Consider the following 144,179-nt stretch of genomic DNA (forward strand, 5'->3'; position numbering starts at 1 on the left):
ACAACTTCCTCATTTTCTCTCCATGAGCCATCATGTAATGTCCTGTAATGTTACAACTCTAAGCTTTGTAGGGGAGGAAGAAATTTTCCTCTATCCTTCTAGGTCCTTCCGATGCGAGACAGAATAACAGGAGAAAAGCAAACAAAGTTTAATAACATGTGTACATGGGAGAAACCCAGGAAAGCTGAGTAACTCACCAAAATGGCAAAAGCTACCACCTTAAATACCAGCTAAAGACAAAGAGGATGTTGCAGGTAGTGGTTTGGGACGTCAACGAGGAGGAAGGCAATTCATATGGAGATGGAATGCAAATATTTGTTAGACAAATGCTTGCCATGCCTGCAGAGACAATGGGACAAGGGGAGGACTTTGATCAAACGGGCCTTGCTAGGCTCCTCCCTGTCTACCTCACCTAGTTTATATTACACTAGAGTTGTCTATGATGATAGCTCCTTCCTGGAATGGGCCTTCTATCTTTAATTCTTTTAGACAGTTGGGGGAAGGTCAAAGTTTCTTCCTGAGCCTTTTGTTCTTAAAAACAATCAAGCCAGAGACACACTTGGGGTGGCAAATTCTGCTCCCCTACAGCTTCTATTAGTTTCGGGTTTGAAAGCTCCCAGTTTGTGAACTGTTGTTATAGGCACAACAAACTCTTACTAAATAATATTTTACTGATCTGGTTTTAATTTTTGCTATTTCCGGACTTTCGACACTATCTACCCCAACCCCCAGAATCTCCCCTTCCTTTGAATTCATTCTTATTTCTTATCTGCAAGATACCACATAGCTCTGGAATTTCAGGACCCTGTGTCGCTCATTGGTGAGTTTATTTTCCACATAAAGAATAGACGATTTCCTTAAGAACCTGCACCACGTATCACTTCTACAGCACTAGGTATTATTTTCTTTCAGGAAAATGCTAAAATTGGTTTTAATAGTAGCAGCTAATAATCATCAAAGTGTTTCCTACAAAGTGCCAGGCCCTGGCTGATTGCTTTGCACCCATCATCTTACTCTGCTCTGGAAACACTCTTAACACTTGGGCTGTAACACCTGCAGGCAGCCCTTAGGTCCACCTGTTTCCACAAAGTTCCTTTTAGAAACAAACCGAGGGGGGAGCTCCCAACTTGACCCCTTCACAGCCTCTGCCTCCCGCCTGGGGCTCCACAGGGGGTCTGGGAGTTCTGGGGACTGGAACCACATGCAGAGGTTGGGATAGTCCAAAACTAAAGTATGCAAATGAGGTCACATTATTTTGAATTGTTTACACACCCAGAGATTTCATCTATGTATCTATAAAGATAGTGATTCATTATTATGTTTAGTTATTTACAGTTTTGTCAGATTACTAATTTACAGTCATTGCTTATGAGAAAGTTTAAAAAAATGAAACAAGGCTAGGCTTCCAGACGAATGTGGTAGCTTAAATTGGATTTCTTTCTGGGCCTGGCCCAGTGGCGCAGTGGTTAAGTGCGCACGTTCTGCTTCAGTGGCCCGGGGTTCACCAGTTCAGATCCCAGGTGTGGACATGGCACCGCTTGGCACTATACTGTGGTAGGCGTCCCACGTATAAAGTAGAGGAAGATGGGCACCGATGTTAGCTCAGGGCCAGTCTTCCTCAGCAAAAAGAGGAGGATTGGCAGTGGATATTAGCTCAGGGCTAATCTTCCTCAAAAAAAAAAAATTGGATCTCTCTCCTTTTTTGTAAAAATCGTGTCTAACAACTCAGTGAACTCTTTATTCTTTTTCTGACCCCCTGGGTAGCATCTTTCTTTCTCCTTAGCTCAGAAGTAGACTTGTCAGGAGATGGCATTCACATCCAACTCTCCCCAGCAAGTTTGACTGGCTCTGGGTGGAATTCAGCAACTATGACTTCTCACATGTTAGGAACTAAAGGAAATAAATACACACGATCTTGCCATTTGACCACCTGGGTAAAAATCTATGTGCCATCACTTCACCAGATATTCTGCATAACACTCGTAAAATACTTCTTTCCTTTCTGCCTTGGACATAGCCATGAAAAGTTGGGATTCGCGGACTTAAGAAACACAGACCAACCAGAAAGAAACAATTCAAGAGTCTAGGTTATTTGGCTCTTATTTGAGTCCCTCCACAATGATCTGAAATGTGTTCTCGTGGTACTGCCAGGTTCCCACAGACAGACGGAGGGGGCTGTCGTCTTTCACCCGGCGTCCCTTCCTAGGAGAGTGTCACCGACAGGGATGTGAGGATTCAATGGCAGGCACTGCAACTGGGGTCTGCTTCGCTCTGCCCTAAGACAGGGGTGCCTGGGGCAGCCTGGTCTCTTTCTCAGCTCCCCAAATTCAGCAGGAGCAGCATGGGGAGAAATGACAGACCACTGCCAAAAAATATAGTCTACTGTTTTACTCTGTGATGGAGTTCTGCCAGCTACAGTATGTGCCATAAATTACAGTGACCTTTAAAATCCAGCTTGGTCACTGCCGGATGGGAGGGAACAGACTTAGTCCCAGTTTTTAAGGTCACATTGTCCTAAATTGCAATCATCTCATCGTGTACTAAGTTGGTAACAAGTGCACAAAGGAAGGCTTTCATTATGCATGTGGACACATATAGAAGGGCGCTTCTCCCACAGGAACCGGCAATCAAAGTAACACTGTTCACCCAGAGCAACAACAAAGCAATGCAGGAGTTTCAGATAAATTATTGTGATACCTCCAAGCACCTGTGAACTCACAGGAAGGTTAAATCTCTTTTCTCATGGCTAATGGGCTATGGGTTTCCAGCCCCTGCTTAGAAATGGAGATTAAGTGTTGAGTTATATGCATGAAAAAATGCATATATATATATAGGGGCCAGCCCCGTGGCCGAGTGGTTAAGTTCTCGCTCCGCTGCAGGCGGCGCAGTGCTTCGTCGGTTCGAATCCTACGCACAGACATGGCACTGCTCATGGAGTCACGCTGAGGCGGCGTCCCACATGTTACAACTGGAGGGACCCACAACTAAGAATATACAACTATGTACAGGGGGGTTTTGGGGAGAAAAAGGAAAAAAATAAAATCTTTAAAAAATGCATATATATAATTTATACAAATAATGGCAGCAAGAGGATGAAAAACCCCTCAAAACTCAGCTAATTTCTTCAAGTAAAAGTAAATAATATCAATATTTAATTTACAGAAGATTTTAGCAGTAAAGTCACCTTCACGTGTACATGACAGCAAGACTATCTATACCTTCCCATGGTGAAAAATGAGACGCTTCGTCTAAGTGACTTTTCTAGACAACGGAAAAGCAAGCCTCTTAAAACAAATTTTAATTATTTTGTATGGAAATACATCTTAGTTTACCTGCTTAAACAGAGTATATTAAACATAGTTTAACATAGTTATTAAAATTGTGTTATTGAAATCACATCAAAAGAAATACTGTGCTGGCCTGGGGGCTCTTTGCCCCTGCCTGTGAGGGCTCCAGAAGGCAGTTCTTTTGTCCGTAATTTGGGTCTTCCACGTCAGGCTCTCAGCAGCACTGGCTGCTCTGCTCAGTGTACTTACTAGCAGCTAACACCTGGTTCTCAAAGAGGGTGGCACAGCGCACTCGGATCCACACACAGACGGCCTGGCAAATTTCTACCAACGTGAAAAATCCATTTTTGCCACAAGTGAGTATTCATACTTTTACAACCACTTTGACCTGAGTATGTCCTGCCATTTGGCTTAGAATGGATAAAACCTGCTATCAATGAGAATTAGTCATGTTCCTGGAGCATGTGACCATTTTTTCTAAGTATACAAGAGTGGCCGGGCAGTAAACTCTTCTTCTCAGATGCTGAGTGGCACAGAAGGCCAAGAGGATGGTGCAGGAGCTGTCGATGCTTTCATGGGAGCGGAGAGACAGTGCTGACTTCGGGCTGCCTACGCAACTGGAAGTAATTATTGACAACTTGTATGCTGGGACCTTTAATTTTAATTTTTTTACTTTTGCCACTGAAAATTACAACATGAAAAATCTGCTAACTCAAAATTTGAGAACTCTTGGGTAGCAATGCTCTCCTTTATTTGCTGTGGGTTGGGAAACCAGCGGAGTGATTTTATTAGAACTATGTGCAAAGTAAGCTAAGTGGAACAAAGAGGGGGCTTCCTTCTTATTAAATGTGCTTTACTGCCAGGTTGTGAAAAATACTTAAAAGCGTACTTATCTATTTCTGGGTTCCTGGCTGTGTTTTAGAAAGCTGAGGTTGCCTGACAGCACCTATTAGGTAAATGAGGTGTTAGGAAAATGGTCTTCAGCAATTTCATGTTTTGTTTCATACGAAAGGCTTGGATGTACCAAATTTTCATAAAGTAAAACTTTCGGAAAATAATACATCACTTATATATGGGGGGGTCAGGTGGGTGACGCAGCGGTTAAGTGTGCACATTCTGCTTCGGCAGCCCAGGGTTTGCCAGTTTGGATCCTGGGTGTGGACATGGCACAGCTTGGCACCCGTGCTGCGGCAGGCGTCCCACATATAAAGTAGAGGAAGACGGGCACGGATGTTAGCTCAGGGCCAGTCTTCCTCAGCAAAAAGAGGAGGATTGGCAGCAGTTAGCTCAAGGCTAATCGTCCTCAAAAAAAAAAAAAAATAATAATAAATAAATAATACATCACTATAGGGAAAACTTTAAAGGTACTAAACAGACAGATTTAAAATTTTACAGGGCATAGTCAAAGTAAATGCTAAATGCTGTATTATTTCAATTTCAGCTTTCCAAGGAAGTTTTATTTCTAAATTTGCCAAGGGATGATCTGACCATGTACTCATTTCTGAAACTATGTCCCAGAAAGGACTGCCTTCCTGAGTTGAAGATGTCAGCATTTATCACGGCTCTCCTCAGCTTGGGGGTTTGACACTGAATCACAGAATGGATGCATCACGCCACAGAACCCAGGAGCTCTGCATAATTGTGCTACTTTAAATGAACTCTCATTTGAAGCAAGCATTAGCTGGTTTTAGTAAGACGCCAGTGTACGACTGATAACTTTAAAGGGTTAAAACAGTTTTGCATTGACTATTTCAGTTATCTAGACATCTCCAGGTGTGTAAACATTTCCTCATTCATTTCCCAAAAGGCACACAGGCTGGTTTGTAGAAAATATGAGCATGACTGTTTTCCAGGTGAGAAAAAGTGATCCTATGTCTTAGTAATCTAATCATTCCCATTTTTTCCTGAAGTCACACTGTATTTATGTTCAGAAAATGTTCCCTTTTTCCTCGCACTCATCATCCTCTTCAACTTTGGAACAAACCCTTTTTTAGATCTCTTAGGGGCATGATTAGTGTAGAGAGAGACCAGAGTCTCATAAATGGAGTTGCCTGGACCAAACTTTGTCCCATGGATTTCCTCTGTCAGGTTCTTTTGGAGGCGGCCCCTATCCTTTCCGGGAGCTTGAGAACCCTTCCTCTGAGAAACTGTTCTCCCCTCACATTGAGCGCATCTGCTGGCCCCATATCAGCATCCCAGCTGGACACGTGGACTTTCAATCCACTCACGGTCGTACTCCCCTCGAGGGACAACGATTTCTGCTGCTTTTCATCCTGGGGGCATTCATCAGGATTCTTAACTAGAACACTCCTGCCCAAGAGTCGAATCCTACAGCTTATACTCATCACTCAAAATCCTCTTCTCCAGCATTCACTTTCACCTCCAACTTTGCACTCACCTCCAACTAGAAGGCTCCTAGGTCAGTTCTGGCACAGCTGCTTCTGGCACAGCCGCGCTGCCCTGCTTCCTGCTTCCTGGCCATCCCCACTGTGGACCCCGCCTCTGTTCTCTGCTTGACACAGCTTACCCCTCCCTCAGGACTGCAGCGCAGCATCTGTCCATCAGCCAATGACAAAAAGCAAGTCCAGGGCAGATACTCCCCTTTACATTTTGTATCTGACAGGGTGCAGGAGGGAAACCTTGCTCCAATTTCTGTACGTCACCTTTCACATAAAAACAACAAAAACAGGGGCCGGCCCTGTGGCATAGTGGTTAAGTTTGACACGCTCTACTTTGGTGGCCCGGATTCGCGGGTTTGGAGCCCAGGCAAGGACCTACACCACTCATTAGCCATGCTGTGGTGGAGACCCACATACAAAATAGAGGAAGATTGGCACAGATGTTAGCTCAGAGCTAATCTTCCTTAAAGCAGAAAAGGAGAAAGACTGGCAACAGATGTTAGCTCAGGGTGAATCTTCCTCAGGAAAAAAAAAAACAAAAACAACAACAAAAACAATTTGAAGGACATTAAGGTTTAGTGTAGTCTCTGGAGATTCATAAAAGCTTTGAAAATTAAGTACCTCTCGCCATCACTTATAAATAACATCCTGATTCAGAATTTTCCCTTTATGTTCTTCCTCATTTTCTGTATCCCGCACTCCCCTCCCATATTAGAGTCAAGCAGTGGTGGCACACCAGTCATATTGTTCCTGCACTGAATAAAACATAATGCCACTCCCCTGGTGTAATCCACCATCTCTGTGATTTATGCTCTTCAGCACTTCTGCACCATACCGAACATCACAACCACTGTGAACTTGCAGACCCAATCGTGTCCCTGATGCATGTCCCTATTCTCTAAGGAGTCTCTATTCCACTCCTGGACCAACTACCTAGCCTGCAAGAGAGCGGTCTTCCACCCTGAATGCTGAGAGAAACGTGCTGGCAGGGCAGCATAACCCAGACTCCGAGGAACAGAACGACACGTTTGCAACTAAACGTTGGAGAGGATCTGCTGACGACAGTTCCCCATCCCAGGAGCTATGGAGTGGCACGGGGGCTATGGAATCAAGGTAATTCCTTCTCGTGGTTTTGCTGTTCTGAGACAAGACGGGATTTCATGCGCTGATTTTTACCAGCACCTGAAGCACCAGTTGCTGGGCAGCTCCCCGGGGGGATGAGACGCACCAGCGGTCAGGGAGTTAGTTATGACGCAGGCTCTCTCTAATTTTCTCTTCTAGAATTCTTAAGAGTGTCCTGTGTACATCATTTAAATGTTGCCTTTACGGTTTCTATAAAGGAGAGCATACATATTATCTGTATGGAAGAAGATTTTTCTTGACATATTAAAGCATAAGATTGCAACCAGCTAGGATTTTTTATTTATTTCAGCTTATAAATTAAAAACTTCTCAGATTAACTTGACAGAATCTGTTCATCTGGGGCTTCTGAGTGTGTGTTCTGTGCTTTAGTACTAGGCGACTGCAAATCACAAGGTACTTTCAAAACAAAATATCTGAACTTTTTTTTACAAACCATATTCTTCATTACCTGTTTACCTCCAGAGAAATGCTTACGAACATTTTAGAGATCAGCAATCATACTATTATTACAAGAGGGTAGAAACATCTACCGTCGCAGAATACTATAGTAATTCACTCCTAAGTGTATTATCCCCCTTACTTTATTGCAGCAACTCTCGATTCTTTAGTATAAAGAGAAATCAGAAGAAAAAATATCTACAATCTTGGCTTAAGAAGTATACTGGGATCTGAGGACCTAAACCCTATGTACAAGATATAAACATATTTATACTTTATATGTACACAGTTAATGGTACCTATTCATTATAAATAGTAGGTTTAACTTAGATTCTACAAAAATAATGATTTTGGATGGGCACATGCAAACCAGGACACATAAACTTATTTATAAAACACATCTCTATGCTTTTTTTTTGCTTTTAAATATAAATGTTGCTATTTAGCCATCAGCTAAATTGAAATGCAAATCCCAAAGACCCCAATTAAAAGTATAAAATCTGCTTCTCTCCACAGCAGCACACTGCGTCAAGTATTCGTCAACTATTAGCAAAGTCTAGACAATTCTGTTGCATGTGAATTACAGGTACATTTCCCACTTCCTCAGATAGTAAACCATCCTCCACAGTAAAATCTTCCTTTGTTCCATCTCTTGTTTGTTCTTTTTTTTTTTAAATATTGCAAAGAGTAAGTATTCATTAAAATATCATCTTGGCTTTAACATTCTCATAAAAATGAACAAATGGAGGCTCTTGGGCACTGCTCTGACCCTGTGCTCTAAGACAACGCAGCAGAGGCCTAAGCTTAATGGTCCACAGAGCCGTCGGGGTAGGCAGATGACTGCGCGGCCACGAAGGGCTCGTGCTGCTTCTGCTCCTCTTTCATGCTGGCTGCCTGGTCCGTGATGGAGGAGAAGGACAGCTGGTCGTGCTCGATGATGTGCACCTGGTCCTCGTCCTTGTCCTTCTTCACGTAGAACATTTTCCGGAATTTTTTCAGCTCGTGGAGTTCACAGAAGGTTTCCAAAACGACCAACATGGCGATAAGGCCAAGCAGCAGGTAACCTGTGCGAGAAAAATGACAGCGTCTCAGCGGGACCTAGTCACGGGTAAGTCAAGTAACGACACACAGAGTCTGTTGATGAATAAATTCATTGTCACTTTTCTAATTTCTAGGAACCTTTTGAATTCCGTGGCTCAAAGTAGGACAATGCAGAGAAAAATGAAGAATGACTTATGCTTCTACAAATTTGGATTATTCAGAATCACACAATGCAAGTTTTGGGGGAAAAAAAAAAGTTGAGGCTGAAGTGGCATTGTTAAAGAGAGAACAGACTGTACTCACCCCAGGGGCACCTTTGAGGAGAGGGCTCCCCACCCCCACTTTATAATCAGTGGCTCTCAAAAAGCCAGTGACATTCTAGAAGAGTTTTTGATTTATTATGAGTGCTCAGAACCAAGATTGACACCTTTCTAAGCACTCAATGCTTGTATCATTATTTCCCTACAGAATAAGAAGCTTAGCAATAGAAATTACAGTTTAAGCTAGAGAAAAATATCTTTAAGAATTGATGTAGATACTAAAAAGGCCTCTGTGTGCAGCTATTTACACTTCCACTGAGATGCAGTAGCAAACTAAGCTTTCCGTTATGTGACAGTCATTTATTTTGGCCCATGGACCGTTCATTCTTCTTATTCCAAAACAAAAGAGAACCTGTTGCTTCAGGTAAAGTGCTATTCCTTGGAATCTGTGATGGGAAAATGGTAATTTTGTCAGTTCCAACATGTTTAAAATCAGTTTCGAGGAAAAAAAATCATTATGGAAAGGAACAGAGAAATGAAAGTGAAAACTTGTAAGAATAACAAAAATCCCAATTTCATGTCCCAGTGGAAAAATGTTTGGGGAAGATTTTCAGGAAATAAATGAACTAGGAAAGCTAGAAGTGGCAGAATGGGAATAAGAAGGCTGATTATCTCAAGAATGCAAAGTGACACAGTTCTAGAATCTTGAGAATTTGGTTATTAGGTTTCAATAATAATATAGTATATTTAAGAAACAGCAATGACATTGTTAGATTAATTGGCAAATCCTTTCCTTTTCCTTTACTCATTATTTAGTCAATCTCCTGAGTGCTGACAAAAATATCCATGGGGTTTCAGGCAAAAGCTGTGGGACTGAATCCTATCCACAACGTAATATAGAGCTTGGGAACATTCATTTGCATATACGCTATGTAGATTGCCTAACGAATCATGATTCACATTTTAACAAGTGTTAAAATGCTCTGCAAGGATTCAGTATTATATGAAAAATTGAGGAAGTTAAACTGTTGGGCAAAATTTATGAGAAGACAACATAAGAGGAAAAGCAGAGCTAGCAACAACACAGTTACAGAAACCCAGTCAACTTCTGCAAGTCATGAAGACATTCAATTAAAATAAGAAAGCAGCACTTTACCCAATACATGGGAAGAAAGTTAAGATAACATTTATCTGTGCTATCAAATTCGCAAAAAACACCTCTAATGCTACTGGCCCACCACCCCATGAGTGTGGAAACTGCTATGCTGAGATGATTCTGGCGATGGTGTAACTCACAATGCCATTTGGAAAGCCACGGGTCAATATGTTCTGTGAGTCACAAAAAGGCATATTCACTTTGGGTCAGCAATCCCACTTCTTGGAAAGATAGCAAAGTAGGAAAAGTAGAAATATTCAAAAACATTTACTGCAGTGCACTTTATAATGGCCTCAAATTGGAAGCAAACTAAATATTCAACAATAGAGGCATAGTTAGATTATGGCACAGCCACCTGGTGAAACATGGGGACATTAAAAATAATTATGGTGGGTGGGGCCAGCCCGGTGGTGCCGCGGTTAAGTGCGCACGTTCTGCTTCTCGGCGGCCCGCAGTTTGCCAGCTTGGATCCCGGGTGCGGAATGGAACTGCTTGACAAGCCATGCAGTGGTGGGCATCCCACATATAAACTAGAGGAAGATGGGCACAGATGTTAGCTCAGGGCCAGTCTTCCTCAGCAAAAAGAGGAGGATTGGCAGCAGATGTTACCTCAGGGCTAATCTTCCTCAAAAAAAAAAAAAAAAAATTATGGTAACTGGAAGAAATGTGAAATGATCCCTGTAACCATTTGGTAACTATTTATTGAGCATTGGGGGTTTATGAGTGAAGTCTTTGCTCTGGGGGAGCCCATGGTTTAACAGAAACATTAAAATACACATAGTTCAACTGAGCATTTTGTCAGGTTAAGACTAACAGACAGGGCCAGGAGAGGGTATCTGACCTGCCTGAGTATCTACTATGATTTCCCAGACATGACGTGAGTCTTGAAAAATTCTTGAAAAGGCAGAAATAAAAACTATATGGACATTATGATGCATTCTACGTATCTTGAAAAGACAGCAGAAAGACACACAAAAATAAATAGTTGCTTGAAAATGGATTACTACGTTTTCCATGATAGCATATTAAATTTTTTAAAACCATTTAAAAACTATCAATCACTGGCCATCTGAATTTTAATGGCGATTTTCCACATCTAAAATTCTGAAAACGGGTAACATATCCTAACTTCACTGAGAAAGAACGAGATTCACTGAGAGAGAACTAGATGGACAAATGAGATACGCACCTGTCTTAAGATGTTCCTGGCAAATTGAAGAACATGACCGACAGACAGGCTACATCCTAGCCCTAGTTTTCTGAGCTTAAAATAGTTAATAAAGTAGAGCACCTTTCTCTTTTTTGAGTCCTTGAAGTTTTTCCTCAACTTTTGTTTTACTACCATTTGGTTATCAAGCATATTCTGTGTGGCGCATTTTTACACTGTAATTTATAATGCCTATTACACGATTAGTAAGAAATTGATCAGTAATTTTAAGGCGCCTGGGAAACATAACTCCTAAAAATAAGATTTCTGCATAAAGAGTTTTGAAGGGAATCAGGATGAAGTGAAATATTATGGGAAAGTGGCAACACTGGAAACTTATCAGTGAAAAAGCAATCAGGGCTTTCATAAGTGACCATTCATCAGTAGGCGAGGCAGGGCTCGGAATGGCAGCACAGAGGCCAGGGGAGCAGAGTCTGTGAACTCAGTACTCACATGTGATGCCAATCTTATAGAGCTCTCTGAACTTTTGATTGTAGCCTTCTCCAGGAACATAATCCCCCAGGCCAATGGTGCTCAGGGAAATAAAACAGAAATAAAAGGATTCGAGGAAGTTCCAGTCGTCCTCCAGAACGGAGAACACAGCTGCCGGAATGAAGAAGAAGCAGGACACAGTGACAAACCCGAGGAGAACGGCGTGAACGATGGCAACCATCTGCTTGGAGAAGCCCCAGCGGACGTGGAAGTAGAGGACAGGCCTGCGGGTGACGTGGATGGTGACACGCTGGACCACTGCTGTCAGGAACAGGAGGGTGAAAGGAATGCCGATGACCGAGTAGATGATGCAGAAGGCCTTGCCCCCGTCTGACAAGGGCACTGTGTGGCCATAACCTGCAAGGAGAAGGGAACTGAGGTGAAGAGGAGAGGAGTCCAGAACACATTTTTAAACAACGTACTGCCTGCTGTCCACGCCTATTCCCCTCAGACCTGGGAGAAGACCCAGGCTTTAGGTCTGAGACTTAAAGGGCCTGTCATAATTGTTCCTGCAATCAAATTCGACAGTGGATGACATACAATTGGGAAGTCCACCACTCTGGATAAAACCTTACCAGCTCTTTCCAACACATCCGAATCTGGTTTTGAATTCACTGTCAGATGGAAACAGAAGTTGTGTGCGTTAAGGAGCTAACGCCCCACCACCTTAGACCATCAGGGAAAACTCGTCACAGGACACCTTCTCCCCCAGGCTGGTCTAGTCTCCTCCTCCATTGCTCTCAAGGATCCTCATTAGGATCCAAGCACTAGTCTACACTTGTGTCCAAAACAGACTACTGCTGGGATGAATGATAATGATGTGGGGCTAGAACCAGGCTGACAAGCGAGGGAGCAGACTCAATGAAGATGCAGACCTCAAAAAAGAGGAAGAAAAATGAAGATTAAAGCACACCAAGTCACAAGATTGAGTAATTCTTTTAAAATACTTTGCTCAATTATCTGGTTAAATGGCCCATTCAGAAACCATAACTTTTTTTCCCTTGTCATTTCCATAGGTTCTAAGGTGCCATAAATTCGACAAAACAAACATTAAAAAAATACACTAGGGCCAGAGGTCAAAACATAGGGTTGTTTTACTTTCCACCAGGTTTGACTCATTCCCAAATTAAGCCAGTCAACAGACTTGTCATCCAAATGCCAGCAGGGGAGAACCAGCTGGGCGTGAGGCTCAGAGGACTGTTCTTAAAATCTCATGAGCACTTCATCCTGAAAGGACATGTCTGAACAAGCCAGTTCAGGAAAAAGCCAACTAAATATATTTCTTTGCAAAATCAGGTTCTGAAAAAACCTAACACATGTGATTATAATTGAGTAGTTTCGAAATCTGATTTCTAAAGTACATCCTGCTTAAAAATAAACAAGTCCTGGGGCGGCCCATGGCTGAATGGTTAAAGTTCAGCGTGCTCGGCTTTGGCAGCCCAGGTTCATGGGTTCAGATCCTGAGTGCAGGCCTACTCCACTTGACAGCCATGCTGTGGCAGTGTCCCACATACAAAGTAAGGAAGATGGGCACAGCTCTTAGCTCAGGGCTAATCTTCCTCAAGCAAAAAGAGAGGAAGATTAGCAATGGATGTTAGCTCAGGGTGAATCTTCCTCACAAAAAAATAAACTAAAATAAACAACTCTGAAAAGCCTTTAGTTAGAGCCCCAAATTCTCTGCTTTATGCCAATTTCCGGGGTAGGGCCCAGGTATACACGGTCATTGAAAAGCTTCCCCAGTTATTTCCATGCACAGCCTCGAGACAACAGGCAGGGTGGTTAATCCGCCATCCCAGAGGCACACAGCTTCTGAATAAGCCGCAGAGAGTCCCCGGCGTCCACTGAAATTGTATGCAACATACACATCTACACACATGTGCATTTTTCTGTGGAGATATTCCAGAGCGCAGACTCTCAAAGGGTTAGAAACTGTCGTTCTGAGCATCAGTTCCTGAACCCATTTGGTCCTCGCACACCCAGCTGCTTTTGGAATGCCACGGCTATTTCTGGGCACCATTAGAGAGGGAAACGGACAAGTGAGAGTGTCCAGAGAATAGCAGGCAGGATGGGGAAAGCATGCGGAAGAGTGTTTATGTAACAAAAGGAAGCAGGAGAAATGCGAACATTTACTTTGAGGAAAATATGATAGAGGAATGAGACTTTGTGAGTAAAACAGCCCACATCACAGAAGCCGGGGGACGATCAGACCCTCGATTTCAGCTAGGCATTAAGGAAAGACGTTCTACTGGTCAGAGATGTCTGGAAATAGAATCTGAATGGAATTTAATTCAACCGTAACAAAGCCAACTGGACGGCGAGTCACAAATTTGGTTGTGAGCCTGTAACTCAAATACCCGGAGACGACAGTGCTCAAGCAGAGATTGCAAGGGATGGGCTCAACTTTGGCAGGAGTTTTGCAGAGGAAACCTAAGATCAGCTGAATCAGCTGCACTTCGTAAAAGCGTTTAAGTCCATGATTTTATTTTTCTTTGTGTAGCATTTTTCTATCTTATCTTCACTAAAAGTGTAACACACCTATTTCACACCCACCTCTTCTGTACCATCTGTTCCAATACATGACTGCTCTCGGTTCCAGCAGGGAAAAAAGTAAACAAACTTCCAGTTTTAAAATATTTTAGGATAGAAATTTTACTCTCCGATGACAATAGCTCTTTTTATTAGAATGCTAACTAAATCTCCTTTTAGTAAAATGTTATCTCCAAGCAACAGAGATTAACCATTCTGAACTCTAGGATCTCTCTCTGCACTAATGCATTTTTATGCCAGGAATAGGTTCCCACTAAGAGGTCAAAAATTGCCAACACGTAGATCGTTACTGAAAGTCAGTTTCCTCTCTTGTTTGCATAAATAATTTTTGTTAATGGAAAGTAAATGAAAATTACCTCTCATTTGTATTCTCTACACTTTCAGTGCAGGCCAATTGGAAAAACCAGCCCCTGTACTGAGTACACGGCAATTCTTTTGCAATAGACAGCTTAATGCTTCACATGGAAATCTTCAGGACTACTGAATTTTAATGAAGTGGGGAATAATTTACTCAAGTTCAGTCAATTGAACCCCCAGATAAACCATAAAGCAAAGCTCATATTTTAAAATCTTATAGTCATACTAAAATCCATTACAAACCATGAAGAATTGAGCAAATTATTAATAAACTTTACATATTTGGTGTACTTTCAATTTTTCTAAGGCTATTCACATACTTTTGGGGCCCTAAAGATTGAGCATAACAACGTCTACTGAAAAAACGGACTTCAAGAATTTAGGCTCCTGAGATGAAACTCCCACGTACAAATGTTCTTGTTTTCTAGCCTCCTCCTCCACAACCGCAGAGTCTTCTGTTCTGACTCTGCAGCTGGGGGCGTGTAGGAGTATCTGTATAATACGGGGGTCGTACTGATGATAGAACCTTAAGAAATCTGGCTTCCCACCTGGCTACTCTAACCACAACAGCCCTGACCCCAAGCTAGCTACCATTCAATGTGGGGCTATGCCACACTGGATATGGACCTGCTGGTTTCCTGGTATTTAAGTCTTCCTGATTCAGGTCGGAGACAGAGAACCTTTGTGGGCCAGGGAGAGAAGACTCAAGCGCGGTCTAAACTAGACCAAGCAGAAACATGGGCAAAGATTGAAAGTGGGCTACACTCAATACGTGATGGAGGAGGCAGAGATACTAAGAACTAACAGAGGTAAGAAGACACGGGAGGTGCAAGTGGTCTATGCTTTCCTTGGCATCAATTTTTACTGTCTCATTCACTTAAAACTTTTCTGAACACTTCTTATTGCTTCAACTCAATCATGGATGGTTTCTTGTTGACATCCAAAGAGAGAGAGGTAATGGCATTCCTAGTTAGGACATTGCCCTGTTTCTCTACCTTACAGTGACCATCTCTGAGAGACACACCATATTAACACAATGCATTTAAAAACTAGAGGATCCTAGCAAATGGCTTGAATGTCATAGATGGGAACACCCTGCACTTTTTGCAATGGGCGTTTCAACTGAAAATGGCAGCAGAGTGAAAGAACAATTAGAAATGATAACTTAGGCAAGAGGCACCTGCCATGCATCCATCAGTCTGAGGAGACTGAGGTTCTGGAAAGGAGGTAGGTGAGCTCAAAACACCCAATCAAAACAGCCACCACTTGCTTCCTGCCAAGTATGTGTGTGTCTGAATGTACGTAGAATCATGAATCTTAATAATGAGATTCAAATCCTAGAGTTATTATTTCTACTTCACAAATGAGAAGACTGAGTTTCTGAGAGTTTAGACCACTTGCTCAAAGTCAAACAAATGAGTAGAGCCCAGAATCACTCCACTGTGCCACCCAGGTATGTTATGTGATGCAAGGGCCAGTGTTGCCTCAAAAGTCAACTCAAGCTTAACATTATTTCCCAGGAGCTCACAGGGACAAGGTGGTAGTGTTGGCCATCACTGAAAGAACAGAAACCATGTCCTCCCTGTGGCTCCATGGAGCTGAACGTAAGACAACGAGATTCTGGAATGAGAGGACAGGAGAAAGGGAAAACAGTGTTCCGGGGTGACAAAGGACTGTGCAACTCTCACACAGACATGGCAGGTAAACGCAGAGGCTGGAGTAACTCTAAGGTACCAGGAGGTAGGTCAGCCCCAAATCTACCAAGGGCCAGAGAATGTGGGCACAAGCCATGTCAGCTCCATATTCTTGAATTTCAGTTTAGAAGCCACATGGATGAACCACTATGATAAATGGTAGGGTCATCGATGAAAAAGAGACAGAGTGTCCTTCAATTATGATAGAAAAATATGAAATCGTAACAAATTAGTGGTGACCTTGGAAAGTAGAGTTTCTGTGACAAGAACTAACATCAGTGATATAAGCATAGAATAACGTCCAATAAAATTCTTATCTTCCTGTTTAACTGTTAAACTTAAATGTTGATAACTCCATACGAAATCTCTATCTGTAAACAAATATATAAAATTGCAGAGGCACCAATCAAATAAGACAAGAAGTCTAGGGACCCCGAGGATGAATTACATTCCAAAGAGGCTAATATAAATATCAGGTAAAAGTTTAAACCAAAATTGTACATTGTAAGAATTATCAATTACTCAATATATAAGTATACTTTCATTGTAAGCTTTCAAAGAATATCGATGAAGCAAAAGTTCCCTTGACTGTCCGTCTCCTCTTCATTTCCAGATCTCTCTCGAGGTTATTGTTATGAGTTTGTAGCTGATAGTTCCCGAAATTTTTCTAAGCATTTAGATACATACTGTATGGATATACTTCCAGAAAAACACACAGTATTATTTTGTTTTTATCATACACAGTATACCACATGCATTGCTGTCCTCCAGTTGTTACGTGTTCTTGGAACAATATATTCTGGAGAGGGCTACACGTTGAATCATGAAGATCGACCTGTTCCTTAAATGCAGTATTCTACACTATGCAAGCACCTCAGCTTATTTAACCATTCGCCCAGCTGATGGACACTCACGGCGTTTCCAACTCTTCACTATTAGTAACAACAGGTGAAAGACAGCCTGGTTAGGTCTTCAAGCCACTGGTAAGAGTTTAACACAATGGGTCACAACCTCTACAACTCCCTTCTAGTCTTATGGGCTATGCAAATTTCCAGCTCAAAAGAGAGTATATTAGCAGAAACCTAAGAATAACTCCTCTATTGCTCTAACAATCCACTAGCTCCAGCAGAGGCCACTCTCAGGGGTTCACACACTCAGTTCCTGGGTGGTGACTGCACAAACAGCACTCGTTTTCTGGCAGAAGTGTGTGGCACTGTGACTTCCAGGTGAGAAGGCCCCTTTGCTTTGATGGTTCTCATTTCCTCCTGGGTCTTTCCCTCGGCCTCCTGACGTTGGTATGTGTACAGTTTTTGTTTATTTAATGGAGAGCTTGCTGGCAATACTAGCATTTCTCTCTTAGCTTTCTGGAGTCAGCATATCATCTTTTATGTACAAACAACTCCTTCTGTTCTGATGATTCTGATGCAACATGTTGTCTTTCATTTTGTTCTACCTGCTTGTTGATTGGCCCAAATGATCAAATCAAAAAATTTAATTTTCTACTTTTAATTTTTAAGCAAACAATTTTACCAATTTGGGAATTCCTATTATGAATGGTTTCCTCTCTAAGCATTAACGATTTTCAGGGTTTACTTCCTGTGACTCTAAAACATGTACTTTATCATTTTACCCTTCAAATTAGTCATACTAATAACACCTAACTCTGACCCCTACCGTTCCATTTCTACATGTCTTCTTTTCCCTAGCACTGTTTACCATGTAGTTTTTTTTTTTTTTTAAAAGATTGGCACCTGGGCTAACAACTTGTTGCCAATCTTCCTTTTTTTTTTCTGCTTTATTTCCCCAAACCCCCCCCACCCCCACTCCGTACACAGTTGTATATCTTAGTTGCAGGTCCTTCTAGTTGTGGGATGTGGGAGGCCGCCTCAACGTGGCCTGATGAGCGGTGCCATGTCCGCGCCCAGGATCCAAACCCCGGGCCGCCACAGCGGAGCGCGCGAACCTAACCACTCGGCCACGGAGCCGGCCCCACCATGTAGTTTTTAAGTTTCTTGAATCATCTTTTTTATCCCTAGAGTTCAAATTATAATGATCTTTTCTTTTTTATTATTTCATCTTTTCAGAACTGTTTCTCAGTCTTTACGACATGTATTCCCTGTAATGTCTCCTCATACTAGCCTCTGCATATTCTCACAAGCCAAAACCACCTTACCAAGCCCTGCTTCATAGAACTGAAATTCTGAAAGGAGTAAGGATGTTGAATTAACTTTCTCAAACTACCCGTCCTCCTCGCCACCATTCTCTCTGAGCTGGCGATGACCTGGCAGACAGCCTAGCTTCTGATCCACTTTGTCCTCTTGCGTGAGCCTAACTTTGTCAAAGTGCTAACAGGGCCACTCACATGGCTGACTTATAATTTAGCATCATGTACAGGAAGATGCTGTATATGCTACAGCAGTATAGCATGGCCAAGAGGTCAAGGGAATTTTTTGCTAGTCATCATAGTTATAACTGTTCCCTATGAAAAAAATCAGGTCATAATCTCTTCACCTTCCCAAATGCCAGCTTGTTCAAGTGTACCATCTACTGAGCACTGTCATGTAACACCCTTGTCAGGTTACAGGAGGCAGAAAAAGGTAGCACACGACCTACTACCTCAAATGAGATTATAACCAAATTACTTCATATTTTTAGTACAGCTTTCCCAGAACTCCAAGTAGGCACATTTATTGGGGTTTTTTACAGGAAGAAATAGGCGAGGCAGAGTAAACAGGCTTAGGACTGGCATTGGGGCACAGGGCTGTCCCTAGGTGTCTGGCACCTGGCCCTAGGGTCACCAGGGCAGCATGGTGGCAGCTGGGAGAGTGAGCGCGATAAAGGGGGTGGTTGGGGTGTGGCCCCCATATTGGGTGATTTGTACAGGAGAGACGTGCTCACAGGTGCGCCTTTTCTTATCTAGCAACTGGCTAACCCTGGGAGGGCCAGTGCCTTCAGGATCAGCAAGGCCTTCTCAGAATTCACTTTAGTGGAGCCATTTTAAAACGGGGTCGGGCTGCCTTTCCAGAGAAACTGCTTTGCCATCTTGAAGCTTGGACTAGGCCAAAGTGACGACTGCCTTACAAGCAATTGTTTGAGAAGTCAGCAGGAAAACGGACATCCTGATCATAAAGAGCAAGGATTGTGGACTTTCTGAGGACGGAATCAATGGTCAATCCAGTCAAGCCCAGACTAGCTTCTGCTTCCAACTCTGATTAAGATTTTTGTAATACTACCTTCCTTCTTTGCCTTTCAAAGCCCTGACTTTTGCTCCCTAGCGGGACACTATGGCTTTCTAACTGAAACGGTGCTCCCTAAATTGCAATTCTTCTATCACAAATAAATGCTTTGCCTCTTAAACTGGGTTCTGCTTTTGTAGGCTGACAGTCCCAAGACATCAAAGTATAGGGGAAAAAAGACACAATACAGAAGGAGAGCAAATCCATAGCCTCACTCTGAAAGGCAAGCCTAAGAGCTGGTTCTAGACACCCACCCAGGAAGAACCAGTGTACCGGATATAGGAAGTGGGAGACGCGCTTGAGAGCATTTAGAAAAAGTCAGGGGATATGGTCAATGAGTAATTAAAAGAACACTTTGAACTCCGAGAATCTTTAAAATATCCCATATTGTTAAGTTAACTCTTGTTTGCCCTGCAGACCTGGGAAGACTGTTCCAAAGAGAAATGAATGTAAGGTGTGTTATGACCCGGGCCCTGGGCGGTGTGCTTTATAAGCATCAGCTCCTTTAATCTCCATGTCAGCTCTTTGAGATAAGCACGCAGATCTCTATTTCACAGAAAAAAGAGACTATGTGATTAAATAGTTCACCGAAGCTCTAACAGCAAGTGCATGAGGGAGGCGAGATTTGAACCATGTGTTTACCCATCTTTTAAATCTGGCCATAGAGTGAGGAGGAACAAGGGAAAATAGAAGAGGTGTGATGGTCAACTATGTGGGAAACAAAAGCTGGAGAAAGCCCTGGGTGTTTCCAAAGAAAGGAAGACTCTGAGAGAGAGGGCAGGCTGGGCTCTCCCAGGCTGGGAGTCCCAGAAACTCAGCCAGGCCCGATGCTCTGCTGGCCCTAGGTGAGGGCTAGGCTAACTGGGCGGTGTACTGACTTGTCCTGACCCTTCGCTGGACCTGAGACTTCCACTTGGCCAATCTGTTGCTGACTCACTGTTGCCTTTGCCTTGGGGTTACTCCCAGGATTACTCATACCTTTGTTCATCTTTAACCTAACCTAGATGAAATGTCCAGGTCATCCCCGGTCTACCTGGTCCCATCCCATGAAAATAGGAATAAGAGGGTTTATACAGCCTCGTGGTGAACACGGTCCACGTAGAGCTCTTGTATGTATTAGCAGCCTGTGGCAGAGGCACTGCCATCCACAGGCTCTGTCGTTCTCACACCAGCTGCTGCTGTCATGCCCTCGGCAGGCAGCACTCCCTTCCACCCCTTGTCTAGGGGTCAGCCCACCTGCAGGTGCCCATGCTCCCACATGTGTGTCTGTCACACACAGATCCACCCCTTTCCAGCCCTGGGACAATCTAAGAGACAATTAGAACCCTGACCTGAAGCCTGATTATTGTGGAAGATGGCACTGCTGTGGAATCACACGTTACATTCTAGCCTATCTTTTATTATTTATTTTCCCCTTTCACTCATCCTTGACCTTTTCTTAGAAACTGTGACAACAGCACAACACAGTGAAGAAAGGCTGAAGAAAGCCACAGAACAACAGTCTGGTTTTTCCCAAAGCCCCAATATTTTAAACTAGGCTTCCTGATCTGTTAACCAAAGCACCGCTTCCTCCACCTGCCACCTTCCCTTAGGTTTGCCTTCAGGTTTGACACAATTATCCTGCAGCCATCACTTCCCTGAGGCTTAAAACTGATTCTAGTGTAAAGGCTTCCCAGGGATGTGCTTTCAGAGCAGGGTTTTCAAGTTCAGGCTGTAGGCATTTTCCCCCGGGCATGGATGCTGTGCAGACTACTACGCATTCCAGCGTCTTTTCCCCTGGGGACCGTTGGGCACCTGCCCTGTGAAAGACAGGCTCTAAAGGTAATGGAAAAAATGCTGGACGACAAGGAGAAAACACACCATTTACTTGATGCTGAATTTCCACCCCCTACCCTTGAAGATCATCAGTACAGATCTTGCTTGGCTCAAAGCTTAACTCCAGACTAGAAGTCAAAGTGGTCCTCAACTCTCATATTGTGTAAAAGGATGGGGGAGCCCTGGGCACCTGCTGAATCAAACCACATCTCCACTCTTCCCTTTACAAGGACTCAAAATAGTGATGTCCCAAGGCTTCTGGTGACTCTGGGAGGAAAACATAAGTGTCCCCTTCACCTGGGTGGGAAAATCTCTGCACCTTTTGGAGCAGAGGTTCCTGGAATAAACATTTTTTTCTCTTTTCCGTTAGATTTTAAAGACTTTGAGGTTCTTGAACCTTGAGAACACAGGGAGGAAGGTGCAAACCAAAAAGGTCCTGTGCAATGTCACCCCTGTAAACTAAAGGTGGTGCTGAGGGGCACAGGCTGGGGAATCTGATTTTCTAAATTTGAATCCTGGCTCTGCACAGTACTAGCTGTATGGCCCTGAGAAACTTTAGGTCCTAATTTCCTCATTTGTCAAATATGAATAATACTTCCTCCCTCATGGAGATGTTATGAGGATTTCACAAAATAATCCACGTAGAGCAATTAGCACAGATGCTGGTACATACGAAATACAGAGAAGGTGAGCTCTTCTACTGACGCCGAAAGATAAAACTAATTGAATTATCTAGTCAATATGTACATTCTTTCAGATTGGCCACACTCATCGTAGGCATACTAGCTAGAAGTTGCCTGTATTCTTGCCTCTGTTCTCTGCACACATTTTAATTTTCCCCATGTCCTTCAAGACATCTTCCACATTGGTGGTTAACAACAGAACTTACAGAACAATCTGATATATAGGAACTTTGTGGCTGCTCTGTACTTTGGGAGGACACTAATGACCACCCAATCCCAGAACAGAAAAATCCAAAGTCTCTTTCTCAAGTTCTCACTCCCTTCATTGTAAAGTGACCCAATATGGCGGCCATTCACCACAGTCCCATTCCTATAGGTAGATACCAGGGGATCCCGATGATTAAAGGTAGGTAAGAACTGTACGTCCCCTCCTATAAATTCTCTACTATGTGGTATATCACAACGAAGAGGGACAAAATAGTCACACAACCCACTGTAAGCTCAGCGAAGTTCAAGCTCTCTCTCCTTTGGGCACTGGAACAAGTAGTTACTTGAAAGGTTTGGTGGAGGCAGATGTAACACGATTCTAGAAGCCAGATTTCAACTACCTTCTGGTCAAATCAGACAACAGAATCCTCAGGATCCTTCATTAGGTGGCAGAACACGGAACAGGTCAGAGTCGTAGACTTAGAATACCATAGTGAAGGATATCCATTTGTTGGGTTCACAAAGATTTTGTACTCCTTCATGCAAGAGCAGATGAACAACATCTCTAGTCAATCTACATAACTTGGAAGCCATCCATCTTACCAATGAAAAACACTTCTATTACTCCTTACGCTAATTAACGGACTCTCTAATCTAGACATTCAGGCACTTGCCGAGACATCCTTGGGAGAGTGGATTCCTACTTAGGGTCTTTCCAATGCTACCTCACTTTCCCTGGAATATATATTCCTGATTAGGGAACTTCAAATGTGAACTCCCTGCCCCTAGAGCACAGATTAATTGATAGGAATGCTACACTATCTAAGAAAAATACGCCTTTTTTCTTCTCCTAAGTGTCTGACAATGCTGATAGACTTTTCCTTCTAGGAAATCTTGCTTCTCCTGGCTCTCAGTTATGGCCAGATTGGTGCAGGATCCCCTTCAGAAACAACCGTGAGCGGGGTCTTCCACAAGTAGAGGCCCATCTTTCTGCCTTGGTCCCAGAGTCTAAGGTGAGGAGCAGAGCCACTTGTACTCACAAGGGACATGGAGCTGTTGTGGTAAGCCAGAGATTTTAGGGCCCTGTCACCACAGCATCACCTTGCGAAAATGTACTAATACAATATGCCAGAAAAAATAAAAAGAAGGTGGGGGAGGTGTGTGGGATGGATGAGACAAGAATGCCAAGATTCAGGGTGTTGACAGCTGGCTTGTGGGTACATGAAGTACTCATTATACAATTCTCTCTCATTTTATATACATTTGAAAATACCATATAACAACAAATAAAAAAGTTAAGGCTTTAAAATGTGCATGTAAAAACACAGTTTTTCATTAGACAACCTCTAGGAGAAAGGTCTAGATTTTCTTTACTCCTTAAAATCCTTTTGTACAGACAGAATTAAGAGTATACTTACTACATAAACAGAAGATAAATTATAACACAGAGGGGTGGCACTTACAAACACCAAGGGACAACCAAATGTGACCGATCACTTTAAAGCCTTCCAAATCTGTAACAAGTCTATCGTCTCCTCGGACAGATGAGTTAAAACCTCAGTTTGTCCTTGGAGGACCCCAAATCCCAGGTCATAGGCAACTCAGAAGTACAGGGGCTGACTGGAGAGAGAGAGTAATTCTGGAGTTTCCTTGATAATTTCCAGGGATTTAGAGCAAATCAGCTATCTGTCCTGTACGTGGGACAGAATTCTCAGAGGAGCCCAGGTCACCTGCCAGGCTGGAGTGGTGCAGTCCAGGGAGCACCTGCTGGTCTGCCAAGCTGTCACTGATGTGCAGTGTTCCAGAAAATGCTCTTCCTCTAAGCCTGTAGGAACCACAGTCAGCTACAACCAGCTCCCCACACACATGCTGGGCCTGACTTCCACCATCCTATGGAACTACCATGGTGCAACAGGGATTATTCGAGAGCAGGGTGCCAGTAGAATGGAGTATTTGTAGCCCAAACCCCAAAGGCAAGGCAGTTGTCCTGTTCAGCACTGTGGCACCTGTGCTTATAGGCCTGAGTAGGAGCAGGAGGGCTGCACAGAAGAGGACCAGGGTGGCGAGGGTGGGGACCATAAAGGGTAGAAACTTTCCAATCCAAGATGGCGGCTTGGGTCCGCTCTTCCCAAGGGACCTCACAACAATGCTCGCCTTGCTCCCCCGCAGAGCGGTTGTGGTGTCTGCTGTAGGGTTATTTGAGCCCCAAGTTTCAACCAACGTCTGCTGAGCCTCCACTGTGTACCAAGGCGATGAGGCTGACAACACTGTTTCCACCCACATCGGAAGCAGCTGTGCTCCATCACGCTAGAGCAAGCTCGCTCAAGAGAAGCGATGGGCAGAAGCTAAACAATCAGGGACCCAGGGAAACACCAGGAGGATTTCATCTGTAACCAAGTCATATTAAAAAGATTTAAATTAAAGGAACAGAGGCACAGATGACAACCGTTTATAAAACTGACACATTAATAAGGGGATTCAGGTACCACATTCCAAAAGATTAAATATTTGGTTCAACAAAGCCACTCTGAATAAAATCTTCTAACTCACAGAGATGCCGGATTTTAAGAGGGCAAAACGGGAGCAATGCACCCATCAGAGGCCCCCTCACTGCTCCGAGTTTGGTGGGACGATCTATGGGCCCAAAACGTACTTCCCTGCACCTGGTCCGACACGAGCTTCCACGCAAACCACTGTTGAAAGAGGTCTGTCGTCCCAAGGTCACCAAAGGCTTCCAGCTTGTGAGATCCCCTATCAATTCTATCCTCACGCTTCTCAACTTCTAAGCACCACCAGACCAAACCGACTCGTCGTCCTTCGTGAAACACTTTCTTCTGTTAGCTTCAGACACACCTCACTCTCGTTTGCTGTCTCCCAGCTCATGAATCCTTTTTAATTGCCTTCGCTGGTTCTTCCTCCTTGGTGAGCCCATCATATTGGAGCCCTCCAGGACTCAGCACTCGATTCTACTCCATCTGCACTCACCCACTTTCCTCTCTCTTTCACCTCATGGCCCACGAAAAGGGAAACATGGTGCCAACCCCAAAAGTGCAGCCACTCTGAGAGTAGAGGAGGACTGGAATCCAGCCTGCTTGTTAGCAGCATCGCGTCTTTTAGGCAGCTCCGTCCTGGGTGCCGGCATCTAGCCCCATGGCTGTAAACACCATCTTAACACCTGCAGTTCTTCAACTCTGGCTGCACACCAGACTCACCTGGGGAGTTCTTAAATACCTTAGAGAGTCCATTTCAATTGGTCCCGGACGGAGTGCAGGTGTTGGTATCTCTTCTTTTGCAAAGCTCCCCCAGAGACTCCAATGTCCAGCTCAGGTTGAAAACCACTGATCTATATACTAATGACTCCCAAATTTACTCGCCCTCCCCTCTTTTCCAAGCTCCAAATTCATACCTAACATCCTATTCAAAATCCCATCTTGTTGTGACACAGGCATCTCAAAATTAGCATGTCCACAAAACCTTTCTTGATTATCTCATGCTCAGGACCACCTCTGCCCCCACCATCACCTCTCACCCTGAAAACCTCAGCTCAAATTTGCCCCTCCCTTGGTCTTTATCATGTCAGGTAACAGTATTAGCATCTGTTTAGTTCTTTAGGCCAAATATCAAGTAGATTTAAAAAAAATTCTTATTTCCCTTGTCCCCAACATCTAATCTATCAAGAAATCCTATTGGTTCTACTTCCAAAATATATTCTAAATCAAGGCACTTCTCATCATTTTCACTGCTGTTGATCCAAGCCACATGATTTTTCTCCTGGATTACTTTACCAGCCTCCCACTTTGTCCCCACGATCCCACTCCTCCACCCTCTAATGTACGCCAAGTCTCTGAGACACTTGCATTAGTTTCCTGTGGCTGCTGTAATAAATTACCACCAACTTCGTGGCTTAAAACAACAGAAATGTATTGTCTCACAGTTCTGGGGGCCAGAAGTCTGAAATCAGCATGTCACCAGGCCGCACACCCTCCAAAGGCTCTAGGCAAGAATCTTCCTTGCCTCCTCCAGCTTCTGGTGGCTCCCGGCTTCAGGGAAGGTGGCTTCCTTGGCTTGTGGCTGCATAATTCCAATCTCTGGTCCATCTCCACATGGCCTCCCCGACTGTCAGTGGATTTACAGCCCATCCAGATAATCCAGATGATCTCATCGGGAGATCCTTAACTTAATTACATCTGCAAGGACTCTTTTTCCAAGTAAGGTCACATTTACAGGTTCCAGCAGTTAGGATATGAACATAAATTTGGGGGGCCACCACTCAACCATTATAATACCATAGGGTTATCCTTTAATAATGAAAATTATAACATATCACTCCTTAGATGAAAATCATCCAATGACTTTTCATTACAAGTCTACTGTAATCTTAAATTCCTTGCTTGGTTTATGGGACTCTACAGCATCTGGCCCCTGACTACTTCTTTGACCAAAGTTCTTGCTCCTATCCCCCTCACATACTACCCTCTGGAGACACTGGCCTTCTGTCTACCTTTCAAAAAGTCCAAGTTCCTTCCTCGGTGCCTTTGCACTCGCTCTCTCCCTGCTTCGAAGTCTTCTCCACTCAGTCTTCAGAAGACTGATACCTTCTCTTCATTCAAGTCTCAGACCAATGTCACTGCCTCAAGAGAAGGCTTCCAGGTCACCCTCTCTCAAGTAGCCCCATCCTCCCAATCACTCTGAAGCCCACTACCCCACCTCAGTTCCCTGTGGCACCAAACGCCATCTTATTTAGTTACATGCTGACTGCCTCCCCAACTCAAATGGAGACAGGAACTTGTTTTTCGTCTTTACTGCTGTATGGCTAAGTGCCCAGAAAAGCTGCTTGGCCAGCAGGGTGCACTTAATAAATATTTGTGGACTATAGGAATTAGTAGGGTATCTGTTTAGGAAACACCATGAAACCCCTGAGATGGGTAGCAGTTTTACTGTAAAGAAATGTGAACTGCAACTGCTCTTCCCGGACTGTGGCAGCGCGGGTGACTTTGTCTTACGATACTTTCCCTCCACAGACTAAATACTCGATGCTGAGCATGCCCGGGGGGTTGAGGCGGACTTAAATGACGCCCTGTCTGGAGATGATGCTAGCTGTGGTATATATGGATTCAGGCACATCACAGCCACGCAGTGGGGAGGGAGGGGTGCAACAGTTTTGGCTACGCCCCCCAAACTGATCTGAGACCCAGTGGACAGCCCACACCCGTGCAAGAGGCCAGGTCTCCATCCCTCCTCTTCTGACTTATGTCAACAGGGAACAGCAGGTATCACAGTCTGAGGCCACAATAAGGAACAGAAGCACAGCAAGGGGGGAAGTGCAGCGCCACGGGAACTCACTCTAAGGCAAGTGCTGCAGTAACGGCAGGAGCTCATCAGGGAAAACGTACACTGGGGGAGGAAATGGGAAATTATGAACTCAGATGTCGACAGGAATTCCAGTCAGCATACAGTGAGAGGGCCACTCTCTCACCACGGAACTCCCACCCAGCCATTCTATTTCAGCTAGTACCTACATGCCCCACCACTGCCCCCCACATACAAAGTCCCTAATGTATACAGACTCCAAGCCTCACTTCTGTCATCAAACCCAGACCTCTATTCCCAGCCACCTAGGGACGCACCAGCGCTATTTCTAACCCAACGCACCTGCACCTACGACTGAACTAGTAAGCTCGCCCCTCCAACCAGCTCCGCAGCTGATTCTCCAGCTTAGAGAATAGCTCCCTGGTCCATCCACCAGCTGCCTTAGAGTAACCCCTGACTCCTTCTGCCTTACCACTAACATTCAAGTTGACACCAAGAGCCACTGACTTTGGAAGAATTTCCCCCACTTATTCCTTTTTCTCTTGTCACCACTGTAGTCTTATAGTTGAGGATTTTATTGTCCCTCCCCTGTAAAGAGCCCCTATTGGCTTTTCTCCTACTCTGCCCATCCCCCACGCCACCACTGCTCACTGTAAAGGTTAAAATCCAGACCCCTCACGTGAGCTCCTGAGGTGCCCATATGTCCAGCCTCACTGCTTGCTCATGGCTGGATCAAAGAGAACCAGCCATCCCAGAACAGCCCCCACTCTTCACACCTGCATGATTTTGCACATGCTGCTCCCTTTCATCTTCTGACCTGTCCCCAAGCCCCTGGGGCGTTAGTCTCTGCTCACGCTCCTACAGCACTTGACACATGTTGCTGTGACAGCTCTCACGGCACACAGGACTCCTTCTTGCCCCTCTCTACAGAGGCTGGCACAGCTACACATTTTCTTTCCTTGTCACCCGGGAAGCCAGGAGTGACCACATGAGACAGCTCTGGCTAATGAGATATCGACGGAAATCCGCTGCGGGGAAGCTGGTTCGGGAAAACCTGTTTCTTCCTGCCTTTATCACTAACAGCAAGTCTGGAGCTGAGTGGCCATCTTGTGATGCTGATGGACTGGCATGAGGACGAAAGCAGCACAGGATGAAGGAGGGGCAGGCAGGAAGCCCCAGCAGGGGCCTGCCATGTTGTGCATCTAGATCAACGCCAGCAACTGCTCACCACCAGACATTACAATGTGAGAAAAATGACACAATCACCCCCCATCAATTTAAGCTACCTTATATAAGTGGGGATTTTTGTTTAGTACAGCTGAAAGCAACCTTAATCGGTACAGTCACTGGTATTATTATGATCAGTTTCCATGTTTCTCTAAGACATGCTTGATTCCTGGGACCCTATCTTACGCATCTCTCTACCTCTGGAACCCTGGCACAGGGCTTTGTGCGGCAAAGCCTATAAAACCTGGGAGAGCATTGCCCACGAGGACAGCAGTCCTAAGAGGCTGTTTCAGGCAGACACGAGACACACCTGACCCTTATTCTCAACACTTTCCCAGAAAACCACTCTTTTGGAGGAACTTACAGGGAAGAGTATCTACTTAGGAGATAAAAATTACATACGTAAAATGTAACCAAATTTCCATCACGGGGCAATTGGTTCCCATGATAAGAGAATAACTTTTTCTTTTTGGTGAAGAAGGTTGACCCTGAGCTAACATGTGCCGCCAATCTTCCTCTTTTTGCTTGAGGAAGAGTGGCCCTGAGCTAACATCCATGCCAATCCTCCTCTATTTTGTATGTGGGATGCTGCCACAGCATGGCTTGATGAATGGTGTGTAGGTCCATGCCTGGGATCGGAACCCACGATCCCTGGGCTGCCAGAAGGGAGTGTGTGAACTTAACCACTATGCCATTGGGCTAGCCCCAAGAAAATAACTTTTGACGCCAATCCATTTTACCTTTAACATCTAACTATAATTAATTACTTCCAAGTCTTTTTGTCTTTCAATGGAGATGAAATCAGAAATATAGTAAGTCTGCTGAATTTAAGCTCAGCACTTGGTCAAAAGCAAGGCTGGGCTTCCTGGCAGCCCTTGGGAGTCCAGCAGCAAGAACTCCAATGACTCCTTTATTACCACCTGCCCACCCGGTAATAAATCAGAGTTAAGCCCACACCAACACCAACCCTACACAATTGCTATTTCTTAGAAGTGTTTCCACGCCTTTCAAAACTACTCATGGTGCAAAAATATCATATTTTATCAGAGGAGTTTATTTCCTATTTATTCAAATGTTACCAGAAATGTTTAACTCTTCAAACCAGTATCACATGGTTTTCTCTTAATGTTGCTTCCCACACCCCTGGGGGATTCCAGTCTTCCTGTACGGAGAAGAGACTTCTCATCTCAGATCTCTCTTTGGACACAAAACTTACAGTGCCCTTTGCAAATCTTCATGAAAAACAAGAATATCGAAGCAACAGCAGTCACACCAGACAGTGCTCAATTTCTAAGTGGTCTTGTTTCCACGCATCCCAAAAGCCCAGGTGAGGAGCTGCATGAAGCAGGAGTGAGGCAGGGGGAAGAGCCCCACGGAGGGTCTCTACCAGGTGAGTTCCGACCTGGCTTATGTGTAAGAAGGAACCAGCATTCGGTACCGCTTTTCAGGAAGGAGTTTTCGGGACAACAGTCAGGAGCGCAAAACTGAAACCAAGCAAGCATGCAAAAAACCCACAATGCCACGTTCATGAGATGACTGCCTGCCTCGAAGCTGTTTTTTAAAAACTGGACAGCTTAAAAAGCATTGATCCTCTTCCCTAGGACACTAATGAGAAGAAAATCAAGAATTCGACAGAAACACACAGAGAACGTTCAATGCTTTGTCAGACGTTAGATTCCTCTAACTTTAAATATACTTGGCAGATAAATGAGAAGGAAACTTTCTGGTAAAAACGAAGGTCTCTCCTACGGGAGAGATGGATTCAACTAGGCAACATAAAAGCTGGAAAATCAACCTCTCTCATATCCAGCCCAAAAAGCAGAAATAGACTTTGGTTATGATGTTCAATGTCTCTGACACATCTATTAGGTACCAAACACTTTGAGATGCTGCAGGTTCTTCAAAGAAGCATAGGACCAGATCCATGCTCCTCTTGTCTTAGGAAAAATGTAGTTGTGGAAACAAAAAGAGGACATTAAAAAAAATGCAAAACAGTGTATTATTAGGGGCCAAATGAGTGGTTAAAAAATGCTCTATATGAGAAAGAAAGAGGTGGGCAAGCACTATGTGAAGTCAACGTTAGCCCTCCCTTTGATCTTGGTCCTGAGTTAAGGGCACAGGAATGGAAAACTCAAGAGCTGTCTATACATGTATTCTTTTGGTGCATCAGGACTGGGGCCCAATGGTAAAGCCAACAGCAGTGGGTAAATATTCACACGGGTGCAAAATTGTGGGGAGAAGTCTCCCGAAGACTTAGGTTAGAGGAAATTAATCATCATTGGGCATGTTGTATTTTCCCAACAGTGAGCGGGAGCATTTGTTCTGTGGGCAGTTACCCTGAGGTAGCAGGAAAGATGTATCTGCCACTTCCGTGGACACGCACACTACCCCACAGAGCCAAACGTGGGAAGAACAAGCTGCTTGGGAGAATCACGTGAATTCATCCTGCTCTAAAAATATTACTTCTGGCATAACACACTTTGCTGAGCGTGGCTCAACTGAGTCATCGAGCCCACGGAAGCAGGGCTGGTATGTTCATCATGCCCCGCTCCTCACCAGGTGGGTCCCCGCAGCCCTGCACCTGTGCCACAGGGCGGGGGGCTCAGCCAGCAGGGTGGCCAGGAGACCCTCTGCCAGAGGAGGCTCAGGGGCGGGCGGTCTCCTCGGCCCCACTGCTCCACAGCCTCCAGAATCTGTCTGCTCTTCACAAAGCCGCTGCGCAGCCGCGTTTATTCTGCAGTCCCATCTGTCTCAGGAAAGGAAACATTCTCACTTCTGCTAAACCATAATTTCCTGAGCTGATCATTTCTTTCTCTTTTTTTTTCTTTTTTGGAGATTGATCATCAAAAAAACACAGAGAGAGAGTGTCGCTTTTTCTTCTTGCCCTAACCCTTTCCTAACCCACGTCTTTGTGTGACATCAGGCCAGAGCTGCTGTGAGCTCCCCATTTAGGGCAGCACACTATAGAGGCAGAGGAAGAAGAGGTCCATGGGGTCTCCCCACTTTTAAGCATCTCAGATCAGACACTTACTTGGCTTTGTTTTACCATATAAGACTTAAGCGAACAGGGGTGAATATCCAAACCAGTATTTTACTATTTAAATCAATGCTCCCTTTGGGTAAACAACACAAGGAGAGGAAACCCAACATGGGAGAGGGCCCTGGTTCTGCCAGGCGGGGGAGGGGGATAACCTTTCCTGTTTTTCCTTTTTCCCCAGCCAGGAACACTCCATGAAGCATTAGTTTCTAGAATTTGCATGACAAATAATACAAAATATGATACTTAGTATTCAAGCTACATATTTCTCTCCTCCTCCCTGGCCACTGAGAATCTCAGCTCTTAAAGACCTTACATATTGAGTCTAATCAGCCCCCAAAATAGAACCATTTAAAATGTAAAATGAGTTTCTTGCTCCTCAAACGACTGAATTGGATTTACTTTGAATCCAGAGGTTCCCCCAAAGGACATTACATTCTAGCCATTCCACTGTACCAAAAAAGCAGAATTCCTATTGTGTAGGTTTTATTCAGATGAAAATCTCATCAGTGGGCAGACCCTGGGAAACGCCATCGTCAGAAAGGTCCCTGGGAAAGCTTGTGGGACCCTTCTATAATTCTGTGTTTAAGAAAAGATAAACATCCACTGCCAAAGGGAAATTTTAATTTGAAAAAGCTGAGAGACTAGCTTGAAATAGAAAGGATACTGAAAATTGAGAGATGGGCAGAAAAATTGGTGAGGTATATCAGTGAGTTTTTAAAAGTCCTTTTGTTTCCAATTCTCCTTACATTCTCATCTCACTGACAAAATGGAAGCCAACAGAACAGAGCTCCCATAAGAACCCACTAGCGCATCTCCCCACCCAGGAAAATGACCCCCAGCCTTTCTCTTCTGTTTCGAGGCCACTTCTCCCCCTGAACACGAGGTCCCAGCCCCATGCACGTAAGGACACAGCCCAGCAGCTGTGCCTTCTTTGCATAAACACTGTTACTCTCCCATCTTAAACAAAATAATTCTTTTTCCCGGCCCTCGACTTCCCTACCAGCTACTGCCCATTTTTCTGCTCCTCTGTGTAGCAAAACTCCTAGAAACCATTATATACCTCTTACCTCCAATTCCTCTCCTCTCTCTCTCTTTTTTAATAGACTTTACTTTTTAGAGCACTTTTAGGTTCACAGAAAATGGAGCAGAAGGTACAGAGAATTCCCATAAACCCCCTGACTCCACACAACCACAGCTTCCCCATGATCAACAACCCTCACTAAAGTAGTACCTTTGTTACAATTGATGACCCAACATTGACACATCATCACCCAGAGACCTTAGGGTTCACGCTTGGTGTTGTGCATTCCATAGGTTTGGACAAATGTACAATGACATGTATTCATCATTCTGTCATATAGAATCGTTTTCCTGCCCTAAAAGTCCTCTGTCCTCTGTCAAAATCAGCGTATGGACAGCAGAAGCACCCAATAAAGTGAAGGACAGAGGAGCCATGGCCAGTGCATGGCCCGCAGCATGTGGTCAGCAAGCGAGAGTAATTACTGGAATCACTGAACCAAATCCGCTTGTGAAGTCCAAGCCACAAACAGGGGACAAGCCACTGCCAGGAGTGCCAGCAGCAGTGTCTACACTGATCTTGCCAGGGACTGCTGGCAGTTAAAAAAAAAAACGACGAAATCCAGTATTGGTAAGATTATGAAAAAGTGGACCCTTGAGGCCTCTGGCCATTAACTGACCCTCCCATTCTACCTGGTCAAAATTACTAATTTTGGGGAAGAGGCTGAACCGATCAGCACTCAATGAGTGCTCCCTGATATAATCAGGTAATTTGGTTGTTCGCATGTCAAAACTTGTTAGCTTCAAATTAGAGTTGATATTTTTAGGAAAAAAAATGTAGAAAACAGGGCAACTACGTCTATGTAAAAGTGAATTCGTGCAGAACACATCAGGAAAGGAATCATTAACTTAGGCAGCGGCCTTCAGGGGAATAAAGAGAACATTGGCTGAACCGAGCAGACAGCACAAATTAACCCATGCTAAGAAGCTCTTCGGCCAAATGTCACACTCCCACTTAGAACACAAAGCAACACTTTCCTACTCCAACAAGCACAGCAGCACATGTGGAGCCAAGTGCGAGGGAGCGCATTTTGTCACGGCGTCTTGGGCAAATGCTGTCTGGTTTGTGCTGCTGGACGTCACGGCTTTCAGGTCTACGGCCAGGATGAGCTATGTCACCTCTCTAGGGACTAGCACAGCGGTTCCCTCTGCCCGAACCAAAGGGGACCAAACTAGAAAGACAGTCTCAGCAGCTGAAGTTTCTGGATGACACAAGTCTCTCTACCTCTGCATTTATTGGGAAATGGAGGATTACCCCCTGGGGAAGAGGCTGAACCGATCAGCACTCAATGAGGCCAAACACCGGAATGAGCCTAACGTGTGAGCACGGTGAGGATGTTTAGGACACACAGCCAGATTCTAGCCCAGCCTCATTTCACAGGAGAGGAAATTCATGGAGGCTGGAGAAACTAGAAAACAAATGAATTGTTTCCCTGTGCCACCTTTTAAAACATGCCAAGTAGAAAGACATGGGGGGAGGCCTTTATTGCACTCTTAGATAGAAGGCAGGGTGGCTTTCAAAACCATCGTGCACACAGGTGAGGAGAAATTCAATTAAGTCCACGGTGAGCTCAGCCACCGCACATTCTCTTCAAGGTATCAAAACACAACTGGACTTAATGTCTTCTGCTTTTGAGCTGATAACTATTGGGCTTAAAATCCTATCACCAAGGAGAAACGTAGTGAGGTGGGCCTAATTAAACTTGGTGCCTTGGAGCCGTCATTCTCATCCTTTTCCCCAACAGCTAAACAGACATTAGACATCCAATGAGTGGCCCACACTTATGGCCACACCATGATGTGGTCAGAACCTCACCATTTGGTGGCAAAGGGAAACAACACTACAATCTTCAGTGACCATCACACCTAAAAGAGGTATTAATAAGACAGACTGTGGATGATGCTGAATTCTCAGGGCCAGAGGTAATGCATGGCTTTTTCCTTTTCAAGAAAGCATATCAGGATGGAAGTAAGGGTGACATTATTATAGCAATAATATTTAACTTACTCTAATTGTTTTTCAATTGCAAAAGCTCTCCCTCTCATTTGCTGCAAGCGCGCGATATGTGCATTTTCTCACTGCTCTGAGGGTACATGTGACTAAGGAGACCTGGACGAGGAGTGTGCTTGGCACAGATTTGCCAGAGTGAATCCTTGGAGGTTAGACGGCAGGTCTTTAAGAGAATAAAAAATCTGATCAACCTTGCTTTGCTTGTCAAACATTTCCACACACCGGTATGTCTCCCAGACTTGCCTACAAACTATGGAAATACCTTGGCTAAGAGAACCACCTGTGCATGTGTGGGTTCAATAGGGAACTCACTTCTTGAGTTCACAGCCTTTGAATAAGGCAGCAAGCAGGAAAAGGAGACTCTGCAAGTGTGATCACGTGTGTGGTTAAAAACAAAATCACATCTGATGAGGAAGAAAACAGAGGAAGATTATAAATTTAAAAATCTATACTAACTGGTGCCTTTTCCTCAAAGCATTTATGAGTTTTCATACAGCAGTTCTGCCACCTCAGCTTCCTTGTGAAGCAAGAATTGACTTTTAATATTGGATGCCCTTAAGCAAAAATGAAAATACTAAGGGATTAAAGAGAAGCCACACATCCTTATTCTGAGTCCAACACAATGAGAAATTACCTGAACAATAACAAAATACAAAGAATTGCATTTATAATATCTGTCTTTCTTTTACAGACAAAAACCTTCCTTAAGTTACAGCTTGGTGACTCGGGAACTGGGTTAAGGTTGAGATTTTAGTATGCCAAAAAGAAATTTATTTAAAGTCAATTAGTAGTATAAACATGGTCTGGGGAATGGCTATTCTGCTTAGAACTTTTCAAAACTATTTAGAAATGCCCATTTGTAACTAACTTACTAATGACAAGTAACATTTATGACACCCCCTTGAGAGCTTATTCATCATTTTATAGCTGAATCCATGAGAATCTGGGGTGAGGGACCCAGCTCCCCCAGAGCCTCCCTTTCTGTCCCCTGGAAGCTCACCTGACGTCTGGGGTCTGGCCAACCCTGGTCAGGAACATACTGTGGCTCCCTAGGGCCCACGGAGTCAACTGCAAACTCCACTTTCCAGATTCAAGGCCCTCCACCTCCACAACTTTAGGCCTCGTAGGAGCCGCCTGCCAACAGGGAGGGAGGGAGATCTTGCCTCTGCGAGGCTGGCACCCTCACTCTCTCTCTAAGGCCAGGCTCTGATCCTCTTGGGGTATCTGTGCTGAGCATATGTCCCTTTCCTAAGAGCCCTCTTTCCTCTGCGCCACCCGACCAAAGCTGACCCATGTTTCGTGTTCATCTCAAGTCACCTCCTCCGTGAAGCTTCTCTGAACACATCGGCCCACACTGGTCACCCCCTCAAAACCCGACAGCTGTTACCAGGGCCCCACACAAGTCAGCAGAGAGGCATCGACACCCCATGCAGCTCTCTAACAGCTTTATGTTTCAGTTTAGTCTCCCCAGCAGGACTGGGCTCTTTGAGGTCAGTGACTGTCCCTTGATGATATTTTCTGTGTCTCCACATATTGGGCACAGAGTAGATATGTCCTCAGTAAACACTCCATAGAACTTTAGAGTCGGAAGAAGATCTTATCCAGCCTTTTCATTGTAGAGAGGAAACAACTGAGCTCTAGAGAAATTATCAATGAGTTTTTGTTGACCGTGACTTCCCTGAAGAGAAGGCAGGCGTCCTGGTGCCCGGATCCATGCTTTCACATCTTCCATCTCCAACAGCTTTCGCTGAAGCCCCCTGGCTTATTTTTAAAGTTCCCCAAAGAAAACTTCTAAGCAACATTTACTTAGTCCAGGTAGAGTCACTCAGTATCTGAAAGTAAAATTCTCCCTAAAAATAATTCATGATTCTCACTTTTCACTCAATCAGGCTGTACTTCTTTTAATATTAATTCAGTCTGATATCATGGATGACAATCGTCCTTCACACTGCCACTCCCTGGGCTGGTGAGGCAAAAAAAAAAGCCAGCCCTGCCCATGGTCATGAGGGAACACTGCCCTGGGGTGCTCCTGCCCTCGGCTGGCCGTGTGCGGGGACTGGGACACTGAAGACGGACAGACCAGGACGGCAGAAGAAATTCCTCAGACACACACTACACCACCAGCCCTGGGTAACAGGACCCGGCCCCACCAGGGCAGGAGACGACCGGCACAGATCAACACACAAAACACAGTGGTGAGGGAGTGAGAGAGGAAATCTTGAAGAGCAACTTCAGGGACCAAATATGTCTTTTTTAGCCTCATTCAGACTACCGTTACAAAAAAGAGGTGACAGCCAGAGTTGCTGGAAGGACAAATGTAGGTTTCGGTCACGCTCCATAAACTATGAGCAGAAGTTTGTTTTTTCTTGCGGTTGTAATTTCAGTTTTGTTCTTTCTTTCCGTCTTCGTTGGCTCGATTTTTAAACATGAGACTCACTGCGGAGGCCGGGGAGCTGAAGATGGGCCAAGCGGATGGCAGATTGCTCGTCCACACGACAGCGTTCTTCCCTGCTGTTCCGGGGTGCGAGCGGGTGGGAGTGATGCGCACCCTCCCGCCGCGCGGTGCATCTGTGCGGGCTGGCCGTGGGCGGGAGGCTGCTTTGCTGTGACGGCTCGTGTCACAGCACCGGGTGGCAGGTAGGGCGTGATGTGGGGGGCTCCTCTAGCTGCTCAGAATCTCTCCGTTCGGCGGTCTGACACGGAGGCAGCTCCAGAACAGCCTCTCTAGCTTCTTTAATTAACTTAATCCACCTAACCATGGTCTTTAAATAATTGAGTGCCTTGGTAACGGTGCTCAGCCCTTTGAAGAATTTGAGTTACAAGAACGTTTTAACCTTTTAATTCTAGCTTCAAACATTCCGCTTTCCCTCCCATTATTCACAAGCTGAGGCGACATCAAAAATTCAGTATTTGAGAAAAGGAGAGGATGTTTAGATCATCCACGACAAGCGGGGAGCCATATTATTTGAATGGCATCATTTCAAACGGTAAACCAGCAAATTCAAAAACATACGGAAGAAATGAAAATTACAAGAAATGAAAATTACTCAGGTGGTTTTCAGCGTCACATGATAGTTTTCCCATCTGTTACAAACTGTAAATGTGTTTATTTGAAGCTGATAGATTCCTAAAATGTTAGATCGCTTGTGGGGGAAGAAAAATCAGGTTTTTCTTACTTCTGTAAAACAAGAAATGACCTGGATTGATTCCTTCGTAACTTTATTTAATCTTAGCTCCTCCTAAAAAGTACTGAAGATATTTATTGTTATTCTTTGGATTATACACAATGTAAATTTTATATTGTTAGATATTATATATATATAATTATAATTATATCAACTACTAAATATCCTATCATTAAATTTAAGAAAAGATGAAGCAAATCCTTCTGCCTTTTCGCCCCGGTTGAGTTTTCCACATAGTCTTACATAATATTAAATTAGAAAACAATATTATAGTTTAGATACTATTTCTTACCCTGGAATTTGAAGTAGTTTAAAGTATTGTTAGATGTACTCATCAAAGGCCAACTCAGCCCGGAGAATTCACATTCTTCATCTGGAATACCTTTTCCCTCTTCTCTCCAGTACTGACACTCTCTTTTTCCTTCAAGGCCAAGTTCAGCTACCACCCCTCCGAAGCCTTCCCCAACCTCTGCAGTCAGATAAATGACACATGTGATGGAGCTTGAAGTTGCGGCACGCTGTACAAACGGAAGCACTGTTAACTACGTATGGCCCTCGAGATAGCACAATGGAGTAAATGCACGCCTCATGTAGACCCCGGAACACCCAGTAGGGATCTCAAGTTCAACAGGCCCACGACTGAGCTTGAGACTCTCCACCCAAACCCTGCTCCTTCCCGGGCCTTCCCTCTCTCTCTCCATGCTTCCAGGGGCTCAGACCAAAAACCTAGGGGTCATTCTTGACTCTCTTCTTCTCTCTCCTCCATCCATCATTCATCCAATCCTCACACATCCAATCCATCAGCAAATCCTGTTGGTTCTGCCATCAACAGGTATCCAAAATCTGACCACTTCTCACCACCTACTTCCACTGCCTTGCCCTAAGCCACCACCAGGCCTGACCTGGGTTTGTTACAGCCCCTTTGAGGCCCCTTGCTTCCACCTTTGCCCCAGAGTGAACTTGTTAGAACACTCGGCCAGATCACGTTACTCCTTCGCTCAAAATCTCCCAGAGCTTTCCACCTCCCTCAGAGAAACGCACACGCCTTGCCAAGGCCAAGGACATCCTGCGCCACCTGCCCCTTACTCTTCCCTTGACCTCATCACTTCCCCTCCTGCGCAGCTCCAGCCACAATGCTTTTCTAGCTGCGCCTCCAATACAGGACTTTGTTCTAGAACACAGTTCCCTAGATATCTGTAAAATGCACCCCCCATTTCAGTTCTTTACTCAAATGCCACCCCCAATCCCCCGCCCCCAAGCACACACTAATATACATCCATATCTCCTTGGCTCGCTTTGTGGCAGGACGCCTCTCCTTAACACTTTAACTGCATGTAACGCACTATGCATTTTTCCTGGTTATCTTGTTTACTGTAACTCCCTCCCCCTACAAATGGACAGATCCAAGAAGGCAAGATCCCAAGAGCCTAGAGCAGTGCTTGGTGCACCCAAATGCTCAATGAAAACTTGCTGCAGAAAGCATGCCTCGTCTTAGACCACCTGGGCCTTGCACAGTGCACTGAGGAGACGTGAGGCACTCAAGAGAATTGTTTCCATAGTAATAACTTTAAAGTCATTCAAGCAATGTGGGCCTGTTTCCTCATCAAGACAACGAAATTCTATCTTTTGAAAATGAATACCATCTTTGGAACCTTCCTCATATTACAGAGGAGAAGACAGACAGACATGAGTGCCTTAAATGTGCACTTATTGAGGACCTACCGAGGGCAACGGATGCAAAATGAGGCCAAGACAGCACTCATCCTCAAGACTACCCTTTGGGGAGGGGAGATATGAAAACAAATAATTTCGGTACAAGGTGGTAAGTGCTGTCATAGAAGATGGAATATTCCAATATAAGTGGTATATAAGGTGTTAGAGGAACCAGCAGGCAGAAGGTGACTTTATGGGAAAGAGCAGGAAGACATGGGGTGTGGGTTGGGGAAGAGAGAGCAGAAGCTGCTTCTCTGTAGCCCCCGTGCTGTGTGCGCCTAGCTCAGCATGCCCCCAGGCAGCACGCTTTCCTGGACACCGGCGCCTCTCCACGCCTCAGTGCGTGTTTGGACTAAAGACCCCCTACGGACTGTGTTGCAGACCAAAGAATGAAACTAGGGTCGGAATGAACCTCAAAGAGGCTTTCGTAACGCTGAGTGGCAAGGGGACCACGGCATCAACTTGAGCAAATAGTTCAACTCGGGTCACAATGCCACCTAGGCATTAACAAAGGATGAGTATTCTAACTAGAGCCTCCAATTCTTATTTCTAATGTACAATCGGTTGACCACACTCAGAGAAATGAAAACTAGCACTTTTTATTCTGCGTAATTTGGCTTCCTTGGCTCTGCACCCACGAGCCGTGGTTATTTTGACTCTGCACTACCCAGGTCTCTGAGTTTCCCGGGAGCTTTCTGCCTACAGCTCATCACCAGGTGCCAAAACCTGAAGCCACTAAGGCTTCCAAGCACAGGCTTTATTTCACAAAACCTCAGCCAGGAGAGTCAATGCAAACAGTCAGAATCTGATCTGGGACCAACAGACAGTAGCCAGTTAGAAAACACTGCCTACGTCTAACATAACCCAATTAATCTCTTTAATATAAAAATTGATGCTATTTCACAGATGAAAGAAGGGAGTCATGAACTCCGCTAGAAAAGAGCAATGCTGGTCGGCGTCATCTCAGAAGAGACTCAGGCTCCGGGAGAGTCCTTTCAGATGCATTCCCTCTGCACCTCCAATTCCCCCTTCACCTTCTTCTGCATTCTGACCTCGGGTCGGGGCACAACCCTGCACTGACAGAGAGCAGCCACCAACTCTGATGACAAGGAATCCATCCAGAATGAACCAAAAAAAAATCAGAGCACAAACTGAGTCCAGGAGATAGAACTGTGATGAGAGTCGAGAAGACACCCCAAGACAACCCCTAAAGCTGCCTGCTTTTTGACACGGAGACCACCTTTGTCTCCCGCCAGTAACAGGCAAGGTGAACACAGCACAGTCAATGGAGAGGTACTTAAGTACTTCATGGATCTAATGACATCTCTTGAGAATAAAATCTCGCACAGTGCAACTCTGACTATGCCAGAGAGCATATGATGGAGACGGTGTCTCTGTCTCTGAAACCAACTTGTAGTAAGTTGATCCACATGAAATCGCCATTGTTATGGGTCAAAATACTTGAGCACCAGCAATGTCATATGCGTCAACCTCACAGTATTCCTCTACTCTACAGACGACAGATGCTCTGCCCCCAAGACAGTCCAACGAGCAGCGCCATAAAACGACTTGTCCTCAGAGGCACCAGATTTCCCACTAAGTCACTGGTACAAAGACTGAAGTCTCGACAAGACTTACAGTTGTGTCCTAAAAGCAAACACATAATTTCTTTCAAGTTATCGTCATCGATAATAGCAACAGTATGTTCCACATGCCATAAAATAGGCAGAGATAAGAGCAAATTTAGTTTTGGAAAAAAAGAACCTGCAAAATACTAAAGAACTGGTATTTTATAAACAGGTATGTGTTTATACATTAAACACTAATATCTACTCTCCTTGACCATTATTGGGTGCAAACGTTTCTAGGATCTATTACATACTTCTCGGCCTTCTTAAATAGAAGCATGCTGAAGTGTGTGTCTTGATAAATCAAGGCTGTCAATTATTATACTGTGTTCTAAGACACCGATGCCCTATTCAGACATATGAAATTGTTGATTGCAACAATAAAGACCTAAAAATGCCACAGACTGGGTGGCCTAGACAGCAGAAATTTAAATTCTCACAGTTCTAGAGGCTGGAAGTCCATGATCAAGGTGTTGGCAGGTTTGGTTTCTTCTGAGGCCTCTGTCCTTGGCTTGCAGATGGCTACCTTCTCATTGTGTCCTCATTTTAACTGAATCACCTCTTTAAAGCCCCTATCTCTAAATATACAGTCACATTTTGAAGTACTGGGGTTAGGACTTCAACATATGAATTTTGAGGAAACACAATTAGCCGGTAACAACTCTTATACCCAGACACTAGGTAAACTCACGTTCTTAAATCAGACACATCTGAATTCAAATTAAAACCATGTCACTTCTATCTTTGTGCCCTAGGCAGAAAAGTTACTCAGTCCAGACTTCAGTTTCAGCCTCTGCAGAGTGAGGACAATGACACCTACACCTCATTAGTCCCTTGTAACATATGGAAGACAATACATGTAAACATTGCCTGGCATGCGTAAAGTGTTCAATAAATCTATGTGGAAACACCATTTTATTTTTCTGGTGCTTAAGGTGTTGTCTTTTCACGACCTTTCACTTATGTTTGTCTGTAGCTGTGCCTTCCTTCTTTCACCCATTAGGGGCAGATAATTAAATCTGTTAGAATCAAAATACAAAGGCTCAAAACTGAGACCAAAGGCTGTCCTGTGAACACAGAGCGCAAACTTCAGTGTGTGGGAGTTCAGACCTCCCTTCCGGCTGACAGAGTCTGCTTGTGTGTTTTTGGCAGAATTTCTTTCCTTGTTGTCATTCTGTTCCAAATATAATATATTCTTTACTGCACATTTTCAATAAGATAATCCCAGTGTGAAGGTTAGCTTTGTTACCGTTAAAAAAAAAAAAGGCAGAATCATAAATTTGACCAAAAACTAGTGCCAACCTATAATAATCATTTGTGTGGAAAGTGGTTGGGGGTGGTAGAGGATAATTTAAATGTTGCATTCCACTTTAAAAACAGCACAAAGAGGTCTGAGAAGCTAATTGTCTTAAAGAAAGTTTGCCAAAAGGAAGTGAAGCACTTAGAACCCTGACTTCGAGTTCCATCCAAGTATTATTCTAAAGCAGACTTCAGTAAAGTTTCTCCGCAAAAGGCCAGATAGGTGATACTTTAGGTTTTGCGGCCATATGGTTTCTGTCACAACTACTCAATTCTGCCACTGTAACTCAAAAGCAGCCATAAACGGTATAAAACAAATGGGTATGGCTGTACACCAAAAGAATTTTTCTATGGACACTGAAGTTTGATTTTCATAATACTTTAATGTGTCAGGAACCTTAAAAAATTTTTTTCCAGCCATTTGAAAATACGAAAACCATTCTCAGCTCAGGCTGCACAAAAACAGGTGGTCGGTCAGACTGGGCCCAGGAGCCAAAGTTTGCCTACCCTGTTCTATTCTAAAAGCACAACATATACCCGTTGTTAATAAGAAAACATTTCTCCTACTGAAAACAATCTGAAAACGAAGGATCAATCCATCACCCCCATTACCTCGTCCCGCCTTCTCATTTTGAAAAGTGCCAATGATGTAGGAGCTCTGGACCGGACCGAAGCAGAGGCCACTGCGAAACAAGCCAAATTAAGGTCCTTTCCTGAGCACTTTAAGTAAGAGTTTCCGAACGTCTCTTCATAGACAGGGATAAGGCAGCATCCTGACAACGGGCACCACGCCTACAACTGACAGAAGCGGGGACTAGGCTGTTATCACGTAGACCCACCTTTACAAAGCAGCAAAAGGCAGCAGTGGCTTTATAGGCATACGCATGCAAAAACTGTATTTTTACCATTCACCATCACGCTATCGGCTTGCTTAAGGCGATGAAGAAAGGAGCCAACTTACAGTAAACTGACCTGAAGAATTGTTCTTAATGTGAAAGATGACATGAGTGGAGCCATATTAAAATAGAGCCGGAGCGGCCATTCCAGAGGAACTGCCTTGCCACGTCCTGTTTTCTTTATCTTCCCAACGGAATCTAACTGCCAACATTCCAAGAAGCCGGTAAGGACAAGAATATCCTGTTTGTAAGAACTGATGATATTTGACTTTGCTGATGACCGATCAATGAAGTACAAGTCTAGCCTGTTGCCTGACGACTGATCCTAAGCCATTCTGTGAACCTGGCCTCACCTTATCTAGCACCCGTGAACTAATTCTTCCTTAACACAACTCACTTCATCCTCCCTTTTTCCCATTAAAACCCTAAGCCCCTCTCCTGTAATCCAGACAGTATTTGGGTTTCTATTTGCATCTGTGCTCCCCAAACTGCCATTCTTTGCTTCCAAATAAACACTTTGCTTCTTAACGCTGGTTTCTGGTTTTGTAGGGTGACACTAAGAATGAATGAGATTGCTCAAATGTTTATACGGCAACTAAAGATAACTTGAATAAAAATTATTTCTTACTCCCCAAGTGTCACCTAGACATTATTTCTTTCATCCTTGAAAAACAATCACATTATAAAAGTGATGTGGAAAATACCTCAGTCTATAATACCTCCTTTTATTTTCATATAGCCCTTCCTTTTGAAAAGGTCAAAGGGTACTGCACTCTTTCTTCCATTCTGATATGGTTCCTATGGAGATGTTGCCATATCTTTTTTTAATCAAAGAGAAGTAAAGAAATGTTAAGTTGTTTGCTGGAAATAATTCAAAGTCCTTGGCAGAGCAGAAAATGAGGACAACATTGCTGAATTACCAATCTAAGGCTTCTTCCAAAAAGACCATGAAGACTTCACCCCGTTCCTTCCAGAAACGAAAGCTTGTACTTTCTGGGAGGAGAAGACTCTGACATAAGTGCATTCATGTTTCTCTATAACAATGATGACTACCCAGGATAGCATCTTCGTAATGCCCATAGTTACCATTCTAGACAAGCCAAGGGTTGACTGCACTGACTGGGCAACGATTATCTCAGCGATTTGCCATCAACAGGGCTAGAAGAGTTAACAACGACAACAGAGCAACAAAAACTACAGCACGTCTAACATCCACCCAAAGGAGAAGCATGAACCGCAATTCCAATTCATTTGACTTGTCGGATACTTTTCCAGAAAATATTTTTCTAGTAATGACGTACACTAGCTTTAAAAACTGCCTGATCCTCTGCCACAAAAACCAGCGTTTTGACCCCACGTGGAACATCAAACGTGTCAGATAACAGTATGAAACCAAGAGAAGAGTCTCTTTGACTTAGGATGGAATTCCAAATTTTATTAGAATTCTATTTGAATTAATAAATTCAACTCTATTCCATCAATGACAAGAATTCATTGATTTGCTAATTTTACAAACCGGGAGGCATCTTTTTCATCTAGTTTATCCTTAAGCGCCCCTTGCACTGACTTCCTAAATGAACTCTTGTTTTCCATGAATACAGACCTTCCTAGTAAATACAACGCAATCTGAATACCAATAATAAGACATCTATCCCACACTTTTTTCTTTTTTACAAGAACTGCAGGTTTTCCTAATTAAAAAAAGGGAGGGGAGGGAATCTGGGACATAATCGTCTATTCAAGACGTAAACTAATATTTTTGACACTTAATTAGGTGCATATGATGTTGAGAATATACATGAGCTGTGTCAGTGATGGAAAATCTCACCCAGACACACTCAACATGTTCTTTTCCTCATAATCCTGTTCTTATTCCGGTTCTATCTTTAAAATACCATTACTTAGAAAGTACTCAAAGTTATCATTCTTCACAACGTTTCCTGAACATTGGGACCAGCTGTAGACCTTTTGTAGCTCAGGGCAAACACTTCGGCAGAGAATGCACAAACTCCACAAGACAGGCGGTGACTTCTAAATGATCTGAGGAACAGAACGTTCTGGTGGAAACACAACTAAACAGTGGGGCTGGCCAAGTTAAAAAGTAAGATAACAGGTCTGTCTTTGTTTAGGTCTACCTTTAACACAGTTTAAAAAATATAGCAACACAAACTAGAATTCTACTTCTGTTTATTTCAGGGTAGACACATCAGTTTAGCAATGCACCCCAGACCTCTGAATCACTGTTTTACACGATCTACGTGAATAGTGTACTATTGCTCATTACCAAAACGATCAACTGGGTTATAGAAAAAATAAACCCTGGGAGGTGGAAAGGGGTGGGGAGAAGGGATAACTGAAGTTACACAAAGCGATTAACCTGTAAAGGTGTGTGTGGGGGGGGGGGGCGGGTAGGAAGTGTGCCCGGCAGGGAAATCACACGGCCCAGATTGCAGGACTACGCTGGTAACTAGGAAGCGTGTGACCTCGTGCAAGCCCAGATTGTTCAAAGATTCGATCTCATGGCTAAAAAGCCAGCACTGCGCTGAACGCTCTTTGAGATACTTTCCGGGTCCAAACACCAATTTATAAATATCTCTACCCAGGTGTATGTGCCTCATTCAGCCACGACAGGGAAAATTCAGCCTTCATTCATCTACTCCAGCACAGAGACGGCGCCCTGGGGCCCGGGCTCCGGCCGGGCCCGGGCTCCGCCTTCATCCGAGGACGCTCCTCGGCTCGTGAGCATCCTGCAGGGTAAGCAGTGCGGGGAAGTGGCGCTCCGAAGTTTAAGGGTGGCCTCGCACACATAAAGTTGAAAAACTGCTGAATCAGGGTGCCCCCATTTTGCCAGATCATAGGCAATCGGATGCTCCCTTCCCTCACCCCTCCTCCTACACTGAAAAGAAACCGGATCGGCCTGTCCGCTCTGAGGTCACCTGCGAAGAGCAGAGTGATGTCACTCGTCTACCCCTACAATCGCCCTCAAGGTAGAAAAGAGCAGAAATATCATCAAAAGAGACGGCACTATCCGGAAGGTGACCCTTTAAAGCATTATTATTAGATCCTGCAGCCTCAGGCCCAGTGGGACGGGGTCAGGAGGAAGGCGAGCGCGCTCCGAGCACTGGCTAGTTTCCATCATCCCCTTGCCTCGCCGCGCGGCGGCCAGGATGGTACCGATTCGGACCGTACGGGCCGGTGTAGGGTATCACGAAAAAAGGACGCAGCTCATGGAGCCCCTGCAGCCACCCAGGCCGAAGGGTTTAGGGACCACTTCCCAAGAGTTACGGGCGGCAACACCCAAGTCACGTTTTGAGGCCACCTCGCCGGCTTCCGGCTCGGCGGAGCCTGCCCTCCGTGAGTCACCGCAGGAGGGGCCCGGACGCGGGGGAGGGGGTAGGCGGGCTGGAGTGGCCGCGGTGGTCAGGGTGGGGGTAGGGGGGTTGGAGGGGCCGCGGTGGTCGGGGTGGGGGTAGGCGGGTTGGAGAGGCCAGGGTGGTTGGATCGGAAGGGCCGGGGCGCGGGGGGCAGCGTGGCCGCGTGGCCGGGGCGCTGGGGGCCTCCTACCGGTGGTGGAGAGCACGGTGCTGGCGAAGAAGAGCGCCGAGGTGAAGTCCCAGTTCCAGTTGCCCGAGGCGTTGCTGAGCACCGACACGCCGTAGTTGCTGGCCTCCAGCACCCGGCCCAGGAACTGCTCGAGCTGCTGCTCCGACAGACACTCGTGCTCCTCCAAGAAGCGCCGCTTCAGCTTGCGCAGCTCCTGGCGCAGCAGGTCCTCGTAGGGCAGCTCCACCGAGGAGAAGACCACGGCGCCGAAAACCAGGTAGAGCAGGTAGCCGAGCACCAGGAAGCCGAAGCACCAGGCCGAGCGGTGCCGCTCCACCAGGCGCACGCACGAGCTGCCGGCCAGAGACTGCAGCATCTTCCCCCGCCGCCGTTGCCGCCGCTGCCGCCGAGGCCCAGCCGCAGCCCGGCCCGCCGCCCCGCCGCCCCGCCCCCGGCCCGCGCTCGCTCGCCGCCCGCTCTCCGGCCGCGCCGGCCGCCTGCGATTGGCTCCCTCCGGAGAGCTGTTTCTTCCTTCTTTTCCTGTTTCCTTGCAGTATAAAAAGCCCAGATGATGTGGCGCTGACGTGGTTGCCGGCTCAGGTAACCCGAGAGCCCAGGGACACCGCGCGCCAAACTTGGCCGGAGCGCAGGGGCGGGGCGGGCCGCCGGGATGCGCCCGCCTCCACGTGGTCCCGCCGCGTGCGCCGGGGGCGCTGCCGCCCACCCCGGCCCGGCGGCGCGCGCTCCTCCTGCTCCCTGCCGGGTTCAACAGCCAAAGCGAGCCGTCCGCGGGCGGGCTGCGAGTGTGTGTGTGTATGTGTGTGGCACTTCTGGGCAATGCACTGCCTGTCCAAGGCCCCGATCCAGCGACACCTGCTTCCCACTTATTTCTTCTTAACCAAAGCCACTACCACGAACGGGCCAGCGCTGGATTACTTCCCTTCACCTGTCTTACGGGCTCCGGGGTTGAGCGATCTCCAGGGATATGGTGACAATATCAGGACCTTAGGCACCTTGCATCCTAGACGTCTCTTTCCATCCACGCACTCCTTCACAAAAAGGACCTGAGGGTAAAGGAGTTTGGGGAAATTCACATTACTGAACTCTAATTCTTTAAAACATGAAGAGAGAAGGAAGGTTCCCTCCACAGCAGAAAAAGCACTACCATTTAGACAGCAGATATTTATTTGGGTGATTAGAATTGCAATTCGAGAGACACCGATTCAGGCAGAAACCCAAAATGTGCTCCAAGGAAGACAAAGGGAAAGGGTTTATGAAGGCAAAAAGATAAATTACACAGGTTGCTCTGCAAAATTTGTGATGGGCGCTGGTCACAACTGTCACTTCTCGGCTCTATGTGGTTGCTTGCTACGGCCATCTTTAAGGCAGAAAGTTCTTATCTGTGGGAGTAGGCATATTTCTTCAAAGAAGGTCAGGATGACAGCAGTGAAGCCCAGTTCAAAGTCCCATTTCATCTGTGTAGAGACGTGGTGTGCTTGTATAAGCCCCATCTTCTTAATGGCCTCCCAGCTCCGTTTGGGAAGCCTTGACTTATGTCACTCCATTTTCGTTATTGCTGTCCACAGTCCCAATATGCCAGCTACCAGAAGGGATTGAGCTTTCCCAAGTGGTGTTTCTTTTTAAAGTGACACATGTTGACGAGGGTCAGCGAACCACCCTATTATGGGTGAGGGTAGAAATTGGTGCACCCTTTTTGAAGATGTTTTCAAGAGCCATGAAAGATTTTATGTGTTCTGGCTCCATGATGTGGATTATTTTTTCCTAAGAAAAAAGATTTATAGACAAGACTGTTCATAAACAATATATATGTATATTATATATATGAAATATGTGTGTGTATATATATGAAATAATGGAGAATCAGGAACAATCTAAACGTTCTAAAATAGGGGAATGGTTAAATTATGTTATCTCTACAGCGTGGATACCATATAGCTATTCAAGATGTGTTTGAAGACTATTGAAGCATAAGCAATCTTATGTATAGAATATATACAATCTTATATATAGAATCTCAAATATGTAAAATATTTGTATTTTCTATTATAAAATAGAATTATCTGCATAATAGATCGACTGCAGAGAAATAAAGCCTAACAGTTGTCTTTCAGTGATAGTGGAGTATATAGGTTACTTTTATTTCTTATACATTTTTATATTTTTCAAATTTTCTACAGTGGACATATGTTATTTTTGTAATTAGGAGAAACATTGAAAATAAACTGAATTGACAATTATTTACTACAATTCTTAGCTGACTATCTGCCTACTTGACTGAATTCTAGAAAAGAAAGCACATTTCATATTTATTTAGAAATTTTCATGGAAATGTCTTACATACTCCTCAGTGATTTTTCACTTTCAGTAGATAAGCTTGCCTCCTATTTTACTCAGAAGATTGAAGCTGTCCTCTGCTTTACTTCTCTGCACTTCAAAATCTCTTAATCAGTAATCCATTTCTTTCCTTTCCTCTTACCCCTGAGGAAAAAAGCATCTCTTTATTTTCAAGGTGAAGTCATTAACCACCCTTACCTCATCAGCTGGTCTCCTACTCACTTGAAACTTGAATCCCGCCTTCTCTGCTGGCTCCTTTCTCTCTACCTGAAAAATCACCCCCAGTCTCCACCATCCTACAGTGTCCCTCTCGGCCACATGCTTTGTGACTCTTGCTCCTCCTACCACATCCTCCTTGATCTTTGCCAGTTTGACGTGTTGGGGCACATGTTGGTTCCTGAGGTCACTTCCTCCTGCAGCACACTCTCATGGTTCTCCTCCTTCCTCTCCTGGTCATTTTCTCCCCATGTCATTGTTTTCTTGCTCTTTTTGCTGCCATGTCTCCGCTCATGTGTTTCGGACAGTCCCTTCTCCACCTCCATCTGTGATGAAGTGCCTATCCTTCATGGCCTGGCTTAAATGCCATGCTTCATCCACCTCTGATGCACTGAGAGGGTGTGCCTTTTTCCTCCTCCCAAACCACATAACCCTGTGAATACTACAGTGTGGGGTATGTGTGGTTAACAACTGCATGCACGGGCGTGGTTTTATCATCCTGCACTCAAAACACACATTCACATATATGGCAGCTTTAAAACACGGCTGCAAATTCTTTGCCCCTCCTCTCATCAAAATGTAGAGTTTGTGTTTCCTACTCTTGAAACTGTGTGGGCTTATGACTGTTTCAACCAACAGGGTACATCAGACATGACTAGGTGGTTTCAAGGCTAGAGCGTAGAAGGCCAGCAGCTTCTGACCTTGTTAACTAGAACACCCCTCTCTTGGAGCCCTGAGCCACCACATAAGATCTCTGATTACCTTGAGATTATCAAGGTAATTGGCATGCTGCAGAGGCCACATATAGGTGTTCCAGGTGACAATTCCAGTTGAACCAGTCTTCCGACCATCCCCACTGAGGCATTGGATGGGTCTGCAGCCATCTTCAGCACTCCAGACCAGGCATCTACCTGCTGAATACCACCAAGGGACGTCTTCAATGCCCCCTGGAACAGAAGACTCTCCCAGCTGAACTTGGGTTGAATTGTGAGATATAATAAGCTGGTGGTTGTTTTCAGCCATTAAGTTTTGGGGTAGTTTTTTATGAAATGATAGGTAACTGGAACAGCATGCTTTGGGACCATGCTGAACTTTGGAAACAATCATTAGATGTTTTCTTCAGATGAATTTGCTATTCTATCCCATATTTCACTTCTCTGGTTGAGCCTCTTGCCCAGTTCTGTATTACAACCAGACGAGGAAAACAAAACACTTTAAAATCACCAGTTACCCTCAGCCTACAGATAGATGCTGGAAATGTCATGCGAGTGGCCTGATAGGGATCTAGGTGCTAAGGGATGCAAGGACCTTTGTAGTTCTGACTTTCAGAGTTGACAGGAATTACGATAACAGAGCTTGGCTGTCTCTTTCCTCTTCCTGGCCCACTGTCCTGGACAGGTAGCAGTCTTAGCAATGTTACAATTTTCTCTTCCATTGAAACCTTTACCCCACATGACATCTATGTACCACACTGCTGACTATCTGCTTCCCTCCTGGCCTCCCCCAGGGGACCTTACAAGCTGGAGCTGGCATCCCTACTACCCCACCCCAGCGTGCCAGAGGCCACCCTAAGCATTTCTCAGAAAAAATGAGACTATGGAAGAAAGCTCAGAGAAGAGTGCACAGATTCACAAGAGGGAGGTAAGGGTGAGAGGGAGGGGAGTGGGTAGGAGAGGGAGTATGTACCAGGCTGGGGCTGCTTTCTGCATTAGTGTTCTCCTTAATTGACATAATTTGGAGACAGGTGACCAAGCTTTGTGAGAAACAAACCTTGTGCTTGGCACAGAGCCTTGCAAGTTAATCTGACGTAGAGCTAATGATGTAAATGATCGCTATTGTGCTGTATGATAATTAGGCATAAATGGCAAGCAGCTCATGTAAATGGCTTTAATTATCTCAACAGGTTGAGATGATGAGAACAATTTGTAGAGATGGTAGTTCTATAGGAAAGTCTTTCACTTGGGATCAAAAAATCAAACTCATAAACACAGGGTTGGGGAAAGCCAGTCCGTCAGCAGCAAGGACAAAATGTTTATGTTTGTAATTCCAATTCTGGGTTTATACCGGACAGAATTGAAAGCAGAAACTCAAAGAGGTATTTTTACACCCATGCTCATAGCATTATTCACAATAGCCAAGGGGTGGAAGCAACCCAAGCGTCCATCAATGGATGAATGGATGAACAGAATGTAGTATATACTTACAACAGAATATTTCACATCCTTAAAAAGGAATGAAATTCTGACACATGCTCTAATATGAATGAACTTTGAAGACATTATGTTAAGTGAAATAAAATAATACAATAGAATATTTCACATCCTTAAAAAGAAATGAGATTCTGACACATGCTCTAATATGAATGAACTTTGAAGACGTTATGTTAAGTGAAATAAACTAATCACAAGAGGACAAATATACTGCATGATCCCAATTACACGGGCTACCTAGAGTTCATAAGACAGAAAGTAGAATCAATTTTGGTTGCCAGGGGTTGGGGGAGAAGAGGGGAATGGGAAATTGGAGTTTAATGGGGACAGAGTTTCAGTTTTGCAAGATGAAAAAGTGCTGGAGAGGGACAGTAGTGATGGTTGCACAACAATATGAATGGACTTAATGCCACTGAACTGTACACTTACAAAGGGCTAAGATGCTAAGTTTTATGTTATAAGTATTTTACCACAATTGAAAAAAAAGTGTTTGGGTTGACACTGGGGACACAGGCATTAAGAAAGGGCTGAAGCTATCCCAGCAGCCAACAAGCTCTGGGCTGTATCCGTGATGTGAGCCCTTGATGAAGTAGACATCCTTTACTTCCAGGGAGCGTTGGACAGTCCAGGCGGGGCACAGCACAAGGGACCTCAGTGACATGGCCCACACCCAGATGAGATGCACTTGGCTAGTGATGGGTCTGGAAACTCAGCTTGGAGAAATGGCAGAGTATTCCAGTCATTTGCCCTGGGGAAAGAAAATTTAGGATGACCTGATATCTGTATGCTGAGAAAAAAATATGAAAATTTATTTTGTATGTCTTCAAAGGGCAGAGCTAGGACTAATTGGTGGAAGATATAGGCTATAAAATTTAAAAATCACTGTAAAAGAGAGCATTTAATCGTATGACTGGACTATCAATGGAATGAGCTGCCTGTAGAAACAGTGAGCTCCCTGCCATGAGTGTTCAAGCAGAAGGTAAACAAATTAGAAAGATGGACTGGAGAGCATGATGCAGCCTTATGGCATTTAAGGTTCTTTCCAAGAGTGAGACTACAGTTGCAGCATTTACAAGTTCAAGGGTATGGGGAGAAAAGGAGTGAAGCAAGTGAAGCGCAAAGTTGCCCTGAGATGCTCTGAAAAGTGCTGGATTCCTAATCAGAGATGCTCAAGATGCTCCAGCCCTTGAGCCCCTAACTCCCAGGTCGTGCCATGCCCAGGTGTCAGGGAACCCCACAGCTTCTCTGTCCTCTTTGGAAAAAGGTGCTGGCAGCCCCCGTTATTGTGGTGGGGCGTGTCCATCCTGTGAGGGGTGCAGAGCAGGCTCAGACTCTAGGCAAGGTCTGGTGGTAGCGTAGCAAGGGACAGATGACTCCCCTTCAGGTCCTCCTGCCCAAGCAGGCCTGTGACAGACTGTCCACCTCTGGCCTGAGTGATGCTCCTAACTTCCCTGCCCTCATCTCTGTCTCTTAACCATGCCTCTCAATCGTGCTTTACCTGTGAGTGTTAAAACATAATGGACCTCTGCTCACTCCTTATTCAACACACCCTCCGTGGTGGGGTACAAGAGATAAGGAGGGAAGGAAAAGAAGAAAGGGCTCTCCTGGAAGCGAGAAAGAGATCAGATGGAAGGGGGAGAAGGTGGAGTTGAAAAATTAAAAAAGAGAAGCTGAGAGATTCCAATGACATCCACTGCTTGGCCCTGCCATGCACATTTGGATGATGTCCCTCACCCCAGCAGCGCACTTGCTTCCCCGACCCTCCGCTGCTTCAGAGTGTTCTGTGCTCTGGGAACAGACAGGTCACCTCGCTGTTCACTCAGCTGCCTCTTCACTCTCTCCAAAACCAGGTCATATGTCTCAGCAGCTTGGAATGGGCTCCGCTGGGCTTGGTTGTTCCATGATCTAGACCATTAAACTGTGTGGGCGGTTATGGGCCTCAGGCTGGAAAAGAGAGAGAAAAAAAGAATTGGACAATATCTTTTTTGCCTCCAGGAGGAAACCAGCCTGGCTGCTGGTTACTGTCAGTGCTTTTGTGTCCCACTCCCACCTGGATGATAGCGCCTGGGCTGCAAGCTCTTTGGCAACACAAGACAAGACGCTTCATATGCTTCTGTGTTTGCATGTGACATAGGTCAGCAGCACAGATGCAGGGCGCCGAGTGGCATCCAGGCAGCTTTCCAGCACAGTGGCTTCATGCTGAAGGTCAGTGTTTCCCCTTTTCAAGAACCTGTCTACTCAGAGAGAAAATTCTCAGATGTGGGCACACTGACATTCACCCCCTAATCCTGCTGAACCCTAGGGCCAGGACTCCAATGAAGTCTGTAAATGCCCACTGTGTACCCTTCTCCCTCTGCTGGGTTGGTACCTCCCCTAGATCCTGGAATAGTGATTCCCTCGCTATTACAGGCCACTTCCACTTAACCTTTCCTGGATTTTAAGACCCTATTCAAATGGTCTGGTTGCCTTTAACTTTCAAAACACAGAAAAACTCATCTCTCCTGCCTCTAAAATTCATGCTACGCACATCATCTGTGTGAGTTCCTAGATCCCTAACATACACCTCCTGGTGTCATTATTTTTACGAGGACATACTTTATCTCCCCACAAGGTTGTCCCTTCTTAGGAGGAATCTCTGTGTCTCTTAGTTCTTTGTATCTGTCACAGCAATCAGCACAAGTCTTTCACATGATATATGTACAGTAAACATCTTTGATTGTTTGGTTAATAAATAATCACAAAGATCACACTTTCCCCAGATGGCAGTGTGTTATTTAGTGGGAAATATTTTTAGAACCATCGTCAACCACCCTGTGCTTTTGCAGTAAATATCTGTTATTGCTTCCAGTGTGAGGAAACTGCTTCTGAGCAAAAGGACTTGCCCAACGGGCATTAGACAGGGAATGATTTTAGGGGTAATTTTGTTCTATTGGATTCTAGGAGTTTCCATATATAAAGAATTACTTTTCAGGTTCTTTTAACCCAATGGAAGGCAAAGATCCTCTATTAGATTTTTCATTTTGAATGTCTTCCCTGCCCATCATCTTTAAAAAGTCAAAACAAAACACCCTCTTATATATTCTAGAAGGAGCAAAAACGTGGCCATGACCTTATCCCTGGCATGACTGATTGGTCTAGGGGTAGAACTTGACCCAAAGCCAGTCAAACCGATGACTGTCTACCAATCAGAGTCACTGCAGTTATTTGAAAACCCAGTGGGGATTTTCAGGCAGTGCATTGGGACTGAAAGGGATCAGGTGCAAGATGAGGAAACTGCTTGGGTGAAAAATAAGAAAGGAAAGGATAGCAGCAAGGGCAAGCTTCAGTGAAGTGACAGAAGTGGGAGTAGATTGTGCAGATTGAGAAGTACATAAGAGGTGAGAAAGCAAAAATGGCACATGAAGATAAGGCTTCCAAAAAGTTTGACTGTGTAAAGGGAACAGAAAGAACCAAAGTGAGAGGAACTTTTGACGTGTGATCTATTATTTTAAGATGAGAGAGACTTTAACATAAAAACATTGGAAAAAATCAAGTAAGGAAATGGAGCAGAGAGAAAACCAGGAGAGAGTGGTGACCTGTAAGACAAAGGAAGAGAGAGATTAACCAAGAAAACAGTCAAGAGTTTTGGATGCTGCAGGAGGACACAGAAGGGGAAGGGGGAGAGGTGACCATCGAGAAGCTATTGGAAACCTTATCTAGTGCCACTTTAGAGGGCCCAAGAGTGATTGCAGTTGAGGAGAAAGAGGTGGAGAAGACCACAAGCTGTGTGTGTGAGGACATGGTGTGTGTTTATGATGGGAGAGACTTGAGCATGACTGTGTGTTTCAGGGAAAGAGCCTGTGGAGAAATTAGATTCAAAGCAAGAAAAGAAAGAGGAGATGGCTGACAAAGTATGGTCCCAGAGGAAGTAGGCATGACTGCAATCAATAGCACAGAAGTGGTAGATAAAGGAAAGAAGAAAAGTGAGCAGTTGGACTGTTCATTCATTCATTTCTTTCTTCATTTAACAAATAGAGATTGAACACCCGCCATGTAACAAGAATTGTGCTGGGCTCAGAGAATAGAATAAGGAGCAAATTGATTATGTTTCTTGTCTTAAAGCAACATATTCGAATGAGAGAGTCAAACACTAACGAAATATGAAGAGTGAGGTGCAGGGAGCTATGAGGCGTGTAACAGGGAGGTCTGTCTTAATGGGGGTCAGAAAGGCTTTCCTGAGTCTGTGCTGTTTGAGCTTAGCTGAAAGATGATAGGAATTAACTACTAAAAGAAAGAGGTGACCCCAGGGAGGGAGCTGGAACTGGTGGGAAAACAGGCTAGGAAGGCAGGAAGGGCCAGATAAGGCAGGAACTCATAGGGTAGATTAAGAATTCAGGTCTTTTCCCTAGGAATCCAAGGAAGGGTTTTCAGTGCAAGAATTTGCATTTCAAAATGGCCATCTTGCAGTGTGAAGAAAGGGTCTGAGTGGAGCAGGAGCGGGTGCTGACAGAACCACTGGGTGGGACGAACATCCCAGGAGGAGAATGACGGCAGCTTACCCCAATGCAATAAGGGCAGGGATCTCTGTCTTTTCTGTCCCTAGCTGTAGCCTCAGCACCTAGAACCAAACCTGGCACATACTGGGAGCTCAATTAGTGGTCCTGGAAATGAAAATTAATGAATGAATGAAAGAATAAATATGAGCAGAAGGGCATAGACTTAGAGGTCTCCAGGATTAGGGCCTGGACTGAGTGGGTGTGTGGGTATAGGTAGTAAGAAAAGCATCAGGTTTCTGGCTTTTGTATCAGTTTCTGTGTTGGTGGTGTCATTAATTGATATCAGGAACACTGGGGGAGGATCAGTTTGTAGGGGAAGCTCACGATTTCAGTTTAGGACAAGCTGACTTTGAGGTTCTTTTCCGATGTCCAAGAGAACACGTCCCACTAGGCAGTTGCATACAGGCCAGCAGCTCAGAGAATTCTTGGTGGAGATCTAATTTAAAATGGTAGGTGATCTAATTTAATATTCAGGTATGGAGCACTTCTTGATAATGACCCAGGTTTGGCGTTACCACGGATGTGAATGACTGAAGTTTCGTAAAAGTATAAGATTATTGGAGTAAAAAAGGTCAAGAACGTATGGATGTTGTTGCTGGATGAGACACCCACAGGGACGTTAAATATTTCCCAGGAAGGTGATGGGAGTTGAAGTGTGAGAGACAGAATAAGCCAAGTGCCAAAGTCCTCAGGGACCTGATGAGTGATAGAAGGGACAAAGGAAACAGGCTGAGAAGTGGTCCCCAAGCCCTGCAAAGATGCGGAGGTAAGAGAAGGGTACCAGACCAGGTTTTGGAAGACTCAGGTTCCAACTTCCACTAGCTATGCAACTTGTTCTAGTCACTTAACGTCCTCAAGCCTCTTTTTCTTCATGTGCTTAACAAAAAAAGAGCAAAGAGGAGTGATAATAACCCATCTCGGGTCTATATCTATAGTGAGAATCAAGGAAAATAATTTTAACATACATATATAATTGAGCACTGTCAAAAATAAGGCATGGCCACAATCAGTTTTCACAGATGGGTTTTAATAAAAACCCCAAATACTCAGAAGATAAAAGACACATTGTGAGTTGTGGGTTGGGTTATCCAAAATCTCTCCCTGAGGGAAGTCACTCTTGAGCTAGGACTTGATACAGCACATGGTCAATATGTTCCTGTGTTAAAAAATCTTAAGAAAATATTTGAGGTAAGAATTGGCAAGTAACGAATTGACCCTAAAATAAAAATGTAATTGAAGGCAGAGTTTGGGTAAACAAACAAAGTAAAAATAAAACCTGTAGATCAGCTATTGCTTTTCTCTATGACCAAACATGTGCCTATATTCTTTAAAATACAGAAAATGTTTGGCTATTCTTTTCGGTACACAGCAGAGGGGAAATCTGTTTCAGGAAAGGAGGATATAAAAGTAATTATCAGCCTGTCAAAGTAATAGGAAGGGAGTTTGTGGCACATATGTGTGCACCACAGACTTAGCAGATAGATAACATCCAGAGCTAACACACTGTGCAATGCCCCGCCCACAGGTTTCTTCTTGTGACCGAGCTGTTCCTGCAGAATGCAAAATTAGGATAGTCATGGTACATTTTCGTCCCCGCAAGAATTCAGTTTTGCTCAGGTATTTTGTATGCTTGTCCTGTTCTTGCTTTTAAAGCAAACTCTGTGTTCGTTATCACTCCCCAGTGACTTGTGGCCACCTACAGTGCTGCCTCAGCAGCCTAGAGCAGAAGGGTACACAGGATTCCGCAAGAGTTCTGTCCCCTGGTTATACAATTACAGACTAATCTAGGTACTGCTGTAAAGGGGACTTTGCAGATAGAATCAAGTTTACTAATCAGCTGACCTTATAGCAGGGAGATTAACCTGGATTATCCAGCAGGGCCCAGTGTAATCACATGAACCCTTAAAATCAGAAGAGGAAGGCTGAAGAGTCACTCAGAGAGGGAGATGACAAGAAAAAGGGGAGGTCAGAGAGATTTGAAGCATGAGAGGGACTCGACCCCCTGTTGCTAGCTTTGAAGAGGGCCATGGGCTAGCAAATGTAGGTGCTTCTAGAAGCTGAGGACAACTCCTGAGCCAACCGCCAGCTGGGTAATGGGGACCTCAATCCTACAACCACAGGAAGTGGGTTCTGCTGACAATCCGATTGAGTCTGGAAGTGGTTTCTTTCTCAGCACCTCCAGTAAGGGGCACACCCCTGCTAACGTCTCAATTTCAGCCCTGTGGGACCAAGCAAAGGAAGCTGATCCATGTTGTACCTCGATTTCTGATCCTCAGAAATCATGAGATGATAACTCTGTGTTGTTTAAGATGCTGAGTTTGTGGTAGTTTGTTACGGCAGTGATAGAAAACTAGTACAAGTGGGAAGTGTATTGGACAGAGAGGTGAAATTTCTGAATTCCAATGCCAGGCCCTGGCACAGAGCAGCTGTGTGATGTTTAATAAATTACATGACCCCTCTGAATCTGATTCCTAAGAAGAAAACAAGGAAAACCTTAATGCCAACTCACAGGATTTGGGGGGTGTATGTGTTAAGGGGATGGTGTTTGTCTGTAAGTCTTAAGGAAGATAATGTGGAAAGTGCTTTGTGAACTAGAAGTGCTAGTTACTACTAAGGAAAAATTTGTTAGCTCTATCCTTCTGTAATTATTTAACAATGATCAAGGAGGAGAGAAGTCCCTTCATTTCTGATCCTTCCTGCCTCTGTAAACCTTTTTTGTGCAGGGACTTCTGGCGTAAGGAATGTCTGGACTGCAACCAGATGTATGCAGCTCAACACAGACATAGATCCTCATGAAAAAAACAACTATTTTAGACTTGCCAAGAACTTGTAAGCTTTAAGCATATGGTACGTTCTGTGAAGTCAGGAGGGAACCTAGGCTTATTGGCTGAACTCTAATTCTTAATTCAACTGTCCAGACAAATAGCAGGATTAAAATAAACTAATAATAATAACAATGACTATCACTTACTTCAAGATAAGCACTCGGCTAAGTGATTTATATTTTATTTCATTTAAAGCTCCAATAAGTCCATAAAGTGGGAGCAGTTATCCCCAGGGTAAAGAGGAAGAAACCGAGGCTTAGGGAAATTAAGTGATTTGCCTGACATCAAACAGCTCCCAAGTGACAGAACTGAGATTAAGAAGTTTGTTCAACACAAGGCCTTCTATTTGTCTACAATTTCATCCCATCCCTTATATCAATAATTGCAGAAATCTGTAAATATGATTATACTTTCAAAATGTTAACAGATTCAAGTCTTTAGCAGAAGTTTTATAATATAAAATATTTACATTTCTGTGAATTAGTGACTTTATATGTTTCTATTTCTTACTACTTCTAGTTCATATACATATATGAAACCTCATTTTAAAACTGTGTTTATAGTCACACACATGGGTTTTTTCCCTTAGTGTCTCTTTCTTCCACATGTCCTTTTTAATTCTTTTCCAATATTTCTTTCTTTCCTCTTTCTTTCTACATCATCTTTCTGTTTTACAGGCCACAGTATGAAGCTAAAGTAAATGCTTATTGATTGTGTTCATCGAAAGGAGTTTTTGCTTTTTATTCTTTGTTTTTAAATTGCTTTAAAATGTTGCTAAATTACTTTCACATTTTGTGGTTTTGTAGGCCTCTGCCTGCTTTTATGTTACGTCTTCATTTTGATTTTACTTAAAGTCTCTAGTGGGCAGAGAAAGTACCTTTTCTATCTTTGTATCTTTTCACAAGGCCTAACACAGAGCTTTTAACAAAATAAAATAATTAAGCAACTCTTCCTCTTCCGCGATAGAATATATGACTGTTCTAAGGATTGTGCTCTTATTGCACAGTTGCTAAGTTTGAGTCAGGTAAGTGATTGGATATGTCTGTTTGGCTGGGGCTGTTCCACTTTGGAACAACTGTTCATGAAGGAGAGGTAGCCCAGGAGATGTTCTGAGTAGCTTATGATGTGCGGCCATTGAGGATGCTTGTCTCAGTGAGAGCTGTACAATGTCTTTGAATCAGATCGTGACTGGTAATGTTCCAAAATTTCAAACCAATGGGCTAAGAATGAAATAAAAGTACCTCTCAGTGTTCTAGAAGTTCCCACCTGTTAAAGGACTTGTTCACCATTGAGTACAGCCTAGTATGGAAATAGACATAGTCTGAGACTTCATCATCCTAGGCTTTGGTGCTAATTCTGCTATTGACTCAGGTCACTAAATACCTGATAAAGTCGCCTAACTTCTGTGTCTTGATTTTTCTCACACAAAATGAAGAAATCTAAGGTTCCTTCATACCCTGTTATTCATATTCTCAGAGTGTCTACAATCTCTCTCCTCAGCTCTTCAACCTCCACCTTAGTTATTTTCTTTATGGGAACTTGTGAAAAGAAAGAAGAGAGACTTCTGAGCTCTGTCTTGCGTCATCTTTCTCTTTTACTTACCCATTAAATGACTCACAAAGATGTAGTGGGTCTCTTCTACTTCTAGCCATGATGGAGTACCTGATACCAGACTAGTAACTGATACCTTCCAACATAAACGACTGTAAAACTGGACAAAAATATGAGGCAGCTGTTTTCAGGCAGTGGACACAGGCAGCACAGGATTATGATTCCCGAGAAAAAGGAAACTCTGCAAAATTACAACAGTCCCACTGAACTGAGGAGTTAAAAATTAGAGTTCAGGGAAGCTGAAATAGCAGAAATTGGAGAAGAACCTGTGGGGTGTACTTTGTGAACCTGAGAGCTGGCCTCTAGTGAGATTACCCACATCTTTCCACATAGCAGCCATTACAGAGTTAAAAGTGTACCAGAGATACTTTAGGTAGAGCAGTGCTGGAGAAGAACCATGCTGGAGGATGTTGAAGTTCCAGTATAGCTAAAGAAACATCTTGTTGGTGACCTTGGTACATGATTGAAGCACCAGAAAGACCGAGCCTTAGGAGTAAGGACCATGCCCTAGAGTAAGACCTATTTTAGACTAGCCCAAAGAAGCTTCAAACTAACTCTGAAAAGAGCCATGGGATGTACAGAGTTTGGAGATTGAGTCCTGCCAAATAAAGAGGGTCTTGGAAATGCCTCAGGCTTTTTATAGATCTGGGCTAATGAAGCAGACAACTCAGTCCACACAAGTTTGAGGTGATGGGCCAGTAATTGAACTGTCTGCTAAAACAAGATTCAACACTCAAGAGAAGGATAACAGAATCCAGAGTCCTCTACAACATATTATTTAAAATATCCAATATTCAACCAAAATTTACAAGACATAAAAACATATAGGTAAATGTGAGCCATAATTATGAAGAAAGCAGTCAATAGAAACTAAACCCAGGATGCCCCAGATATTTGACTTGCCGAAAATGATTTTAAAGTAGCTATTATAAAAATATTAAGAGAATTAAATGAACATAGGATCTTAATTAGTGAACAGATAGGAAATATCAACAGACAAATGGAAAGTATTAAAATGAAACAAGTGGAAATTCTATAACTAAAAATGCAATAAGTGAAATAAAAAATTCACTGGATATTCGTATTTGAAATGGCAGAAGAAAGAATCAGTGAAATTGAGCATAGAAATTGTGTGATATCAAGAACAGAGAGAAAAAAAACTGAAGAAAAATAAATAGAAGCTTAGGTTTCTGTGGGTCAATTTTAAACAGTTGAACATACAGTCATGCACTGCATAATGATGTTTTGGTCGGTGATGGACTGCATATATGATGGTGGTCCCATATGATTAGTACCATATAGCCAAAGTGTATAGTAAGCTATACCATCTAGGTTTGTATGAATACTCTCTGCAATGTTCACACAACAACGAAATCACCTAATGATGCATTTCTCAGAACATAACCCCGTCATTAAGTGACACATGACTGTATATGTGTTTGGAATCCAGGACGGAAAAGAGAGAGGAAGAATGGGGAAGAAAAATATCAGAAAAAATATTGGCTAAAAACTTTACAAATTTGATGAAAAATACTGCCTAACAAATTCAAAAAGCTCCGGGAACTCCAGGAAATACAAACACAAAGAGGACCACACCTAGGCACATCATAAATTGCTAAAGAGAACAGATAAAGATAAAATCTTGAAAGCAGCCAGGGATAAAATACATTATTCACAGGGATCAACAAGGGAGGCCAGAGACAATGCAACAATACTTTCAAAATGTTGCAAGTTAATAAAAAATCTGTCAACCCAGAATTCTATATCCAGTGAAAATATCCCTTAAAAAGGGAGTAAAAATAGAAGACATTTCCAGGTAAGTGATAGCTGAAAGACTTGGTCAACAGTAGAGTGGTTTTCCAGAAATGCTAAATGATATCCTGTAGGCTGAAGAGAATCTCATCAGATACTCAGATCTACTGGAAGAAAGGAATAGAGAAGAAAATGTGATATAAGTAGGTAAACGTAAGAGAGTATGTTTTCTTTCCTCTTGTAGTTTACTGAAAATAAAACTTTTTAAAACACAATTAATCCCACTGTAAGACGTGGTTTATAATGTGCCTAAAAGTTAGATATAACAAAAATCATACAATGAATGAGGGGCAGGTTAATGTAATCCTACTCTTGTAAGGATATTACAGAGTGAAACCAAAATGAGAATTAGGAAGTGGGAAGAGGAAAGTATTGGATAGGAAGGAAGAAGGAAGAAGATTGAAGTAGGAAGTACAAAATGTCAGGTCTTAAGTATATAGATGTAGCCACCCGGTGGTCTAGTGGTTGATTCTGGGCTCTCACCTCTGCAGCCCGGATTCATTCCCGGTCAGGGAACCACACCACCCATCTGTTGTCTGTTGGTTATCACACTGTGGCAGCTACATGTTGCAGTGATGCTGAAAGCTATGCCACCAGTATTTCAAATACCAGCAGGGTCACCCATGGTGGACAGGTTTCAGCGGAGCTTCCAGACAAGACAGACTAGGAAGAAGGACCTGGCCGCCCACTTCTGAAAAAATTGGCCACAGAAACCCTATAAACAGCAGTGGAGCATTGTCTGATATAGCACCAGAAGGTGAGATGATGGCAGAAAAAGACCAGGCAGGGTTCTGCTCCACTGTTGACAGGGTCGCTAGGAGTCGAAACTCACTGAATGGCACTAACAACAAAAGTACACGGTGTGAAGAGGAACAAAATTAATTTAAAAACGAAGCTTGAAACATATAAACCACTACTACAATTCAATATCAGAAGACAGTCCAATAAAATAGTGCTTTAAAGTTTGTAGATCATTTCCATATAAATCATTCATTAGATACATTAGAGTAATTTCATCAGAATTTCATTACAATAACTGTGGAAGTAGGCAAGGCATTAGTATCCAATTTTTACAGATGATTACAAATTAAGAATTTGGGAACTACTTTTCAAGGGCATCTTGGTTCAATGCTCTTTCAGTGTCGTAGAAGTGCCAGTCCTTTGAACTGCGGTCACAGAGCACACTCTTAAGACTATTCTGAGACATGCCTGCAAAATGATTATGGCACACGTGGCGATATATTCAAAAATGAAACCTAAGGGCTTGGTAATAATAGCTTCCTGTCACTATTACTTTGTCGTCTTTCAAGGACGTTTAAATCACTGAGAAGAGTATTTATTCTTTGCTGAAAACCACATAAAGGCAGATGAAAGTGACAGATAATCAATAATGAGAATGATTAATACTGGTGGCTACATTTGAAGCAAGGAGGGCATGTTTGATGTCTAAGACAACAGTAGAGTCATTGCTGAAAACAAGAGTTGATGGACCTCCGTTAATGGTTCTAAGATTTTTATCATTCTAAGAGACTAACTGCCTTTACAATGCAGATTCTAAGATGGCAGAAACCTCCCTGAATGAGCGACTCTTAGAATGACTTTGCCACTTAAGTGTTGGGAGATCAGAGAGGGCAGGTTTTTATAGTGGTTTCAATCTTATCCAAACAAACGTGGCCAGAATTATCGGAAGTAAAAATGCCCAAAGTGTCCATGGCTTTAAGTGAAACAGATAAAGATGAGGGCTTTGGCATATAAATCGTTATAAACTAGTAAAATGACACCAAATCTTTACTTGGGCTTTACAGTAAGTATTTTATACTTTCAAATATCAGTTGAATCATACAAAATTGCTGTTTTTGTAAGCAAAATGGTCAAATGTAAGCCATTTCACGTGGTTCAAAGTAATATTTATATCAAATACAAGATATTTAGAATCTGCGCTGTGATACACACTCCTCTGCGGGAGCCTTAAAAAATAAAAGCTCCAGTTTTCCTTCTTGGTCAGTCTTTTCTTCTTTCTTTGAAACAGGTAACCCAACTACTCCATCAGGCCCAATGTTCCCCCAGAATCTGCATTTCAGCTGCTGATTCTTTGGGCCGACACTCCTATCCCCACGCAGATCATGCTCTTCGAGTCATTTCCAAGAGGAAAGAGACTGGAAGCTGTCACAAAAAACCTAAAAACCCTCAAGTTTTATAATTAATTAATCATATTAACTATCATTAATTAATACCTTATTGCTCTACATTAATCACCCATAATGATTTAAGTGGTAAATAAACATTAAAAGTTATGTCCTCTTCTTTCATTGCTTTTCCTAGAGTTAAAGGTGAACAAGAATAAGGTATTCTCTTTTTTCCCCCCAGCTTTATATTATACCTACTTTGGGGAATTTCTTTTACGCAATTTGAGTTGCTATGAATATATCCCATGGTCAGCTAGACCATGTAAGGAAAAATGATAGTATGTGAGTTACGCACCAGGAGACTAAGGAAATATTGCCATGGAAACTTTGATGCTGAATTTATAAGTATACATTTTTTATTTGTGAAATTATAGTGGCAAAACCTTTTGTACGTAAAGTTGGACCCCTTCGTCAGAAGCAAGGAATTATCTTCCCATTTCACTAATCAACTGCATTGAATATTAGTCTAAACTGTCAGTGAGACTCATCATTTTTTCCACGCCAGCTCAACCAAACTAGGCATTTTCCAATCAAGGCATCGTTGAAAATACTTAAATTCACGTTGTTAAGTGTATTGGCTTCACTTACAAGAGGTTTTCCAGGAGAGTCAGTTAAAAGTAGTGGAGGCTTGTTTGCATTATTGGTTCAGTGTAATAATTTAGAGCTGTCATGCTGTTTTTAATTGCTAAATGAAGAGACAAATAGCAATCATCCTTCCATATACATTTCTCTACAAAGTTAGCAGCGGTAATTCGTATAAAAACATGAATGTTTGGCCAACCACCATCACCTCAATGTGCGTTCACAGTATTTTCAGTAGTGGTTATACTGACCCATCCTCCTTCACCTCAGAATGATGGACGTCTAAGATTTCTAGCAGGTTTTGGCGTTCAGTTTTTAACAATGAATTAGGCATCTTCTCTAAAAGAAGTAAATGGTGACGGGGAGAAATGAGGAGAGGAGGTCTGAAACAAAGATCTTTTTGGCCCCATGTTCTGATAAACAAACCCAACTAATGCAGACTCTCACATGGGTCATGCTTTACGACCAGCCTATTGACAGAGATTTCATCTCTGGCAGGAGAAACTTAAATACAATGCATTGTAAGAGTGGTATCATTTTTCCCACATGCTTTAAAATTATTAACGAAGAACAGAAATACGACTAATAGAACTTGTAGTTTTTTTATATAAGATAATTATATATATAAAGAGATAATGAGTCCTTCTATATAACTTATGTAAGATATATATGTCTACCTACAGATATATGTGTATGTGTGTGTGTACTTTAGTTACACTGACAGAGGGCAGATTACTTTCTAAATATTGTATTCTAACCAACCAAAACCTATTGCATTGAAGTGCATCTGGCCCAAATATGATTTTAATTCATTCTGCAATAATGGCTATGTCACTATTATCTGTAAACTACTGTTTGAATTTGTCAAGTGGACAGAAATTTTTAAATGAGTGTTATTTAGGACCTGGACTTAGATAACCCACGAGTATCATATTTAAAAATTCTGCCTTGGAAGTTCTATAGAAATACAAAAAGTGAATAAACTTGAAATGACAATTAGATCACTACCAACTGAGTTGAGTTTCAATCAGGCATTTTATTGAACTCAAACTAATTTTTATTACTGTCCTCTTGCTGTCCATTTCAACTAGATTAAATAGTCTTTTGACTCCTATATAAATTTGAATTAAAGATATAGTCATAGCAGCTAAGAAGCATATTAATATCTGTTTAATTTTCACTTTTGGCCTGTATTCTGCTCCCCTCCCCAATGGTTCCTCAAGCAAGCATCTAAAAACAGGCACATGAACACAGAACAGATTAAAAAGTTAAAAACAATATTTCAACTAGATCAAAGAACAGACTAGAGAAGTGATAAACATGGTCATTATGGTCATTAGCCTTATGACAAGGGAGCCAAAGTAATCGAATGGGAAAGGAAAATCTTTTAAACAAATGTTACTGGAATATCTGGATGTCTGTGTTTTAAAAAATGAACCTCAATTCCTATCTCTCAACAAAGGTTGATTTGAGATAGATCATGTGCCTAAATATAAAAGCTAAAATCATAAAGCATTTAAAGACAAAAACAGGAAAATCTCTTCATTACTTGGTGAAATGTTTAATTTTACTTCCCTAGATCACAGTACCCAGGTATTTGGCCAAGCACTAGTCTAGAAGTTTGTAAGGATAGTTTTTAGATGGGATTAACATTTAAATTGATAGACTTGGAGTAAAGCAGATTACCCTCCATAATGTGGTATCAGTTGAAGCCTTAACAGAAAAAAGACTGAGGACGCCAGAGAAATAGGGGATCTGCCAGCAGATGGCCTTCAGTCTTAAACTGCTACATCGCCTCTTTTCTGGGTCTCCAGCCTGTCAGCTTGCCCTGTAGATTTTGGATTTGCCAGCCCCCACAAATGTGTGAATCACTTCCTTGAAATCTATCTATCTATCTATCTATCTACTTATCATATATATTTGTATATGTGTGTGTATTAATATTCTATCAATACTCTGATATTGAGCATTTTTCACGTACTTCTTGGCTATTTGTATATCTTCTTGAAGTGTCTGCTAAAATCATGTGACCATTTTTACTGAGTTATTTGTCTTTTGATTATTGATTTGTAGCATATCTTGCCTGGGAGTTTTTGGGTCTGTTTGGTACCAGTTAGTATGGTATGCCCTATTGAGCAGGGTTCTAGTAAGATCCCTCACACCAAGCCCACTTATGTTTGGAACCACACTTGTGTTGAGGAGCAAACAATCTGGGCCAGCAGGGACATTGCACAATATCAAACTAACGCAAATGAAGAAATATTTACCTGAAAGAGCTTCCTGGATTCCTCCTTCAGGCCACCATGCCCAACCTTGTTGCACTTTAAAAAGTGTTGATAATCTCCTGATCATGGAATTAATCCAGACTTATTTCTGAATGCACCTAGATGTACCCAATGACACCAGCATACTTATCTAAAAGAATTGTCAATGTATATGGCCAGGTGATGTCTTTTGAGACTCCTATTCAAATATAATTTTTAGATTATATTTTTCCTTATAGGGGAAAATTTATCTCTATATGAGACCATTATAAAAGGTGTGACGTACATGTAATGAGAATAACAGAAGGAGAAGAAAAAAGAGAAAGGAGCAGAAAAATATTTGAAAAAATAATGACTGAGAATTTTCCAAAATTAAAGATAGACACCAAACCACAGATCCAGGAAGCTCAGACAACAAGAAAAAAGATAAACCAGAGGAAATCTACACCTAGGAATATTATATTTAAGTTTCAGAAAACCAAAGACAAAGAGGAAAATATTGAAAGAGGCCAGAGAAAAAGGATACCTTATCTGTAGAGAACGAAGTAAAATATTCGAAGTGTCAAAGGAAGAAATCACCAAACTGGAATTCTGTATCCAGAAAAGTTATCCTTGAAAAGTGAACGAGAAATAAAAACTTCTCAGACAAACAAAAACTTTGGGAATTTGTCACCATTAGACCTGCCACGCAACAAATGTTAAAAAAAGTTCTTCAGAGAGAAGGAAAATGATATGGGAGAAATACAGATCTACATAAAGAAAGGAAAAATTTTAGAGAAGGAATAAATGAGGGTGAAAGAAAGTCTTTTATTTTTCTTATTCGTAATTGACCTAATAGATAACTCTTCTAAATAATAACAACAATGTATTAGGATAAGGGAAATGAATGACAGCAATGTTATAAGAGAAGGGAAGGAGGGACTGGATGCTCGTGAGGTGCCTGCATGACCCATGAAGTAGTATAGTTATTGAAAGTGGACTTGAAGAAGTTGTAAATGTACACTGCAAACTCTAGGACAACTACAAAAAGTGAAAGGAGTATAATTGATATGCTAAGAAAGGAGAGAAAATGGAATTACATAAGATGCTCAATTAAAACCAGAGAATGCAAAACAAGCATCGAAGACAAAAAAAGAAACAAAGAAAGGACAACAAATAGAAAATAGTTACAAATATAGTAAATATTAATGCAGCTAGATTAGTAATCACTTTAAATTTGAATGATTTAAAGAGGAAGATTCTTTGATTGTAATGTTATAATGTTGATTTCTGCTACAGTTATTGATATAGCTGCTTTCTGTTTCTTGAAATAATTTTGATAAATATATACCCTTTAAAAATTGTGCATTTAATCTAAGTTTTCAAAGTCACCAATAGTACTCTTTTACAATTTTTTAAAATTCTCTTTTCTGTCTTTATTTATGACTGTCCTCTCATTCCTAACATATTTTTTTTTGCCTTTGCTTTACATTTTTGATCAGGTTAGACTAAATTTGTCTCTTTCATTGAAATATCCAAAGAACCAGTTTTTGGTTATGTCGGTCAAATTTACTGACATTTTATGGGAGTTTTAGTCCAGTTTTCTTATTTTGGGTTGCTATTTTTTTCTTTTCTTCTTTATGCCAAATTACTTGAGTTTAATTTGTTCTTTTTTAGTTTTTGAGTGAAAGGTTAGTTCATTTATTTTCGATTTTTATTTTCTTTTCTAAAAAGTATTTCTTTTTTTAAATGACAAAAGTTATGTGCATATTGTTAGTAATTACGTGAGCCATTTCAATCTGCAGATTCAAGTCTTCTGCTTAAAACCGTCTTCCATTACTTAACATATTATGTCTTTCCCACCTATAATTTGTTTTCCTTGTGAATCTCCTATTATTTACCCAGTATGTCTTCCGGATATGCCCTCCAGCTATCTGAACTTATGGCTCGTGATTTCCATGACTTTTTAATTTTTTCTTCTGTTAAGAGATAATCCTTCTCCTTGATCTTTCAGATCACTAATTCCATCCTTAATGAGTTCTTTCTTTCCAGTTTGTCTATTAAATTTTCAAATTCAAAATTCATATATTTAGTTCCGGAAAGTCTTTTTGTATGTGCTAATTGTATCTTCTCGGGAGTTGTCATTGCTTTTTGTTAAATGCTTTTTTTTTTTTTTTTAAAGATTTTATTTTTTCCTTTTTCTCCCCAAAGCCCCCCGGTACATAGTTGTGTATTCTTCGTTGTGGGTTCTTCTAGTTGTGGCATGTGGGACGCTGCCTCAGCGTGGTCTGAGGAGCAGTGCCATGTCCGCGCCCAGGACTCGAGCCGACGAAACACTGGGCCGCCTGCAGCGGAGCGCGCGAACTTAACCACTCGGCCACGGGGCCAGCCCCTTGTTAGATGCTTTTTAACTCTATCATCACTTCCACCTCAATGGGTGCAACCTGTTCCACCTGTTTAGACGGATGCTCCTCCCTCAGGGCACGGATTCTCCCTAAATAAGTTATTTTTCTTTTCTTTTTCTCTTCTCTCTTCTCTTTCTTTTGTCTACCCACTTCTTTTTGGTTGTCCCAGCCTCAGTATTGATTATGTTGTTAGAGTGGATGAAGCAGTGGAGAAAACATAGCAGGAGGCACACCACTCTTGTTTTCAGCTGTGAAAAATATTATCCCTCTGCTGATACATCGTCTCCCCAGGCCGGGAGCACATGGGCAGCACAGTAACAACTGCAGCGACCAGGAGCAACTCAGGGCACCAGGATCGCAGGATTAGGAAAGTCCTCCTAAGACCAAATAGGGCACGCAGAGCAGGGACCCATCTTCCTTTTCTACGGGGATTTTCAGACTTCTGATGACCTAATCCCCTCAGAGGACTGTGATATCCCAGTTTTTCCTCTGGGTCCTGACCGAGAACACATAAAAATAAGGTCCTGAACCTTTGCAATTTCTCAGAAATTCTAGGAGAATCCATAGTATTAGATGCATCTCCCAGGCTCTGTTTGCTAGTCCTGATTGTTTTACTATAAGAGAAAGACAGCGGGAGAGCAAGCGAGCGAGAGAGCACATCTGAGTCAGATTGAGCTCAAACTGCTCTCTTCTCAGAATTTCCCCTGCAAGTATTGCTTTGGCTGTCTCACAGCTCTCACTCTTGTAATGCTGTGCTTTTCAATTATTTTGAAGTAGTTGTGAATTTCCAGGTTGAGGCATGTGTATGTATTTTTCTTGGGGGAAAGAACTAGCATTTTATTGATAATTCCTCATGTTCTTGATCTTGATTAATGAATATGGGTCAAGTGTTTTCTGCCTTATGGAACATGTTCAATTTTTGAGACTGTTCCATGGTGTTTGAATAGAAAGTATATTCTGCATTTATTGAATATCAAGTTCTTTTTATGAAGATCGTTTGTTATTTTTGTTATTTAAATCTTCCATATTGTAATATACATTGTTTACTTCATTTGGTGTTCTGAGAAATGTATGATAAAATTTCTTACTATGACTGTGTATTTGTAATTTCGCTTTCTTTGTATCTGATTTCTATACAGATCAAGTTACTTTATTATGCTCATTCATGCTTATGATTCTCGTTTCTCCAAGGCAGAGACGTCCTTTTATATAGTCGAAACTGCTAACATATTTAAGTTCTATGAACATAGGGATTTTCCTTTTCCTCTTCCTCCTCTTCCTTTTTCTTTTTTCATTGCTGTATCCTCAATGGCCAGGATAGTACCTGGCATACAGTAATCATTTGCTCCATAAATGGAAGAATTCCATTCTAAAACCATGACCAGATCTGGTGCTCTGTCCCTAACTTATTTCCAGAAGTTGAATTCCAATAAATTTATGTATATTATTTTGATTTTAGAAATATTATCTACAGCTGGGCCAAGTAGTTTGCTAGAATAATGTCTCATTCTCTATGAGTCCAATGTCGTGATCCCAGAGCCACTTAAAGAAAAATGTTCATAACATCAACATAAAAGGGATTTTCTTTTTCAATATTCCATCAACTGCTTAATATCACGCCACATTTCAGTTTGCTTTCTGTTTGGATCAAGTGGTTTTTTCCTATGGTTTTTGTTTATCTTGGAGGTTTTTTTTTTCTAAATTTTTTTTTTTTTTTAAAGATTGGTGCCTGAGCTAGCAACTGTTGCCAATCTTCTTCTTTTCCTGCTTTTTCTCCCCAAATCCCCCCAGTACATAAATGCATGTTTTAGTTGTGGGTCCTTCTAGTTGTGGCATGTGGGATGCTGCCTCAGCATGGCCTGATGAGCAATGCCGTGTCTGCACCCAGGACCTGAACTGGTGAAACCCTGGGCCACTGAAGTGGAGTGCAAGGACTTTAACCACTTGGCCACAGGGCCAGCCCTATCTGGAGTTTTGCTTTTGTTTTTTGCTGAGGAAGATTCACCCTGAACCAACATCTGTTGCCAATCTTCCTCTGTTTTGTATGTGAGCCACCATCACAGCATGGCCACTGATGAGTGGTGTAGGTCTGTGCCCAGGAACCAAACCCGGGCCGCTGAAGTGGAGAGGGCTGAACTTAACCACTAGGCCACCGGGGCTGGCCTATCTTGGAGTTTTTAATTGTCCTTCTCCTTTGCATTATACACCTTTATTATAAAAAGTTTTTCCATTTGTTCAATTATATTATATGTTGTTTTGGGGAGTAATGCTTTTCCTGGCAATCCTGCTTCTTGAGCTCTGTCCCTCCTACTCCAGACTGGGCTGGTTAACCTTTAGCTCCACAGCACAGCACTTACTCCAAGATTTCACGGGTCTCGGGGGGAGGCAACCACTCTTTCTGGTACTCCAGCTCTTCCACCTTCAGGGTTTATTCCCAAAGTGCTCTAGAGTACCTCTTCAAGTAGCTTCCAAAGAGAAGGGAGTGAATGGGAGATAAACTCAAATGTGTAAAAATATCATTAGTTCATAGTTGATAGTCTGGCTAAAATATTTTCTCTTACTACTTGTAAGGCAATTGCTCCATTTCTCCAGCACTCAGGGAAATTGATCAGAAATGTGATGTCAGGGCTCATTCCAGTTCCTTTTTTAGGTGACTTGTTTTCCTCTCGGAGAAGTTTTAAGATTTTTTTCTTTATCCTCCGTGTCAATACCTTTTAAAAAATTCATCTTGCTAGGCACCTACTAGGACTTTTCCATTTGAAGTAGGTCTTTTTTTCAGCTCTGGTAAAAAGGTTTCTGATTTCCATCATAATGTCCCCTTCCATTCTCTCTATTCTTCCTGGAAATCCTATTAGTCAAATACGGGATTTCCTGGTCTGGTCCTCCAGGACTCTTATCTTTTTATTCAATATTTTCCCTCACTTTCCTTCTGGCTCTGTGTTTTGGGAGATTTCCTACACTTCATTTTCCATTCTACTGAATTTTTAATTTCAAAATCATAGGCTAATGTCTAAAAACCCTTTATATTCTCTGATTGTTCGGTTTTCGTAGAAGTGGTATTGTTTAACGGCTGAAGTATCCTTTTGATTCTTGCCAAGTATCAGAACAAGCGCTTTCATTCAGTTACATTAGGTTCCCTGTATTATCCGTTTTCCCCACGGTGCATTTTTAATCCTTATTTTGGCCTCTCTCTGTCCTGCTGTGTTCTCTTCATATGCATCTGATGTCCCTTGTTTATCTACTCAAGTGAAAGGAAGAAAGACGGGGGCTAGCTCATGCGAGTTGTGTGAATAAGGCTCCCAGTCTGTCTCTCTCTTGTGGGGAAATATTGCCTGGGAACTCTATCTGGGCACAAAGACTTGTTGGTTGCTTCCTTTGAGGGCAAGAAGACAGAGTCAGCTATTGAAAATGCTAAAACATCAGGAGGAATTTACTTTGAGAACAAACGTCATCTACATTGGAAGCCTCCACTTTAACTCCTAATTTTGTTCAATCTCTTGGCAAGACTTGCTAATGGGGACTTTGAGGATGGAAAGCAAATCTCTTGTGCTCAGTCTCCCATTGCACTATAAAAGCTAATCGGCCATGACAAGGACTCTCACTGACGTAGTGACTTAAACAAGAAGAATTTACTTCTCCCTCACGTGATAGGCCAGTTCTGCTCCATGAACTCGTTCCAGGACATACGGTCCTTTCATCTTGTTTCTCCAAGCAGTGCTTCTCAAACTCTCATGCGCATAGGAATCACCTGGAGCTCTTGTTAACATGCAGATTCTGATTCCGTTGGTCTGTGGAGGGGCCTGGTGTCCTGCATTTCTAAGGAGCTGCAGATGCTGTAGATACTTGGAGCTGAGAAAGACACTTTTGAACAGCAAGACTCTAGTGTTGTTCGAATCCACACTGCTGAATTTGTGCTGAATTCCTGCTGAATTCTGTATTCCAGCACAAGAGAAAGGGGAAGGAGTGAGAAATGTGCACGTGCAGTGTTTTAAGGCGCAGACTGAAAGCGGCACTCTTCACTCTATTCCCTTGCCATTGGTGGACTCATAGTGATGCATGCGCTCCCAGGACCACGGGGAGATGGAAGTGCCCATAGGCCAGCAATCAATCTACTACTGCGGAGAAAGGGAAGACTGGATTTTTGTAGACAATTGGAAGTCTCCACTATCTAGTGAAACTGAACTGGAAGCTTTAAATTTTTCAAATTTTTAAAATAAATTGTTTTTATTAAATATTTCATAAGTAAGAAAGCACTTATGATATGTGTATAGGGTATAAAGAAAAACAATAGAATGGAAACTGATATACTCATCATCCAAGCATTACAAATGGAGCCATTACCGCTTCCTTTGAAGTCCCACCCTCACTTCTCACCCTAGAGTCAAGCCCCTCCCACATGCAAAATACATTCACGTGTTCCCAAGGTTTCCTAGGGACCCATCCCACTATTAGCTCATGGTCCAGAAAAATCATTAAAATCATCCAACTCAGGTGTGGATGAGGGTCCTGGGTGTAATCTATTCATAGATCTGTGAAACTAAAGAGGCAAGTTATCTGACCCCAACACACTAAAAATACAATGGGGGTACCAGCATAGGATAACAATTATAGACATTCCAGCTCAAACAGGGGTGAATGGAAGGTAAAAAGGAGTCAGTAGTCCATGAGGGTTCTGAAATAGAGAAAGATGATTGTTGGACTTTTTTCTTTTTTTTGGTGAGGAGGATTGTCCCTGAGCTAACATCTATGCCAATCCTCCTCTGTTTTGTATGTGGGACTCCGCCTCAGCATGGCTTGATGAGTGGTGTGTAGGTTCACGCCCAGGATCCAAACCATGAAGCCTGGGCTGCCAAAGCAGAGTGCACAAACTTAACCACTACAACACCCAGCTGGCCCCCAGACTTTCCTTGATTAGGTTTCAAAGCCTGGGAATAATCCTTTGTAGCACTTGGCTCCACCCTCTAGGCTCTTGGCTCCACCCTGAGTCATCCTTCCATATTCACGAAATATAGCAGATGTTTACAGTTGAGTAGTTTTATCAGTCTGCTTCTCACCAGTACAATTTTGGGAGTCCAACATCCTTCTTTCATTTTTTATGTGTTCCCTCTGTCCCTTTTCATCCAAAATGGCAGTATTTCTGTTGAAACAAATTTCTCAAGAACTTTGTGGATCTTGCATTGCTTTCATGGAGATTTGCTCCATTAGACAAAATCCTCACCCACCTATGTTTTTGAAATAAGCCATTCTCTGTCTTTGGTTTCTGCTGAGATGGCTGAAGGACGCCCCTTAAGCTGCCTAGAGGATCTCTGCTTCGATGGAGAGGATCTGTGAAGCACACCCTTGATGTCTTGAAAGGGCCTTTTGTGTGATCTCTTGATGTTTCTGTGATTTTAGCAAAAGTTGTAGTGTCAGTCACATGCTCAGCTTTTTCTCCACGCCACACTTTTGGCAATCATTTCTGACGCTCAGCATCTACCATCTACCATGTGGAGAGGCAGAGAATTTTTAAAAATCTCCCCATCTTGCTTCTTTTTTTTGAACAGTTCTTTCCTCAATTTATCTCTCTCTTTTTGCATTTTATTATAGGTGGCAAAAAGACACCCGTAAGCACCTTCAAAACCTTGCTTTGAAGTTTCCTGAGCTATATATTCGAGTTCATCATTTACATGTTCTGCTTTCCACATAAATACAGGAGACAATTCTGCTAAGCTGTCTGCCTCTGTATGACAAGGTTTCCCTTCTATAGTGGATGGAAGAGAGGTGAAAAGAAGGGGATACGGGAATGGGTTCATAGCACCGGGGAGAAACTGACACTTTTGACTCTTAGAACTATATTGTTTCACATAGCTCCCCCCTGATAAAGAAATACTTAAAAACAATCAAGATGTGGGGGAAATCCACATACAAATAATTGCAAGTGAGCTTAACTTTATTACAAATCAATGAGATAACCACATTAAAGGGGATGGGGGAAAAACTAGCCTACATAACATTGGAAAAAGTATTTCGATTGGATACTGTAAGGCTAAAGAAGGAAATAACTGTACATGAACACTGTACTCTAGCTAGTAAATCTGTTTCTCAAAGATGCATGGGTTAGTATTTCTATGACTACTTTATGTGCATGCAAAGATTGAATAAATAAATGAATATATTGTAAATAATGGAAGCCAAACTTTTTACTGTTGTAGAAAGAATTTACAATTGAGGAAAGGGGGAAGGCTTTGGAATTAGAGTTATCACTATAAACTCATGGTTTTAAATATATATATAAATAAACAGCTATAGAAATAGATATAGATGTGTGTGTATGCCTGAGTTACTACACAAATATGTATGTGTGTATATATATTTTTGCTACCTCCTCAGAGATAGTCTACGAGCTCTCCAATGGAAAGGAACACACTTATGACTCACATCTTCATTTCTAAATACCATTGCTCAACAAAAGGGATCAGGGATCCTTGAAGAAGTGGTTGATTCCAGGCCCGGAACAGTGAAGATACTAGAAGAGACTAGAATATTTTGTGATGCCAAAAAATGAGAAAAGACATGAAGGAGGATGGTGGCGTGGCAAAAGGCCACAGAAATCAAACTGGAGGATCAACCAATGGCCAAACTTGAAACAGTTTGAGCAACAAAATAAGTAAAAATAATATTAGGTTGCAACTCATTGAATAAAATGAACATATATGAATCTAACTGATATAAGTAAATACCTGAATAAATAGACAGAAGAGAAGAGACGTCTATACCTTACAGAAGAATTGCAGTTAATAAATGTAGAAAGAATGAGGGAAAAAGAAAATCACCATTAGGTAAATACTAAAGTAATAAATGTTTTAGGCAGTATCTTGATAAGGTTGCTCAGATTGGTGGGTGAAAGTTTGAAGAGAAACAGGATATTAAGATGGCTTCAAAGTTTCTTCCCCAAGATATTTATCAATTATGAAAGAAAAATAGTAACTCTCCAGTGGAGAAACCTGACAGACAGACACTCCCTTAACCAAGATGTCAAAGTTAACCTCACCAGTAATATGACATCATATTCTACCAAAGCACACAACATCGCTTCTGTGTTATTCTTGCCAAAAACTGAAGGAAAAAAAGAAGTGGCCTATGTACTTTGGAAACCAGTATTTTGGCTGGATGTTATAAGACTAAAGAAATGACTATACACAGATACTGTACTCTAGCAAATAACATCAATATAATCATGAAAAAACTTCAGAAAAATGCAAATTGAGAGGCATTTTACAAAACAACTGATCAGTACTCATCAAAAGTGTTATGGTCAGGAAAGACAAGGAAAGACTGAGGAAGTGTCATGGATTAGAGAGAACAAAGACATGACAACTCAATGCAGTGGGGGATCCTGGATTAGATGCTGAAAAGAAAAAGAAGATTAAGAAAAACTGGTGTAATTCACATGAGGTCTGTAGTTTCCTTAATAGTATTGTGCCAATGTTGATGTCCTCATTTTGATCATTGTATTATGTCTTCGTCAGTTGTTAACGTTAGGGGAAGCTGGGTGAAGGGAATACATGAATTCTTTGTACTATTTTTGCAACTTTCTGAAGGTCTACATAATTTCAAAATAAAAGCTAAAAAAAATTAGCAAATGGAGCCCATAAAAATATAATAAGGATGATACATCATGACCAAATTTGGTCTAGTCTAGGAATGTACATCTGATTTAATGTATGAAAGTTAACAAGCAAAGCAATGGGCAGCAGGCATGCTGTCTATTTACTGCCTCTGCAGAGGATGTCCAAGAAAGAAAGCGCTAACCTAGTCACGTCCCTTTGCAAACTGGCTAATAACAGACCTCCTGGGAAACACGCTAATGGATTTACTATCAGGAGAGTCTTTGTTTGTAGAATGTTTTTAACAGTATGTACCTGACCTGTTCTGAGGATTTATTATAAATAAACCATGGATTAATGTATTCCTGTGGGCTGTTTTCTGGATAATATTATATAAACTATGTTCCTCTCTAAATATAAAATGGAAATGCTTTATGACCAAAGTCACCCTCGATTGTATAAGTGATGTTCCAAATGCATCACTCTCTAAAGGCCACAGGTTAGAATTGGGCCTATTGTGTCAAGAAAGAGCCAGGGAGTGGCCTTGATGGTTGTAAACTTATGCTTAACCTGTGCAAAGATTCAGCAAAAAATTTGTAATAAAATCTTTCAAAGTACCAGGATTACAAGGCAACTTTCTTAATATAATAAAGAATATCTATAAGGGACCTACATAAAATATATTTAGAGGCGAAGTATCGAAAGCTTTCTTCCTGAGATTCTGAATGAGATATGGATATAATGCTGGAGATCCTATCGGTGCAATGAGACAAGAAAAAGAAATGAAAAGCATAAGAATTGGAAAGGAAGATATGCAAAAATTAAAACTGGGCCATGCCTCTCATAATTCAACAATGATATGACTCAGTGTGTATAAATTCCAATAAATCTAAAGAAAAGAGTTTTTATCTTAGGTAGGATGTGTTCAGTCATGGCAAGCAAGCATTTTAGTACAACAACTAGGTAAAAATGGGGACATTTCAAGAATTAATTTTTAAAGGCCTTAAGGAGCTGTGGAATCAACAAGGATCAGATAAACTAACATTCTGGAGAGAGAAAAGACCATCCTAGGTGAGCTGATGATAACTAATTGTTCTTTTCCCTGGTAGCATTTGCCAATTCTGGGCACGGGCTGAGGATCAGATTTCACCCACACAGGGAGAGGAAAAAACAGGACAGCTCTTGGCAGTTGTTTGAGGATGGTGTGACAGATTGGATGCAAGATGCTTGGCCATTTTCCCTACATGGGATGCTTCCTGAAGTCTCCAGGTGTGCAGGAAGCTAGGGGCCTGGTTTGGAAAGGCGGAGCGAAGTCTCTCCCATTAGAGATTGAGAAACGTAAGTCCAGGTAGCAAGTGGACAAAAACGAAACCAGTGCTTCTACTCCATCCTATTAAGACATTTGTCTGATTTTAATACTGCAAAAAAACAAGGAGGAAGAGTGAAAGACTCGAGAGCTTAGCTCTAAATCTTTGAAAGGAAAGCTTTGTGGAAAACAGAGAATATCAAGCTTTCAATTAAAATCCTGTGAGGGCTATGGCTGAGGAATGGGGGGAGCCTGATGTGGATGAGTTTCACTAAAGCTGGAGGCTAGCGCTGATCCTGCTCAAACTGTGATTGGAATGAGGTGGTATTCCTCAGCCTATCTGTCTAAGTGAGAATTCAGAATGAAGAAACACTTCCCAACTTGTGTTATATGGCCAGCATAACTGTGACACAAAACCAGATGAGGACATTACAATAAAGAAAAATTATTATGCCAATATTACTCAGGAACACAGATGCAAAATAATAGCAAATCAAATCCAGTAAAGCATAAAAAAGATAATTTCTCATGACCAAGATGAGTTTATTCCAGGAATTCATAACATAGGAAAGTCAATCAATGTTATTGACCATATTAATAAGATAGAGGAAAAATTCCTATGATCATTTCAATAGATGCAGAAAGGTATTTCGTGAAATTTAATACCCTTTCATCATGAAAACTCGGAACAAACTAAGGATAGCAGGAAACAGCCAGAAGAGTATTCTAATGGAGGACGCCTACAAAATATCCATCACTAACATCATCAGTAAAGATGTCCATGTCCTAATCTCTGGAACCTATGAACATAATATTTTAGATGGCAAAAGGGACTTTGCAAAGGTGATGAAGTTAAGGCCTTTGAGATGAAGTGATTCTTCTGGATTATCCAGGTGGGCTTAATATATTCACATGGATCCTTAAAATTAGAGAGCCTTTCCTGGCTGGGGTTAGAGAAGGGTATGAGGATGGAATCAGGATCCGAGAGATGCTGCTTTGCTCCCTTTGAAGGTGGAGGAAGGAGGCCATGAGGCAAGGAATTCAGGCGGCCTCTAGAAGCCAGACAAGGCGCCAAAATGAATTGGCTCCTAAAATCTCCAGAAGGAAGGCAACTCTGCTGACACCTTGACTTTAGCCCTGTAGGACCTGTTTTGGATTTCTGACCCCTGGAACTGTAAGATAATTAATCTGTGTAAATCTCGTTTTAAGCTACCATGTTTGCAGTACTCAGTTACAGTAGCAAGAGGAAACTTCTAAAGATTTTTGGCACCAATATTGGGGTGCTGGTGTAACAAGTACCTGAAAATGTAGAAGGGGCTTTGGAATTGGGCAGTGGGTAGAGGCTAGAAGAATTGAGGAAAATGACAGAAAAAGCCTAGATTGCCTTGAATAGACTGCTGGTAGAAATACAGATGTTAATGCCTCTGCTAGTGAGAACTCAGAAGAGGTGAGAAGCATGGTAGAGAAATCCCATAATGTCTTATAGAATATGTAAATCATCATAAACAGACCATTGGTAGAAATATGGATGTTAGAGGTGCTGCTGATGAGGGCTCAGAAAGAAATGAAGAACAGGTTATTGGAAACTGGAGGAAAATAGAACCTTGTCATATAATGATAGAACGCTAAGCTGAATAGTCCTAAAGTTATGTGGAATGAAGAGCTTGTAAGTAATGAAGTTGGATATTACCTGAGGAGCATTTCAAGTGTTGAAGGTGCAGCCTGATTTCTTCTTGCTTCTCATAGTAAAATGTGAGAGGAAAGAGATAAATTGAGGGAAGAACTCTTAAAACAAATAAATCAGTACTTGATTATTTGGGAAATCCCTGGTCATTTCAGATTTCAAAAACTGCTAAAACTTTGGATATTCACAAGAAAGTGTGCTCTAGGCAGAAAGCCAAGAGAGTAGCTGGACAACCTTTTGCTAATGCCTCCGAAGAAATAAAAAGTCACAGTATTCAGTCACACAGAAGACCCTTTGAAGGGATTAGTCATATGACTCATGGATTTTTTTCAGCCGTCTTAGCAGAAGCCAAAACTAGAGATGACGTTGTCTAGAAAAGCCTTGTAGATGAGCCTCTTGTCTAATGGAGTGAACCTCCAGAACATACATGGGTGACCCACAAATTTCTTGAGAATTTTATACCAGTAGAAACACTGCCAGCTTGGACTGAAAAGGACAGAGACAGAATAAAATGAAAAAAGGCTGGTGTACTCCTAGAATATTACAGACAGGAAACAAGCTGATAAAACTACTCAGATACTAATACATGTTACCCTTTATAAAAAAGGAAGAATGACTCCGAGAGCAGAGCTGACAGCCCAGAGAGTTAAACCTTGAGCCCAGATGTGAACCATGGAGGATTATTTTATTTAATAATTTAAATATTTTATTTTTATTTAATTAATTAATTTTATTTTAATAACTTTATTTAAAATGTAATGCAGGTACGACCCAAATGCCTGTTAATTGATGAGTGAATAAACAAAATGTGGTATAGCCATACAGTTAAATAGTATTTGGTCATAAAATGGGATGCTGCAAGATAGGTCAACCTTGTAAACATTATGCTGAATGAAGTAAGGCATAAGAACACATATTGTATGATTCCATTTATATGAAGTATCCAAAACAGGCAAATCCACACAGACAGAAAGTAGATTAGTGGTTGTCAGGGGCTAGGGGAGGGGTAATGGAGAATGACTCTTAACAGGTATGGGATTTCTTTTGGGGGTGATGAAAATGTTCTGGAATTAGGTAGTGGTGACAGTTGTACAGCCTCGTAAATATGCTAAAAACCAATGAATCGTACCCTTTAAAAAAAAAAAGACGAACTTTGTAATCTGTAAATTATATCTAAATTTAAAAAGAGGAAAGGGGAAAACAAGAAGGGTCTTTTGATAGATGTAAGAGTTAGAGCTTAGAAGTGAGGATTTTTGTTTGACTGCTTTTTTAATTTAAGAAGTGCAAAAACAGTAGCAATGTGGGATCTCAGTGGATGGGAGGGGACCAAAATGAAATGTTGAGCAAAATTGCTGAAGACTGTGTGCTTCTTTCATGATATCTAATCAACAGAGGTTAAAAAAAAACAAAAAACAAAAAACCTTGAGCGGTTTGAATACGTTTTTTTGTGCGTGGACTTTAATACCTTCTGAGCCTGAAGTTCAGCGGCCATGCTTCTATAAATGTTGCAGAAGTGAAAGAAATGGTCTCTGCAATCAAGGCATTTAATCTTTATTTTTCGGGAAAAAGATTAACAGAGAGGTAATGCCATATGATACGTAATCGATTGCTAAATTGTAGGATACAGACTGTAAATCTGTAGGAACTTGGAAAAAAAGATCAAAGAGGGCAATTTGAATAAATTCACCTCCATTCCTCATTACTGTAATGAGTTTTGTTTTTTCTAGGAATCCAGGGGCAAGCAGAGATCCCAGTTGTACATAATGGCCCATCCACCAATCCGTTCTAAATTCCAGTGAAGTTGCCAAATATTAAAATAAAACCAAAATCCAGGTTTCATTTTTTCAAAAAGTAATGTATGTTTAGAAGGGACACAAAATTTTAGGAAATACATTACTCCTCCCATATATTTGGATTTGAACTCCTTGAAGCCTCTAATTTTTGTGCCCCCTCAATTTCTAGCAGTGCCTTACATATAGAAGCACCTGACATATTGGTTATTGAATACTGAAATCCGTGTCTGTCTCTGGGCTTTACCCATGATCGACCCTTTCTAAGTGTTTAGCCACTCCAATTACTTCTTTTACCAATTGCTTAAAATAGTGTTTCTCTGGTTTGAAAACTGTTATGTCCTATGAATACTACAGGTTATATTGAGCTGCATTTACTTAGGATATTCAAGAAATAAATACGCTGGAGATCCTAGGGAAACAAGATCCTTCAGAGAACATGCTTCTGGTTAGCTCTCTGAGTGTTCTCCACAGCCTCGCTTCTAAATATTTCTGTTCTGGCATATCCCCACGTTTCCTTGATGGTCAAGTAGAAAGCCATTGTAAACGTATCATGACATACAGAGCCAAATCATTATGGAAAACTTTAAATGAATGTAAACCAAATTTTCCACTATCAATTTTGGTTTTCAAACCTTTCTGAATTCTATTACATTTCTTCGTTATATTTATACTCTGGAATTCAACATTGAAGATCAGGGCCAAAACTTGGGCAATGCCCATTGGACAAGCCTTCTCGAGAGGCAGGGTAGCACAGCGGTTCAGAGCCAGGATACTGGAGCAAGACTCCAGTTCTGCTCCTTACCAGCTTTTGACCTTAATTTCTCTGTCTTGTTTTCTTTATCTGTAAAATAGGGACAATAATGGCAGAACGATTTCTTAGGGCTGTTTTGCGGATTAACTGACATAATATATGTAAAGTGCTTAGGGAAAGATTTGCGCTCAGTAGGAGTTATGAAGTATTAGCTTTTATTATTACTATTTCTGGAAATGGTAGCGTCTAATGGAACAATTTGAAAATCTCTGCTCCAAGGAATTGAAATATTTATTGTGTAGATCTATGATCCTGGGCTAGGTAAGAGGGAATGTGGGAAGGTTTGGCCTTATCGTTACATCACATAATTTACACTTGGTTCCTGGTTATTTTGAAGCAAGAGAACAACAAATACTAATCAAAGTCCACTATTCACGGAAGGCATTGAGCTGAGTGATGCAATCTATAAATGCCTTCATCTCTCATTCTTTTAATTCCTCTCTGCCTCGCCTCCATGCCCCATTCTCCCCCTTCCCCTCACTGGTTCATCCCTCCTCTTGCATTTCTTTGATTATAATCTCTTAAATTTGTGCTAAATTGTGTTCTGTATTGAAGCTGTGGAATTAAGAATCTCTAAAAAATATTGAAAGCACGTTTACTTAGTCTGATGTTATAACCAGGAAATTAAACTTTGAAGTTTTTATTCTGCCTTGAAATTATTTTCTTAACTGTGGAAAAACGAGTGGTTTACTTTAAACATGAGCACATTTGACTGCAGAGGAAATTGCTTTTCTTTCTGAAGTTTGCAAATCTGGATGCATTTATATTAAAACTTGTCACCCCATCTTAGTTTCCTACAGGCTGCCATTCAAAGAGAACACATATTGTATTTGCTCCCTTTTACGAGAAAATTCCCCTTCTCAAATATTGTCCTCCCAACTCATTCTTTTTGTAGGGTTTAAAATAAACCTAATGATTGGAGGTGCAATAGAAGAGGTTTTCTTCTTATGTCACTGGTACAATGTATATTATTTTCTGGACTTCAATGTATTTCTGTATGCTTGAAACTACAGATGGAAACTAGCATCGGGGATGAAAAAGTCAGTATAAGATTCCGTTATGAGAACATGATATCACAATTTAAAATGTTTTATCTTGGTTTTTAAATACCACTGGGATTTGAATTGTTGTATTTCCAGCTCTATTCCCACAGATGGAACACAGAAGTAGTTATATTGCAACTAGAAAAAAAAATGACTGGAAGGCAGTGATAAGTTATAATCACCATGGTAACCCAGCAGAGTGCCTTTGGGAAAAATATAGTAGTCACATCACAGACCCCTTATCCGTCAAGATAGGCTTTGCACTCTGGCTCCAGGAAGAATAACAGAAAAACCCAGGCTCCTTCCCTCACTTAGGACATTTTTAAGAGCTCTCTGGGGTAAGGGCAAGCCTGAAGTGAGGCGGTGAGTTAGAAAAAATCAGATAAAAAGAGAAAATTTCCCTGCGCTTAGGGACTGGCCATGTAGTCCACTTAATGATGAATTTATTAATTTCTTTGCAGTTTTCCACTTCAATTAATCATCCCAACTATGTTCTGTAAGCCCACAACTGTTCTGGGAGATAAGAGAACAGAAGTAAGACTCCATCTCTACCTGTGATAGAAAATGAAAGGATACTTTGAGATATTATGTCATTAAGTCCTAAAGACTTTTTGTTCTTTCTATTCTTGTTTTCGATGTTCTCAAGTCCATTCCGTCTCAAGGGAAGAGATGATGTCTCGTCTGTCTTTATATTTCTAATGCCTAACGCTGTGTCTGACACGTGGTAAAGATTCAGCGTAGGTCGGTGAGAGGAATGCATACGTTTCTCCGGAAAGCCAAGCTCCCTGTAAGCAAACATCACATTTCCAAGGCACTATGCAGAACTGAAAAATTTTGTCTGGCTTTTTAATTAGCTGCTCAATGACAAATTAGAATAACTAGTACCAAATATTAGCAAATCTTTGGCTGGGATCATCATTTATTATCTAAAATACCTCTTTTTCCTAGGAACAGTTATTAAGCCTAAAAATCATAGAAACCAGAAAAATGTGCCTACAGCTCTAATTTTAATCTCATAATTGTCCTTCTATGATAGCTTAATGATATGTTAATCAGTTTTGCTTTGGTCAAGTACTGTCGGCTTCAAGAAAATATACACCAAGCTTCTGAACATAGATAAATCTATAGAAAAGATTTTCTGCTTCCAGGGACTGTACAGAAATCACACTGATTTTGTTTGTTTGTTTGTTTGAGGAAGATTTTCCCTGAGTTAACATCAGTGCCAATCTTCCTCTACTTTGTACATCAGACACCACCACAGCATGGCTTGATGAGCAATGTGTAGGACCCAAACCCTCTAACCCAGGCTGCCAAAGTGGAGCGTGCTAACTTAACCACTATGGCACTGGCCAGCCCCCATACTGGTTTTTTAAATGTATAAACATTTCCTTTGAGTACAGTTATGACGTTATTCCATGAATTTAATGGAGCACTGTTCATGAAGCATGCAATACCTATAGTAAGTCCCTAGCCAAGTGAATAAGTGTGTTGTTGGGTTTTTTCCCTCTTGTCAGTATGGACCACCTCTCAGAAGACAAGCAAGACTTTGGAGGAGTTGCAGACCCACATGTCTGCTTGCTTCTGCCTGAGCACATTCCACCTGAAGCCAGGGGCCGTGCATGCGGACCGGGCAAAGGCTGAATGAGTTGAAGCTGATGATTGGCCCCTGGGGACTAAGACACCCAGGATCTCAGCAAATAAGGTTCAGCTCTCGACGCAGTTTCCATTGCTCAGTTTGGCAAACTCTCTCTGAGGGGAGAAAGACAAAGGTACAGCCGGGAGGCAAGAGAAGGTCACCTAGTCAAGGGTAGATGTGGATCCTCCTGTAAAATTTCTTATTTTATGTTCCCACTGGACCAGTTCCCTTCCTTCTGCTTCCTTTGAAAAGTGTACATATTCTCCTCTCAGGTACAGACAAGAAATTGAGGGCTAGTATGGTATTAAGTGTTGAGAAAGGAAACAGTTCCACAATCCCTTAGCTAAAACCCTTGAGCCTATAAGTCAGCCTATCCTTTTTTGGATTTTATATTACGTAACACCCTCGACAGGGCCTGAGGCAGAACCCAGAAATCAAATATTAGTATTTCTTCAGTGAAATGCAGGGATATTTGCCCTAAATGGGTAAAGATTACAAGTAGCCTCATGTTATTTCAGGTCAGATTCTGTTGCCAAGTGAGTTGTAAAAAAGCTTTGAGTTTTTAGATTATTTTTGGCTTTAGAATTGCAAGTAAAGGGTTGTAAAGCACTCAGCCACTCGTCACACCCCATGTTACCCCAGCTTTCTACCCCTCCTCACGCCATCCTGCCATTGTGGGGTACATGATTCATAATATTCTAGAGCAGTCTTTGGTCTTACATCTACTTTGCCTGGGGAATTTACCACACTTCCCTTTGCTGTATCCAGGAAGTCCTCATGTGGGATTCAGTTCTTCTGGGTCAGCAGTTGGAGGAGGTACCATTTTTCCCCTGTACAGATAAGCAGTATGATTTTCTCAAACATTCAAGTGTATTCAATAACCTAAGGTCTATGCTGAGGTGGTGGTTACCCTACAAAGGGACAGGAAAGGCATAGGACAGAGGCACCAGCATATGACAAGGTCCAGGGGCAAAAAAGGAATGGTTTTGAGGAATTGCAAGTAGTTCTGTGGGGCTGGAGCTAAGGATGGATGTAGAAACAGGTCTGGACCAAGGATAGATGTAGGAACTGGAGCGGTCTAAAGATGGATGTAAGGACAGGGCAGGACTAAGGATGGACATAAGGTTGGGGAAGTAGAAAGAACAGGCGATATAGAGAAAGTGGCCTTGGATGTCATATAAAAGGATCCTTTATTCTGGAGAGTTTGGGGGTGCCATTGACAGGTGTAAGCAGGCCAGGAACATGATGAGATTTGTGTTATTTTGAAAATCCATTGAGGATGTGCCATGAGATGCATCGTAAGAAGGGACTTTATTATTATTGTTTTTATTTTAATGTTAGCAAGGGAAAGGCCATTTGGGGGTATAAAAGAGGTTGTTGGTTATCTCCCTTTCTTTCTTAGCAATGGAATCTATGGACAGCTGGAATAATGACTACACTTCCAGCCTCCCAGGCATCTAGGTGTTGCAGTATAAAAAAGATATCAAAATTAGATTTTAAAAAATATGTTATTAGTCCATTAAGGTTACAAGTTCAATTTAAGACCTATTCTAAGAATTGCTTTGTGATTGGCTGGGAAAAAAGTTCCTTGCACTCAGTGGGGATAAGAAGAAAGACTTCCTTACACATAGCAGCAAAGGGAAAAGTCAGCCAGCTTCAAAAAGACTATTTGAAAGAGGTGTTGATAACTTACATGCACCAGCCAGCATTTGACTGGTAAAGATTCATCATTTTGTTGAAACTTTTTCTAACCACTGACATGTGCCATGTTTTATTATGGAGGGTCAGGTGACTAAACTCTGGCCAATAGGATGTAAGCAGCAATGATGTGAGCAGGGTGGGGTCTTGTCTTTCCCTCTACTTCCTGAGACGCGATGGTGAACATCAGAAGAAGAAGTCTGTGCTCCCAGCCCTGTGCAGATGGAACGTCATTCCTGGAATACCAGTTTCTGGACTTCTTTTATGTAAGGGAAAAGTAAACTTTATCTTGATTACGCCACAATTATTTTGTACTATCCTATATGGTCAACTCTAATCCTAACCAAGGTGGGAGTTACCATAATTTGAGGTTCTAGTAGTAAAGATGCCATCTCCTTTGTTGCAGACAGTATTAGTCTGGAAAATTTCCAAATGACAGGCTCTTTATTTGCACAAACATAAGCCAAATATGCAGTCACTATTTGAAGGGAAAACTATGTTATCACTTCTTTAGATTGCAGTAGGATTAAATGAGATAATAGTGCCTGGGACATAGTATAAACTCAGTAATTTTTCCTTCACTTCTATACCTTTGATATTTAAAAGGAAATTTAGGTAATTCATTCAGTAAGACAAATGATCATTCCTGATTTGCCATCTGTGGAAATTCACATTTTTATTGAGTCTAGTTAAGGAGAATCATAGTTGGATCTGAATGAATTTGTGTGTTGTGTGTGAGGGAGACTGTCCCTGAACTGACATCTGTTGCCAAGCTTCCTCTTTTTGCTTGAGGAAGATTGTCCCTGAGCTAACGTCTGTGCCAATCTTCCTCTATTTTGTGTATGGGATGCTGCCACAGTGTGGCTTGATAAGTGGTGTGTATATTTGTGCCTGGGATCCAAAGATAATATACAAATGGCCAACAAGCATATAAAAAGATGCTCAATATCATTAATTGCTACAGAAATGCAAATAAAACCATGATGAGATATCACCTCACATCCACTAGGATGACTACTATTTAAAAAAAAATTAGAAAGTGTTGGCGAGTAAGTGGAGAAATTGGAAGACTTGTGTACTGTTGGTGAACACGTAATATGGTGTAGCCACTATGGAAAACTGTATGGAGATTCCTCAAAAAATTAAAAATGGAACTACCATATGATCTGGCATTCCCACTTTTAGATATATACCCAAAAGAATTGAAAGCAGAGTCTCAAAGAGGTATTTGTACACCCACGTTCATAGCAGGACTATTCACAATAGCCAAAGGTGGAAGCAACCCAAATGTCCATTGACTAAAGAATGGATAAACAAAATGTGGTATCTACATACAGTGGAGTATTGTACATATATTCCTTCCTCAGAAAGGAAGGAAATTCTGACACCTGCTAAATATGGATGGACCCTCAGGATATTATGCTAACTGAAATAAGCCAGTCACAAAAGGACAAATACTGAGTAATTCCACTTATGTGGGATGCCTAAAGTGGTCAAATTCAGAGAAACAGAAAGTAGAATGGTTGTTGCCGGGCACTAGAGGGGAGAGGGAAATGGGAGGTGGTTGTTCATTGGGTACAGAGTTTCAGTTTTGCAGGTTGAAAAATATCTGGAGATGTGTTGCACAAAGTGAATATACTTAACAATACTGAACTTTACGCTTAGAAATGGTTAATGGTAAATATAATGTGGTGGTTTTTTTTTTTTTTTACCACAATTAAAAATAATAATAAAAGCTCAGCCCCCAGAAAACAAAAAAATCAAGAAACGTATTTCTTCAGACACATTTCCTAGTGCCCCGTTGAGTGTGAATAGTTCTATTTCATTCTTCATCTTCTTGCCCTGGTTTAACTGTCACATTTAGCTTTGTAGTTTAGCGCAAAAGAGTTACTGACTACATGCAAAGCAAAATAATTCTCAGCAACAAAGGAATATCACAAAATTTTAAGATTGTGTTGATTTGTAAAATTTCCCAAATAGAGTGCCAGATCTGAAGCAGGCCCTCATTCTTTATTAAATTCAGTCCTCATGTCTGATGGAGAATATGGGCTGCGCATTTTGACAGCTTGAGCCTACAAATAACACCTTTCCAAGTTTCACTAGATAATTCTGATTTCTTAGAAATAATTAAGAGAAATAATTGTTTTGTCCAAATCTTACCATTTTAAAAATCTAATAGCTCTTTTTCTCCAACTTTCCCCAGCAACTCCAGTTCCCAGTGTTATTTTTTGTTTCTAAATGCCTCCAAAATTCCCAAGGCTTATATACCCAATAGAGTTCATAAATGAATAGTGTAATTGATTGAATGCTATATCATTACGTGCCAGGGGATCTTGATTGAAAAGTCTTTGAGAGCAGGGACCATATTTTATATTTCTTCTATGACGCTGGTGCCAACAGTGTTCAGGACATTGTCATGTGACCATGCTGTTGTTTCTGCGTTAATTATGAATGAATAGTTACCCCTCTCCCTAAAGTGCCTTGGCTTACTGAGAAGCTATATAGTATGAAAGGGGTGTTCGCCTGGCTTTATGGAGTGGGGAACGGGATCTGGGGAATGCCAAAGACCTTAGCCAGGTCTCCTAGTTCTCAGGCCCGCCACGTACCCATGCCCTAAACCTTACCTAGTGCTTCTGTTCCTGACTCTTCGAAGCTCTCCCTTTTCCTGGCTCCCACCAGCTTGCCTCCTGTTGACCTCCACACATTGCCTCCACAAGCTGAGGTTTCGTTTGTTAACTAACTGCTAACTCCATTTCCACTTGTCCATCACCTTTCCATCTTCCAAAAGTGAGTGCCTTGCATTTTTTCCCTGTCCATCTACGCCTTGTTTATTCATTCATTAAAAAAATAAATAAAAGAAACTCCTTTGTTGTCATTTTTAACAGGATTTGGGGAGGGGTAGGAGCCAAATATGTGGTTTCTAACCATCACGTTTAACTGACTACCTCACAGTGCCTTTAGGAAAGTAAAATTTAGCCCTGAGAGTGGTCTACCGAGGGAAGACAGGCATGGCTGTGGAGTTTGGGAGTGAGCAGTGGATCGGGATGAAATTTTAAAGGGATTCTTTTTCGCTGATAAGGATTTTGCACCGAATTTAGAAAGCTGTGCAGAGCTTCTGCAGAAATTTGAGAAGCATGGACGTTTATGCCTAGGACACTTTTAATATGGTTTGGTTTGTATTGTCTCTGAATTCACCTTGGATTTTTAGTCTCCGGCCCAGCACAGTCCAACAGAATTGTCTGAGAGGATGGAAATGTTCTCTGTCTGTGCTAATATGTTAGCCCCTAGCCACAGATGGCTATTAAGCACTTGAAATGTGGCTAGTGAAGCTAAGAATGGAATTTTTAATTTTATGTCGTTTTAATAACTTAAATTTAAGCAGCCACTTATGATTAGCATCTCCTAAATTGGAAAGCATAGCCCTTACTTTTAGAATTTGATTTTGTCATTCCCTAATTATTTCCTTTGTGTCTGCCTTGTCACCCCAAACAGATTCTAAGACACTAAAGATAGTGACCTGCTCTAATAAAAATCTTGGCTCATACTTCAATAACACATAGCACAGAGCTGGGCTATAAACGGAGTTACTAATTGATTTGATTATGATGTGTAAGAAAGAACTCTGAACTGGGAGTCAGGAGATCTGATTCTGCCACTAATAAACTAGGTGACTTTGGGAACAGTTATTAATTCATTGATTTATAATCATGGAGTCAAAAAATTATTGTTAACTGAGTCCCGAATACTGTGTAACCAATTGTATTAGGCAGGGTTCTCCAGAGACAGAATATATATAGAGAGAGAGAGAGAGAAAGAGACTTAAGAAACTGGCTCATATGAATTGGCTCACATGATTATGAAGGCTGGCAAGTCCAAAATTTGCAGGGCAGGCTGGCGGGCTGGAGACCCAGTAAGAGCTGATATTGCAACTCAAGTCCAAAGGGAATGTGTTGGCATATTTCTCTCCTTTTTTGGGGTACATGAGTCTGTGTTCTCTTAAGCCCTTCAACTGATTTGATGAGGCTCACCCATATTATGGAAGGGAATCTTATTTATTGAAAGTCTACTGATTTAAATGTTAATCTCATCTTAAAAAAAAAAAACCTTCACAGCAACATCTAACCCAAAATGTCTGGGTATGTTGGCCTAACCAAGTTGACACACAAAATTAACCACCACACCAGTAATAGTTGGACTGCCAAAGTTTGTAAGTATATCACTTTTATCAGTAATTCAGAAGAGCCGTTCATCCCTCTCAGCTTTGTGTTTCCAATACAATTGACTGGGAGAGAAAAGAAATACAACTGAATGGGACAGAAGCTTCTTTGGAATACCCTCAGGAATTGTATGCTGGAAAAAGGTTGAATCTAGTATTGAAAAGGTCAAACAACAAATCTGCACCTTGTATTGCCCTCTTTGGTGAACCTTCGTACTTGTGGGCCTCAGCCCCTTCCTGAGGAGTTTCTTATGCATTAGTCAACATTCTGTATACTAAATGCCCTACTACCCTGAAAAAGTGGATTTGCCTAGGCTAGCATCCTTTGATAGGCAAAGAAAGTGCATCCACACGCTGTGCTAACTTCCTGAGCCAATCAGATCGTTTTAGGGTGGGTGAGGAGAAGGTTGGACATGATGTATAGAAAGAACATAACCATTAAGTGTGGACAGATGCTGAACGATACTTAGAAAGACAATGGAAGCCCAAGAGCAGTAGAAACTAGGATAAGCAGAAATCAGAAGGGAAAGGGGGCAGTAGAGAAAAACGATTAGAAAAGTAGAGTGGTTGAGTCACTGTAATGATAAAGTAAGAGAGTTGTAAGTAGAGACTGTCTGTGGTTGAAGAGACTTCAAGATAACCTGGTCACCAAATTGCCTCCTGATTGACCTAACTATATCTGGTGTCCACTGTATTCTTACTTCCATGCGTCCTTACCTTGAGATGACCCATGGACTCTTCCGTTGAATCAACCCAAGTACCTCAGTGTTCCCTCGCATCCTAAAAAAAGCCTAATACAGAAATAAATGCTGACTTAATCAGTCTCTCTGGGCTCACTTACCTCAACTGCAACGTTTTGGGATTGAGCCAGATGGTCTTCAAAGTTCTCTTCAGCTCTGATTTTTATTTTGACACAAGATAGTGTTGGGACGAAGTGAATGGTTCACACAGCAATGCTCCAGGAATATGAAAGAAAGAGAGGTCACCAAAGTCTGGAGTTGTCCTTCCTGGCTTTGTGGCAAGGTCACTGGCATAAGAATGCTGCCAAGACCTCCCTCATGCTCATTTGACAGAAGCTCATGGGGAGTGCACCGCGGACATCAGCTAATTCAATCCTTTTTTGTTACTTTCTCTTTGCCTAAACAACTCTTTCTAAAAATGTGGGTGTCTTTTTCAATTATAAATACATATTTCTTGGAAGGAAACATAAGATGAGGAAAAGAACATCACAATCACTCCCACTACCTAGAGATAGCGATTGTTAATAAATTCAAGTATTTCTCTCCTCCTCATGCTCTTCTCCTTTAACAACTGCATCGTGAACATTTTTCTGTCATTAAATGTTTTGTGAAAATTAGATTTACATACCTACACAGTATTATATCATATGGATATGCCAAAATTGAACTAATCCTCTGATATTGAAGTCTCCCCCCATTTTTCAATATTTTCAGTGATGCCCTGAAGAATATACTTATATGTATAGCTTTATGTACATCTCTGGTACTTTTTTTTGATGAGCCACTGAAAGCAGAATTTTGAACATTTATATTGCGTTTGACACCCACTGCTAAACTGCCCCCCAGAAAAGTTGTACCAATTTATGCTCCTACCAGAAGAGACTGTGAAGGCACCCCATTTCCTTACAGCCAGATCAATAGAGAGTATTATCTTTTTTCTCCAAATTTTTGTCAAATTGACATGTAAATATTAAATCTCATTTTAATTGGAATTTTCTTGATAATTAATGACGTGGCCCTGTCTTTGTATACTTAATGGCCATTTTAATTTCTCCTTTCCTGAATCATCTCTTCAAATCATTTGCCTGTTTTTCTATTGGTGTGCTTAGCTTTTTCTGATTCACTAATGAAAATTTGGGTGAGTTTATTCTGAGCTAAAATGTGAGGACCATGGTCCAGGGCCTTTCTTCCCAAAAGAAGAAAGGGCACCAAAGAAGTGGGGTGTACAGAGTGGTTATATACCCCCAAAGAGGATGTTTCACATATGATTGAGTCGTCTCTTTTACAATATTCATGAGACTGCTCTGTTGGCACAGCGATTGATGGACACAGCAGGTAGCAGGTCTGCTGTCTCAGTGGACGTATCAGGGTGGCAGGTCTGTTGTCTCCAGCTGGGTGGTCACAGATGAGCTGGGTGGTCACAACTGAGCTGGGTGGTCAAAGGTGAGTGCAGCAATCAGTTCCTAGCCTAAGGAAAGATGCTTGTCCTTAGGGAAATGCCAATGTGGGGGAAGTTGCACCTTTATCTTAAGGCCATTTGTTCTTGCCACAGTAAATGTTTAAAGCAGATATACCATGCATGCTCGACGGCCATGTCAGTCCCTTTTGGAAAAACAAAGTCAGGCCGAATTAGGTTTACATCAAATGGCTTCCTTATATACTCCAATATATCCTATTGCTTGCCATTTCTATTTGTCGCTATATATGAAGGATGTTATTATCAGTCTGTCTAAGGGTAAAGAAACTCCGAATTTTTCTGTTGCTATAAGGGAAAGAGATTTCCCCAACCTGTTTTTCTTAGAGCATTTCCTTGGAAACAACAATATTTGTAAATCCTTCCTCTGTCCCTTTGATATGTATGTAAATCTTTTTAAAGGCTAAATCAGGCTCATGCCAGCCTTACATCTCAGGAATGTTTCTCTTAAGGGCTTGGACCCTCTTTCTGAAGTGCGAACATCAAGGGAGAGAGTCCCCCTCACTTCCAATCACTGTGGGAGGTTAACGCGGGCCTTTGTTCTAAACCTCTGCTCCTCGTAGAGATACAAAGAGAAGTTTGATTTTTCCTTCCAATAAAGACAATTAACTGGCACAGATGGCTACCCCAATTACCAGGTGAATGTTTAACAAATGGTGTTGTCAAGTCCTCAGTACAAGAGGACAGATCACCACGAACCCTGAGAACCTGTGAGTGGCAAGTGTCTGCTGGGTAATACGCAAAGGTGGGGGTTCCTTCCGCCTTTGCAACCTCATTAGCATGTTATCTGTGATGTATGTGGCAGTCTCTTCTAATGAGAATTCTATAATAAACCTATTATCTTTAATTTGGACATTTGTGGAGAAGATTTCCCAGGATGGACTGGAGATTTTACTTTTATTTCCAACAGACACAATATATGTTCCAAACTGGCTTTGCACTTTGTTTATTTCTGTTTTTTGTGTGTTATTTGGTTGTGCAGATGTTCTATATTTGGATCTATCGATCTTTTTTCCCTTACGGTTTGTTTCTATGCTTCTACTCTCAAAAAGTTCTTCCTATTTTAAGAACAAATGTGTATTCTCCATATCTTTTCTTTGCTCTTTATAGTTTTAATTTTTTTACATTAAGCACTGTGAGCCATTAGGAATTAATTTTGGTGTGTGGCGTGCTGATGCAAATAATCCGTAATCAATCTATAAATCAAAATTGAGGTGAGTTTGTTATGAGTCCCTTTGAGGTCTTATAGTCCAGGAAAACGTTTCCACCAAGGAAGAAAGCTCTCTGAAGAAGCGGGATGTACAGAATGGCTGTATACCCTCTTGGAACAAAGAGCATATATATCACACATGACAGGAATATGACTTTTACTACAAAGTCACAAGACACTTTGCTAGCACAGAAGGTCAGTGGTCACAAGGTGAGTATAGCAAGTCAGTGGTGGGCAGGTCAGTGATCACAGGATGAGTTAAAGCAGGTCAGTAACTAATCCTTAGTTTCTGGGAAGAAATGCTTATCCTTAGAGAAATGCTGATCTAGGGGAGGCAATATCCATATCTCTAAGGGCATCATTCTTGGCTTTGGGACATTGTAAATATTTAAAGCAGATGTACAATCCATGCTCAACAGGCCACGTCAGGCCTTTCTGGAAAAACGAGGTCAGGCCGAATTAATTTTAACCCAATTGGCTTGCTCATATATGCCAATATATCCTATTGCGTTTCATTTATTCATTCATGCAAGGTATATATAATATCACACTCCTCCCACCAAATCTATTACCAATTATCGGACACATATTTAACTTCTTCACTATGAAGATTGTACCTATGAAGATTTTACTTATCTGATGTGGAGATGTGGAAATGGCAGGGGCATCAAATCAGAAGGCATAGACTTTCAAATCAGCTAAGACAACAGATACTAAATGTGTGCCATTCTTATGCCTCCTCTAAATTTTTTTCAGTGCACAGACAAACTCAGCTCTGTCATTAATTGTTTATATAAAATTGGGCAATTTCCTCGTCTTTTTTATACCTCGATTTTCTCATCTATAAAATAGGGTGATCATATACTTCCCTCATAGCATTATAGTACGGATTAAATTAGTCAATACACATAAAGAGTTTAGAACAATGCCTGATACTCCTACGTACTCAAAGAAATGTTGTAATACTATTGCAATCATCTCGTTATTGATAAATATATTTAATATGGGGGTATTTCTTTTCTTCTGGAAAGCTGCTGTTAAACCAAAACGAGGACTCTTCTCATTGTTAACAGTACAAATGGAGGAACGGTGCTTGCCACGTGAACCTGTTAACCTCTTCATCTGAGCTTTGGTTTGTTTGCTCCTCTGTTAACTCCTCGCAGCTCTATGGTGACTGTGGACATTAAAGTACACGGTGTATTAATTTTCTCAGGCTGCCATAACAAAGTACCACAAACTGGGTGGCCTAAACCACAGAAATTTATTCTCCCACTGTTCCGGAGGCCAGAAGTCTGATATCAAGGTGTTGGTGGGGCTGGTTCCTCCTGAGGGCTGGGAGGGTAGGATCTCTTCCAGAACTCTCTCCCTGGCTTGTAAATCTTCATGTTCACAAGGCATTCTTCTGTATGGCTGTCTGTGTCCAAACTTCCCCCAGTGACAGTGGACTAGAGCCCACCCCAATGACCTCACTTTAACTTGATTATGTCTATAAAGACCCTATCTCCAAATGAGGTCCTATTCTGAGGGACCGGTACTGGCAGTTAGAAGTTCAACATATGAATTTGGGGGGAACACAATTCAACCCATAACACGTGGTGAAGTCCTCTATCCGTGTATAATGACAACTGGAAGCGACCTTTGCCAGCAGTGCCCGGGTGGAGCCTCTCCACGAGCCTTTTCCACAGCAGATGGTCCTGATGCTCAACGAGAAAAGGCATCTGCAGCAGAAGGCTCGGAAGTAATCCCAATTCCATTTTAAAGGGCTTTCATTTTGACTTGAGGGGATGGCTTTCATTAGAAAAACAATCATTTAAATTGTTTCCTTCTTCACCGTGTCTTTCTACATCTGTTAACTAAGAATGAAATCTCACACATGTGGGCTCTACATAAAATTCAGAGGAAACTAGAAACCTTTTGGGTTAAAACCCTTAGTAAGCCTTTATGTATCCAGAAAAATCGCCCAGTTCTAACATGATTAATGCGAAAGCTACATGTCTCAGTAGATTTTTCTCATTTTGATGACAGTCTGTGCTTGAATTGATTTACCAGCAGAGCAAGGATGAATGGGAAAACAATGCTATTGAGAAGTTTTTCTTCTAAAGGCAGCTGTAAGTCACATAAAGGTCTTCATAATAATTATAGCTTATGGCATTCTGACTCAACAAAAATGCCGTCAATTCTACAGCACTTTGGTGTCTGCCCCATGACTTAACACATGAATTATTAGGGAGCTTGTGTGGAGGATTAGTCATGAGCATGGACAGAAAAAGAAAAAGCTGTAGGAAGAGGAGAAATCTTCGGGACATTTTGTCTGCCTATAGGAAGGAGGCGTTGGTGGAACTGCTCTGCTCCCAGTCCTCATTCTTATCTTAGCCTTTCTCTTCCACCTGCTTGTCCTCCCAGGGCTAATCTAGGACGTCTACTGACAGCATGAGAAGAGGAAGCAAGTAGGAAGTTCACAGGATGTGTGGTGGGAGGGAAAAGTAGCTAAGAGTCACAATGGGATACAATGAAAGGTCAGAGTGGCAGACAGGACTGTGGGCTCACCTTTCTCCATTGTAAACGATCAGCATTCAAGATGATGGTATTATTTCACTGAAGTTAGGCCTAGGTTGGAAGTTTACTCCTTCCATTTATAGACTTTGAATAGTCACTCAACTTCCCTGAGCCTGAGGGCGAACAATGCCCACCCTGCAGAATTCCTGTGATGACTCACATATTCCAGTAGATATGAGAACGACCAACAAATGCCCATTCTGAACTCATGGTTCATCCTCAGGAAAGTAAGGAAATAAATGAAATGATTAAACCATCCCTTAAGGTAGGGCAAGATGGCTGTGGTATGCTCTTTTGGGTTGGTTAGACAAAGGGTTTAGTTTCCTTCAGAGATGATGGCATGGGAGCAAATATCGTGGACTGGAGATGAAATAGCAGAGTTAAAAACTGATTCTCTTGATGGAGGCTAAATCAGGGTCTTATGACTGCTATTTGCAAAGCAAAGACACTTTTCTCTATAATTATCAGGAAGTGGATTATTAGAAAAATTCTGAAGTAATGGATTGACAGTTAATTAGCTATTTGATCATTGCCAACAGAAGAAAAAGCTATCATATAACTTTAGACACCAACAGCACTTTGGTTTCTTTGAAGAAGGCTCTTGTTTTGCTGGTTCCACAGCTGCCTGGAAAAGAGGATTGTGAGTGTAGGAGGTGAGCATTCTACACTGCGTATGCTTCTGTGTGGATGCAGAAAGTGGGTAGGCTGGAAATTAAAAGTCTACCATTGTTTTCTCCTTAGGGGCCAAGCTAAAGGGAGGAGGTGGGAGTCATTTGAGTGGCAGCTAGTATAGAAAATGCGATCTCTCAAATAATCTAATATTAACACTTTAAATAGAAAATAGTGCACTCTCTCCAATACATTGCAATTCCTCTTGGTTTGCTTCACGGTTTATTTGCATAATATAACCTTTATTTCTCAGTGTTTTCTCTGTGGGCGATTTACAGTTGACTTTGCTAATCCCTGCATTGCAGTTTTTCATCCTGGTGGCCAGCACCCTGGAGCAATTGTTAATCTTCTTGTCTTAAATATTTCTGGTTCAAAAATGTGTGTTAAGCTTGACTGTTCGAAAGTCTGTGCCATAATGGGGCCTGTAGAGATGACTGAGACATGGTTCATGCCCACTAGGTCATCAACCATCTTTCTAGGAGGAAGATGGGGTTGGTCATCACAGCGGGGAGAGGAGTGTCTGGAAATGTTTGAGTTAAAATTTGAAGGATTGGTAAATAAGAAAGGGAAGTCATTCTAGACGCAAGGAGAAGACTGAGCAAGACCAGGAAGTGAAAAGTGTTCCTGAGTGAAACAGTTTAAGCCACATTGTTAATAAATAGTCATCTCTTTATATGTTATCTTTCCATCTTAGCAAATGGTCCTGTATAGTGGCAAGGCTCAGGGAAGATACTCGGGGATGGGGCCCATTCGCTATGTTCTCACATCACACTCGGCACCACATCAAACTGAACAGGAGCGGGAGCTGGCCAAGTGACCTGCAGATGGACCTTGAAATTTGCTATGTTCTCCCCAACTACTTAACTTTTTTTTAAAAAAACCAATGCTATTGTATTCAGTTTTAATTTTGTTTTTTAAAAAAGCTTAAATCAACCATCCACAAAAAATAACCAAACTTCCCCTCGTGTGGGTGACTGCCCATGCTGATTAAATAACAAAGTGCAGTGAGGACGATTACACAATTACAAGGAACTATGCAAACGTAGAACATTTTCATCATCGTTACTCTGTCCCACATGTGGCTGGTCCTGAGGTCTTTTACAGAGACTCCTCCCTCGCCTGGCTCTGAAACAGACTGTATACAGGAAACATCCGCGGTGCTTACTCCGGGTCACAGGTCTCTGAGAGCCCTCTCCTTCTTCACAAACTAGGGTAATGCACGTAAGAGCTCAGGCGGTGTCCTCAATTCAGAGGCTCTTCCGTCCCAGGACACAAGAGAAGGAATAGGAAGAAGAGCATCCTGGTGGCCTGGCTAGAAGGCAGGGCTAGTTTATTCGGTGGAATGAGACAGGAAGGAAGAGGAAATAAATGCTATTAGACTTGTTCTTATAGAACCAAAATTCTCACTGTTCTTCATCACATAAGAAATACGTATTTTTCCAGTCTGTTTTTCCCAAGCCCAAATGTGATGTGTTATTATCACTAAGAAACACAGTGATTTTATGGTAACTAATTGTTGGTGATGTTTATATGTGTCTGAGCTGGATTAGAAAATTATGGAATCATTTTAGACTTAAGTGAGAATAATAAGATAGGCATCTTTCTCTCTTATTTGTTCTATAGAACAACATATGCCATTTTCATTTTCTTTTTATTGCTCATATTCAGACAGAACAAGTCAGTAGATCAATAAACGTCATCGTCTCATTTGGCTAAGCTCACAAACCGAGTACAGATTTCAGCCTTTGAGGCACAAGAATGCACTGAATTTCATAGCATTAAGCACCTGATAATACCACAGCCGAATATGATAATATTATGTTCCGTTACAAGAAATGATTAACACTGCTTTTTATCCCTTTTCTTTTTAACCATTTTCTTTAGCATTAGTCATTATTTTAAAATTTTAATCTATGTGGAAATTACTTTAAATGAAGAAATATGAGATTAACAACAAATTCTTATCGTGTTCTTCTGTCTTAGACACTGAGGGCTGAAAAAGCCCTTAAAGACTTATTAGTCCGACCTCCTCTCATTTCACGGAGCACCTGATGTCCATAGAGAAGGGCCTGACCAAGGTCACACTGAATATTTTCTAACAGAACCAGAACTAGAGGTGGGCAAGTAGTCATACTGATGTGAGCTGGGCCGAGGGGAGAGGCGGCATGGGAGACACAACTTTGGACAAATATCTTCAGAGTGTTGTCAGTGAAGGGGATGAGAGAGAGAGTGGTAAGGGAGGGACATGGAAGACGTGCTATTATTTTTAATGTGTGGGAGACGTTGGTTTATGCAACGGCCGAGGAAAGAAGGTGCCAGAGGGAGGAGGTGAGCAGCACAGCGAGAAGAAAGCTAGCCACAGAGAATACTGGAGAACGCGGGTCAGGAGTAGACAGGGATTTTGCAGTAAAGGTCAGACACCAGCACCTCTTCCTTAGAAACAAAGAGACAAATCGCTTGCTGAGCAGACTAGAATAGAAATAAAACCCGAGGGCGCACAAGGTCAGTACTGAAAATAAATAATCAGCAGCCAAGTCGGAGTCTGTGGTCCAAAGTCAGTGATGGGGTAATAGGAGGCCCGGGAGCTGCAAGGTGAAGCCAAGAGCTGAAAGGGCGAGGTATTCAAGGCCGCAGTCTGCCGAAGGACATGAGTATAGGGAAGTAAAGCTAGCAGGGAGTCAGGACCTGGGAAGATAGAAACAGGAGCACAAAAACAGTTGCAAGAAGGGTCCAACTGATTCTGCAAATAGTGTTTTCCTTACATGGGACTAGGGTTTTGGGGGGAGGACCACCTTTATTGAGCACTTACCACGTGCTGGAACAACCCCATGAAGTAAGGACTCTCATGAAGCCATTTTTCCTGAAGATGAAACTTAGGTACAGCGGGATAAGTTACTTGTCCCAGTGCTGGGGAGGAGACCAGAGCCTCAAATGTCACATGACCTGGGCATCTGGTTCTACCAAGGTGATGGAACAAGGTTGATTAAATTGAACGGGATTTGCAACAGGAACGGGGACAGCTAGAACAACATATGTATAATCGCAGTTTCTAGAGGTTAAACAAGCCCCAGCATGGACAGTCAGGGGCCATAAGTAATGTGACTATTAGAGATGCTTCCTTCTTACCCCCATGTAGATGGGGCTTGTTTTAAAATACAGGTTTTATTATTATTTAGGTACAGTAAGGCCAATGGGTCAGGAGATGATTGTCATTGAAATGACACTTGGTTACTCACAGATCCCAAGAGGAGTAAGCATGCCATGCCATGGGGGCCAAGACAGGGAAGTACCAGGGACAGTCACAAGGCAGAGGGAGAGAGAGGAACTGTGCCAAGAGCCATTATTGTGTCCTGTTGGGAAGGAACAGGCCAGGCAGGGTTAGTTGACTCAGGATTGGCTAGTTTGAATAATTTCAGCAGATAGGGATTCAGGACTCTGGGGCAGAGGGGCTATTCCTGGTTGTCTGGTACCTGCCTTGGCTGATTAGCACAGCGGGATAGTGGCCCTGACTGAGAGCCCCATAGAGGAGGTGGTTGGAGAGCAGGTTCTAGGTTGGTTGGTTTGTATTTGAAAGATGTGCTTGAGGGCTAGTTGTTTATTCTTTGTAGGAACTGGCCAACTCTGGGAGGAGCAGTCCTCCAGGGTCAGCAAGGCCCCGGATGTCAAAACATCAGAAAGACAGAAAATAAAATGCTTCAGAAATACAGAAAATAAAAGGCTTCAGAAATACAGAAAATAAAAGGCTTCATTAATACAGTCTCCATTGGCTTAACACTCCTGGCCTCAACCAGGAAAAGCAGATGACTTGTCTGTTGGGAGTTTGGAAGAAAATTGGTCATTATTTCATCCTCCTCCCCTTTCTCTCTTGAATGAGAAGGTGACTTTGGTGAGCACATCTTACTTTCTGTCAGTCCTGCAGGAAGCTTGGCCACAGAAGCCGTGCCCCAGTGGTGGAGGGTGTAGGCAGTGGTCCAGCACTGCCTCTAACTGGATGGGGAAACAATGTCTGATTCTTCAGTAGAGTATTAGGAATACTTGCCTGCAGATCTAAGCTACATTCACCAATACTAACTTACTCGGTAAATATCCACCATTTCTCCATTGGTTCAGAATTCTGGCGAGGAATAGTTGTATGATATTATTGTCCTCCCCAGGAACCTATAAGGGAAACAATCTCCATAACAGGGAAATAGTGTTTGATCCTGAATACTGTTAAGTAGAATGGCTGGGACCCCAAAAGAAAACGGAGTGGCTCGAATAATCCTGGCTGTCATTTAACTTTTCTGTGACGGTTTTGTTGTAGTGCCTTTTCTTTACAAACATGTGGTATATTTCTCCGAGGAGGCACAGCATCATATTCCAAAAGGACCCTTTTTTCACTAGTCAGTTAATCTTGACATAATTCAACTCTCTTGTCCATTAAGATGAGCTCTCACACATTAGGGTGAGTTTCTCACCCAAGACAACCCAGGAGCGATCAACAACTACCTGAGTCCTTCCTATTCCTTCTAGAATCTTGATCCAATGCCAAACTATAAATCCTGAAGTCTTCGTTATTCCTCCCCGGGCAGCCTACTGTGTCTTCCGGACTTGAACTCGATCTGGCATTCCCTGACATGCCTGGGTTGCCGCAAGATGGTGGATTTCTGAATTCAGATGAAAAAGATAAGAGGTGAAGGAAAGGGAAGATTGTGGTTAGTCAGTTCATTATTACATTTTGTTTATGATAAAGCGTTAAATTAACCGTCTTTTAGACATTTATGTACAATAGATACAAATTTAAGTGTACCTTTTGAAGAATTTTGACAAATGTAACCACTATGTAAAACACAGTCTAGAGTATTTCCATCACCGTTTACAATCATCTCCCCTCACCCCACACAGACGTGACTGCTGTTCTGATTTCTGTCGCCATAGCTTAGTTTTGCTTGTTTGAGAACTTCATATAAATAAAATCAAATAAATTATTCTTTTGTGTAAGACTACTTTCATTAAATATTATCTAGATTGATTCATGTTACTGTGTATATCAGTAAATTACTCCTTTTTATTGCTGAGCAGCGTTTCGTTATATGGACATAGAATAATTATTTATCCATTCTCCTGTTGAAGTATATGTGGGTATTCCACCTTTTTGGCTATTATAACTAGAGATACTATGAACATTCATTTATAAGTCTTCTTGTGGACATACATAGTCATTTCTCTTGGGAAAGGAGTCAAGTTGATGTGACATAGCATAGGTGTATGTTAACTTTATAAGAAATTGTCAAAGATATTTAAAAAGTGATTGTAACATTTTATAGCCCTGCCAACAACCTATGAGACTGCTAATTGCTCCTCATTCTTGCCAACACTTGGTCTTGTCAGTCTTTTTAAACTTTTGTCATTCTAGTGTGTATGAAGTGGTATCTCATTGAGAGTATTAATTTCCATTTTCCTGAGAACTAATGGTGTTGAATATCTTTTCTTATGCTTATTAGAGATTTTTATATCTTCTTTTGTGAAGTGCCTGGTCAAATTTTTAGCTCATTAAAAAAAAAACTTGGTTGTTTGTCTTTTTATTATTGCGTGGTATGACATCTTTATATATTCTGGATATGAGTCTTTTGTTAGATATATGTATTAAGAATATTTTCTCCTAGTCTCTGATTTGCCTTTCCATTTTCTTAACAGTGTTTTTTAAAGAGCGGAAGTTTTTCTTTTTTGATAAAGTGCAATTTAAAAATATTTTCTTTTGTGGCTAGTGTTTTTTGTGTCCTAAGAAATTTTGGTGTACTTTAAGTTCACAAATATATTTTTCTATATTTCCTCCTAGAGGCTTCATGATTATAGTTTTCATGTTTGGGGCTGTGGTCCATCTTGAAAACATTTTTGCGTGCAGAATGAGGTAGGGATCAAGATGAAATCTTTTGCCATATGGATAGCCAGTTGACACAGCACCATGGAACTGATTTGGAAACTGGCTTGAAAACAATTGTACCATATATATTTAAATTTCTGCACTCTGTAATCTTTTCTAATAACCTAATTGTCAATTTTTAGCTATATCCTAATGACTTAATATCTGTGGCTTTATGACAATCAAAACATAGAAATCTTCCAATGTTTACTTTGTTTTAAAGATTGTTTTGCCTACTCTAGATTTTTGCATTTCCATGTAAATTTTGGAATCAATCCATGTAAAAAAGCTGAGATTTTAATTGGGATAGTAACAAATCCATAAATTAATTCATGAAACATACAAATCTTAACATTATTGAGTTTTCCATTTCATGAAATATGGCATATTTTCGTCTACATTTGTTATAAATCCCACAATATACTTTTATCATTTTGTTTTAAATAGTCAATTAACTTTTAAAGAATTTAAGAAAGGAAGCTATGAAGTCTTTTATATTTACTCCCATGTTCCCAATTTCCAGTATGTTCAATTTTTCATCTAGTATCATTTCCCTTCAGCTTTAAGAATCTTCCTGTAGCATTTCTTGCAGTGCATACCTGCATGTGGCAAATTTCCTTAGCTTTTGTTTATCTGAAAATATCTTACTTTGCCAGACATGTAGAATACTACATTGATTTTTCTCCAGCAATTCAAAGTACCATTCCATTAACACCCAGTTTCCACGATTTCTGAGGAGGTGTCAGCTACATTCTTATTGCTTTTCCCCTTTATGTAATATGTTGGTTTTTTTCTGTTGCTTTTAAGGTCTATATCTTTGATTTTGAGCAGCATGACTACAATGAGGCTGGCTATTGTGCCATTTGTCTTTACTCTGCTTGGGATCGCCTAGGATTTTTGAATCTGTGAGTCACTGTTTTGATCAAATTTGGGGGAAAAAAAACAGCCAGTATCTCTTGAAATATTTTTTCTGTTCTATTTTCTCTCTCTTCTCCTTTTGGGACTCCAAATGCTTATAAATCAGACTGATTGATACTTTTCCTCTGGTCATTAATGCTCTGTTCATTTTTTCCCAGTCTTTTTTTCTCTGTGTTTCAGTTTTGATCATTCTATTGGCTTGCCTTCCTGTTCATTAATCCTTTCCTCTGCTTTGTCCAATCTGGCAATAAATTATTGATTTTAGATATTGTGTTTTTCAGTTAGGATTTCCATTATTTTTTGTCAATTTCCAAACATTTCCTGACATTCTCATCTCTTCATCCACTGTATCTGTATATTCCTGTAGACTTTTAAAGGTATTTAGCACAGTTTAAAATCCTTATCTGCTAATTCAAAACTTTTAAAGCATTTGTGGATCTGCTTATATTGGCAATTTTTTCTCCTGCCTGTTGGACAGATTTTCCTGTTTCTTTATATTTGTAGTAATTTTTTAATTGTATAACGGAGGTTGTGGATCACATGTTATAGAAACTCTATATTCTGTTATTTTCTTATGAAAAATGTTGAATTTTGGTTTAGCAGGCAGTTAAATCACTGATAGATCACCTTAATTTATAAAGAAAGGGTTTGCTTTAGTCTTTGTTGGGACAAATTGATTTCAGATTTTCCCTGAGTCCTAGCACACAACCTCCAGTCCTGGAATATAGTTTTCATTCCTAAGGCATGGTCCTTTCAGGTTCAATGGAAAGCCCCAGATGATACCAAGTCCTTCTATCTTGGTGCTCCAAAATATGTCTCCCCTGTGATTGGGATCAACTGAAATCTTTGCTAAGCTCTTTCAGATTCTGGCCCTCGTCTTTCCCCTTGGTTCCATGAATGATCACACTTAGTTCAAGTCAAGCAAGGCCCCCATCTTGGGCCCTACACTTCAGGAGACCATGCACTTTTGAGTGCTTTCCTCAAAATCTTCTTAATCCTCCTCCAGTATCTGTGACTCACTGGGGCCAGCAGTGCTGTCTTAGAGAAGTACCTCAAGCCTGGACTAAAACCTGTATGGACCCAGCTCACCATTTCTCTTTTGGGGGGCACTCTCTGAGTCCCTACTACACAACAGAGTTGACCAGGTTGCAGAAAAGACTCTAGGATTTGTATCTATGGAGCTATCCTGGGCCCTGTGGCCAGGCCCCAAATCCAGGAGAACAGCCTGGAGAGCAGATCATGTCCACTGACCGGGGCAGTAATTCTTTCATGGAACAGTTTGAGATTGAGTTTCTAGAATGGTGCTGACACACTCAGAGCCCTGCACACTGTAGGAGTGGCCCTTAAATTCTTGCCCATGCAATCTAGTTGCATTTTCTTGAGAGAATAAGTGGCCTTGCTCTGCATCATTGTCACCAGCATCAGCAATGAAGAGGACGTTACTTCTGCTCCCTCCATCCTTCAGGGGCGTGTGTAAGCTCCTATACTTTTGACTTTCTCCACACTCTTCTTTGGCTGGCCTTCGTCTTCACCCTACCTCAAACACATTCACAGGAGTAGGAATTTCTACTGTGATTATCCAGAGTCCAGGGCGTTCAACGAGCAGCATTTTATGACGCGTGGAGTTACTCGACCTTAGAAAGCCTAATGAGAGACACATTCCTCATGGTGCTTCTAAAGTAGGCAGAGCCTCGGCAAGCCTGGCCAAACTCTCTCCCCGGCCCAAAGTCTGATACAAGTTCTCTAAATCTGTAATTAGGACGGTAAGTCAATGACCATCTTAAATTACGGGGTGAGGGAGGAAGAAAAAGACCTCATTTTGATCTCAAGCATAAGCCAGAACTTTCAACTTGGTTTAGCTAAAGAAGCCCTGTATTGAAGGTATGGGTGGAAGATAGGAAAATTTATCATGTATTGGTAAAGTGGCATTTCATTTCTCATTTGGCACTTATTTCCTTTTTTTTTCACTTTGAAGTCTTATTTATTTATCTATTTATTTTTAATTACAGTAACATTGGATTATAACATTATATAGCTTTCGGAAGTACATCATAATATATTTAGAATTCTGTGTAGATTACATCATGTTCACCAACCAAAAACTAATTATAGCCCATCCTCTCACATGTGAGCCTAATCACCCCTTTTGCCCTCCCCTCTCTTCCCCTATGGTAACCACCAGTCCAATCTCCAGTGCTATGTGTTTGTTTGTCATTGTTTTTATCTGCTACTTATGAGTGAGATCAGACAGTATTTGACTTTCTGCCTCTGACTTATTTCATTCAGCATAATACCCTCAAGGTCCATCCATGTTGTCACAAATGGCTGGATTTCATCATTTCTTATGGCTGAGTAGTACTCCGTTGTGTATAAATACCACATCTTCTTTATCCATTCGTCCCTTCATGGGCTCCTAGGTTGCTTCCAAGTCTTGGCTATTGTGTATAATGTTGCATGAGGGTGCAATAACATAAGGGTGCAAGTATCTTTATGCCTTTGCGTTTTCAAGTTCTTTGAATAAATACCCAGAAGCGGGACAGCTGGATCATATGGTAGATCTATTCTTAATTTTCTGAGGGTATTCCATACTGCTTTTCATAGTGGCTGCACCAGTTTGCACTCCCACCAGCAGTGTACAAGGGTTCCCTTCTCTCCACATCCTCTCCAACATTTGTCATTTCCTGTCTTGTTAATTATTGCCATTCTGACCGGAGTGAGGTGATACCTCATTGTAGTTTTGATTTGCATTTCCCTGATAGCTAATGACGTTGAGCATCTTTTCATACACCTGTTGGCCATTCGTATGTCTTCTTTGGAGAAATCTCTGTTCAGATCTTTTTCCCATTTTTTAATTGGGTTGTTGGTTTTTTTGTTGTTGAGCCATATGAGTTCTTCATATATTTTGGATATTAACCCCTTATCTGATATATGGTTTGCAAATATCTCCTCCCAATTGTTAGGTTGTCTTTTCATTTTGTTGGTGGTTTCCTTTGCTGTGCAGAAGCTTTTTAGTTTGATGTAGTCCCATTTGTTCATTTTTTCTTTTGTTTCCCTTGCCCAGTCAGACATGGTACTTGAAAATATGCTGCTAAGACCGATGTCAAAGAGCGTACTGCTTATGTTTTCTTCTAGAAGTCTCATGGTTTCGGGTCTTACATTCAAGTCTTTAATCCATTTTGAGTTGATTTTTGTGCATGGTGTAAGGTAATGGTCTACTTTCATTCTTTTGCATGTGGCTGTTCCGTTTTCCCAACACCATTTGTTGAAGAGACTCTCCTTTCTCCCTCGTATTCTCTTGGCTCCCTTGTTGAATATTAGCTGTCCATAAATGTGTGGGTTTATTTCTGGGCTCTCAATTCTGTTCCATTGATCTGTTTGTCTGTTTTTGTGCCAGTACCATGCTGTTTTGGTTCCTATGGCTTTGTAGTCTATTTTGAAATCAGGGAGTGTGATACCTCCAGCTTTGCATTTGGCAATTATTTCTTGTTTACATGTTCCCTCAGCCAAGAAGTGCAGAAGGAAAAGGAACAAATATATGTAGGGTTCTGGTCCCCATAGCCCTCCCTGCATCTCTAACAATTGTTATCATACAACATGCAACAATGTCTATTCATTTTCAATATTTGAAAAAGTAAATCAATGGTTCTCACCTGGAGGTGATTTTGCCTCCCCAGGCAAATGTCTGGAGACATTTTCAGTTGTCGTGACTGGGGGTTGCTACTTGTAGGCATCTGGTAGGTAAGGAACAGGATTGCTGCTAAACATCCTATCATGAACAGCACGCGCCCCCCAACAAAGAATTACTTGGCCCAAAATGTCAATAGCATTGACATTGACACATGCAGAGTTAAATGAATCAAAATCAGATTGTCAATTTTTGAGGTTTTTTTAAAAATTATTTTGTCCAAAACATTTGAAAAGAGGATTTCAAAAATATAGTAGAATGTGATATAGATTTTTAATAGCAATGAAATAAAGCAAAGAGAAAACAAGAGTAGAAGAAAGAAGATAAAATCTTGAGTGTGTTTAGTGTATAAAATAAATGCTGAGCCCTTTAGTATACTTTCTGCAATCAAGCAGATTTGTCTCTTATTTTTGTAGCAGTGTTTGTCACAGCAATGCCCTTCTCACAGCCCTACCTGCAACCTGGGAACAAGGCCAGTGGCTACGTGACATCTTCAACTGCTGTGAGCTCTGCTTTGGGAGTTAATATGTAAAACAAATAACTTAGAACAATTATCAGAATTTTTGTAATTCAACAAAAATAGGCTGTTTATCTAGCAAAAAAGCCATTTATTCCATTTGGAATTTCAAAATCTCAAATGGAGAGTTAATACATAAGAAAAAAGTAAATTTTCTTTTATTATAGTTCCCACCACCATAGTATAAGATAATGAATTTGATACTTGGTTGTTTAACAGTATTCTGAAGTATTGCACTTTATATGTACAAGTTGGTTAAATTATTTTCACTATAAGAGGAAATCATGAGAAGTCTCCTTTACTATTCCGTGTTTCTAGTGAGCTTAAATTGGCAACCCCCTTAACACATTCAACAAATTTTTCAAAATTGTATTTATTAGATTTGGGAAAAAGATGCAGAGGAGGGAATCAATAGAAACTGCATCTGACATACTAATAACTCCCTCATAAATCTCAAACTGTTCTGTAGCCTAGTAATTACAGGGCCAGAAACAAAATAATCTCTGGAAATATTCATGCACAGAAAACATTCTGAACATCCAAGGCTCTGTTTCTTTCCATTGTACCTCATGTATTGTTTCGGGCGCAAAGCTTCCGCATGAACTATTACATACGATGCTGTGAATTACCCCCAGGGCTCTGCTCTCAGGCCAGGGCTGGGCCTGAGAAAAATGTGATGACTGGCTATCTGTTTTGAATGCTCCCATAGCCTGTGGCTGCTTCCCCTGAGCACGCAGTCCACAGCTCCTTAGGATTCTGTCTTCATTTTCAGATCTGATTTCTGAAACCTTTTTCTCCTTCCACAATAGGAAAAGCAGAAAAACAGTCAAGACAATGCATCTCACTCTTATGCCTAGTGAATGCCTAGAAGGGAGAATGATCTAATGAATCAAAGACTTTGATTACTAGTAAGGCCAATTCCATAACTATGAGGTCACCCAGTTTTGCCTTTGGGCCTCCCACTCTTGTCCCCTTTTCCTGTGCTTGGGTACCACTGTGCTTTCTAGAATTATCCCGCACAATATTCAGAGCACCCTGCTGCACATTACAGACATTTCTCTTTACTTTTCCTTCCTTCTGCCTAAAGATAATGTCTGTAAGGGCCACATTCATGATGCTGCGTGTAAAATAATCTGGTAACCAAGTTTAGAGGACTGAATTTTAACAGGTTACATCTGGAGTAATAGAAATCTAACCCACAGAAATGACCTTGTAACCGTCGCCTGGGTTAGGAAAAAGGATTAGGAAACAGGTACCTTTAAATACCTACGGATAATGTTGTCTACTCAGCCACAGAAAGAGGAGCCATAGGAATGAATACAACAGGCAGCATGTTCTGTGGGTTCCACATCTTCAGATTACTAGATACACCTGAGAATTTTCGATAACACTACATTGAGTTCTAACACATAATTAAATGTATTTTGTCTAAGTTCTATAAAGTGGTAAAATATTTTGCCTAACTAGCTTCACCAATTCACTCATAATGAGTGATCCCAGCTATGGTGCCCAAAATGGCAGGAAGCGAGTTCTAAGATTGTATGGCAGACAGAAAATCAACCCCCAAAGATGGCCACATCTTAATCCCCAGAACCTGGGAATATGTTACATTACACAGCAAAGAGGAATTAAGGTTGCAGATGCAATTAAGGCTGCTAATCAACCGACCTTAAACTAGAGCAACGGAGCCTAGATTATCCAGGTGGGGCCAACGTAATCGCAAGGATCCTTACAGCTGAAAGAGGGAGGCAGAAGAGGTGGAGTGGTGTATTGTGATAAAGAGATGACTTGCCTTTACCGGCTTTGACAAAGGAGGAAAGGATGGAGGAATATGGGTAGTTTCTAGCAGCTGGAAAAGGCAAAGAAATGGATAGTCCCATATGGAAAGGAATTTATCTTTTCCAACACCTTGATTTTAGCCCTGGAGAATAGTGTCAGACTTCAGACCTTCAGAACTGTTAGATAATAAATTTGTATTGTTTTAAGCCAATAAATTTGTAGCAATTTGTTATAGCAGCAATAGGAAACTAATACAGGTGGGATGTTGGAGCAAAGGGTTCTACACAGGAACAATGGTGTCTGAAGCTCAGGTCCAGAGATGGACACACACCAGCTTCCTGAGACTGTCACCTACAAGCTCAGAAAATATTTTTTTATTATGTCCCTTCCTTTCTGCTCTCCCTGTCACTGTCTTAGTTTAAGCCTTTACCATCTTTTGTTTAAAATATTCCAACAGCCCATAACTAGCTTCTCTGCTTCCAGCTTTGCTTGCTCATCACCAAGCACCACACTTTAAAAGGGGATCTTTCTAGACCTAAATCACTGCCCAAGATAAATGCCTTGAGAGATGTCCACTGCTCACAGGTAAGGTCCATGCTCCACACACAGCCCTCCCCTATGGCCTCACCCCTAAGTATTAGAGCCAAGAACGAAAATGAAGCCCCATGTGCAATATGCGTAAATGTTATAAATCAATATGACAAACTGGTAAACAAAATAGGTTTTGTTCTCTTGCCTTAGGAATGCAGATTCAAATTTGGAATTCTCAGAGTTCCAGGCCAGAACGTCTGCCTGAGGAGATCTGGTATGCAGGCCCAAGTCCCTGACATGCATCTGATCCCCTTCTCCCCATGTCTTGATTCTCTCTTACACTATGAAGGACCATGGGAACCCCAACTTAAGACTCCATGCAAACCCTTTGTCCATAGCTTTCCCTTGGCCACCTGTCACGCCCACAAATGCATGCTAGTGAATAGTCTGACCTTGGAGGTGGACCCAGGGAAGAGGCCCCCCAAGCCATGGAAGCAGACTCAGGGCCATGGGGTGAGGAATTCTGGGATCCTGGGTACCCAGACCATAGTTTGGAAGAAAAGGCAATGGGTTCCAGTTGGGCACATGTCCTTGGTTCTGCACATTCTCCTCCTCATGGTGCAGAGTTTGGCCAAAGAAGGACCAGATGTTCTAATATGTGAGGCCCAGGGCAGGGGCCCCTCTTTCAAGAGTCCTGCTTCTTCACCCCTCTAGCCTCATCTCTCCCTGCCTCACACCTTGTGCTTGGTGATACCAAAGTGCTTGTCAAGTTTTATACTAATATGATGTTTTCTCCTCTGTGCTTTTACTTGTGCATGTGCAACACTCATCTACGTTACATAAAACAATCCATCATTCATCTCCTTGAACTATGCCTTCCATTTCTTGTATCCCTGAACTTTTGAGCACAGCGAGCTGTCAATTAATTCCTGGCGATTGATTAACTGACCTGATTTTGTGACATGAAAATGGAGTACATAATTAAATTAAAGAATTGAAAAAGGTCATGTTTTTAATTAATAACTGGTAGAAATATCAGGCGGTCATGCAGAATGTAATCTGCTCAAGTGTCAGCTGCTTTCCCATCAGATATGAAAGCATTAGAAAGTGACAATAATAAAGACAAGGTTCTGGAATGAGAATAGACATCCAGGTCAGTGGAGTGGAATTATACAGGAACAAAAGGTCTCTTGTAGCATCGTCGTCTCAGCACAGTGACTGGGACAATGTTAAAGGTGCTGTCATTCTCTGCCTTGGGGCTTCAATGAAGTATGAGCAATATAATGACCTAGAGACTGAATCTTTGGGGGCATGGGTAGTTGGAGTCTAACTGCTCATTCCCATAAGGGGGTCCTCTTTACAGCATTCCCCTTGGTTTATGTTCAGGAAGGCAGTGTTTCCTTACTTCTAAGAAGCTTAACATCTAACCTGGCCTTGCCACCAAAGCTAAAACACAAGTCAAAGAGGACACAGTAAAACACTGGTGACCCTACTGGTTTTTACGATGTGAATTTCAACAAAGAGCCTGCCCTGTTCACCTGTAGGAGAACTCAGTATATGGGACGATGCCCCTAACTCAGGGTGAACGCTGAGCTTATAAGAGAATGAGCATTAATTCTGAAGAAGAATGCAGTGAGACCTTACAAGTGCATTGAATGTTTTGTAAAATCTCACAGAAGACTGAGGTGGCTGAAAGCTGCAAGAAACACTCGCAGTGTAGAAAGAATTTCGACTGGGTAAAAGTGCAATGATTATGTTGGGAGATGGCTAGAGGGGCAATTGTGGTAGAGGAAAAGAAAGAACTGCTGTGTTTTATAAACATAAATCTGTAGATTTAAATACCAACTTCACCACTTATCATTTGTACTACTTCGGATGAGTTTGAGAATTTTTTGAGTCTCAGGATTCCTATCTTTAAAAATGTGCTTGTTAATTGGTATCAGTATTATAATTGGATACAAAATGAAAATAGAGTAATAATTGTACAGAAGTTTAGGACAGTTTCCAAAGAACTTGCACATGCCTTATCTCGTTGAGCAAGCTATTGCAACATATCCGTTTTGTTGCTGGTAGATTCGTCAATTCAAAACATAAAAGCAGCTGGGTGGAGATGGGTGGTATTGGCTCAAGCATAGATAATCACTAGCTTGCAAAAGTTGATCTTGAAGGAGGAGAGACCTTGTCCATTTTGCACATTTTATGAGTTTCCTCTTATCTGGCAACTTGATTATCTGCAACATCTGAGGAATAAGTCAGGTTCACATACGTAGAATCGGAGAATCAAAGTGAAAGAAAAGCTTTTTTGACAGCATTGGCTCATTATTTCATCTTTGAGTTTCCTAGTCGCTTCTCTCTCTGCCTTATCTTTTGCTGCCTGGCAGTGAGAAAGGATTTGTATAAATGTAAATAATACCTCATTATACCCTGAGAACATACAGTGCTTCCATGTTACCAATCTGACCACCTTATGCTGATGACCTGAGAAAGGAAAGTTACAAGCATAGCAATTACTTGAAAGCTAAGGGCTACTCGATGTAACCCTCATAGTGGTCATAGAATTTAAATATTATTACCAGTTTACAAATGAAGAAACTGAGGTTTCGAGAGACCAAGTGACTTTCTAAAGCCTTCTAGCGCAGCTTCAATGGCAGTTCTTGAGGCATATTCTGTCCGTATCTGTTCCCTCAGCAGAGTACATTTAAAAGTTTTGAATCTTTCATTTGTGTTTCTCTGCCACAGGAAAATAGAAAGCTGCTCAGATCCTTGCTCGCTACAGTACTTGAGCTCCAGGATAAATAGTCAGGAATAGAGCCAGTCAGATTTGTCTCCCGGTTGAGCTCCTCCGTTAATGTGTCTGTTTTCCCTCTCTGGGAACAGAGTCACTTGGTCTGTCTAAACTTCAGTTTCTTTATTTGTAAACTGGTGATAATATTTAAGTCATGTGACTGCTGTCAGGCTCACATGGAATAACCCATGCTTTCACGTCACATACACGGTGGTGCTTGGCATGTAAATCGAAGCGGCCCTTTGCTCTTCACAGAGTGGTTTTTAATTTCCTTAATGTGTGAATCGTGGTATAGTTTACATAAAATAAAACACACAGATGTTCACATTGGTGAGATTTGATGATCGTATAAACTGTGTAACCACTATGTAAAAAAGATAATGTTTCTATCACCCCCAAAAGCATCCTTGTGCCTCTGTCTGGTAAGTTTCCCCACTCCCAGGCGCAACCTCTGAACCCTAATAGCATCAATTACTTCTGCCTGCTCTGGATCTTATATCAATGAGATTATATGACATCTACTCCTTGCCATCTGCCTTCTTTCACTCAATATGTTTTTGAGATTCCTCATCCATATTCTTGCATATATTAGTAGATGAGTAGATTTTTGATTTCTGAGTGTGAATATACGACAATATGTTTAACTATTCTGCTGTTGACAGACATTTGGATTAGTTCCTGTTTGGGGCTATTCTGAATAAAGCTGCTAACATTCTTGTACAGGCTGCTGTGTGAATATATGCTTTCATTTATTTGGGGTAAATACCTAAGCATGGAGTTTCCGGGTCATAGGCAATTTGTAGTTTAACTTTATACATGCTAAACAGTTCTCTGAGAAGGTTGTACTATTTTACACGCCCACCAATAATGCATGAGAGTTGACCTGCTCCACACTTTTGTCAACATTTGGTATTCCCAGGCTTTTCCTATTTTAACCATTCTAGTGTATGCAAAGTAGTAGTTCATTATAGTGTAATTTGAATTTCCCTGACAGCTAATGATTTTGAGGGCCTTTTCTTGTGCTTATTGGCCGTTGATAGAGCTTCTCTTATATAGGGTCTTTTTGAAACTTTGTCTACTTTTATTTTTTTCAATTAGGCTGTTTGCTTTTTTAATTATTGATTTAGAGGAATTCTAAAATGCATATTTTGAATAAAAGTGCTTTGTTAGGTATATGTATTTTGAATATTTCTGGGGTTTGTGGTTTGCCTTTTTAGTATGTTGATGTCTTTTGAAGGGAAAAATTTAATTTTGATATGATCTAATTTATTTTTTTTTGGGGGGGGGGATTGGGGCTTTTTGTTCTGTAAGAAGTCTTTGCCTAAACAAAGTGTTCAAAAATGCTCTTCTGTGCTTCTTTATAGAAGTTTTATTCTTCAAGCATTTACATTTATGGCCATGAGCCTGCTTGAATTAATTTTTATGTATGGAGGGAGATAGGGTACAAGGTTTAATTTTTTTTCCAACTGGATATTCAGTTGTTCCAACATCTTTTGTTTAAAAGACTTTGCCCCTTTGAATTGACCTGGCAACTTGGCCATGAGGCAATACTGTTTCATTTATAGGTCTATTTCTGGACTCTTTATTCTGTTCCATTGATCTCTTTGGTCTATCCTTATACTACACTTTCTTGATTATTGCAGTTTTCTAGTAAATCTTGAAATCAGGCAGTGTAACAGACTGACCTCCTTCTTTCCATTCTATATGGCTTTTATTTCTTTTTCATGCCTTATTGCACTGCCTATTACTTCCAATATATGTTGAACAAAAGTGATGAGAGTTGGCATCATTGCTGTTTTCCTGGTCTTAGATAAAATAGATCCCATACTTCACTATAAATTGTGATGTTAACTGTCGGATTTTCATAGAACCATTATTGGACTGAAGAAATTGCTTTTATTCTTAGTTTTCTGAGAGTTTTTTTAAAAAACATCATGAATAGGTATAGAATTTTGTCGTATACATTTTCTGTATCTGTTGAGTTGCTCATAAATATTCTTTCCTTTATTATGTTAACATAATAAAATATATTGATTTTTGAATGTTAAACACACCTTATATTCCTGGTATAAACCCCTGTGGTCAGGATATATTATCCTTTTGATATAAGTCTGGATTTGATTTACTAGTTTTTTAAAGGATTTTTGCATGCATGTTCATTATAGCTATGTTCTTTAATTTACTTCTTAATGTCTTACGTAAGGAATCAGAGTATTGCTGTCATCATAAAATAAATTAGCAAATGTTTCCTCCTTTACTAAGAGTTTTTGTAAGATGCTGTAATATCTTCTTCCAATGTTTGATATAATTTACTCATGGGGCCATTTGGGCACGGAGTTTCCTTTGTAGGAAGGTTTTGATTATGGATTACACTTTTTTAATTGAAAAAAGGCTGTTTAGAGTTTGTCTTTCTAACTGTATCATTTTGAGCATGTTAAGTGCTTTTAGGTATTTGTCCACTTCATTTAAGTTTCCAAATTTATTGGCATTAAAATTTTCATTAAAAATCCTTTTAATGTCTGTAGTATGTGCCCACTCTCATTTCAGATATTGGTAGTTTCTGTTTTTTCTTTTTCCTCATCAGTCTTGCAAGGGGTTTACCAATTTTATTCATCTTTACAAAGAATCAACTTTGGCTTAGTTAATTTTCTCTGTTGTTTGACTCATCTTTTTATTGATTTCTCCTCTAGTTTTTACTGTTTCATACTCTTCTGCTTTCTTTGGTTTAATGTTCTATCCCTAGTTTTTTAGTGTGAAAGCTGAGATCATTATACTTTTTCTGTTGTTTTGCCAAGATGTGCATTTAAAGCTAAGACTATTCCTTAAAACACTGATTAAGTTTTGATATGCAGACTGCAGCTAAAATGGATACCATTCAGTTTGAAAGATATTCTAATTTCCCTTGTGATTTCTTCTTTAACCCATGAGTTTTTAAAAACTTGTCATGCAAGCTGACACATAGCCATTAAATTTTGTTTAAAATGTGGCTAGTTTTCTTTACAAACTTGCATGATTTTGTCCTTTTTGTACCAGTCTTTAGGGATGAAAGCAGTAATGAATTTCTTCTCTCCTAATAAGAACTTGGCACTTTCTGGAATTAGGTTCTTGGCATCCTCAACTTTCTGATGTGTTTTAAAAACCTATAACGTTGTAGCTTATTCAGCATTTGCTTCTTTTTAGAGTATGAACAATTATCTTTTGTAACTTTCTACATATAACCAGAAGAGAAAGTCCATGCTATTTACATTTTTAAAACCACTTAATTAACTGAAGAATGGAAGATAATTTAGAAACCATTGGGTAGAAGGTATAGATAACAGTGGAGAGGGGTGCTAACGGCTATAAGCCATTATATGGAGCCAGATTACCTGGATTTGAATTGCGGTACCACCATTTTCCGCCTGTAATACCTATCGGAATTTACTTAAGCCGTCAATGCCTCTCAATACTTAACCTGTCAATGTATTCACATCCGTAAGGTAGAGATAATGTTAGTACCTATTTCTCAGGCTGTAACAAGGACTCACGTAGCCAATGTTCGTAAAGCACTGACCAGAGTGAGTGCCTTTTGCTAAATAATTGAGTAAGGCATTCTCTCTAATAAGCCCCTGGCCATATACAGGTGTAACTGTGGGCCCTCCAGGACCAGTTCAACTCACCCCATCTTATCAACAGAGTAATTAGGAGTTATCTTTCAGGAACTGAGACCCCTTGCCCAGTTCAGGCCTGTTAAGACCACCAACCCATTAACTAGGCCTGCACAAATGCTCAATAAGTTATCTTTTTGACATCAAAGAGCTAAAAACTCCACCCTCAGGGGGCCAGCACCTGTGGACTACTGGTTAAGTTCAGTGTGCTCTGCTTAGGCAGCCCAGGTTCAGTTCCTTGGTGCCGACCTACACCACTTGTCTGTCAGTGGCCATGCTATGGAGGTGGCTTACATATAAAAAGAGGAAGATTGGCAGCAGATGTTAGCTTAAGGCAAAACTTCCTCAGTTAAAAACAAAATAAAAATAAAACCCCTCTATCCTCAGCTCGTGGTAATGCTGCCATTTTGTGAACATGTGTCCTATGAAGAGGCATGAAGCTCAACCACACTTGCACAGATCACCAGTCACCTCACCTCTCCTTACCGCCAATGATGTATCTCCACACTTCAGACTTCCCTGCCCTTCATCCCATACACTGTGTGTGCCCCAAGCATTGGATTGGGGAGACAGATCTGACAGCATATGTGCCTGTCTTCTTGCAGGTCAACCTAGCAATAAAGCTGTTTTCTTTTCCCACAAGCTGATGCTGTAATAGTTGACCTTTTTTATGCACATCAGGCAAGAGAACCCCAATTTTGTGCAGTAACACAAGTATGTACTTGAAAGGACAAAGATCCTTAGGCGTCTCAGTAAAGAAAAGCAAATTCTATGGGCTAAGGGATATAATAAGGAAGGTTTATGCCCTGGCAGGAATGGGGCTCCCCATGGGACAGCATCCTGCTTCCTGAGTTTGTGAAGAAGTTTAGGGTTCTCCCACAAATAATGAGAATTTCGCTTACTTTGGAAAAGTGATAGAAATTCAGACTGGCAGAGCTTAAACTAAAAAAAAAAGAAAAATTGCCTTACATTTATAGTGCTGTTTATTTTATAAATAAGTCTACTTGAAAAAACTCTTTCCCCCAACTCCGTACCTGGATATAATCTAAAATAGTGGAATGAGGGTCTTTATATGGAAGGTCGAAAGAGATCTACTAGTGAAGCAACCATTGTACCCGCAAATACAGAAAATGTCTTTGAAAAAAAATAGGTGATCAATGGGAGAAAATGTATAAACACTTTTTATTATTTTAAAATGAGGCCATAAAAGTTTATAACATTGTGAGATTTCAGGTGTACATTATTATTTGTCAGTCACCATATAAATGTACCTCTTCTCTCCTTTTGTTCACTCCCCAACACCCTTCCCATCTGGTAACCATTAATCTGTTCTCTTTGTCCATGTGTTTGTTCATCTTCCACATATGAGTGAAATCAAATAGTATTTGTCTTTCTCTGTCTGGCTTATTTTGCTTAACATAATACCCTCAAGGACCAGCCATGTTGTTGCAAATGGGATGATTTTGTCTTTTTAATGGCTGAATAGTATTCCATTGTATGTATATACCACCTCTTCTTTTTCCATTCATCAGTCAATGGGCACTTGAGTTGCTTCCACTTCTTGGTTATTGTAAATAATGCTGCAATGAACATAGGGGTGCATAAGTCTCTTTGAATTGTTGATTTCAAGTTCTTTGGATAAACACCCAGTAGTGGGATAGCTGAGTCATACAGTATTTCTATTTTTAATTTTTGAGAAATCTCCATATTGTTTTCCATAGTGGCTGCACCAGTTTGCATTCTCACCAGCAGTGTATAAGGGTTCCTTTTTCTCCATATCCTCTCCAGTATTTACTATTTTTCGCCTTAGTAATTATTACCATTCTAACAAGTGTAAGGTGATATTTCATTGTAGTCTTCGTTTACATTTCCCTAATGATTAGTGATGCTGAGCATCTTTTCACGTGTGTGTTGGCATTCTGTATATCTTCTTTGAAAAAATATCTGTTCATATCCTCTGCCTATTTCTTGATTGGGTTGTTTGATTTTTTTGTTGTTGACTTGCGTATATTCTTTATATATTTTGGAGATTAATCCCATGTAGGATGTATGATTTGCAAGTATTTTCTCCCAGTTGGATTTTTTTTTGTTTTGTTCCTGGTTTCCTTTGCCATGCAGAAGCTCTTTAGTCTGATGTAGTCCCATCTGTTTATTTTTTTTGTTTCCCTTGCCTGAGTAGACATGGTATTCTAGAAGATGCTCCTAAGACCAATGCCAAAGAGTGTACTGTCTATATTTTCTTCTGGGAGTTTTGTAGTTTCAGATCTTACCTTCAAGTCTTCAATCCGTTTTGAGTTAATTTTTATGTTTGGTATAAGATAACGCATCTACTTTCATTCTTTTGAATGTGGCTGTCCAGTTTTCCCAACACTATTTATTGAAGAGACTTTCCTTTCTCCAGTGTATATTCTTGGCTTCTTTATTGAAGTTTAGCTGTCTGTAGATGTGTGGTTTTATTTCTGGGCTTTTAATTCTGTTCCGTTGATCTGTGTGTCTGTTTTTGTGCCAGTACCATGCTGTTTTGATTACTATAGCTTTGTAGCATATGTTGAAGTCAGGGATTGTGATGCCTCCAGTTTTGTTCTATTTTCTCAGGATTGCTTTAGCTATTCAGGGTCTGTTGTTGTTCCATATGAATTTTAGGATTCTTTGTTCTATTTCTGTGAAGAATGTCATTGGGATTCTGATTGAGATTGCATTGAATCTGTAGATTGCTTTAGGTAATATGGACATTTTAATTATGTTTATCCTTCCAATCCATGAGCCGGGAATATCTTTCCATCTCTTTGTGTCTTCTATTTCTTTCAATAATGTCTTACAGTTTTCATTGTATAGGTCTTTCACCTCCTTGGTTAAATTTATTCCTAGATATTTTATTCTTTTTGTTGTAATTGTAAATGGAATTGTATTCTTGAGTCCTCTTTATTAGGGTATAGAAATGCAACTTATTTTTGTAAGTTGATTTTGTACCCTGCAACTTTGCTGTAGTTGTTGATTATTTCTAATAGTTTTTGATAGATTCTTTAGGGTTTTTTATATATGGAATCATGTTGTCTGCCAACAGTGAGAGTTTCACTTCTCCCTTACCAATTTGTATACCTTTTATTTCATTTTCTTGCCTAATTGCTCTAACCCAAACCTCCAGTACTACGTTGAATAAGAGTGGCAAGAGTGGGCACCCTTGTCTTGTTCCTGTTCTCAGATGGACAGCTTTCAGCATTTCCTCACTGAGTATGATGTTGGCTATGGGTTTGTCATAGATGGTCTTCATTATGTTGAGGTATTTTCCTTCTTTACTCATTGTATTGAGAGTTTCTATTATAAATGGATGTTGGATCTGTCAAATGCTTTCTCTGCATCTATTAAGATGATCATGTGATTTTTATTCCTCATTTTGTTAATGTGATGTATCATACTGATTGACTTGTGGATGCTGAACTATCTCTGCACCCCTGCTATAAATCCCACTTGATCATGGTGTATGATCCTTTTAATCTATTTCTTATTCAGTTTGCTGATACTTTGTTGAGGATTTTTGATCTATGTTCATTAGTGATATTGGCCTGTAATTTTCCTTCTTTGTGTTGTCCTTCTCTGGCTTTGGGATCAGGGTGATGTTTGCCTCATAGAATGAGGTAGGAAGTATTCTGTCTTCTTCAATTTTTTTGGAATAGTTTGAGAAGGATAGGTATTAAATCTTCTTTGAATGTTTGGTAGAATTCTCCAGAGAAGCCATCTGGTCCTGGACTTTTATCTTTTGGGAGGTTTTTGATTACTGTTTCAATGTATTTACTTGTGATTGGTCTATTCAGATTCTCTTTTTCTTCTTGATTCAGTTTTGGGAGGTTGCATGAGTCTAAGAATTTGTCTATTTCTTCTAGATTGTCCAATTTGTTGGCATATAGTTTTTCATAGTATTCTCTTATGATCTTTTGTTTTTATGTGGTAACTTTTGTAATTTCTCATCTTTCATTTCTAATTTTATTTATTTGAGCCTTCTCTCATTTTTTCATAGTGAGTCTGGCTGAGGGTTTGTCAATTTTGTTAACCTTCTCAAAGAACCAGCTGTTAATTTCATTGACCCTTTCTACTGTTCTTCTTTTTTTTCAGTTTCTATTTCATTTATTTCTGCCCTAATTTTTATTTTTTCCCTCCTTCTTCTGACTTTGTGTATTGTTCATTCTTCTTTTTTTAGTTCTTTTAGGCGTAGTTTAAAATTTCTTACTTGAGGGGCTGGCCCCGTGGCCGAGTGGTTAAGTTCGTGCGCTCCGCTGCAGGCAGCCCAGTGTTTCGTTGGTTCGAATCCTGGGCGCGGACATGGCACTGCTCGTCAGACCACGCTGAGGCAGCATCCCACATGCCACAACTAGAAGAACCCACAACGAAGAACAACAAAGAATACACAACTATGTACCAGGGGGGCTTTGGGGAGAAAAAGGAAAAAATAAATAAAAAAAAAAAATCTTAAAAAAAAAAAAAATATTTCTTACTTGAGATTTTTCTTGTTTGTTAAAGTGGGCATGTATTGCCATGAATTTCTCTTCAGGGTTGCTTTTGCTACATTGCATATGAGTTGGTATGATGTATTTCCGTTTTCATTTATCTGTAGATATTTTTTGATTTCTCCTTTAATTTCTTCATTAATCTATTAGTTATTCAGTATCATATTTTTTAATATCCACGTTTGTCATTTCCCCAGCTGTTTCTTGCAGTTGATTTCTAGTTTCATAGCAATATGGTTGGAAAAGATGCTTGATGTGATTTCAATCTTCTTAAATTTATTGAGGCTTGCCTTGTTTCCCAACATGTGGTCTATCTTTGAGAACATTCCATGTGCACTTGTGAAGAATGTGTTTTCTTCTGTTTTTGTATGGAGTGTTTTATATATAACTATGAAGTCCCTCTGGTCTAGTTTTTCATTTAATTCCACTATTTCCTTGTTGACTTCCTGTCTGGATAATCTATCCATTGATGTAAGTGGGGTGCTGAGGTCCCCTACTATTATTGTATTGCTGTTAATTTCCCCCTTTAGTCTGTAACTAGTTGCTTTATGTAGTTTGGTGCTCCTGGGTTAGGTGCATATATATTTGTAAGTGTTATGTCTTCTTGGTGGAAAGTTCCTTTTATCATTATATACTGCCCCTCTTTGTCTCTCACTGTCTTTTCTATCTTGAAGTCTACTTTGGTGTAAGTATGGCTACACCTTCTTTCTTTTGTTTGCCATTTACTTGGAGTATTGTCTTCCATCCCTTCACTCTGAGACTGTATTTGTCTTTAGAGCTGAGATGTGTTTCCTAGAGGCAGCAAATTGCTCGGTCTTGCTGTTTAATCCTTCCATGCACTCTGTGTCTTTTGACTGGAGAATTCAATCTATTTACATTTAGAGTGATTATTGATATTTGAGGGCTTAATACTGCCATTTTATCTCTTGCATTCCAGTTGTTCTGCATGTCCCTTATTTCTTGTCCTGAGTATTTCTGACTGATATTTCAGTTTGATGATTTTCTATGATGGTTTTCTCAGTTTTCTCTTTATTTTATCATTTGTGTCTTGTTCCAATATTTTGTTTACTGGTTACCGTGAGGTTTGTATAAAAGATCTTGTAGATGAGATAGTCCATTTTCCGATAGCCTCTTATCTCCTTAGCCTAAGCACTTTCCATCCCTTTCCTCTTCCCCATCTAAGTTATTGTTGTCACAACTTACTCCGTTTTGTATTGTGAAGGATAGTTTCACTGGATAGAGTATTCTTGGCTAAAAGTTTTTGTTTTTCAGTATTTTGAATATATCATTCTACTCTCTCCCAGCCTGTAAGGTTTCTGCTGAGAAATCCACTGAAAGCCTGATGGAGTTTTCTTCGTAGGTTATTTTATTCGGCCTTGCTGCCCTTAATACTTTTTCTTTGTAATTGACTTTTGCCAGTTTTACTAATATACGCCTTGAAGAATATCTTTTACATTGATGTAGTTAGAAGTTCTATTGGCTTCATTTACATGTGATTCCAGTCCCTTCCCCAGGTTTTGGAAGTTCTCAGCTATTATTTCTTTGAACAAGCTCTCTGCTCCTTTCTCCCCTTCTTCTCCCTCTTGAATACCTACAATCTCTATGTTGCATTTCCTAATTGAGTGGGATATTTCTCAGAGAATTTCTTCATTTCTTTTTTAGTCTTAGTTCTGTCTTCTCCACCTGAAGAATTTATGTATTTCTGTCCTCTAAATCACTAATTCTGCCCTCCATAATGTCAGCTCTGTTTCTTACAAATCTTAGATTGTTTTTTATCTCATTCATTGTGTTCATCTGCAGCATTTCTGTTTGGTTATTTTTTTTAGAGTTTAAATCCCTTTTGTCAAGAATTCTCTCTGCTCAATAATTTTATTCCTAAGTTTGTTGAAATGTCTTTCTGAGTTTTCTTGTAACTTGTTGAGTTTCTTTATGATGACTATTTTGAATTCTCTGTCATTTAGATTGTAAATTTCTGTGACTTCAGGATTGTTTTCTGGACACTTGTCATTTTCTTTCTGGCTTGGTGTATTACTGTATTCCTTCATGCTGTTTGATGGGACTGACCTTGGCTGGCACATAGTGATAGTATCTGGTCACAGATTCTACCTGCAACCACTGGGAGGATGCATGAGCTGTGTTTTCTGAGCCCACCGAAATGCTGAGAGTTGTGCCTATCTGTTGTTAGCTGTGCCAACAGGGTTTGTGTGTGTTTTCCTGCTGGCCACTGCTGCTTCACACACGCAGGCACAGGTGTCCTGGTATGGATCCTTTGCCCTGGCCAACCAGCCAAGCTGGTGCACCAGATGGGATGGGTAGGGAGGGGGCTCTTTATTTCCCACCAATGCACCTGCTCTGCACTCACTAGCAGCCTGCCTGGGCTGCTCAGCTTGGTGCAGGTGCCCCTGCAGTGACTGAGCTGCCCTGTAAGGAGTGTTCCTGTGTGCTTGGAAGCAACTCTGAAGGTGAAAGCATTCCAGTGGAGGGCTGCCTTTTCCCCATCTCCTCTCATAGTTGCGTGCTGGCTACTGTGTTAGGTCTCGTGCCCTGGATCTCTGCTGCTGGTGAGGGGGAGGAGATCTGCTTACTTCCTTCCACTGCTTCCCTGGGAATCCAGTACCCCCACCTTCAGATGTGTGGCTGCATGTGTCTCTCCAATGTCTATTGTGCTGTATGGCTGTCCTTGAGTGGTTAATGAATATCCGCCTCATTGTATCTTACTGGGGAGAGGCTATAGGAACAGCTCACTCTGCCATTCTGCTGATCTCACTCCAGGAAAAAATATTTTGAGAAGTGAAACTTTTTATTAATAAAAGTTTTCAAGGGGCCGTCCCCATGGCCAACTGGTCAAATTCATACACTCAGCTTCAGTGGCCCAGGATTTCACCCATCTGGATTCTGGGCATGGACATAGCACTGCTCATCAAGCCATGCTGAGATGGCATCTCACATAGCACAACCAGAAGGACCTACAACTAGAATATACAACTAACTACTGGGCGGCTTTGGGGAGAAGAAGAAGAAGAAAAAAGAAGATTGGCAACCGACGTTAACTCAGGTACCAATCTTAAAAAGAAAATGTAAAAAATAACAAAGCAAGGTTTTTTAAAAAAAATGTTTTTCAAGATAGAAGCAAATGTGCCATTTAAACTGCATATTTGTAATTACGTATCATCTTTGCTATATTTTAGTATAGTTTATTTTAGAAGTTAATGAGTAAGATAAGGACAATGAGAAAAAAATTAGATGATGTAAAACTGTCTCAATATTCTATTTTTTATGATAAGAAATAAAAGATTGCCTGATTCAAATGGTTTCTCTCAAGAAAACAATAATGCAAAAGTCACTTGTTTATGAAACAGTTGGATCCAAATTGTGCATAAAACAGTTTGAATAAATTAAGGTTACCTATTCAGCTGGCTAAAGCTTTTTACTAATACTAGTGGAGAAGATTCTTAAAAGATATTTTGCAAGTGACCTTTCTCCCTTTTGATAAAAATTACCTCCATGAAGTTTGCACTTCAGAGGAACACTTTTAGGTCCTAGAGAACATGGGGATAGGAAATTTACATCACAAAGGCCTAGGGAAAAGTATGCAAGTTTTCTCCAAGATGGAGTTTTGGGGGCATATTTGCCTATTATCAAAGGTCTAGAGTAATTTAAAATTTTAAGTGCAATACAATTTTGTTTCCAATCTACTGACCTTTTACAATATCTACAAACGTTTTGAGATAAAAAGCGGAGGTTTTGGGATTGGCAAAAAGGACAGATTAACTCTGAACCACTCTTTAGTCACCTTTGTCCGTAAAGCCACACCTTTGTCCCTCAGAGATTTGTAAGACAAAGACAGTTGTTTCCAGTTCCACAAAGAACTGGATTGCAGTCTGAATAACAAAGAGGCTGACCCACCCTTCCAATTAAATTTTCTCCAATCTGCTTCTTTCCTCTGTGTATATAGTTTAGGAGAGAAGGTATAAGGAAAATAATTTTTGTCAGGCTCTGAATATCACTTTCCAATTTGGCCAAATTTCTGTTCATAAAGTTATTAAATCCTCTCAAACATCTTATCAGGGTTCAGCTGGGACAAACAGTAAATATTTCTGGCAGTACTGAATAACCCCCTTGATTTTAATTTTAGTTTTCCTGTATCAGTTTATGAAAAAAAAAACCCCACAGAGATTCGCCTACTCTGAGACGGGCCTGTGTGGGGTTATTTGAATTAATGTTAAAGAATTTGCATAGACCTTTGAGGACAATCTCTTTTCCTATGTCCTGATTGATTCCAACTGAGACATTCATTTCTGAGCCAGTGTTTTGATAATGGACCCTGTGGAGGGTGAAATGAGAGAAACCTAGGTGTTATTTTAGATGCCTTTTGTGTCTTTAATTTTTCATTAGCCTTTCTAAGTGAATCTTTTAATGAATCTATTTTGGAATCCTGAAGACTCTGGAAGCTTCTCTGTGTTGTTTAAAATAGATATCCTATTCTGTTTGTTTGATGTGGATCCCTTGCTCTCAAGTGCATTTCTTAAATGAGAGATCTGGTGTAATTGGAACATTTCTCATAATGGCCGTCGTAATTCTATGTTGTCTTTAGTAAGATTTTGCCGTTTTTGTAGATATCTACAGCTTCCAAGACCACAGTTTTTAGACATAAAATAAACAGGTGTGCCAGGAAGTGACACACTGAATTCTTCGGATGTAAAGTATCCCATTTCTTTTGGCTAGGATTTTGGATTTCTCAGAGCCAAACTAATATCTAAGAGGGATGTGCCACATGGTTGGAAATTGTGGGGTGTTTTACAGTGTACCTCATTGCATGGAAATTTTCTTGAGGTTGGAGTGTGTGAGGGGCTGTAATTGGCCACCTCAAGCTATGTCTCTTTGGCATGAGGATTTCTACCTGTAAACTGGACTGGATCCTGAATTCCTCTCTTGAAATATCTAGTTACAAATCCCCAAACTAATGTTTTCCATTTTTTCCCTCATTTTCATTTGGAACCATTGAGAATTGAATCTACCCTTTTTCCTTAAACCTTGCAAACTGAATCTGAACAACTTGACATAAACTTAAGAGAGATTCCTGTCTGTTACTGTGGAAGCTGTCAGCCACTCAGAAAGATACCTGAGTGCCCGATGACATCATCAGAGACATTTCAAGCTGCAAAAGAATCTTTGACTCTGATGTCTAGAAATCCTCTTGATTGGCAGCCCCCTGGGCTCAGGAATGGGTTTATAATTTGCACCAGCCATTAACCTTGTTTTTCTTTATATTTCCATAGAAATACTTATTAAATACCTGATTGCTTGCTTCTACAATATAGGCCTAACTTTGGGAGCCCACCTGCATCACCACATTCTAAAATGAATTTAACTGGACTGGTCTGTTATCAGGACTAAGAAATGTGTTCAGTGAGATGAAACAATCTACCATTCAGCTTCTGGACTATAAGTTCTTAAGTTCCAAAGGACTGTGAAATTTAAAGGTTTCAAAGGCAGGACTGTGAGGGACTGGAATTGGCCACCCCAAGTTATGTCTCTTTGGCAGGAGGATTATTTTGGGCTGGTTACTTTTAAAAACTGCAGACATGAGAGAAACTCTGAAAAGCAGAAGATACCCTTTGTAAGAGACATTTGCATTTGTAAAGGAAATCTCCATCTATAAAGGTGTCTCCATCTCTGTACCAGGAAGAAGGGGGGGGGGCGGGGAGGGGGGGTGACCTTATCTCTAGAAACTCTTATCAATGCAGAAAGCAAGGACTTAAATCTGTATAATAACCTTACTCTGGTTTACTGCGCTTTTCTGGTAAACCCCCATTACTGACTCTCCCCAACCCCAACATCCTCCTTTGTATTTAGCTGAGGGTGGTATTTAAAGTGAGAGCTTCTGCCATTTTGGCAAGTTGTTCAGTTTGCCTGAACCTCTCCCATGTATACATGTTATAAAGCTTTGTTTAATTTTCTCCTGTTATTCTCTCTCACGTGAATTTAATTCATTGTCCAGACAGAAGGACCCAGAGCGGGTAGAGGAAATGTCTTCCTCCCCTACAAGGGTAACCTGGTGTCAGTCTAACCCATTCTGTGACCAGCTTATCCTGAAGCAGGAGTTTAGGTTAGGTGGTGATTGCTCTAACAACTTTCAAAGGCTTGACCCATGCCCACTAATTTTGTGACTTTTTTGGCTCCCGAGGTTTCCATTAGCAATGGTCTTTACCCCATGTGCACATTAACATACCAGCAGTAACTCATGAACTAAGTACTGGGGAAAGTATTGAGCAAGCAGGCCTCAAAGAATGGGGACTGCAGAATGATCCTAGACAAATGGGCACTGCAGACTAAAAGAAGCAAGGTCCCTGAGGGCTACTGTAGATATTCAATAAGAGCATGATTGCCTTTTGACCTTGTTCCCAACAAGGACAGATGAATCTTGTCAATTTGCTGTTTTCTTGTTTAACCTGAAGAGTAACTCAGGATTTGTGGAAAGGATTTGTGAGCTTGTTTTGCAGAAGAAGGAGAATGCCTTCAGGTAGGTTGTGATTGGCTGGACGACCAGCTCCCAGAGGCCATGGAGGCACAGAAGTCAGATTTCCCAAGGGCTTCTCTGGAGTGAAAGATTACTCCTTTTTTCTCTGAAATTCCTCCTACCAAGCCCCTTAGCTCTATAAAATTCCCTGCTTTCTTCTCTTGTCAAGGCAAATTTGAGAAACCCATAGTCCCACCAACTGTTTTGGTCAATTCAAATGAAACCTTTCTCCATCCCCAAGCACAATGATTCAGTGATTGGTTTACTGCATATCTGGCACATGAACTTGAGATGAAGAGGTTCAGAATGACCATCAGTGGTTCCCAATGTGGAATCCAGGGACAAATCCAGGGGCTGGGGTTTGGATGTTACTGTGGTCTAATTCAGACCCAGTCTGGTTCTGGCCAGCAACAACCACCAATTCCCATGGAAGCTTGGACTGGGTGAAAAGATTGAACCAGAAGCCCTCATAAAATGGAGACTGGACTGATTCCAAACAAATGCAGAACTGTAGCTGCCACCAACAGTCCCCAACATGGAGTCAGGGGAAGGATTCCAAACAAATGGGGAACTATGGTAATTCCCAATGTGAAAGCCAGGGACAGAAACAAAAGATGGGTTTTTTCACTCAAAAATCTGGGAATTGCAATCTGAAAAGCCAATTAGCTCAAGAGCTTGACACAAAAAGGACAGAACTCAAACTGGGAGGAACTTACCAACAACTCTTGGAAAAGGCAAGAAAGACAGTGAACTCCAAAGGGTTCATCGGTTGCCATGCCTGTGTTTCTCATTGTCCCCAAAGTCTCCAAAAGTCTCCTTTCATCCTACCACTACCACCAAATCAGTTAAAAAACAAAATTCAACCAAGTAAATTTGAAGATCTAATTGGCTTTATTAAATGACTCATGAGTTGAGCAGCATTTCATCTAGCAAACAGAGAGATGCTCCAAGGAATTACACAAAATGGAAAGTTTTTATAAGAAAGAGGGTGGGGCAAGGGAAAAGATTATTACTAGCAAAAGAAAGGATTATTTTGGGCAAAGACCTCTTCTCTTTGGGGGGAAGGGAACAGCAAGTATTTTATTGTGCAGATTGCCTCTTCCTTTGGTGGATGAAGAGGGCCCACATGACAGATTTACCTCACTGGTACTGACCAGAAAATTCCAGACTGGCTGATTAATATTATATTTCTGGGGAAGGTCAAAACTGCAATTAGGTTAGATATTAAATCTAGGTTAGGTATCATGGGGTTTAGCAGAAGTAGTGGTATTTTGGGCCTGTGGTTTTTCTCTTTAACACCACCCAATGGAAATAAAACTCTCAGCCTTCTCTGACATCAGTCCAAGGCAGCTTGCAGTGACTTGTTAAACTTTAGGGAGGGTGGATGTCTAGACACCTTACTCAGCTTTTGCTGGCATCTGTAGGAGAGGGGCCATAGGTGTGTAGGGGGTGGGGGCATTGTTGCAGTAGAGTGGTTACTTGTAAAAGTTTATTCTCTTTGGCTAGAGAAAGTAGGCATTCTAGAGGGTTTCTTTATTTCTTTCTTTTTAATTTGTGCCTGTTGCTGTTTCTGTGTTGTTGGCTTTTTTAGCCCCCAGACTGTGATATATAAGGCAAAGAGAAAATCCAGAGATATCATCACCATGTTGTTCTTTATGCCCCAAAGTCTTTAGCCAGTCTGCCTTCTTCTCTCGACCTTTTAAAGTCTACTTATGCTTGTTTATATATAATATCCAAGGCTTTTTATTGTAATTATTGGAATGAATATGGAAAAGTATGTCTATTCCATCTTCTTGGAGGTAGAGCCTCATTTTCGTTTTTAACTATCTTTCTTTTTCCTAGTACATTCCCATCATGGTGTCCCCATTAAAATTTATTGATATGGTGGCATGCTGAAATTGAAGCCAGGTAACCAAGGCCTGCTGTAAATATTCAATAAGAATATGATTGCCTTTTGACCTTCTTCCCAACACAGACATAGATGAAAAGAATTTAATCTTGTTAATTTGCTGTTTTCTTGTTTGACCTGAGGGGTGACTCAAGGGTCATGAGGCTTTATGAGCGTATTTCACTGAAGAAAACAATGCCTTCAAGGAAGTTATAACACCAGATAACCAGCCCCTAGCTGCCATTGACGCCCAGAAGTCAGATTGCCCAAGGGCTTATCCGGAGTGAAAGAAACATGATTACATTTTTGTTTCTTTGAAACTCCTCCTATCAATCCCCTTAGCTCTATAAACCCCCTTGCTTTCTCCTCTTGTTAAGGTGGATTTGAGAGACCTATCCTCTCGCCTTCTCATTTTGACCAATTTGAATAAGCCTTTCTCCATCTCCCAGCACTGGATGTCTCAGTGATTGGCTTGCTGTACATCAGCACACAAACTTGAGATCAAGATCATTGTCAAAATGTTCAGTTCACCCAAGAGATTTTGACACAACTTGAACCTACCTTTACCTGAAGAGGAGAAGCATTTACCACCTCAAAATATGCCTTTTTGGCATAATGATTATTTTAGGCTGATTATTTTTAAGAAAGAGCAGACGTAGAAAAAGCTCAGGAAACAGAGTAGAAGTGAGCCTTTTGTAAGAGATATTTTCATTTATAAGGGGAATTTGCATTTGTAAACGTGTCTCTCTCTCTGTACCAGGAAGAAGAGGATAACTAAACCTCTAGAAACTCTGGTCAATGGAGAAGGCACAGATTTAAATTTGCGTAACAACCATACCCTCCTTTACTGTGCTCTGCCTGAAAACCTCCCATAACTGGCTCTCCACCCCTCCAATATCTTCTTTGTCTTTAGCCGGAGATGGTACTTAAGGTGATGGCTTTGGCCATTTCAGGGAGTTAACTCAGCTTTCCTGGGTCTCTCTCATGTACACAGGAAGCATACATGTTATTAAACTTCCGTTTGTTTTTCTCCTGTTAATTTGTCATTTTATTACAGAGAATGTCAGCCAAGAACCTAGAAAGGTGGGGGAAAGTTATTTTTCCTATCCCACAACCCCCACTGGTGGGTGCAGATTGGGAACGAGTGTTCATAAAATTACTTTGGGGTCTCTAGAGCTGTTAAAATCAATGTGGTGTTTAAAGAAGGAGACAGAAAAAGGAAATAAGTAGTTTCCTATTCCCAACAGATTCATATTGATGTCCTACGTGGTATGCAATAGTTCTAGGAACCCTGAATAGAACTAGGACAGGAGCTCTATTAGTCAACCATCAAAAGTAGCCATGTAGAAACTCTCCTTCATTATCTTTCTTGTCATAGGTGTGTCACTTACTAAGTGGACTATACATATACAAGGCATTGTTACTAAACTGGGTTTATTTTGCCCACCACAAGAGTATGCCAATTACCAAGACAATGAGTTTGCTTCAGAGAAAGGGTTTATTCACAAGTCAGCCAAACGAAGAGGCAGGAGAACAAATCTCAGATCTGCCTCCCCAAAAATGGGGATTAGGGATATATATGGGATAATGGGGCAGAGAAGTCTGAAGTGTGGGAATAGATGATTGGAGATAAGGAGAAGTGAAGTAATTGATGATCTGCGCAAGTGTAGTCAAGCTTCGTGGCTCTTAATAGGATACATGTTCACAAAATGATGGAGTTACCATGATCTGAGGGTGGAGTTTTTGGCTCCTTGACGTCAAAGCATCACTCATTGGTCATCTGTGCAGGCCCAGTTGATGAATCAGTGGTCTTAATCAGCCTGAACTGGACAAGGAGTTGACTCTCAGTTCCTGAAACACTCAAGCACCTGTTACTATAGTGACCGAAATGTCAGAGATGTTATCTACAGAGTGGGTTTTAGTAATGCAGTATCTAACTACTTATGCAAACAGGCAACTGAGTATGGTTAAAGCAAGTTGGCTCCTGGTTTCAACATTATTTTTTTCTCCTTCTATTAGGTGCATCACTCTGGAGATCTGGGCGTCTGCATTTGGAGTCATAGCCTTCCTGTCTCCTCTCCTGTAACTATCCTGGAAGGAGCAGCTCTACTCCAGCCTCGATGTGTACTCAAGGATTGGCTTCCTCAAAAAGCTTTTGGTGGATTTCTCTGTTTAAAAAAATCTATCCTGCCTTTTTCTTCTTTAATTCTTTTTGCATGTATTTTCCATCCTATATAGTTAACATGTTATTATATCCCTCCTTTTCATTCTCAGTGAGTGGAAGCATAGCAATAACACAACATAGATTTGGGTTCCAGACCACTAAGATTAAAATTCCAACAGTGCCATTTTGTGCCAATTTACTCAACCTCTGTGTCCTTCCATTTGATCATCTGTAAAATAGGAATGGTAGTAGAACTCTCCTCAAGTGGTCATTGTGAAGATTGGTGTCCGGGGGGTGTTTTTTAAAGAATTTGAGCTTGTGTTGGGTGGTTTTGGAGAGGGTTTAAGAAAGTAGACAATTGCTCTGAACTGGATGCTGTCAGAAAGCAAGGACAAACCCATGATTGGGTAGCCTTTATTTTTTATCTAGGAGGTAGGGAACAAGGCTAAAGCTATAATTGGAAAAGAAGCAGCAGTCACTGCTGTTAGCTGGGAGAAAGGAATGTTTGCTCATTTCTGTGGTTTGCATTGTGTTCTTGTTTTTGTCTTTCCTCAGGCAAGATTATGGCAGAGACTTGTTTTGTCTCACGGCGTCATGGACAGAGTGACCTCATCTGATGTTAGTGGTCTGTGAAACTGTTTATGATTAGCAGGAGAATGCCCTGGTCTAGCTCTGTGTGCCGGGCCAGCTACCAGCTATCAGAGCTGCTTTGCTTTAGCATAGAATATGGCACAATATGGCTAATGCTCTCTCTCTCCATATACTTTGGGATGTATGTAGTTTGTCTCAAGACATCCTTTAAGTGCCTGGTACACAGGGATAGATCTCACACATTCCACATCCACCATTGTACTTGGCCTCATGTGCAGCTCTTTGTAGAAGCTATCATCTCTTCCATAGGGTGTAGCATGATTTTTCTCTGTTATAGTCAAGCCACTACCTTTTGCATTACCATTTCTATGACAGATCCTTTATCAAACCACACAGGGTGTTAAAGTAGGCATTGTTTAAAGATTATTAGACACATCTCATCTTCACACATCATGGCAAAAATGAGTAAGATATTATCTGCTGTGAAAGGATTTCACCTATCTCTGTATTTCCCACACTATCTACACAGTGTCTGCCCCATTACTGTCTATAGGATAAAATAAGATAGGATAAAACCTGTAAATAAAGATTTTAGCCTGCCTAAATCTGTAAAAGTATAGGATTTCCAAACGTTTTAGAACTCTCTGGTGAAGCTGCTCTGTCTCCCACATTTCATCTTTATGAAGGGGTCAAGAGACAATGCTAGCTTACCATCTACAGCCATTTGCCTTTGAAGGCCATTACTTTTCTACCCTTAGAAGAAATTCATTCCTCAGAGGCTCATATCATGAAGCTAATTCAATTTAAGATTCAGGTTGAGTCCTAAAGGAATATTTCAATCCGAGCTATACATAAGACTCTGGTTGGCATAAACTGTTACTAGGGAACAATCACACCTAGTTAGATTCTTGGCTCGGGTTACTTTAAATGCTTGTTTCATAGTACTTGCAATGTCTATTTGTGAAAACGCGTATGTTAGTGTTCACAGGGGAAAAAACCAGAATATAAAGTTGTACTTACTCATAGTTATAACATGTGAAAATGATATAGCTGCATAGATAAATTTTATTAAAGAACATGGAGAAATGGAAAATGTTCGCTACTATAAAGTTTATTTGTCTATGCACAAAAAAGGAAAAAACTGTGCGTGATTGTAAATCTGTGGGGATGGACAGGTACCCAAATATTCTGTTACAGCAGAGTTTTCCCTGATGTCCATTCCTTTCGAATCCAAAGCCCTATGTTCCCATAATTCTTCATGCACACTACTGTGAAAATAGCGGACATTTTATATTATATTGTATTATTTACATGCCAATCTGTGAGCTCTGTGAGGGCAGGTACCATCTCTTATTTAAATTGAGGTCCATAGTGTGCCCACATAAAGCATAATAGGCGCTTAAGAGCACCTGTTGTTTAATGACTTAACTAGTTACTCAACCATTCCATTTAGTGGCCTTAACCTTGAATTACAGGAGCTTCTTTTAAGAGTTCCACAACTTTGAAAACCTGTCAACCTTGGCCCACAGTGACAGCTTTGTGGCAATAGATCTGAGAGAGGAAAGGTGTCAGTGACACTGGTCGTTGTCTTTGCTTACAGTCTTTAAACATTTTTGCCCACTTACCTCCTAAAAGAATTTTTTAAAACAGTCTAAGAATTAAACTGACATGAGACAGAGTAACAGGAGAAAATCAAATTTAATGGCACATGTACAGGAACACCATAGATATGAAAGATTCAGAGACAAAAAGGTAAAACGAGGTATATATACCATCTTGAGCTAAGGAATGGGGTAGAGGCCTAAGGCCCAAAGGGGAAGAGGGTAATTCATAGGATGATAAGAAGACCAGGTGTTCAGTATTTGGAGATTTGCTCTGTTATACATATAGGTCATAAAAATGTATTTCTTGTAATAAGTCTTATTATGGGCAAGACCCTCGGTTTGAATTCTTTAAGAAAGAAGTAAAAGTTTTTCTTGAGCCCAAAGGATCTTGATTGCCTTTAGTTCAAAATATCCCACATGCCAAAGTGGCACATCTTGAGGAGGCCTGTTCTAAACCCCTTCAGTCTTGCCTTTGAAACTTCCTGAGAAGTTTCATGTCCCAGAAGTTGGGTGGATAGAGTGCTCTATGTCACTGAACCAGTCTCTCGGTTTGGAGCATAGGTCAGTCCAATTAAACAGTAGTGTTCAACTTCAGTAGGCAGTGATATGGGTGGGCTCCCAAAGTTAGGCCAATAGTGCAAGCAATCAGGTATTTAATAAGACATTTCTATGGAAAGGAAAGAAACACAATGGTTAATGATTGGAGCAGACTTTAATCCCAGTTTCTGAGTTTTGAAGAGATTTCTACATGTCTGGCTCAAAGCATTTTTAGATGGAGTGAGGGCAGGCAGTGGCAATCTGACAGATTTTTCCAAGTTTGCAGTGTGCATGTCTCTGATGATCATACTGTGTGGTCCATGCAGCAACAGGTAGAAAGAGTGTCTATACATAAGCTGTTGTGATGATTTCTCTGAAATTTATATCAAGTTGTCTAGCTTCAGTTTGCAGGGCTTCAAGAAAAAGGGCAGTTTTGTTCTCAATGATTCCAAGTCAAAAAGGTGGGAAAATATTAGATACATTAGTTTGGAGGGCTATAGCCAGGCATTGGAGGAAACTAGAAGAATTCAGGATCAGTCTAGTTCACAGGTATTAAACAAACCTTAAAAGATAATAAACAGCACTAAAATCTAATACCAACAAAGTTTATGACAGTTTCTATTGAAACATAATTTATCCGTGTAAAATCAGCCCCATTTCTATCAAAGATAATCACAGTAAAATTAATTTGTTTGTGAAATAGGTCTAGTTTCAAGAAACTGTTCCTGTTACTTTCTAAAGTGCAGCAAGAATAGCAATTGATCATATAGGCTCTTTTAAATCTGCTTTGCTGGAACCTTTCCTAAGGAATCTACAGATTGAAATTTTAAAGGCCTCTTGAGGCCAGGAAACTAAGCCAAGGACATCTATTCAGACTCACCTGCAATACCTGTAGATTTGGGTGAATGCCTCTCTTCTTGAGGTTCCCAAAATATCCTGAGGTTCCTGCACCTGCCAAGAAGTGACTTTCATTACTCACCCGGTAAGACTGCTGGGAACCCTATAAACAAGGTGTCAGGTCAATATTTCCAAGGATCTTTATTGGCTCCACAAAGTCAAATTTGGTTCTTCAAAGCTGTCTGGTCATATCTGAGTCTATGCACATTCTCTCTCAAATATAACACTCCAGTCAAAACCTTGGTAATACAACCATTTTCCAATTGTGTCCTGCTACAAGAGTAACAGATTCTTATTGAACTTATTCAAATAACAATATTTCCAATAAAATAATACTCACTATATTTCTGAATTCTGGAGGGATCAGGTAGGGATAAAAGGATAAATGTTTCAATTCTACTTAGAAATGTTACAATTCTTGTTACCAATTGCTGTAGTTATTGTTAGCTTAGGAGAAAAATGACTCCTTATATCTGGAAAAGGAAGGATTAAAAAAACAGTAATATTTCAGACAGAAAGTCATAAAAATATAGTCACATTTATCAGTTCATTCAGTCATATGTAATTAATTCTTGTTGATCTTGACCTTTTGTTAGCAGTTTTTATGAAGCCATCAGTTTTTATGTTAGAATTCTGTAATTTCTTACCCTTTTCAGTGATATGATCTGAAAGTTATCAGAAATCTGTACTTGCCAAAAAGTTCTTTCTATGAATCTTCTTGGAGATGAAGCATCTTTGCAAAAGCATCAGAGTAAAACAGCAGCTGTCTATAAATGACAAATACTTAACATTATAATGCAATTGCCAAAGAAACTTGGTTATTTCTGTGATGTACATTTTAAGATAATAACTAAAATTATGACTGATAATGTTATACCATGACATATCAGATTTTTAGGAATTTCACATAAATTCTGGAACAGTTATATTCATAATATTCACTCAAAATATAAGTTAAGAAGTTTTATCATCATTTATTTTACAATGTTTCCCATGTAACTTAACATACCAAATAAACCCAGTTAGTTTAACATCTCTCTTTTTATAAGAAGAGAAATCAAATCTTTTGAGTGTTCCAGGAGCCCTCTTGAAAACCTAAAAGCTATTTCCAGGTCAAAAAGACTTCATTTATAATCTGATTTTGAGAAGTTTGTCAAAAATATCAAAACGATTTTAAAACACTTGGTCAAATATGATCATAGGTCATTGTGAAACAATACCCAGTTATCCACTTAACCATGGTGACAATTAAAGACTTTCAGGCAAATACAGAAATTTAAATTATTGTAAGAAAAACCTTAGCTCTTGTGATTAAAGATGATAAAAGTAATAGAGGAAATTATTTTGATAAAATGTAAAAAAGATCCCTGCTTTTTAGGTAGGCTATTCAAGAGTGAAGAAAAACTTTTCTTAATCTCTATATAAAAAGTAGACTAAAAGCTCAAGAAAGTGTCCTTTTAACAGCGAGAAAAACAAATTCTAAGTTTGCACCAGCGTACTTTTTTTTTTTTTTTTTTGGTAAGGAAGATTGGCCGTGAGCTAACATATGTGTCAGTCTTCCTCTATTTTGTATGTGGGATGCTGCCACAGCATGCTTTGATGAGCAATGTGTAGGTCCATGACTGGGATCTGAACCTGCAAACCACAGACCACTGAAGCAGAGTGCATGAACTTAACCACCATGCCACCAGGCCAGCCCCACCCCAGCTTACTTTTGATATTAAAACTTGTTTACCTAATTAAATTCATTACAGTCTTAGCCAGCTTGACTATGCATGAAACTCTTTTTCTTAGGGATTCTTTTCCATAAACCTTCTATAACTTATGTTTTTTTAATTCAGATATTGTCCCATGGTTCCTCTCTCTCTCTCTTTTTTTTTTACTGAAAAGTCACATTTTATACTAAGATAGTTCCCTTATTGTTTTCATAGTTTTAATAATATGTACTTATTAGAATTTTTAATCCTCACAAGCCTTAATTTCCAGTAAAAACTAAGAAGTAAGCAATCGTGAAGCATTCTTTAGATTGGAAATTTATTAATTCATTTCATAATTTCTAGAAACATACACTTCTTTATTATAGAATATTTCAATAAAGCACAAGATTGTTTACTGATAGATTCAAATGTATCTTTTAGTTTCTCTGTAAAAAGAGGTCAAAAGTAAGTAAACTTCTATTTGTTTAGCAATGACTCTCTCAGTATTTTACCATATTTGAAAATGATCTAGACATTCAATGATTTCCCATCATTTAACTTAACTTAGCAAACTCCTAAGGTTCCAAATCAAAAGATTTTGGAAGCTATTTTTAAGTACACATACCATAAAATATAATTATTGCACCTAAAAATTATTATTTCATTAAGATCTATATAATTCATTTATTCTTAACAATCAGACTATTCATGAAAATTTCATGATACGTTAAAGCAGTTAGCTATCATCTTGTTATTTTTCTTCTTGCTGGCAAATCTTATAACAGTGATAACACGAGTTCATTTGATTAATAACCCATGTAGAATAAAAGATGCATGTCTGCATCTTATCCAAAGCTGATAACTCTAAAGATATGCCTATTTTAATTTTAAAAAAACAAGCTTAAACAAGCTTTTATTTACCAAAGTTTATTTTATACTATGTTAATTTGAAAAACATTTGAGTTAGTTTTTATTTTATTTAGAAATAATTTATATAAGGGCTTACTTTAAGCTAATTAAGTAGAGCTCTTTTGGAAATTATACCATCCAGAGGTAGAAAAATATCAGATATATATAAATAATATACATCTATAGGCATACATAGATACATAGACAGATGCAAGTACAGACCTTAAATAGTTTTTGTTTTAAAATTTTCACCATGAGACGGGTATGATAATGCAAAACTCACCAGCTTATAAAAAAACAGTTGTATCCAAACTGTGTTTCTGGCAGATGGAATGAATTAAAGCTACCTGCTAGGATGGCTAAAGCTTTTTACACTAATATTTGTGGAGAAGACAATTAAAATGCATGATTTTGGACAAGGGTGCTTCTATAGCCGTTTGCCTCTTTTTCTTTCTTTTTCACCCTTCAGTCTTAGAAATGGGGGATGGTCTAGATAAGATTTCCCAGAGAGGTTACAGCCTCTTGAGATAAATAGGGGCGGTTTGGAGACTGGTGAAAGGGAATGGGTGGAATCTGAACCGACTCTAGAGCCACATTTCCAGTTTTGCAAAGATTTGTAAGAAAAGGACAGTTGCTCTCAATTTCTCACAAATTGGGTTGCAACTTAAATGACATCATAGGTTGATCTACCTGTCCAATTACATTGCCCCTAATTTGCTTCTTTCTCTCTGGGTACACAGTTTTATTTAAACTTAGGGAAGAATGCCTATAAAAGCATTCCTATCAGGCTATTAATATCAGCTTTCAGTTTGTCCAATTTTTGACCATAGAGCTACTAAAAAAATCCTTCTAAGTATCTTGCAAGTTTTAAGCTGGGACAAAGAGTAAATATCTCTGGCAGTATTTATTAACTCCATGAATCCAAGAGGCATGCTCACAGGTTACTAACTTCCCAAGATCCAGGGTCACTCCCAAGGACAGCCAAAAGTCTAGCTGTTATATACACATACATGTATACGATATTTTTTCTCTTTTTCTTCTTCAGTGCCTGAAAATTGTACTTCCAATGTCCTGATTTTTACAATGTCTGTAAATGTCTGAAGGCAAATAGGAAGGGGTCTGAGTGGACTTGGACTTTTGTTTTAATTTCTGTCCTTCCATCTTTTTAAGGGAGTCTTTATGACTTGCTGTTATATCAATACATGAGCGCTCTGAAAAATTTTTTCAATTTAGAAGTATTTTCCAATTCAAAGGATCTATCATCCAGCCATTGATGAGTAGGATCTTAATCGTGACTCAAACCAATAAACCTTTTTGTGGCTTAATCATGGACACAAAAAGTGTCCCCAAAGGAAAGTGCAAAGGATGCAGCCCTCCCAAGACCCAAAAAGTTCACTCCCAGGGTTAGCCTGAAAAAGTAAAGGTAGTAACTGTGAAGGGCCCTGTGTTTTCAAACAGACTTTCAAAAACACCGGTAGTCACATGTTTACCCTTCTTTTGAACAGAATATGGTGAATTTCCAAGCCAAAATTTCACCCAATTGTTTTTTTTAGACTCCCTAAGTTTGAGTCCCCAGTCAACTCAGCTGCCCACCAGATGCATATGCATCCTCCAACTGGCAGAGACAAAGAAAACAAAATAGTCATCTCTGGCAGGAATGGGATCACCAGAAAACAAGAGTACTGATCTTAAATCTTTACCAAAGTTGCTTTTGCTCAAGAAACTAATTTCACAAATATTTTCTCCTGCTAATCTAACTTTAGGAAAGAGAAAAAAAAGACTCTTACCACTCTTACTTCCGATAGACCCTGCAGCAGGCAGAGATTCAGGAGACTGACAGGGCAAGAACTTTTACCTTCTGCCAGTACTTGTCAGATGTCCCGGCAGCCTTGGAGGGAGCAGAGTCCAGCCAGGGAAGTTTATCCTTCTGACTACGCCAACTGTGCAAAAGGAAGAAATTTTCCTCTACTGTTCTAGGTTTTTCTGTCTGGTCTAAGAATTAAGTTGACATGAGACAGATTAACAGGAAAAAATCAAATTTAATTGCCTGTGTACAGGGAGCCCACATACATGAGAGGTTCAGAGACAAAAAAGTAAAATGAGGTATATGCCATCTTGAGCTAAGGAATGGGACAGAGGACTAAGGCTCCAAAGGGGAGGAGGATAATCCACAGGATGTTAAGAAGAGCACATGTTCAGTAATTAGAGTTTTTCCCTGTTATACAGATGGGTCATGTAACTTCATTTCTGGTAATAACTCTTATTATGAGCAAGGCCCCCAACTAAGGTTCTTTAATGGAGAGGTAAAAGTTTCTCTTGAGCCTACAGAGTCGCATTGCCTTTAGCTCAAAATAGTCACAGGCCAAAGTGGCACATCTTTGGGAGGCCTGTTCTGAACCCTTTCAACAGGGAGAGAGAAAGAGAGATAAAGACACACACCTTTGTTGCTGTGAGAGAGTCCAACACTCCTGCCTTCAATATTCCTTGCAGATGTTCTCTTCGCTTTGCCCTCAAAGGCTTTTTCTCAGTAACAATAAATTCTTTGGAAAAGACCAGAGGATGAAAGAGATAAGGGTGTGCAAATAAAATAGTCAAAACTCTGTTGCTCCACTCAGCAATATAGCTGTATTCAAAATATTCATGACATAGGCGCAAATCCCTCATTTCTAATCCCATTTGCTCTTAACAGAAATGTACATAATATATGGAAAGACTAGAGGCTCCATCAGGATGATTCTGCTCTCATGAAGGCAAGCTGCGAGGGTTTGTGGTACCATTATTTTGACTTGTTCCTTTGTTTCTATCCTGAGGGTTTTTATAGCCCTCCGGGCAATGCACCATAGTAAAATTCAAGGTTGGTTATAGGCATGTGGTTCTTCTGCAAAATGGGAAGAGGGCAGTTCCAAAAGCATGAGTAGTTAAAGAAGTCTGGTATTATGCTTTAATCTCAGAAACTTTTTTAGGCAGATAATACAGACTGTATAAATGGAAGTTGAAAAACTAGAAAATGATTTCTAAGACTTCCATGGAAAATCTTCATGTGCACCTACAATCATACCTACTCACGGTTGGAAACTATTGATCTTCCTAATATCCATTCTTCTCTTCACTGTCCCTAACAGAATCCCAATTTCCTTTGGAGTGCTATTGTACACAGCTAAAATATTCACCATGACAGACTGCTTTGCAGTATGACTCAGTGCTTGCCAATGAAATCTAAGCTAATTGCTGGGGGAGAGAGGGCTCTCTTTGGAGCAATTATTTTTGTGGTAAAATGAGACCAACTCAGCTGATACACACCCTGATCTTTCACTTTTCCCTCCTTTATCTTCTTGGAATGCAAACACAACCTCTTGAGGTGTAGCAGCCATCTTCTAACCAGCAGAACAAAAGCCATATGTTCATTAAGGAGGAACAGATTAATTGAAGGACACTGGTTCTGCTACCTTGGGAGGCTGCACCAGTCTCATGCTGCCTACACCTGGATTGTCATTGCATGAGAAAAAGCAAGGCCCAATTGTTTAAGACCTTGTTGTCAGGTTTTAATTCCTTGGCTGGAAATCCTAACGGAGACTGAAAGGGTTCAGAACAAGTCTCCCTGAACATTGCCACTTTGGTATGAAGATTTTCTTGGGCTAAAAGCAATCAAAACCCAGAACACTCAGGAAAAGCTCTTTACCTCCCCCTCAACTGCCTAAATTTGCACTGGAAAGGGGGCCTGTACCAGAAAGCGTGATATTACCAGAGATTCCTTTTTACCTAAGAAACTTATCTGCATAACAGGGCAAACTTTGTTTTCCAAACATCTCCACTTGCCTTCCTGTGGATGGCCTTCCTTCCCTTTGCATCTCCAGACCTCTATCCCCTTCCATAGCTCAGAATGGTATATATGCTTCAGTTACCTGGCTGCTCTTTGAGTCTCATATTTTACGGGGCTCCTGTACGTGCAAAATTAAATTTGCTTTTCTCTTGTTAATCTGCTTCATGTGAATTTAATTCTTAGAGCAGCCAAGGAACCTAGAAGGAAAGAAGGGAAAACTTTTTCTCCCCTACAAACAAAAGATTCTTCTCTTATTTATACCCCAAGGAATACGTGATTTATTTTTCTGGCTGCAAAGATTTTGCTAAATGCTGTAGGGAATGCTAATGAACTGCCCTACAATTATATTCACACTTTATTACAGGCAACAGTTTTCCTGATCTAAATAAGATAAATTTATAAAATGAATGTTTTGAATACCAAAAAAGAATATTATAAGGTTTTTGTAGGCATCACAGCTTTGGAAGTTTTGCTCCTGGAAATAGTTAGCAGTCAGTAAACATTTCTCCAGTGGATAAGTGTAAAGAGAAAAAAGGCCAACTCTACAATTACTGTTTTACTTAATTAGAGGGAATTATAAAAAATGTTCGATAGGTACTTGTAAAACACTGTAAATTCAATTCTAACTGTTCATGATGTACTTATAAATCACAATGTCTGGGACATTGGAAATAAGGCACAATGTAATATAATATTTGAGTAACTAGGGAAACATTACCTGAAGTGACAATGGTGATTTGTGACTTGGGGATTTCATAAATTTATGAAAATTTATCAGTGATTTTCATCTAGTGCTATCCCAGGTGATAAATTGCCTGAAAATTTGAAATGAATCACAGCAATTATTCATTGAGGAAATGGCTAAATGTATTCATAGAAATCTCAGAAATGACACTAAAATAATGCTCCAAGATATACAATGACAATAGTAATTTTCCTAAGCACTTTAGATGTATTATGTCATATAGTCCTTTCAACAACTCTAAACATGGA

General features: G+C 41.0%; 1 protein-coding gene and 1 long non-coding RNA gene across 2 annotated transcripts; one reads left to right on the forward strand and one right to left on the reverse strand.

Annotated features, from left to right (window-relative positions):
• Positions 1–3,281: 3,281 nt before the first annotated feature.
• Positions 3,282–47,532, reverse strand: KCNK1 (potassium two pore domain channel subfamily K member 1). The gene is made up of 3 exons (XM_023647414.2): positions 46,913–47,532; positions 11,385–11,780; positions 3,282–8,331 (listed from the first exon to the last, which is right to left on the reverse strand). Exons 1-3 carry the CDS (start codon positions 47,265–47,267, stop codon positions 8,072–8,074), a joined length of 1,011 nt encoding a protein of 336 aa, XP_023503182.1. The 5' UTR covers positions 47,268–47,532; the 3' UTR covers positions 3,282–8,071.
• LOC138923746 (uncharacterized) lies at positions 46,181–49,159 on the forward strand. Its single transcript, XR_011437818.1, has 2 exons — positions 46,181–46,702; positions 47,446–49,159. It is a non-coding gene; the product is annotated as an uncharacterized lncRNA (long non-coding RNA).
• The last annotated feature ends 95,020 nt before the right edge of the window (positions 49,160–144,179 follow it).

The sequence above is a fragment of the Equus caballus genome, chromosome 1 (genome assembly GCF_041296265.1).
Source record: "Equus caballus isolate H_3958 breed thoroughbred chromosome 1, TB-T2T, whole genome shotgun sequence".
NCBI lineage: Eukaryota > Metazoa > Chordata > Mammalia > Perissodactyla > Equidae > Equus > Equus caballus.

Bases quoted from the DNA above. Each gene is read 5' to 3' on its own strand.
- KCNK1 (XM_023647414.2), bottom strand. From the start codon at position 47,267: ATGCTGCAGTCTCTGGCCGGCAGCTCGTGCGTGCGCCTGGTGGAGCGG. The intron at 11,781-46,912 runs GTAGGAGGCCCC...TTCTCCTTGCAG, and splicing joins CACCGTGCTCTCCACCACCG to GTTATGGCCACACAGTGCCC. The intron at 8,332-11,384 runs GTGAGTACTGAG...TTTCTCGCACAG, and splicing joins CTATAAGATTGGCATCACAT to GTTACCTGCTGCTTGGCCTT.